Source organism: Thunnus thynnus, chromosome 17 (genome assembly GCF_963924715.1).
Source record: "Thunnus thynnus chromosome 17, fThuThy2.1, whole genome shotgun sequence".
Taxonomy (NCBI): domain Eukaryota; kingdom Metazoa; phylum Chordata; class Actinopteri; order Scombriformes; family Scombridae; genus Thunnus; species Thunnus thynnus.
This window is the reverse complement of record NC_089533.1, coordinates 13,858,814-14,002,992: the sequence shown is the minus strand read 5'-3', so window position 1 is coordinate 14,002,992 and position 144,179 is coordinate 13,858,814. Positions and strand designations below refer to the sequence as shown.

Here is a 144,179-nt window from a genome sequence, read left to right as displayed (position 1 = left end):
GCAAGTTGTTGCAGGTGTTGCTTATATTTCCACTGGTGACCATCAGATAGAAAAATACTGCCTTTTTGTTAGTTAAAGTCTCTATGATAGTACCTACTGTACCTCCTCTGTGAGCATGTAGCTCTGTGAGTACAATACAGTGGTGTGATTGCACAATGATACTGCTTTAAAGAACAATGAGTGTGTTAGACCTGAGTTATATTACTTCCTTTAATTTTCTCCCATACCCCCCTTTAGAGCTTTTTACATTTTGAAGTGGGTTGCACTGGAGGCTGGGGAGGTCAGAAGTGGGGTCAGACTCTCTGATCCAGGCCTTTGTTTAAGAACTGAATATAGAGACTATGAGTATTTTGGAAGTTATTAACATGAAAAAATCAAAATGATGAAATACTGACTGTATATAGCTTCAAATAAGTCACAGGAGCAACAATATTGAACATCTAGATCTATCAGATTTGAACTAGAGCAGAGTATATTTTGTTGCAATTGGTGTGTGGAACAAGATCAGATTTTACTTTTTGTCTCCTGTCAGGTGTAACATTCTTTTCCAGGGAACAAGTGAGTAAAACTTTGTTGACTTTAAAGTTCCAATATTATGACAGCCTTAGCTTTTTATGAATGCAGTTTAGCTGAAAAAAAGAGAGGTTCCTTCCTTCCTTTCCCCTCCAGCTGACAAAGCTTGTTCACAGAGACCACAGAGAAAACCTTTCCTCCCTGGATACCTGGAAGTATATTACTTCCTTAATTCTTCTTTGGAAACATCTCGACAAACCTGGCTCCAAAACTGCCAAGGCACATTTTGTACTACAACAAGTAATGCGTTGTGTCCTGTTTGACTTCAGAGCCGTGCAAACACAGAGTGGCTCAGTTCCCTTGACTCTGCAGGTGCTGGGAGCACATTTCATAAACACCTGCTGGGAGTTTAGAGTGTGTAGAAATCCTGGCTGATCGGCACCGGACTGTGTTTGGGTTATAGACAGTCTGGATTGTCATCTTCTGTTAGCCAGTTTCTTCAAGGTTAAGACTTTGATATTATATTCAAGAACATTTGGCATGACCAACGAACTAATTTAATGAAAATCAACCAATTCTTAAATGTTTTACAATATATTTGACATTTCTATGTCTGTATTAGTCAAGGAGTGCTTGAAGTACCTCCGTGTGCTCACTTTATCTGCTAGAGTTCCCAAATTAAAGACTGCAGCCACAGCTCCATTCCCGACTCCAGCCACAGTCTTTCCTAAGCCCCAACCCTAACCTCAGCATCAACCCTTCAACAGTTTAGAGAGCAAGAGGACTGAGCGAGCTGACCCAAACTTCCCAGGATGAGAAAACTTTAAATCTAAATGTTATTCTTCTGGGTCCTCAAAGGATACATTGTGTGGGGATCCAGAAGGACATACCAGGCTGTGAAAGAGGCTCTTTCTTGTTTTTTGCCCATTGGCCCCCTCCCAGTCTCTCCGGGGCGGCCTGTCTCTCTCTGACAACAGCTGCTTGCTGCCTGTGGAGGCCGGGGGTGAGCGGCGCAGCTCCAGACATCTGTAGGCCCTGAGCCTGGGCCGCCTAGCTCTCTCTTTCTTTTTCGCACACACACACATACATTGGAGCCCACAGTCTGCCCAGCACAAAGGACTACATTCATCCCCCCTCATACAGTCTCTACTGGTGAAGAGGTCGTCTGAAGCTCCCAAGCTCTCACTCTTTTTCACCTCCTTTCTCTCCTTCTGCATCTCCTGTCATTCTCTCAGATATTCCCTCCCTTCTCAAACTCTCTCTGTCTCCATTTCTCTCTCCACTGGAATTAATGTTCTTCCATTCAGGTCCATGAGAATCACATAATCATTAAACATTATGAACTGTGGTTAACCAGAATGACAATGAGGGCCACAGGTCTCAATTAGAGGAGACATATTCTCCATTTTGGAAGCACAGTGACCTGTCTTTGGCTTTTGGTTACATCTAACTATGAGTGTCTTTGAAAAATATGTGGGAAAGTGTATGTGTTTGTGTGTCCCTCTGTGTGCGTTTTACCTCCTAACCCTGAGAACAGGCATTCCAGTGCGGAGGACTTGCCGACTAAGTTCACAAAGGGATACTGAGAGAGGCCAGAGTGAACAGAGATCCTTTGTACAGAGTGAATGTGGCCATGAGAAGTTTGGGAACGGCATGGTTTGAGAAACATCACAAAGTTGCTTTTAAAAAGCCCCACTGGTAGGAAACCATCTACTTTCAACATAGGAGCTCGAGGTTGGCCATATGTCCGTCACCTTGCCTTTGACAGGCAGATCCAGTCACTCCACACCACAACCACATAGTGTGGGAACTCAACTACGAATGCTTGGAATGTCTTTAAGTCAGCTTTGCTATATGTCAAAGTATACCAGTGGTTGTATACATATACGTGTGTGTGTGTGTGTGTGTGTGTGTGTGTGTGTATCTATATATATAAATATATAAAACCCCTCCACTAACCATGTGTCATCAAGCACCTGCCCTGCTGAAGTAGCCATGAGCAACACAGTAGCTGAGTTGCAGCTGATTGACTTTTAGCTTGAAAGCTTGAGCTTGAACCAGGTTGCCTGCTTATCAATGTGTTTTGTTACAGCCACTCCAATGTGCACTTTAGTTAATGTATCCCGTTGGACTTATAAACAGACCAATTTTATCATTGGAGTTTTTCATCCTCAGTCGACTGAGATTTTTCAAGTCAAGCAGTTGTAATAAATAAGCCTAACCTATTGAAGACGAGAAGTTATTATTTCAAAGCGAACAATGCTGTGAATTTATTTGAAACTGTTTCATTTGTTTATTCATTTACACATTGTTTTTACACATTGATTTAAACAGAAATACATATGTGCTGCCTGTCTCATTGTTCAGATAAATCCAAAGCCCAACATTATATGTTGGCAATTCAAATAGGCCACAATTCAAATTTTGCATTATATGCGGCTGTCTTTTATTAACTTTTAAATGCTCAAAAATATGTTCCCATGACTCTGTTGCATTTGACTGTTAATGAGGTCGAAGTCATCACTGACACTCTGATTGCCAGATAGTCTGTATATATAAAAAACAAAAAGGAACAAATAGTCAAATCTTCATATTGAACAGCCAAATCCGATTCGACTGACAAAAAATTCTGAGTCGGGTACAGCCCTAGTATTTTTTACACCTACTTTAGAGTTCCTTTTGCACACAGAGGAGGAATAATGCCTCTTTGAATTGCTCCATCTAAAATTTCTTTATTTTCATTTTATTGCCTTATGTGCTAAGAGTTTTTTGTTTTCCGTGGAACCATTAACATTGTGTTCCTTGCTAATAATAAACAGAGATAACAGGTACAAGTGCTACAATCTTACTCTTATATTATTTATACAGTACACTGCTAGGCTAAATCACAGTGCAGAGTGTGCTGTGCTCTCAAGTCATCTCCCTTCTTGTCCCGTGAGAAAATATTTTGTGGTTGTTCCACATCTGACCTACGGGTGGCGGATGGCTGTATTTCTTCTAGCCTGTCAGTGCTATTCAACTGTAGCTCATCACTTGTTTCCAAGTGCACGAAGCTTGACCTGCCCAGAGCTCACTATCTGAATTTTTATGTTATTTTAAACGTCGTAAGGACATGCGTTTACTGTACATACATACTGCACATACTTCTTACTCACTCTGTCACTCAATCACAATTCACAGTATGTCAGAAGACAAATATAGATATCTTTTAGACTCTACATCTCACAACATTAAGTTCTAATTTTGACTGTTGTCATTCTGAATATGAACAATGAAGATATGCAGAAATCCCTTTGCTTTCCCTATGCTTTATTTTGTGAATAATTTGCTGACAGTGGTCATAAAATGTGATACAGACCAGAGTGCGTGTTTCACATCAGGGTGTTCTGATCTCTACATAAACCATGTTTTTAACCCCAGTCATGTTCCATAGCTCAGCAGTAAAACCCATCTAAGCTTTGCGCGCTCGCTCACATACACACAGGCAGCGCAAAGCACAACTTGTCTGCTCATCTGCTTCTGATTAGTGACGACATGAGCGATGCCAAATGGGAGATATGGATCTCATTCCTCTGCAGACAAAGCCTCATTCATTGGCAGAAAGCTCAGATGTGGGAAGACGATTCCTGTGACTTGGACCTGCGCCGGTCCACTCCTTCTGGGTCTTGTGTTGTCCTGTGAACAGGGGGTTGTACCACATGTTTGGATGGATAGAGGGATGGGTGTTGGATGGGACAGTGGGAAGGTGGACATTTACACTGTATTCTTGTCTGACGAGTGTAGACAGTGGGTTGTTTTCCATTAGATGTGACTGAGAATGAAGCCACAGGTTACATCAATTTAAGTCAGTTTACATCAATTGAAGTCAATTCAAACAAAGACAGAAGCAATCCTACTTTTTTGTCATTTTCCCACAGGTGGAAAAAGACCAATATACTGTATACTGTATTATCAGGAACAATTAGTTGCCTTTATTATCTGCTGTTGTACTTACACTGAATATTTTCTATTAGCATGTCAAACAGATGTGTATGTTTTGGATCACTTACAGGATACCAGTAACCTTTTTATTCATGTTCTTGTTTGCTATGTTGTGTTTGGCCAGCCAGCCAGTGGGTATGTTTTAGCCTTAAGCTAGAAGTCAGTGGCCTGCAGACATATCCCTGACAGCTGTAAAGGTGATGGCACACCTTGACAGGACAGGCAACCTTTTAATTACCTGCAAGCCCTCCTAACTGCTCTCTGTGTGACTCACTGTTCAGACAAAAAAGCAGGTGCCAATGTTTGGGTGAAACTTAACCTTTGAGCTCCACCAAATATGACTAATACTCCAAATATTACTAATCCAAACATTTAACAAAAAAAAAGGTAAATCAACCATAGTTCTCTGAAAGCACATATGTAGATAAAAGCTGTCACACCTGAAGTCCACAAGGAAATGCAAATCAATACTGTCTTCCAGTGTGGAGTCCAATAAAGGTCATATTCTGCAGTTTAAACAATGGTTATCACCTCAGCAGAACAATGGCTGTAAAGCTCTTAACCGCAGCTGCCTTCAGTTTATAGTGTCCCATTTGACTCTTGATACAGTTGCTAAATTAAATTAGGAGTTGGTCAAACACAGAGCAGTTCTCATTAAATTTAGAAAAACATTTCTTTTTATTCAACGTATTTCTCAATTCCCAATTACACAATGTGACTCTATTGTATGTTTGCTATTCAGTTTGCTGAGACAAGCAGTACATTCAGCAGGCTCAGAGGTTGTTGACCTATTGTTCAACTACACTCTGACGAAATACGTCATAGATAATAATGTGTGTGATTGTTCTGTGTCTTCACAGGTGTGCAGTGTCATCAACCTTGCTAAGCTCCAAAACAATCTCATTTCCATAGTTACACTGCATCTGGACTCTATCTCTCCATCGCCCTCCCTCTCTCTCTTGCCCTGAACTGGAGAGCAAGCGCCTGCAATGCACTCGCCAAAACGTTTGAGGGTAAAGTCATCATAAAGTCATTTCCCCCATCATATTAAGTGCACATTTCTGAGGGGATAAAAGGTCATTGGTGGATTTATTTCAGACCTGGGAGGCAGCTTGGGTGATTTTGGCTTGTGTTTTGAACCTCAACCACATTACACACTTGCCCAGAAACTTACTCATGGGACTTGGGTTTGTTGGTTTTTGTGCGTGTGCCTGTTTGTGTAAGACATGGCTATGTGTTTTTACTGCCTTGATAGGTCCTGATCAACAAAATCAACAAAAGTGGTCACACATGGCTGTTTTTATATGAAAATAAGAGGAAGGGTTTACTTAGTGTTTCATGCGGTTGTATTCTTTAACATCCAATGTTATAATGTGTCATGCCATTCTAAGGTGTTAACTCAACTTTGACATTGTTGGCATTTAGGGTTGGGTGATATGACGTTATACACTGTAAATTGATAGCAGTTTGTCAAATGTCAGATATGTTTCTATAGTTTAGTTTAGTTTAGTTTAGTTTAGTTTAGTTTAGTCAAGTAATGTCAAAGTATTAACCATTTATTGCATTTGTACATATTTTAGTTTAGCAGTGTGGCTTTGCTCAAGTGATGCTCCACAGCAAATCCGAGCAAGCTTGACACAGACTGTCCTAGAGAACCTCCAGTTTTTAAAATCAGGCAGCAGTGAAGTAGCAAGCACACAGTGAAGTATTGTTGTATGCAAACTTGTGAATCTCAAATGTTTATGTGAACTGCCCGTTGTGAAAGATTTGTCATGATTGGCGGGTGTATGGAACATGTGACTATAAAATGAGTAACAGGAGGCTCCATTGAGCCATATATACCTTTTTGATATTTATTGTTGTATTATGTAATTGTGGTCATTGTTTGGTGGGAAGGACTGCTTTATGGTAATTTAAAGGATTTTTTTAATGTAAAATAGTAATTTAAGGTATTGCTAAACTTCCCCTGTGGGGATCAGTAGTTTTAGTTTTAGTAGGATCTTAATTCACTGGATTCGCTGAAAACAGACATTCCCATCAGGTTATCTTATTCACAAATGGTTTCACAGTTGTTTTCCAGAAAATATACTGACAATTTATATCAGGATATAAAGAGTTACTATCATAATAAATTTTATCCATATCATCACCATGTTATGTAACCTCTTCAATTGCACTGCCCTGCCAATTTGACAGTACAAACTCTATTTAAAACTCTATTTCCAAACTTTATTTTAAATTGAACATCAGAGGAAATGTGTATTAATGTATTCATGAGACACCGAGAATATTTCCATATGACGGAATAAAAAAAATCAGTGTAACCACCGTATAGTCTCAATGATGAGCTGGAACAAAATGATAAAAAAATATGTACAATATGTGATACTATCAGATTGAAACAAGAGGAAATTCCAAACTTACACCTACCTGAAGGTGAAATTAAAGGAAACTGGATGTTAAATGAGTAGTTGTGAGTTGTTTATGAGTTTTGGCAATTTGTATTGTCTCAATGTTAAATTCTTAAGTGATGCAGTAACTAGTAGGGATCCAAATAGACAGTAAAGGTTTATGGTTGCAATAAATTTAAGATCAGGGTAACATTGAAGAGTTTTATGCATTGAAGAGTGTATTGGTAGTAAAACTATGGACTTAGTATAAGTCAATAGGAATTCCCCACAATAAAAAACAGATACCTGTAGGGTGTATGAGTGTCTGGGTGCATGCATGAGGACTTTTCAACCTTCCTTATTTCAGTAGCAACCTTCTGAGTCCAAGCAGGAACCTAACGGTGTAGCAAGTCAACTCAACAGGATCCGAGTACAGCACCACCGGGTTTTCTGTAATCTGCGAAAACAAGCAAATGTTTTGGGCTTTTCTCTCCTGGGCGCTCCCCTCCCTCTGCACCGCATGGAGCAGGGTTCATTTGAAAGGCGCTGTTTGTTAAGGCTTTAGCGGTTAGTAAGTGCTTCCTTTGTTTGGTGGGAGCGCGGAGACGGGGGGTTAATATCTCCCAGGGAGCGCATACAAAGAGGGCCTTCAGCTCCCCTGGCCGGAGAGGGGTGGCTAGATGAATGAGGCCGGGCCGTGGGGCAAAGGTGCCAGGGAGGGCACAGGAGGGTGGGGAAGTGCAGGGGGCAGGAGGCAGGGGAGAGTCCGGGAGGTCACGGGGGTATTAGAGCCCTGGAAGGGGTGGAAGAGTCTGCAGGAGTCAAGACGGAAAGTAGTTAACTTTTTGGCAGTGGCTGGGAATAGAGAAGTGACTTTGGGGCGTCGGGTCACCAGTGTAAAGTTGGGCTAAAACAACCACTGCATATTTTAGTAGAGGGCAAGCACAGGTCTAACTAGCCAGAAACTCTGTTCTTTTTGACATTCCTGATGTCGGTTTCCAGTGCAGAATGATTTGACGCCCAGTGATGGGGGCTTGGGGATGTTGAGTGTTAGTACTGTTTGGAATAACTCCCTCTGGACCCTGTGGTCTGTGTGGCTCCTTAGACCAGGTGCCACAGGTGGAGTACAGTGGGTAAAGTGGGAAGCAGTGATTGCTATCTCTCCACCCCAATACAGACAAGCACTTCATGGCATGTGATAACAATCAAAACAGTGTGTAAGGGCCATGCACACATCCCCCTTGAGAAACAGAGAATGACAGATGAGACAGATGGAGTTAAGGGGAACATTTTCAGTCATTCATGAGTAATAATGTGTGCACGTGTAAAGGCAACATTTCTTGCTTAAATATGATTAAAGTCATGAAGAAATAAATGTTACCATCTGAGAAAGTATTCAAAAAAGAGTCAGACTAATTATGCTTATTCAACAAAGACAATAAAACACTGTCACAGTCAATGTTGACAAGTCTGAGCATAACAAATAATTTCGCAAAAGCATTACTCTCTCCCGGTATCATCACTCTAATTAAACAACCAAATATTCAAGCCTCTTGATTATTCTCCTTCCACTTTATTTATTGAGCTCCAAGTATCACCCGCTCCATGGTCCACTGCCCTCCACCCCCCCTACAGCTGCTTGGGATATTCAAATGTGCGTGCATGTGTGCATTTCCTTATGGGAGTGTTTAACAGGAGTGCAGAGTTTCCCAATAGAGCTTGATTGTGGTGGGTCAGTGTTGTATGATGAAGAACAATGGGATTTCTGTAGTAGTGCTGGATCAGATTGATGCTTTTATTTCATGGGAATCGGTGTGTGCTTTGGATTGCAACATGTGTTGGCTTGGGTTGCGATGCAGATAAAATGAGGGGGAACTTGGCCAAAGGGAATATTTTTTGGATCAGGATTTGGCAGAAACAAACTTTTTCCAGGTATTGATGTACAGAGGATCAATAACACAAGTCTCATTATTTTTCCAGGGTGCCTAGTTCTTCTCTGTTATGTCCCTCCAACATTACAGATAATGAACAAAACCTCCATTAAAAGTGCATGTTAATAATTACGGATAATGTATTCCAGGGAGCTACAGTACTTTTTTTTTTTTTTTACATGGTATGTGTTCATTACTGAGTATTTCATTATTATTACTTCCCCAACGGCAACATTGTAATGGTGCGTATCTCATGTTGGATTGAAATAATGCCTCCATTCAATCATTGAGGGCTGCTTGTGAGGGCTTTGTTGATGTCTCCATCTCCTCTTCTCTGTCACATACTCATTGAGGGAGAGAGGAAGAGAGGTCTGTCTCGCTGAGCTCAACTCTTCCCACGGAACGACAACTGGATTCCCGCTGTGTCTCGGCCAAACCAATGGTCTCTTTGTGCCCGTCCATCAGAGTTCCTCTGTCCCAGACACTGCCCTCTCTGTGCCCTGCAGCAGGATCAACTCTCCACTCTCTTCCTTGCTATGGGACTCTGTGGACTACATCACCCACATGCTCACGTCAGTGAAATCTCAGCAGGTTCACTGCTCACCTGTCGGCAGGTCGGTTAATCTCAGGGGTAAAGTTGATTGTAGGGATGCAATAGTGTACCGTTACCATTACAGCCAACTACATTAAGCAACCGTCTGGGCCCAAACTTAAAAACCTAAATGTGTTGGAAGTCAACTCCACAAGACTGGAGTGCAGCACCTTTGGGTGATCTGACCCCACAGTGTCCCTGGAGATGAGATGGTGGTTGGGGGGCACTCCTTGTCCTGTCGTTGTTTCTGAAACACAAACAACACTGATAAGTGGGAGGAAAGAAGGAATGCACCAATACACTTGTGGACCAGTGTTGTGATATAGATACTGACCTCATTAAGAGGATCAGGTATCGGCCAGATTTGACCGATCCATAATTAAACACAATTTTGTCATAATAATGATCCAAATTAGTTCCATCCAAATTTAAAATACAGATTTTAAATTTGAGAAAAACAGAGCACTGATATCGTGTTCCTACAGGGAAGATCTAGGATGTATCAGTCATGTACTTAATGGTATTGTAATGTCAACAGTATAATGCAACAGTGTCCAGTGTCATAATGACCATGATTGGTGGTTGTTTTGCTATATTATCTAAGCTTATTATTTTTTATTCCTGATAGATGCTGTTTGTGGCAACACCATGAATGACCTTCCTCAACATAATCATCCTCATTGCCATAATCAGTTGCAGAGGTGTTGTAAGTTATGTAGAGCCTTCATTTACAGGTTGGTAAGTCTCTTCTGCTTTACTCAAGTGAGGTTAGTAAGGATGCTGAGATTTCAGTCCAGCTATCTTCAGCCCCCACATCTTCATCATTTTCTGTGATGTGCCATTATTCAGCTAATGTGTTTCATCCACATCTTAAAAAGATCTGTATGAGTTGTATGACAGTTCATGCAGAAATCTCTATCATCAAATCATCTATGAAAAATATCATATTCAGGATACATGATAAATAATATTGTATGGTACAGTGGACTTTTACACAAACTGATTGTATTGTTTTCCAAACATCCATACTGTAGGTCATGCATTCAAGGGTTAAGGAATTGGATTACACCTCACTGATTAGTTCAAGAAGAAAGCCAAACTGCCTTACTTGTACATGACTAATCTAATATGACTCTGTTGAGGCTCAAATGATTGTAAGTGAATGAATGTCAAAAGGAAAAATAAGCTGAGTACCAGTTTTCAAGCTAGCTTTGTAAACTGAGACCTTATAACCCAGCAGGTCATTGTACAATCAAGGATTTTTTTTTTTTTCACAAAGAGCTATAGTATAATAACAACCTGATCTTAAGAAGAAGCTTTGGGCTTAACAGAGGCTGACCAGTTAAGATGAAATGAAGTTAAACACTGGCCTGAAGAGAGGCCTATCACAGATATATCAGTATAGGCATATATGTTGTCTGATATGTGCCGATATTTATTTATTTTTTTAAATAGGCAGCATTTTATGTATATTTTTTGTACCTTTTTCTTAATTCAGGTTTAATATATATATGTACATGTGTTGTTTTTTTTTGTTCTGTTTTTTTTATTTATAGTTATTTATAATTATCAAATTCCATGTCATTTTATACAATAAAGTTTATTGTTAAAGTGTAAAATAAAATGCCTCCATTACACCTCTTTGTTGCAAGTGTTTGATAACCACATTTGAGGGATAATTGCAAAAATGTGTGATTATGTATATATTCTCTATATATAAGATTATCAGCAGATATATAGATATCAGAATTTTTTTACTCAATAATATTGGTATTGGCATTGGCCCCAAAAATCCAGTATCGGTCGGGCCCAAATATTAACATTAATTAAATTTACTATAACCTAATTTCTTATTATTCAAGATTATCCAAAGTGACTTTAAAAAATATTGATTTGCGAAAATTACCAAAACACTTGGAACTATTTGGGTCTTGTCATAAAACACAATATTGAGACTGCTCATATAACCCAGCCACACAGCCGGTGAGTGACTAACCTCAAGGTTGGGGGCTGTGAATATAATGAGGTTCCACTCACCAAACTGAAGTAATCCTCCTTACACACCTAAAATGAATGTCCTAACCAAACTTGTCTCAACAATTTTCCTGTCGGGGCTTAACCTTAAACCAACAGTGTTTCAGTTTGTCTTTTATTATAATCCCCAAATTATAATAAAAAAAGAGTCTTTCATTTCAACTTTCAGTGTGACTTTCACTGGTATGATTTCTAATATCATGTACAAAGGTTGAAGAAAAAGTACAAGAAACGTTTACCAACTGGCTACTGTTTCACAAAAATCTGTGGTCATGAAGGCCTTTCTAAACTAGTGTTGGGCACCGCTATCGACAGAACAAGCATAGCGGTCATGGTTAAAAGAAATGGGAAATTGGAAATTAAGTTAAATTGTTATATAATTGTTTTGTTTTTGTTGTTTTTGTGGCTCCAAAACATAACATAAAACATACAAGATGCAGCAAAAATACAGCATCTGTAAAAAATAAAAAAATGAAAGTCAAAACAAAAGTCAAAACAAACATTTCCCAGGTCTATACCGTAAGTTTAGTATGTATCCTAAGCCCTATGCATAAATAGTGCTTGTTTAATGTGAGCCAGTTCTCAAGGTTGCCCCAACAACTGAGCCAGAATTGCCATAGTGCTTCTTTGATTCTGTTGGTCATCAAGTATGATGTGGCTCATTGTTAAGCTCAAATGCCTGCAGGTTGATATGTAGAGTTCATCTCAGTATGATATGAACATGCCTAAAGATCCCCTTCAGACTTGTATTAAGACATATGAAAATACTTTAAGAAGCTTCTTTAAAAGCTCCTAGTATCCATAAAAAGAGCAAAGTAACTGTCTCAGTATCACGTTGCCCTTTCAGTTGTCAACCATCAGTCTACTTTTATTGAAGTCCAGTCATGCTCTAACCTTTATTCGCCTTCTTGTTGACTTTTCCTTGTGTTGCCACTGGACATTTTTTCTTTTCTTTTTTTTTTTTTTATGGGTCACCATAGCAGCCTTTTCCCTTGAATGATCTCATCCAATCCATACAGCTTTAAATATGCTGTTCAATGCTGATTCAAAGCAGTTCTGTGAAAGAATAATATTTATTCTCTTTAATCCCCCTCTCCACCTCTACACATTCCCCAGCCTACAGAACTGCAGGAGTGTGCCAACAATAGCACCCCTCCCTTCTTCCCTCTCTCCCTACCGCCCACTCTGCTCTCTCCCTGGTCGTGTCGGCAGAATGGGTGGCAGGTGTTTAGAAAAATGTAAAATGCCATGTCAGAGAGCTAAGAAGCATGTATAGGACTTGGCTCATGAAGCTAGTTTTGAGTACTGATATACCTGGCTGAGGGACATCTTTACAGACAGGCATACTGTAGATCATCTATAGTTAGAGATATCAAGCACTGATTTAGAGATATCACAGCTGTGGATATACAGTATGTATAATGTAGTCTGCTGGATAAAATGAGTGATGAAAGACTACCACTGGGTTTGGTTGTTTTGCTTTACTAAATTAATTTCCTCCAGGTGCACCAGTGGAAATACTGAAGAGATTTCTTCATTTTTTCCCTGTTCAGTTTTGTCATGCAGCGTTCCTGATGTGGTGATGGCAGTAATAGATTAAGTTCTCTCTCACTGCAGAGTGTTTCAACATATTGCAAATAGAGCAACCCACTCCACAAACTTTGGAAATGCTGCAAAACCCCAAAAGACAGACTGGTGACAAATTATTTGAACAGCTCACACGTGTTATTTATTATTTCAGTAATGTCCTACATTCTACAGGTTAATGTAAGGTGACTAAAACACCCGGTATCATGGTTATAAAAAGATCTGTGTCATGGTAAAATATTAAAGCAATCCAACATTGTTAGCTGGTCTGAGAAAGGAACACCAAAGATGATCATGTTACATAGTCCCCTATCCCCCTGACCTCCAAAACCGTGCTTTTCTTTTCACTACTCCTCGCATTACCACTGAACATTGGCATTAAAAGTAAACTGTGCCCTGTAGAATCGTCCAACATGAACGTAATTCCCAGAAAGCTTGGGCTGAATTCTGCCCTTAGTTTGATATTTCATCACACTGCCTTGTGGAGTCATTTTCTGTGCTCTGAAAGATGTTCTCCGGATGAAAAGGGTTTCACAGAGTAACTTTCCCCTTCATTCTTGTGGTCAGAATTGCCTGGCACCGTGAAATGGAGCATTTTACCATGCATTATGATGGAGGAATCCAGCATGTCTCCAGAATGAGGTAAACAGCTTTAAAACACAGACACACATGCTGTCTTCTTCTTCTCTCTCCATTTGAGGAATCTTTGGTCCTGGCAGGCAAACTTTGCTCGGGATCATTTTTCTTCTATGATACAAAGACCTAAGTTTGTTAGGGACTTTCAGAAGGAGTGAGGTCATCTGCTGTGTGGTCAGGGAATGAGAAAGGAGCTCGGGAGAGTGAGTTCACTGTGACCTGTGCCTGCCCTGGAGCCCGGGACTTTGGTTTGGGGTTTGGGCTGGAAGACAGGGAGAGAGGTCGGTCCTTGCGGCACCACACTCCCCTCAGCTCTTGGCGCATTCATTGTACACTAGTCATGGTCCAGGTTACTTAACTTCAGGGACGGTACTTAATTCTTTTATTTGTTCTCTTTGCCTCATCTATCGGTCTCCATTTCTCACTTGTAGAAACATTCTCTACAGTGTAAAACACACAGCTCCTCAATGGAAGTCTGAAATTCTTTCTATCTGACATTTCATGATATAGCTTCCAATTCTTAGTGTACACAAGGAACTCTGAGTACAATATAATCCACTATGTGAGGGAATATAATGTGCTAGATGAGGATTCACAGGACTGTCAAGTAGGGGTGTCATTATATGACAGGGAATAGATGTAATGTCTAGACCTTAACTAAACAAAACCTGTATAATTATCCATCCCTCACCCTCCCCAGGATTTAGCAGAGGTGCTGAGCATATATAGTTTGATCACCGGTGGGTGAGGTTTTGTGAGATAAGTGGCTGTCAGAGCTGTCATGTGGACATTAGCTGGATTAGTGTGATGAAATTCAAAGAAGAATGCATGGGCTTTTGTCCAGTCATTGTACTCTCTTATGTTATTACATTTATTATAAGTGTATATGATGATTGTACTAATCAGTTTTTGCACTGGGCCCTTTTTTTGATGCACAAACACCCACCTTTTACTCATACCTACTCCTATCACCGCAACTTCAACACAGCAGTTCCTCACCTTTGTTTCCCCCCCCCCCCCCCCTTCCTCCCTCCTTACCTCCTCTCCATCTCCCACTCTATTCCTCTCTTTTGCTCTCTGCTGCTGTAAAGCCTTTCCGTGACTAGCTGTCATTAATCTTCCCTCTCTAGGGGCAGGATCTTGACTGCGTGCCAGCAAGCGCTCATACAAAGCCAAGACAGCCATCCAAAAACAGAGCCGCTTTTCTTGTTTCCAGAGCACCGCGTAGCTCACACTCACGCTGCTGCAGCCCTCGGGGCAACACTGCTCCACACAACAAAGGAATGACTCTGGATGCGACCTAGCACATCACACCTAGGCTAATATCCATACATTTAGGTGCACACCCATGCAAGCAGGCATACAGGTTGGCACATATGAAATCTATCTCTCTTTGTCCTTGTCAGACTGACTCAGTCTCTCCTCTCATACAAACACATCAGGCATTGTTTGGATACATGCTGGATATAGTCAAGTTGATTTTTGTGTGTGTTTCTTTTTCCAAATCCTCTTTGAGTTTTTGGGGTCAGTGTTTTGAAAAACACTGTCAGTGATACAAGCATCAATGTATCATATAATTTCAGCACTAACAGCACCTGCAGCAGCTTCCAGGAGGAAACAAAACAAAAAAAAAATACAGTTATTACAAGTACATGAGTCAGGCAACCACTGTTGACATTGAGTGTGATATTATCAAACCATACACACCTATGTAGCATAACAATGCAGTTAAAGCAACACCTAAAGCAAAAAATACCTGGAATTCTTTCTCAGGACTCAGGGGAATAGCTATAGACCACTTCAAGTTTTAGTGACAGTTAATGCAAAAAAACCCCCAAACATCTCCTAACATCGTTTTAAGCAGTTTAGTTAACATGTGTTAGGTTATACACATTTGATTTGTTCATGCTTAATCATATCAAGATCATACTTATGCTGAAATGATCTGTATCACTGGGCCTTCCTGTTGTTATTCTGTCAGTTGTCTGAGTGACTCTTTGACCCAGAGCAACCAGGGGTCACCTGACTGCTGCTATGACTGACGTTCAGTAGGCGAACCAATCCTGTGCGTCATCCTCAGTGTGTTGGCAGCAGACTCTGGACTTTGTTTCACAGGTAGAAATCACACATCGAAACGCTGCGGAGAAGAATGACTAACAATTTCAAAAGTCGACCCTAATAAAAATGCAGATCCTTCGCCATCATAAAGAGCTACTGCGAGGTTAACAGTCCATTGTTAGTGCTATAAATGTCAGTCAAACAAAAGAGACGAGAAGGAGAGCACAAAAGTGCTGAACGGCAGCTGTGAAACAACTTGTTTCATTTCTGCTCTTTGTGTTGTCTTTATATGTGTCCGTGTGTGTCTCAGGGGTTTACTATCTCTTATGAATGAGCTTGATCTCTCTTTGTTATCTTATCACAGCCCCCTTTTTTCTAAACCTGGTCCCCCTGGTTTCTCTTTCCTGTGAGAAGAGATACTGTGATGTGCACAATGAGGAGAAAGAAGGGGCCACCAGCAGTGGCTGTATTGCAATATCTCCTCTCAACAACAAGTGCCCTATTCAGCCCCCATCAACCACTCCAAAACACACACATACTTTGCCCCTCGGAACATCCAACCTTTACAAACCACCACCACATAACACTATACTTAACTTATCCACTTCCCTTTGCCCTCACAGCCTTTATGGCTCATTCACCTCAATGTAGCTGGACCACCATGCTCCTCCGAAAGTGTCCCCCACCTCTTCAGTGATCCAACAACAGGAACCATGCATGGTTTACACTTCTGACTATATAAACAAAAGTGATTATAATGTTGATGGCCCTGTAAAGCTTTTCCACTCTTTGTTCGACTTTACAGGTTTGCTTTTGCTCAAACCCGCATCGTCTTACTATACGGGTGCACAGTAGAGTCAGTAGAGTGCTGTGGGTGTATTACAGATGGTGTGAAATATGTGTTACAAAGTCATTTTCAGGCTTACAAATGTGTTTTTGCTATATATTTGTGAAACATCCATAGAAAAATGAATTTCTGGCTATACATGCAGCATTTTTTGGCTTTATCAAGTACACTGCTGCAGCCTTGAGACAGTATGTCTCTTAAGGTATGTTACTTTCCCGAGCTTTGACAGCCATCTGAGAGACAGAATTGAACAGTCTAGAGCTAATGAGCACACTCACACACAATTTAGACAGATTCACAACAGCGCTAAGGCTGATTTAGACAGCTGCTGTTTGTCTAGAGAGTCAGACATGTCACACACTGTTCTGTTATTGTTTTTACAATCGATCATCAATTAACAATAGTATTACTTGTGCCCTTCAGCTTTATCCTTAGAGATCTGTATGTCATTTGCCCAAAGTCTGTTTCCAAGAATAACTCTGCAACACAAAATCAACATTATAGGCATGTTAAAAGTTGCCGTTACCTCAGTTGGAAGAACTGTTATTGTGTCAGTTGAGAGGTAGTGACATAAATGTTAGACACTCATAAGGAGTTTGAACAGAGCTCAGAGTGCACTCTATCTGCCCCTGGGCACGATAGATTTATAGTCAGTTGTAGATTCAAATGGGATTGTGATGATCCTTTCTTAATGTGTGCACTGATGTGCATGTTGTAAGTGTGTTTATATCAGGTAAACGCTTGAACTTTTTAGATAAAAAGATGAGATAAGCCCTATGTAATTACTTTTTTTTTTTTTTTTTTTTTTTTTTTAGAACTTGCTAATGAAAACCACCAAAATGTTCAAACAGAGAAGTTTCTTTCCTCTGCGCTTGATGTCCTCTGCCTCAAGGCAGCAGTCAGTCAGTCGTATTTCATTGTGTTTGTCTGGAGGGGGAACACATTAACCTGCCTCAGCTGTCACGCTAGCTCACAGTTGAGTGAGTCAGCGTCAGCAAGAGAAGTTGGACCTCAGCATACCATTCTCACACATCAAAGGCAGGCTAAAGTGACTCCATACGCTGAGCCTCCATGGCTTGGTATTCACATATCCATATCCGGTACTGTTTCCTGACCAGTTCATGGAGTTGGTACAAACAAACTGTTGTGAAATTAATTCCCACACCTTACTCCGTTGCCAGGTACCCAAAAAGGCAATAATGACAATATAAAGATTAATGGTAATCATACTGGATTTCCCAGTGAGAAAAAACTCTTTATTGTTCCTTTGAAGTTTTACCTGTGGGTGTTCCTTCATAGCAGACAAACAGAGAGGGCAACAGATAATCCTCCATCCATATGTTGTGCAGGCGTACAATAATTATAGACTTTTTGTATTTGACTCTACAGTAGGCATTCAAACAAACCGCAAACCAAATTTCAACACTGGTGGTCATAGTGGTAAATTAGAGGTGAGGCTATATAATGACTGAACTCTGTCACTCCTTGCTTTGCGGTGAATGTTTGGTTCTGAGTGTTTTCCCGTTGACAATGCTCATGTCGTACTTCTTCCTTTAGCTATGTCCTCAGATGGCTCAGTTGTCATAACTGCTATAAATATATGAAATGAGCCATGCATGTAAAAGAAGTGCAAATTCATGAAAAAAGAAAATTGTTTTTGCCTGTTCAAATAAAGTAAATCAGTACCATACTGGTCTACAAATTGCTCCACAGGCAGTATTCTGACCTCTTTGATGAACTGCATGTGTGTTGATCCATGTTTTTGCATCAATGTGCAAAAACACGGACATAATGATTATAATGATTATAAGATGGATTCCAGGAACAAAAGTCAAACAAAACAAACAAAAACAAAAGTGAAAAGAAATGCCACAATTTTTTTACACTTTTGTTGCTGATCAATCTCTATCTCTGTATCTCTATTTTCCATCTCAAAGCAACTTTGTCAGTGCTGTTCTTTTCCCTGCTAGAACGTGCCATCAAGCAGCCATTGTATTCCAGCTCAACCCTGTCATTAGCTGGCTAGGGTGTGGGGAGTACTGTTTACAAACAGCTGCCTGCCATGACCAGAGAGAAAGTGACACACATGCTATGTACTCCAGCATACCCCAAACTTGTCTATCTCTATCTGCATGACTGGCTGAGATTTTTCTGATAAAACATCACGGTTAAAGTATTGAACAAATACTTTTAATCTCCACAAATTTACCAAAAGAGTAAAAATAGAACATCGATAATAGTCATAGTTATGCAGGTCTATTATTAAGCATCGAGACATCAGGAAACATTACAACAACCTTCCAAAAGGCATCATCTGCATTACTGCTTTTTATGGACACATACTGAAATATTTGTTAACCACCTAATGTGGATAATGGGATGGAAGAACAACGGTTCCTTTAGCAGACATGTGGTACGAATTTAGAGAGAAAACGTGTTTCATCATTACATTGCCACGTTGTTGGTCTGTCTCCAAGCACACCTTGCGGTGTGAGGAAGGACAATACAGCTCTTTCACAGCTCTGACCCAACTGTCACACCTTTTATCCAGAACATCTATTGGCTTCATGGACAAAAGCAATTGTTCCCAATGAGAGCAGAGACAGATGAGATGAACTGAGCATGAAACAATAGACACAGACAGATTGACTTGAAAGTTTGGAGTAAATAGAAAAGGAGGAAAACGTTGGAATTACAGGAATATTGGAAGATTATAAAAAATGGTCAAAATTTACGATTCCGGTTGTCGTCATTTAGATCAGAGTGGTCTGTGCCACCCTGCATGCTGGGCTCTAATGACAAACATTAGAGATTATAAGAAGTATCCCTTTATTCTCAAACACCAATTGCTTCATATTCCCAATCAAACAGCCCCTTTGTCTCAGAGTTTCGTCCAAGCACGGGGGAAACAGTGCGCTGCATTGACGAGACGCAGACAGATTATCTTGTTTGAATGGCTTTTCCAGAGCAGCAGAAAGGCCAGCACAACAATAGGTAACTTGTTGTAGGCACAACAAATCTAATATTCATTTAACATAGCCCATGGGGGCTGCTCATGCTGGTACAGTAACTGTTTGTATTTGCATAATACACTCCACCTCAGCAGGGCTGCTAATTGGGCTGGTTGGAGGGAGCCAAAAGCCCTTGATGAAAGAGAGCAGCGGCCACAATTATCATAGGAGACACAACAATGTAGGGATTGAAATAATTTCTTTTATGCCTTCATGGGACTGTCTTCTCCTTTCGAACAGTCTGACTTTTCCAATTAAAAAAGTAGGCAGCAGTCAAACGTCAAGCTTAGAAAGTAATCTTAAACCTCAAGGATCACTGAATATCTTAGTCAACTTCATATAGAAACCAAAACAGCCTTTATTGTCAATTCAAAATGCTATATTTATGTGAGCATGTAATCTTCATGCACTAACCTAACCCTCATGTGTGGGTTTGTCAGTCAGCACGTGACTATGTGTGCAGACCATAAACTGTATGGTGCAGACATGCATGCGTGTGTGGGTGGGTGTATGTGTTTGATATTGCTAACAAACTCAAAAAAAAAAAAAAAAAAAAAGCTCTTCTCTGCCCCTACGTTCATTAGTGCTGATTGAAGTCATATGTGCTGCTGGTAACATTTGGCAGAGAGGTTTGTGTTTTTCTCTGCTTGGATATGATAGTCGCCCGTGATGTGTCAGAACCAGTCAGACCTTCCCTTAGTCTCGGAGTTTGCGCTGGAGTGCAGCTTGAGGGATGTGCGTGACTGAGATTGGCATGGGTAACAGAGCTGGAGTCCATAGACCAGATTTGGACTTGTTTTATTACCTTCACTCAGTGTTCAACATCTGTTAGATCACAATCATTCACACGCACCAATAAATATTTTGGGTCTTATTTACACATATTGTCTTGTATAAACTTTACTTGAAACCCTACTTGCAACATCATATAAAATAGCAAACTACAGTATAGGTTACAAAGGTGATAATATTGTTCTATAATATGAATTGACAAAAAAAGCTCAATGAATCCAGCATTTTTCCATGGCTTCCACTTTTTCTATTCAAAGATGATATATTTTTGGATCATATTCTACAAAAGTAAATCATTTCTACTAATATAAATAATTAATTATCATCAAATCATAAAAATAATACCACACCTATTTTGTTAAAGGTTTGCCTGTCTCATGGTGGTGAGATATTATTGTACTCGTTGAACTGCTTGTTAATTTGGGTTACACAAGGGAAATCCACACTGCAAGAATGTTGTGTTCTTCTCAATGTGTTTCATTTAAGTTTCTTAATGAAACACTTGCAAATGGCATTTATTTTCTAACAAATTAACATATTTCCAGGCCCTTGTGGGACAGACTATATCGCCAGTGGTTCTAACAAATTGGAAGATGCAACAGAGTCCCAGAATATGAATGAAAGTAATATGAAAGTAAAATAGATTAAGCTCAAAGTGCGGAAAATTCTGGTAAAGCCTGATAATATAGGAAAGTGTTTCCAGTCAATCAAAAATTCAGCCAATCACTCAGCAAGAGACAGAGAGAGAAAAACTTCATAACCTTCATAGGAAACAGGTGCTGAGTCAGTGAGGAGAGGAATGTCAGAAGAATGGGGAGGGAAGGGTAGCGTGTCTGTGTGTGCATGGGCGAGAGAGGTGTGTGGTGAGTGTGTGAGAGAAGAGTGTGAGTAACGCTGAGTGGAAGCCAGGGAGCCAAGGAGAGAACAAGGGGAGGAGACTCTCTGGGGATTGCGTGCGGACATCAAATGTTTACCTGTAACAAAAAGAAAGGGGAAGGTGTAGAAGGGAAAAAAAGGAGAGGAAAAAAAGGCCGTGGTTTACAGGGGTGGGCGGGGACCCAAAGCCTAAAGCATGAGCTTCGCACGCAACTTAACAATACTACCTTTATGAAGACTGTATTACGTTAGTCAGTGAGCACACACACTCACACACACACACACACACACACACACACACACACACACACACACACACACACATTCACGTAAGATACTGCTGGTGTTACACATTCTCTCTCTCACACACACATACACACACACACACACAGACATACACAGGTCAAGGAATTTAACAGGAATAGATAACTAAATGATGGCACTGACTATGCAGCTCTTCATATGACGCCACACAAAAGAAGTGAAGAAAGCCTTCGTGACCTCCAGATAATGGGATGAAAGAGGCTCAGACTTTTTTTTTTTTTTTTTTTTTTTTTTTTTAATATATCAAGAGTCAGAGCCTCCTCCGTACCTTTTCTTATTCACCAAAGGGGACCAAATAACTAACCCCATCTGTGGAACAGCTGGAGTTATGTTTGACAGAAGGGGTACTTGTGTCCATCCAAGCTCAACCCAGAACCGAAACTTCTGAAAGCATATGTTCAGCATTCCCTCTTGTCCGCGGCCCTCTCTGTGGTTGCCCTGTTCATTTTTCATCATAATTGGCCAACAAATCAAGACAAAATGAGAGTCAGCCTTTGTTGTGGAAACTGCAGCGAGCCCCAGTGATTTACTGACAAGCGGCCTCGTTCTTGCTTTCTCTCAGGGTCTCTGTCTGACTGTCTGTCTCCCGTTTTCTCTCCATCTACGGTATCTTGGCTCTCCATCTCAAGGTTGCCTTATCTGTACCGAGAACAAAAAGCCCAGAAAAACTTGTGCTGGTGGAAGACTGATAATAGATTACTTGACAAAAGTCACATCACGGGATTATATTGAGAGTCTTGTGCCTTCTATTGTGATAGACCTTTACAGTAACACCTCTGAATTATCTCTGTGTTGGTGTGCATGGCTGTAGAATCACATTATTCAACATGATAAGCTTTACAATGCAGACCCTGGACTTACAGAGAACAGTATTACTACTGTTTTGCATGAATTGTGCATGTGGTTTGAGGTTATATGTTTTCACCTACGAGTGACCTGCATGCAAAATGTTGTCAAGACAATTATGAATTTAACCAAACACAACCCTTTCCCTTTTACCAGTCTTCTCTTTGATTGGAAGTAAAATCTGTCAGTCACTGCTCTGATTGGCACCTTGCGTGTAAAAGGCAGAGTTATCGGGATTTAGCTCGGGGCGCCTGCGGTCAGCACAATATGTGTACTATAAATAATTTGACTATGTATGTCGTGTGATGTGTGAGCAGGGAGAGAGAGAGAGAGAGAGTTAGCTACACACACACACCGAGCTCAGGGCTTCCTCTCCTGTGAGCGTCTGCAGTCAGAGCGCAGGTACAATAGGGAGCATTGTTCAGCTGGCAGGCCCCTGCGTGCCGGCTCCCCCTCCGTACCTGAGCACAGAGACAGGTGTATTTCTCCTAGTCACGCATAGCCCTGCCACACTCCCAGCTGCCTACACACAGCCTGCCACTGAGATAACACACACACACCTAGAAAAGCATCCACAGACAAAAGCTGGCATATACCTGCGTGCTGACTACAGACACTCATTTTATTCATCACTCTAGATCCCTTATTTTAACCTATTTTAGCCTTACATTCACCTTATTCTATTTCTGATTTGAACCTTGAACCTTGAACCAATTTATCATGAATGAACACCAAAATTCATGCCCCCACCCAAAACAGAACTCATATTATGAATCTCCAAAAACTAACACACATCCATAGGCAAAAATCTACATGCCTAAATGTACAGCTGCACAATCACTGCATGGTATTTCCCTGCAGGAAATTCATGTGTAGTTTGCTGATAATTAGTGCTTTACAGTTTTATGTTTACAAGACACAGAGACCCAATAAATGGAGGCACCTGCAGGTTAAAATTCTCATGGTCACAAGATGGTAAGACTCCAGGAAGGGTGTGTTTGTCCAAAGAAATTCCCCCTTCGCCCAGTGTAAGAGTGTGTGTTAGGGAGGAAGGAGGAGTGAGTCATGCACATGTCAATGGTAGAGCTAGTACAGGCCAAAAGTTCATTTAATTTCCCTTTAAGTGGGAAAACATGTTTTGAGTAAACATTAGAAACCCTGTTACAGTTTGACACCTTAATGAGAGGGAGAGAGGGATAAAGGGAGATGAGGAGGTACTTAGAATAAAGGAAGTGATTTTACCTAAATTGTTACACTTCTCACCAATCAAATGTGAAGAATACCATAGTAGGAGGGAGGTCATCGATTACATGGTTTGCTTTAAAAAAGCGTCCCTTCCACAGATCTGACTCCCTGAGGTGTTGGAAGGAAGCCAACCCTATCAGTCTCATAGCACAAGAGGATTAACTCTTTATCCTGGGTGATTCTATAGAGAAGAGGTACACGCCACATTATGTCTTATTATATAGCGCAGGCATAAGTGCACATACAAACCATTTTTCATCAGTGTTCACATGAGTAATCTTCACTTTGAAACCTTGCCTTGACCCCTGTTTAGCTTCACTTTGCCCGTTCCCACGGAGAGGCCGAGAACCTTGGGGGAAGTCAGCATATTGGCTGTACATGAAATTACACGAGCTGCCAACATGGAATCCAACCTCAGGTTTCCTGGCTGATATTTACCAAATTAACTCCCAGGCGGATGTAGAAATAATAACACCCATGAAAAGTTGGAGAGTGGGAAAATAAGGAGGGGAAACCAAGTGTGGCAGGCTAGCACGCCTGTGGTGGGGGCCATGCCAGTGAATGGGCATGCTGTTATTGGGAAATACTTGTCATTTTCTCATCTACCCCTTGGTTTCCATGACGTCATTACCCCCCCTCCCTCCCCCCCCCCACACCTAATAATGCAGCTCACATCATACTATAAGATGGGCTGAGTAGCTAAATAGCTACGGTATGGCCTGCATTATTGTAACCTCTCTGTCTGTCGGTCTCATAGGCTTTTGCTCTCCTGTCGCTGGAGCTTGGGCACTCAGAGCCACATAAGGAAACATTTGTTCCCAGTCTGGTTGAATAGAGCCTTGTGCTGGAGGTAGTCAAAGAGATACAAGAGGATAGGACATCCAAACAGTCCAACACAAGAGCTCTGCTCTGAAGCCCCTCTCTGTCTGAGCCGGGCCAGTAATGAATGTCCTCTAGTCTTAATCACTCTCAGAGCACACACTGGAGATATGACTGACTCCATTGTCCTCCCCTCTATGTTTTGTATGTTGAAAGCAGAAGTCATAGAGGTCATCGCTTCCAGTAAATATTATATTTATTTCACCACCACCAGGTGATCATTGTTTCACTTATATGGGCTCTTTGGGCAGAGTAGCACATACACATTTTTTGTAATCCAGCATAACACATTTTACAGTCTTGATATGGATATACACAAAGCAATTTGTTTAAGATCTGCAGCCTCTCTTCGCTCAGTAAGCCTCATTTCCGCTAGATTCTCCGATGCATTCCTCCTTTTCCTCCAATCTGTGTGAGCAGCGTTCAGAATGGTTTTGTGTTCTCTGGATATGATTATCCTTGTCACACCAATCTGGAAAACATTTGTGTGCACATTAGCGCATACCTACGTACACACACTGGCATGAGTTGATGTAGAGGAGGACGCTCACAAGTGGGCACATATTTGCAAACACTTGCACATACATGTATTATACAGATAGTTAGTTGGAGAATGCTGAGCATAATAGCAGGAGTAGCTGCTGGCTCTCCTGTTTACATTCATTACATAGTTTTAGATAAGAGAGCATTACCTCTTAATTTCCTTTACAAGATAATTACCTCTACTAATACTTTGATTCAGTCTTGATTAATGATTAATGAGCTAAGGGAGCAGAATAACTTTTGTGCATGAAGCAAGGTCAACACAGTGAACCAGATAAAAATGTGTAACCTTCCTTTTCTTTCTTTCTTTTTTTTCTTAAAAGGAAAAAAAAAACCTTCACACAGCAGCGGTGGCTTAGGAATGCGAGACAGGAATGCTGTTGAGTTACTATAAAGGGGGTTTGATCACTGAAAACAATGTCTTTGTGTTTTCATCCCCAGCTCTAGTCACGCAATGCTGTGTGCGCAAACCTCCAACAACTTTTCAACCCGGCACACAAGAAAGCCATCAAGTACCTGCAATTGACAGAATCGCGTGCAATTCAGGTACTCCTGGATTGTATTGGAGTACGGCCAAATGGGGGGTAAAGGAAAAGGCGGAGTGGAGTTTCACCTGCTCAATGTCTAACACACAAACTGTGTTAGAAATCAGTCATAGTGCTGTGATGAGGAGGGACTTTAATAATTCAGTTTGTCCAAAATTTCAGGATGACATAAATTAAGATAAGATAAATTCCCACATATGTGTTAAGTATATGTAGATAAAATATAATTTAATGTATAGGAAAAACTAAGTTTATTGAATATACAGTAGATTTCTTATTGTTTGCCAAACAAGAATGGTTTGTCTATGTCAAAGATTACCCACTTTACCCACAGAGTATATTGTCCCTTTCAGACTATATCAAAGGGAATGCCATACTTAATACAGTCATTGATTAAAAATTATACTAATATCTTAAAACAGTCTTCTAACACACACAGGGAGTGCAGATAATATCTTAAAACAGTCTTCTAACACTTGTCAAAACCATAAATAATGGCAAGATTGTTGTTCTCAGGCGCATTTGTCAGTAAAAATCTAATTTAACTTGAGTGTCATTCAGCTGTCCACTGTAAGTTCATGTATGTTCTAATTTTAGTCTTTGAGTCTATACTCCATTCCCAGTAATCCAGTCCTTGTTTTGAGGTTTAAGGGAAGCTATGATCCCAGAAATACAAGCAAGCCTGGAGGTGGTTAGGACATGAAAGTGAGGTAAGAAAGACAAGAGATTCATTCATTGGAAGGTGATTCAAGGCACCGACATCCCTGTATCTGTGCACAGCGACAGATGATCATTATTACTCACTCACGCTGCTCACACAGGGCTCACACGCAACCTGGGATCAAACTGACAGATGATGAGTGATTGTAACAAATTTATAACAGCCAAGACTCATTACATAATAACATACTTGATTGTTACAGAGAATAATAAAAATAGGCACACTTTATGTCAACAGGTATTTTTTGTTGTTAATGTAAATTAATAAGTTGATTTCCTGCAACAGGAAAATATGTTTTTATCTGGCAATATAGGCAAAATTGAGTATACTGTACTTTTAGTTATACTTTAATGTGACTATCATTGCTTCCAGTTAGAGGTTACTTTACTTTTTTTTCGTGTTATTGCTTTTTAAGATTAGGGAAATCTGATATGATTGTCATGCTCTCAAATATTTAGCAGAACCATCAATAAACTCCACATACCATCATGCTTTGCGTGCTTACGTTGGCTGAGAGCAGCATGTGCTGCGTTGCTACACTCCAACTATGGCTCAGTGTGGCTCCGGCTCTTCACAGGAGCGCATCGTATCAGCTACAGAGACGTTAGTTGGAGCTCAAGCAGGAATCATCACTGTACTGGATCATAAGGAGGAACCGAGCTTCTTTTACTGCTTATTGGAAGTAATCACACTGATCGATCTGCTTGATTTGCCAAAGCACAAATCTGTTTACGCAGGGATTCTTTGGACGCATTAAGTGGATCATATGCAACCGTTGCAGCACTGACACACGTCAAGGAGTTATTATTATCATTATTATTATTATTGGAAAAACTGGATCATGATGGCAGCAGCTAATGGATTCAACGCTCCAGCTGTGGATCTTGTAGGATATAAGGGAATCTCTTGCACGGAATGCGTGCTGTCCAGCAACAGTTACTCGTGCTGCCCAAGTCCTGCTCCTGGACAAGTCTTTTGTCTCTTGGGATACTTTACGCGTGTTCAAGTGTGGCCAGTGACATAGACGGCCAGTACAATGATATGCTTTTGGAAAGTCGATGTCTGTTGTGGCGGGATTTGACATACAGCAATGGAATATCCTGGGATTTTTTTTTCTATTGGTGCTCAGCAGATGTCCAGCGATTTGGATAATGTCAGTACGCATCTCCTGATCCAGCAGGTTTGTAAAAACAAGATAATTATCTACAACTCGTTTGCCTTTTTGATAGTGAAAGATTGAGACTACACTCAGTTTCTGTTACAAATTCATGTTGTCATTTAGTTTTTTGACTCGCCAAAACGTGCAGCTTAGTCCGTGCGTTTCTGGGGACCAGCTGTTGTCATTCGTGGTGTTCCATAAGGGGTCCCAATGTGGAATAGCTTAATTCCACCAGCTATTATTTCACAAACAGAATAAAACGTTTGACAATGGCTTTTTTTTTGACCAAAGGTTCTGCCGTTATCTCCCTACACACCCATTTGGCCTATTATATATTATTATATATCTATTTGGACTCAACAACCAAACTCTTTTTCCATGAGATTCCGAAAGACATCTCTTCTCAAGTTGGGCTGTATTTCTACTGTTTGTCTGGGGAGATGGGTGTGTTTGATATGAAAAACCTTGTCAAACCCCTGGACTGCTCCACATGTTCAGGTTCACCTGTTCAACACTGCTCCGTTATTCTCCGGGCTCATAACGTGCGCATCTCTCACCCTCAAAACAGACTTAGACTGACTTGTATTTCAGACGGATGAATTGAGCACTGTCATTCCCTTACACCCTATTTTGAAATGTACAGCTTTATAGCCTGTCCTTAAGTCGCCATACACCTGCAGTGCCAGGTGTCCACAGCCCATTCACAGAGGCACTATCATATGTTGTGAAAGACCAGGTGCAAAATGAGTGAACTGTGTGGATACAGTGTCCATACTGTAGAAAGCAACATGTAGTCCACCCACCTTCCCCCACAGTGATTCCATTCAGGTGAGAGTAAATTTGTTTGAGCTCCATAACTTTGCCCACAGGGAAGCCTGTCAGCCAAGTGAAGCGGCTGTCATTACAGCAGACTGCTGCTACCAGAAACATGACTTGTGTAACAGTTAAAAATCCCAGCTGTGTCTAACAGAGGGAGGTTTATGTTTAAGATGTTTCATTCAAGAGAAACCTATATCACACACCGATGACACTCATCAGGTTTTGTACCTGTTCTGCAAGTTGGCATTGTGCTTGTTTAACAAGCACACTGTGACATTATGGCATTGCTTTCATAGTGGGTGTGTGTTCATGCAAGTTATATGATGAGGCTTCCACCTTCTTAAAGCATCCCCTCTTCCTCCACCCTTCACCTTTCACTTCTCAATCCCATCCACTTCCTTAGCAATAAAAAATTCCATCTATTGTCAGGGCAGGGGACAGAGCCCCACTATATGTCTGTATACAGCGAAGAGCATAGACCAAGCACCCCCCCCCCCCCCCCCTCCCCTGCAACTCAGCTCCCCCCACACACCCCCTCCATTAAAAATCGTCTCCAAACAAGACCCCCTTTCTCCACTGAAGAGGGACCCTCTGTCTAATGCCAAGTGACTCTCATGGCCAGCATTGACGGTGGGACACTTGCTTCACAAAAGGAGCTGAAGTGTCAAATAAACTCGGTCAGAGCCCCCGACACACAAGAATTCCTTTATCTGGTACCCTGGGAGGCAGACAAAGACAGACTTTGTGTCAGTGAGCAGGCCTTGACTAAACACTGGGGCTTTTTTTTTTTTTTTTTTTTTTTACTCCACTTCTCACAACTTCTGCCTCTTCTTCCTCCTCCTCCTTTTGTCGTTTGAACGGCGGAGCGGGAGCATGTCTGTTGACGTGACCCCGCTCGCCCAGCATCTGCACAGCACACGGCCAACATCACCTCTGCGCTGTGTAAGCTCCACACAAACACAGATGCGCCCATGCACGCCCACTCTCATACACTCGTTTCTCTCCCTCAGACTGTCTCCTAGACATCAAAGTAGCCAGAACATTTCAGTCGATGTGTTTTTTTTTTTTTTTTTTTTTTTTGGATAGTCTTGTTTATGTCTTAGTCTGTAGCTGAGAATCCTAAGGCAGGAATTTGCTTCCTCACCGAGCTGAGTGTGCTGGCTGTGCTGTCATATGATATACTTGTGGTGAACCGCAGTAGAGAGCCATATACACACCAGGGTCAGACACACTTAACAAACCTGTATTTACTCCACTCAGAATTTCCCAGGAACTTTCTCATCACTGGCAGTTTCTAAGAATTAAAAAAAAAAGGATCATCTGTTTTGTCATTGTTAGAATATTGTTCTGTTTTTTCATTCAATAACATCAGTTTCCATTACCGTAAAATACCTGAACAAATCAGGTCACACACACACTTCAGACAAAACAGGCACACACTTTTTCCACACTAAAGATGCTATGCAGTGATTCTATAGAGCTCTATAGATTGGTCCTTGAAGCAAGCCCAGAGTGTTGGAAAATGACCTCATGCAGTGTTGAGACATATTTTAGACAACATTGAAGCAGCACCACTGAGACAATTTCATGGCCCAGAGCTGGAGCTGGCCGGCCCCAGTGATAGACATGTGCATCAGGCCCCCCTGAGGCATGCTAATACAGGCCTGCCGGAGAGCGATAGTCCCCAGCACGGTGGTTAAGGTAAACAGATCAAGTTGCTGTGGTCGAGCGTGTTAATGGTGTGTTTATGAGCTTAAGTTGAGTGGTGATTTATCATGTCTAAACTCAATGCTCACCTGGTCCCTGGCCCTGATCAAGCTCTGAAACTGGTGTGTGTGTTTGTGGGTGTGTATGTGACATTACACTCAGGTGACAACGCTGGCTGAGCGGCGTGACCTCCCGGTGAACCGTGTCTCGATGTCATGACCGTTTTTCGACCACGGAAGGGAAAAGGAAAGCAATAGTAACATTTATTATGCATTAATGACACCTTGTTTTTGTAGCAAATGTGCCCTCAGCATTACCTCATCAGCTCCACAGGGCACAAAGCTCAAATCGCAGGAAAATATCCTTCCATCATTAGTGTCAGATAACCTTTTAATGAGCTCCATGAGAAATATCAGGCTGTTTAAAAAAAAAAAAAAAAAAAGCTGCTGTGTATCCTTTCATATGGAGCACCATTTACACCCAGTTTGTGTGTGGGTGTGTGTGTGTGTGTTTAGATTGGGCTCTAAAGTTTGTCTGAACAGGAGAACTGTCATTTATTAGTAGTGCAGGAACAATGGGGAGCTTGTCTCCGGGGTGGTGGGGGCCAGAGGGGGGCCAGAGGGGGCCGGTGGAGCCAGGGGAGGGTGGCCTGAGATTGGGCAGCAGCCTCTGACCAAGAACAAGCCCCTGTCTCATGGAGAGAACTGCTGACCCTTCCTGAGTAAAATGGCACCTTTGTTTCGAGGTGTATGTGTTTGTGCCTATGTGTTTATGTGTGTGTTAGAGGGAGAAGGAGAGAGTTTTTGAAAAGCTGGGAGCACTGTGTAAAGTGTTTTTTTTTTTTTTTTTTCTCAGAGCTTTGGTGATTTTCCCTGCATTTGTGATTTTCTCTTAGCTGCAGGTTTTGTGATAAGTTCTCACAGTATTCAGCTGTTAAGAAAATTTGTAAGAGATGCGGTTGAATTAAGGAATTATCTGGCACAAAGCTTTTATAACGTATCATTCGGTGAGTAGTCGACTTCTCTGGCAGTTGTCCACAATTTGAGATTTTATAGATGAAATATGAGACATTTTTTTCAGCTATAAAGCAGAATCACACTTTAAAAATGTTTTTAAACAGAGGTATTTGACTCGCCTAACACAGAAGGAGCAAGTGCCCTCTGCCATAGACAACTGGAGATCTGGCCTATCATCCTACACAAAGCTATAGGCCTCTGAGATGCCATGACACCAGACCACTGCTTCAGACTAATTGGCTATTTTGTGTTTTCCTCTGGCCTGTTGCCACAGTCTGTGTGGGGCTTTCTTCCTACTGGCCGACAACAATTGTCTTCTCTCCCTAATGATGCTCATGAGGGAGAGATGCTTTGTTTAAACACGGGGGTAAAAGAAATAGAGAAGAGGAGGGAGGAGAGAGAGGAAGAGTAAATGCTGGTGGTTAATGGCAGCAGATTGCTGATTTCCTACAGGCAAACCACAACTTAGAGGGTGGCGTTTGAGTGTTTGTGTGTGTGTGTGTGTTTGAGGGGGGTTGTTCTGCTTTTGGGAGTTATCAGGAAGTGGGTGGCTGAGAGAGACAGACAGCCTGTGCTTGAGTGAGAGTGTGGCAGGGTACTTTAGAGGAAGTGGTGAACATGAGTGCGGATTCTTCAGGGTGATGCCTCTGGGTCTGACACTTAAAGCTTGTTCTCTTTGATAAACCTCTCTCTGCACCTGGTGTTTAGACCTTTTCAACTCACCTTACTGCCATATGGTGTGCTATTCCCTAATGAGTGATTAAAAAAAAAAACAAAAAAAAAAACGGCTGCACTCCTTCTAACTGTCATTTAAATCCTGCTATCCCTTCTGTCCTTGACCTCCTGTGTAAACACAACCGTGCTTGCGTCGTGAAGAAAGCGCATGTAGGAGAGATGGAGAGCACAGAAAGGTGAAAGAAGGATGGGTGGAGGACATACACACACACAGAGCAAATAGCAAAGACACACAGTGGAGCACAGGGGCATCTCTGTTGGCCCGACACAGACAGACAGCACTCCATTCAGGCTCTGCCACAGGAAGGCTGCGTGCACCACCCACCTCAGTACAAGGACACTATGGATCTGCAGAACAGTTGTGAATAAGAGATGCTAAGAACAGACTCTGCTAGTCAGACTGGAATACATGCAGGTGAAGAGGCCACTGTGATGTTTTGCAGTGTAGAAGTGTAGGCTTGACCTCACCTGCTCAATACAAAGGAAGTGCATGGCATTTGTTTACATTGTTGCAATTTTTTCTACATTTTGAGAGTATAATTTTACCTGCTGATAAATTTCAATTGTTTTTTTTCTGTGTGTGTGCATATAAAGTAGACAGGTGTCTAGGGTGGACCTTCAGGTGACATCTTGACTTACCTCGCACACAAAAAAAATTATGATCTTAGTTTTGCAACACCTAAAATAGCAGACATTCCTTCTCCTGTTTTCTCTCACACTGACCTCACTTGCTCTTTTCATACTCTCATTTTGGAGGGAAAATTCCTCCCTTTGTGTTCCCGTCTCACAAATGTCACATTCCACCGAACCTGTGACCATGTTCTGCCTCACTTTCTGGGTGTGGGTCTCCATGGTAACGCCACTGCGTTTCAGCATGTCACACCTACACAAGTAAGCCATCCTCATTCAGGAGCTGGCTCTTTCTTATTCGATCCACTCTTTCACTCCTCTTCCCTTTTCTTTCCGTCTCAGTGGGGAGGATAAAGGAGACATTTTCAGTGTGAAGAGGAGCGTGAAATTTCCTGTGTGACCTCCCCGGGACACAGCAGACCACCAGGCTCCTCAGACCACTGTGTATGTGTTCGTTAAGTCCTGCGCTTGTGTAGGGGTTCCGTGTGTGACGTCGACAGCTTTGAGCGCATGTCTAGTTTTATTTGCTTTTTTTAAAGGAGATTGAATTAAGTCGAGTTACACTCCTGTCCACATAAAAAGTGCAATCCAAAGTGGATTGTTAAGTGTACTGACATTTAGAAAGGGCACACACATGATCGTGTCTCATTAAACTTATAGGCTGGGTGAGCAGGAGGCAGATACTTCTTTGTTTAAGGCTCTGCTACTAGGTCTGTATGCTACCACAGTGAGCTCTGAGTTACTGACAGACATGCTGTGGAAGTGAAAGAAGTGGCTGTCAGTGTCTCTGACCATAGGCATAGATAAGCCAACAGTAATAGTGCTCATTATTCTCTCTGTGCCAAAGTGCTGTAATGACAGCTTAAGCGACTGGAGGTTGTCCAGATGTCACGCTGTCATCACAGGGCATCATTCATTCAGCAGGCTGTGGAAAAGACACAGACATCCATGTTCCTCAGTAGGCTGTTCCTGACTGAATACTGTGTCACCTTTTGAGAGGAGTAAAATCTTATGATTAGCGACAAAAGATAGAGTTTTATGACAAATAATTGACAATGAATTCTATGTTTTGTCTCCATATAGCCTTATTTTGCAAAAAAATAGCAATGAGCACCCAATAGCAATGTTTCAGTGCAATCAGTGTTTGACTTTGGAGTAGCCTTTATGTATTTCTTAGACACTGCTACACCCTTGTGGACAATGTAGAGAATTACAGCTTTACTGTGTTGTATTTCCTCTCTCGGCCACTAAAGCTCTGTGGTGCTAAAACTGCTTGGAGATGAAGTAGAGTGTGTGTGGTTATAAAAGTTACTGTTAAAGATAAATGTAGCTTAATTTACTTTATTTTGCCTGGATAATCCACTTAGTATCACTGCTGCGTTACATGGAGTCCTTGTTACAAACAATATATTAAAAATATGTCAGGTATGCTCATATATTTCATTAATATTATAGAAAACAAGTTCTGCAAAGATGTACTAAAATAATTTGATCTTTTTTATAAAGTATATTATTAAAGTTCCACATAATTTACATTATGCTATTTACAATATTGGATGTTAAATATTGTATCTATAAATACAGACAACTGTTTCCCTAAGCGCCCCTCTTGTATTTACTGTTTTTTGCATATGTTTATGTTATATATAGTTATTATGATGACTTTATGGATAAAAACCTGTTCCCTAAATGAAAAACAAATAGTTTTGTCAAAAATGGATGAAAGCACAAACAAGACATTTTAAAAACTGACATAATCAATAATGTAAATTGTGTTGATGTTATCCTTCCCTGCCCAAACAACTCCCTAAACCCTTTAATGATGCAGTTAGATCAGCTTACAGTAAGTGTATCAACATTGACCAATTCAAATAGTGTGAATCCAGCTCTGAGATATGTGCAACAAATTTTATTTAGAATAATAACCGATCAATTTCTGTTTTACAATGTTTTACAAAAAGTACCTTACAAACACATCAGGAAAAGAACGTTAAAAGACTGAATTATTTATAAAAATAACCCGTAACTCTTGAGTGATCACGTTTTAGGTCTTTTTCTGCATATTGTTAATGAAATATAATCATGTTGGACTCTGTATGAGATTTGATACGTAGTGTTATATTGAAAAAAGTGAGCAGCTTGACAGAAACATGAGCAGGAGTTTAAAACCGTATTCAGAAATACAAATTAATATTTGTTCCACTGTAATAGCTGTTTTTTGTTTATGTGTTGTTTTGTAAGGTGTATAAAGTATTTTGCATTTGTAACTTCAAAAAGTTTGTATAATACCCTGAACATTAGTTTTAATATTTAGATAGACCACCATACATGGTTCAATTGTCAAGGACTATGCAGCTAAGTTGTTTCTACCCCTCTTACTGCAACAAAGAAAACCATGCACCCTCAGTCAGGAGTGTTTCTAACATGCACAGATGTCTGTAATGAAAAGTGTGACATGAAATAGTCTCCAGTGTATGGCCTTTTTGCATCCCCTTACTTCATTTCACCACTAGAGGTCACAGTTTGATTGACTTGTCCTGAAACACATTGAAAGACACCAGTACCCACTGTCTTACTTACTTAATTATTGTAACACGAATATAGGTCTGGTTGTCAAATATTCTTATATTATTTCATCAGTGGCATGAAATAGAATTTTTTTTGTTTGTTTTTGTTTTTTGTTGTTCAATTTCACACACATCATAGTGGTCACAAAGTTTTTTTGGAAAGTGTCAAACCATTAAGCACAGTGCAGATCTTATCTATTTGCTTTTTTCCTGCTTTTAAAATGACTTCATATAAGCATAGAGCCTTGTTCTCTTCTTGCTGTGTGCAATATTACCACACTACAGTTTGGTACATTACCCACAAGGTGTCTCTCTTGTATAAAACATATTATGTGAATAGGTAGATGACCATCTTCATGATACATTGAGCAGTTTTTTGCCTTTGTTTGTTTAAATAAATACAGTGATTACATTTATTAATGCTTTGATTAGAATTTGTTCATGTCTTTAACTTTTTACAGTTTAAAATCCATAAGTGAAATAAATTTGTGGAATACAGTACAAGACAAAAAATCTGTTGCTTTGTTAAAATTTGGTTCACTGGTTAGTTTATTGATTTATTTGTCAATGTGTTTTTAAATTAGCTGGCAAAGTTTGGCTGCTGTTACAGGTATAGTGCATAGAGCACACTTCTGTTTATTTCTAGTGTAGGGCAAGGCAGTCTCAAGCTTGTCCACTAGATGGCAATGTGGTAACATGAAACATGGGTCTCCCTCTTGAGGTAAAACCTGCTTTGAACGTCAAAGTAACCCTGTGATCTATGGAGTAATGGATGCAGATTGGCATTATTATCTTCTTATTGCCCCTCATTCTAGCTCATCTCCCTTTGAAGATCAAAGTGGCCGTGTGCCTCTGTGTGTACCGACACTGATAAACCCAGCGTGAACTTCAATAAAGCCAACTGTTCACTTTGTACATCTGTTGCTTCTAACCATTTCCCGCCTTACAAGTTGTAATTCTGTTGAGGGAGAGTCAACTGTCGTGTGGCATGTCATGTTGATTTCATCAAATAAGTCAACACAAGAGATTTTAGAGTAGTTTAAGCAAAGCTGGGAATATAATTTTGAATGTATGGATAGTATAGAGCACTATAGTGAATAGAAAACCTGAATAGCATGTTGAAAACTGCAAACAACCAGTTGTGGTTGTTTGCTCAGCTGGTTGTTTGCAGCTTTAATCATGTAACAGACATTTGGCATTTTGTTGGCTTTACTCCTCCTCTCTGCACTTCAGACATTACAGAACACAGAGAATGAATGAGAGAGATACAGGTGACATGGTGAAAGAACAGGTGGGGCAGCTTATGATTGGGTGACAGTAATAGCACAAGTGTAGTGTTGCTTACAGTTCAGTTCCCACAGGTGTGCTGTATGTCCGTGTTTCAGTACTATTTCAAGTAAATCTTGGAAAATTATGCCCAGGCTAAAGTTGTAGTTCATAACTGTTTTGTTTACTGTTTCATGCATGTGACTGAATGTCTAGAACTTACAAAAATAAACATTTTCTATGGGCTGTTTTGGACTACTGCATGTGCATAGCTCCTGTCGAAACATGTTTCATCAGCTCTCTTCTTTTGAACATTAAATATCATAGTTTCTTATAAGAGGTGTATCATTTGTTTAGGAAGACTTCCGTTTCCTCTCAGTGTGTCACTACATTGTTGAACATTGACCAGTTTGCTCTCAACAAATCTGATTTCAGAGTATGTAGTTATTCAGGTTCTTGTCAGTTGGAAATTATGAGATACATTGTCATGGGAAAAGGTTGCAATCATAAGTGAATTGTTCTCTGTGTATTGTGTAACTTTTTTGCACTTGTAATGTTATCATTGTTTGATTTTAACTGTTTGACTGCACTGTGGCTGGTGCATGTGTGCACATGTGCAGTAAGGTGTAGTATTGGTATACAGTATATAGGTATGGTGTATATTGGCATAGGCTAAATGCATTTGTGTATTAGTGCAGTGTGTGTACTTTACACACACAGCCACACCTCTCATGCTGGTACAAGAATGTGTTAAATTGTCCATAATCTGTAGCTAATCTGATTTATACTTTTAGGTTTTTCTATCATCTACCTTGAATGCTACAAAGTGTGTGCATGCACACACACAGAAAGGCATGCACATACACAAAACCTTTTATATAACCTTTGTAATATTTCATGCATTGTGAGCAGTTCCTCCGGATCCCTCTTATCTACTTCTTACTTTCTTACCAAAACCACAATCAAATTCCAAACTGTGAGCTTATCAGAGCTGTTGGCCACTATTTGCTTCTGCTCCTGTTCTTTTTTCCCTTTAATTTCTTTCCTGTTTATTCTCAGTGAAAGTGCAAGCTTGTACTGCCCACTGTGTACTTTTAGGTCTGTGTGGAGAGAGCCTGTTGACATTAGCACCTGCGTCAAATCTCATTTATTTTGTGGCAGTCGCTAACAGCCCACAACAGAAGTGAATGGTTGCAACACTGCTCCCATCTGCTTATCTCTTGCCATCTCTTCTAAGCACTCCAAAATTACTCATCTCTTCATGATAATCGATCATCTAAATCCTTCAGCAGTTTTTGATAAGAGCTACCGCGGGCTAGCCGAGCCGAGGACCTGACCAGACGTGTCCAAGGCAGGCAGGCAGGCAGGCAGGTACTGTAGGAGCTACCTCGCCTTGAGGGAAGAGATCTATGTTTTTCTTCCCAAGCTGTTGTTTATTGCAGACAATATGTTGAGGCATGGCAGAGCTGGTAGAGTGAGTGAGTCATGGAGGTGTTCTGTAAAGATACAGAGGAGGAAGTCTGAGTGTACAGTATATCTGTCTAGTCAATAGCTCAGGGTAACCTCCGTCTACTATTCAAGTTAATCATTGACCCTGTAGTTTCCTGTCTTTATGTACTTTGTAGGCAGGCAAGAATTTAGGAAAAAAACATGTATTCATTAGCTGCATTTTTCACATTTTAAACCTCATTATGCATATGCTGGCTATTGCATTAACCACATTTTGCAGGTGTGCAATAAAGCATAACATGGTGAGCCTCTCTCTATAACTATTTCTTATGGCTGTGTGTCTGTGGTTCATGTTAACGGGGTGTTGTTAGTGGCAGCAGCTACTTTACAGGCTTTCTTAACGGAGCACCCCCTCACTCTACACTTTTCCACCCTTGCACTGGGTAACACTGGGCCTCCATTGGTAACATTGGCAATACCTTCAATTAGAAACCAGGGGAAACCCTAGAGCAATGAAAATGAGTAACTACGTCTTCCCCTCATGCTGCTACCTCCAATCGGTGCTCCAGCTCTCAATCAGCAGCGGTCTAAATGGGGTGCACGTGTGTTGGGGCGTGGACAGCTGCTGTAGAGAAGGGGGGGGGGGGGGACTCTGGAGCGCGATGTAATGTCGTAGACACATGTGCACGCACACTCAGGTACCGACTTATACACACAAGGAGGGCATTAGCAGCGGTGCGCGGCTGTTGTAAGCTTTGGTTTCAGTGTGGTGTAAGTGGGGGAGTTTGTGTGAGGTGGGTACGTATGTTTGTGTGTGTTCCTCCTTTCGTTTACAAAGCCTGCACTCCTCTACTGTAAACTCTGCCAACCTAGCCTCTTCCAGACATCTGTCTCTCCCTCACTCTCTCTCTCTCTCACACACACACACACACACACACACACACATATGCCTCTGCCACTTTCTCAGTTAAGTCTGTACAAGTTGCAACTGGAAATCCAAACCTGAAATGTGGCTCAAAATCTGTGCATATGAAAATAGGTAATCCACCTCCAAATATAATTACAACAGTGACATTTCTAAAAATCGGGATACACTACATTAATTGTGTGTTATGTGCTCAGTGTGGCTTGTAAAGACAGGGCGGTATGTGGAAGTATTGATGTCAAAGTAGCTGGTCGTACATGTTTACTGTTACTCAGAGGATTGACAGTGTCTGGTGGTGGCCTCGAGGACAGGGCAAAGGTCACTCAGGTGTGAGGTTGGACTTTTTCCACCCCTCCCAGAACTGCGGTGCCATGCGTCAGACTAACTGGCCCATGTTCTGGAGGGCTGAGTCTGATCCGACTCTGAACCAGGCAGAGAGCAGATTGAGAAAAGGTTTTGGAAAATGTGAGTGAGGTGGTCGGGGACCTGGTGGTTACTGATGGCAAGCTTCCCTCCTGCCAGCTGCCAGCTTATCGACTTTAACGACGTGAGTGAGCGATGGCCAGTCCCCCCCCCCCGCCCCCTGGGTCTCTGTGTCCTTCATGCCCGCCAAGGCAGCGAGAATGGCAGTGGCACACCAATAAAGCCCCACATGGTACTGATTGAGAGGTATTAAAGTTCCCTTTGCCCTGCTCTCGTTCACTCATTCACTGAATCATGAAGATCAAAGAAATTGGAACAGCCCGGCGCTTTTGATAATCTTTATGCCTCGAATGTCTTGCTTATTCAAATTGCCTTGGTGTAGATTTCTTCAATCACCTAAAGAATTGGTTTGCTTAAATAATATAAACACTACCCCAGGGCTAAACTGCTTTTCCAATCAAGTGTTTTTTAATTCAACTGTGAACTTTTCTTCGTTCTGTTGACTTGTTTTTCCTCGTGAAACCTTCATAAAAATCATTTGCCAGTCCCCTTCCTACTGTAATTTTCATCCCACCTTCCCTATAGCCTCCTCTCCTTCCCTCCGCTCCGCTCCTTGACTGAGCTGTTTTGGAAGGAGCTCCGGGGGCAGCATTCATTTAAGAGTCAGATATAAACAGGCATTAAAAGACAGCGTGGTTTTAATTAGCTGAAGCTGCTCACATGTTTGGTGCGATTGTGTAATGTTTATACTTCAGTGTGTGTGTGTGCATGCTGTGTCAGGCCACCGTGCTAATCACCTAGCTAGAGTTTTATTGCCCTATGCGATGTTGTAACGATGCCGAAGTCAGACGAGCAGAGAACCTTCGCACTGAGGCAGAAGAACGAGCAGACGTTTGTCAGTGGAATTAATGTCTGACTGACTGGATTAATGACTTTGCCGTCAAAGTTGCCAAGAAAAAAGTGAAAGCAGCTTTTGCAGCACTTATGTACCTTATCTTAATTTGTTCAACATTATGCTTACTTGAACATTAGAAGAGTTCGAAGTGAGAAATAAGTGATGCTGATTTGTCTTTCCTCACAACGATCTCGCGGGTTGATCGGATGTGTGACTTGTTTTCATATTGGATAGTCGTTCTGGTTTTTGTGAAAGGCGACAGAAAACATGAGCTGGCAGGGTTTGTGAGGCAACGTGCTGTAGTGTGAGTGCAGACTGTGACCAGTGATCGACTCACCAAGGCTTCCTCGTTATAGCTGCAGTTTCTCAGGTCTATTTCAAGGATCCTGCAGTAATTATGAAAGTAAAATAGTTGTTTTTCTGCAGAACTACCTTCCTCTGTGTTGTACAGTAATGCAATGATATTTGGACCCGTCATAAAGACAAGAGCCATAAAAACACCTTACGATGTCTGGGTTTCTGTACCGGGCTATTAAGCTGTAAACTCCATTGTAAAAATCTAGATTGAACTGATATAGTTGATGAGAGTGCGGTAAAGATGAAAAGCACCTTGCTCAGCCATACTTTCATAAACCTACAGTGGGCTTGGTTTTTACCGGTAAGCACACGGGAAAATTCTTTGAATTCCCCAGCCTCACACCCTCACTCTACTTTTGCCGCCCTACAGCCAGTACCGCTTGCTACATTGGCTTGTTTGTGGCGTGTTTGACGTCACGGAGAGTTCAATTAGTTCCTCAAATGAGCCAGTTGTTGCTTTTTCCCTCCTTCAGTTTAAAAAGGTATTTTGCTTTATAGTTTGTACATTGGACTGGAATGTAGATAAGAAGGAGCAGTATGTGGGCATAGGGACATTTAACCTTGTACACATTCACGCTGTTATAAACGCACACTCACACATTTTCAGCTATTGCTGTGTAGGTGGGCCAGATCACACAACTGTCTGACCGTACTGGAAGTCATCCACATGTGTAAGTTTGGACGCACCGCTCTCTGAGCCCTTTTCCTTTGTCCCTCACCTCCTCTATCTATCTTTCTATAATTGTGTCCCAGACCCAGACATGTCCATAAATAAACGGGGTCTCCCTCTACTCAACCAGACCCAAGCCATGTTTATGTTCAGGCCAGTGTTGGGGGGCCATCTGGATCACTGGGCCTGCCTCACTGCCTCTCTCTCGGCTCAGGTGGAATCAAGATGTGCCACCAAACACCAGAGAAGCCCAACAGCAGCATCTGCCTAATGGACGCATACGGGCTTAAAACAGAGACACAAGGTCATTTATGATACTTTTTTTTTTTGTTTGTTTTTTTAAGATTTAAAAATGTTTGACATGAGTCCCACCCTTTTTTGTTTGAGCACTTTGAAGTCTGAGCATAGCAGATCTGGTTGTTCTTCATTTTCATATTTTAATCCCTACATCAGTTATGTTTATTTTACTCTGTATCTAGACACATAGTGCATTAATTAATTCTGTCAAATGTTCTATTTTTATTGGATGATCTTTCCTCATTTCTCTCTTGAGTGAACACATGCACACAGCGTCTAATTGTCTTTCCAATAGTAATTACTCCAGAATACAAACTGTACTTTTCAGTCGGGACAGCAGAATCTTCCACTTCCTGCTTTACTCTTACCTAAGTTGTTAAGAAAGTGAGATAGATTTTTCAAGATAGACAGTGGAGGAGATTTTCGGTTTATTTACATTAGCTGGATGTGGTCTCCTAGTTTTCTTTTCATTTGGTGCAGGAGCCAGGCTATTAAAACTAATGAACACTTATTACCCCGAGTTGGATCCTGAGCTCCTTGCTAAACATCCCTTCTGTAGCTGTTTGTTTTACTTGTACCTGATTATTCAAACAGAGCAGTAAAACATGTGGCTGAGCCTTTGCCGCTGGTCTTTACAGGTTGACTCATAAACAGTCTGATCTATGATATGTGATTGGACACGAGAGCCACGGTTTTTATGTGAGCAAACACGGGTGGTCTTCACTTTTCTTAAATGATCATCTTGGACTGAATCTAGTATTTTTTATTACTTTTATTGTACAGTCTGATGATATATCAGAATCATATATCATTATTAGATTACAAAACTGTTTTCATGCCCAACACGTTGCTGTTTTTATAACCCCTTACTGTCATGAATTTTGTGTCTCATCTTGTTGGGGGGAATGACAGATTTTCTTGGTATGCTCTAATCAAGACATCTGCTTTGCAAATGTGAGGGCACATGGAGACTAGGATTCCTCAGAGCTCAGCTGAAACAGAGTTTGATGTATTGTGACGTTTCATACGGCTTATAATTATTATAGCATGTTTTTGTTTATGAGAGTTTCATTGCAGATGTGAGAAATGCATTTAAAAAGTGTGCAAAGTTTACATTGTCCAATAGTTAGAGTGCACATGCACTTTTTGAAAAAAGCTTATGAATAGGTAGAGCTTATATAATAAAATGATTTAAAAAAAAAAACATCTGTTTTGTATTATTCACCAAGGATTTTAATTTTAACGGAATTAAGAATACTGCAACTTTTAAGTAACTCATTTAACAAGATACTGTTTTAGAAGATGTGTATCTTCCTTTTAGTTTGCATTGTAAAATCTGCCAACGGTAACACCTCCTGGCCTTTTTTTTTATCGTGGTTTCAACACCACCAGGATTTGCTTGCTTGATGGCTTTATAATTGTTTGCTGATCGCCAGGTGTCAGATTGAAGATTATAGTTACAGCTGACAGATGCACCACCGTGTCTATGTGAGGTGTGCGTGTGCCTGTGTGTGTGTGTGTGCATGTGTCTACGTTCTTAGCATTTATGTTTGTGTGTGTGACAGCATCATTACAGATTATCTGTGGCAGTATTGACTGTTAGTGAGTGTGTATTTCTCTCCCCTCACTGAGACCTTTGTGCTGCATAAATCAGCGTGAACAGCTCGGGTATTGTTGAGGGAAGGAAAGCGCCCTTTCTTCTGACTCCTCTCCCGACACTTGTGGTTTTTAATATGATACGAGCATACGGAAAGCATGGTCAAATAAACAGCGTGTAAAGTTTCCCCATGTCTCTACCAATCTGTCAAAGAGAGATGGAGCTCGACTTTCATCCCCCTTCTCCTCCAACCCTCCCACCGCCCCTGTCATCCCCAGCTGGAATTTCCCTTGAGTCAGAGTAGAGGCCATTTCTACTTGTTTTAACCTAATTAAATATTGTCAGAAGGCATGCCACCTAATGGCACCTTTGTTTGCTGAATACAAGATAAAGAAATGTGCACCTTTTGAGAGAATGGGCAGAGAGAGAGAGAGAGGGGGGGGGGAGGATTGAGTTTAGACAGAATGTAGTGATAAGCCTTAAAATGAGAGGCAGATTGAGAGGAGGACTGAAAAAAAAAAAATCTTTCCTGTCTGCTTTTCTGCCACTGACATTAACTCTGCACCCCTGAGCAGGAAGTATATCAGCCTTTTTTTGCTGAAACCCTATATGGTGAAATTAAAAGGTAGAGCTTCATGGGCTGCTACGTCTAGGTCAAAGCAATGGTTCTTACGCTCTTGTATTACATTTCACTTAACATGCTATCATTGTAAAAATCTGTAATTAGATATAGAACACAAGGCACCACACCTATAAATCTAGGACAATTATAAAGGCCTGTGTTGGCTTGATACTCGGACTCCACCTACGTCAGTGGCACAGCTGGCACTCCGACTGTGTGTGTGTGTGTGTGTGTACTTACAGGTTATAGAATATATCAGTCCCTGTTGTACTTAGTCATTCTACAGCTTTGCTCTAAAGAGTTTGGAGATCTCGCAACAGCACGAAAGCTCCTTTTACAACCTCCTTTCCTTGTTTGTAATGAAAATCATAGAATATACTGGCAACTCAGCAAACAATGGAAAGAACAGATTAGAACATTACAGCATGACGTGACGACAAAAAATTTAGTGTACGAATGGGCCCTGGGCAGCTCTGTAAAGTAACATAAAGAAAGTAGAGAGCGGGAGAGATGTGGGCCAAGCATTGTGAGAGAACATCGATGACAGACCCATTGAAAGGGTTTCGGTACCTCAGAGTGCTCTAACTTTAACTACTGGTGGAGGAAATGCTGAATCCTCCCTGCAGGGGCCTTCCTGTGTTCTCTCCTGGAGAGAGGGTGCCTCCACAGTGCCTGATAGCACAGATTTTTCTTGGATGCCTCACAAAGTCTTTCTCCCCCCCCCCCACACACACACTTCTGAAGATGTATTTTTATCTCAGGGCAGATGACAGGGGTAATCCTTTGGTGTCTTGCCACCCCCCAACTGACCGTTTACTTCCTCTTTTTGTTTTGCTCTCCCTCTTTTTCTTCCCCCCTCTTATCAGCTAATCCCTCCCTGTATAGAACGGTCAATTAAGAAGCTTAGTTGATAGAAAACGAGACCGTTTTAGATGCATGGAATGTGTGAAAATGCAGTGAAAAGGGGGGTTGTGACTGGCCCTCCAACCAAAGAAAAGAGGGAAATGGAGCCTTTTGGTGGGATTCATTTACCAAAGGAGAATGTGTGTCGCCTCTGAGAGGTTAGACACAGAGGATTGAAAAGTGGAACAAAAATTGAGCCGAGAAATCTCTCATTCCCGGCCGGTTTTGTTACACAAGTAGTTTAGATCAGGGATTTTGGACGTCACGATCAGATACTTGTGTTTTGTAACTGTATCACTGCTGACCTTAGCATTCCTGACCTTTGTCTTGGATGCAGAAAAAAAAAAAGCAGCATCTCGTATGGCAAACACACACACACACACACACACACACACACACACAGAGTTTCTGATCTGCTTACTAAGATTATACACAAATGACCAGGCTTATGACGTGGCAAAACGGTGAGATTAAGATCCATAGAATTATGGTGTTAAAGCATTTAGCCATTTACTTTTGTCTCATTCAGGAAAACACATTTCACAAGACTGTTTTAACTAGTGGAAGCCCTGCATTTCCAAGCAGCAGGACAGTAAACTACTTCAAATTTAAGGAATAAATATATACATTTAACTAAAAGTAAAGTTGAGAGAATCAGTTTGCAACAAAATTAGGATTACGTTTTATATGCTTTTCCTGAGTCTTAAAAAAAGGTCAAGTCATTATTGTCAGTCAGTAGTTCTGTGTGTTTGCTTCCACTATCATACAAGGATGCACATCTGTGTGTAACATTCAGTAACAGATAATGATGAATGATGTTGGATCTTTTTATACAATCCTCACACTAAGAAATTCATACTCCGCAAAACCTTTTCAGCAGCACACGTACAGCTAATCCACCTAAAGTCGAATGAGTGGCTGGCCGTTTCTGCCGTGAAGCTCAAGATTCGGCTGGGGGTGAAAGAAATGTATTCTGTGTACAAAACATAAACGAGATGTGCTCTAGAACAGACTCCGTGCTGTGCTGCTGTGAGAGGAGAGAAGAGGTGAGGGAGAGGGAAGGAGGAGGGGAGGGGAGGGGAGGGAGGGGGGTAATTGCCACATTAAGGGGAAGGAATTCAAAATAAATTTAATCTCCCAATCCCTTTCACCCCCCAAGAGGTTTACTGTGAGCATGCTCCGTCTTGTTATGAGACACAAGGAGCGCACAGAGAGAGTGAAATGGAGACGAGAAGAAGGAGGGCGAGGTTCTGATCGAGGTAACCGACTGGCTCCTAACCAGAGTGAACTCGTGTGGGAAGGTTCACACAGAAGGGGTTGCTTTGTATGCAAAAGCTGTGTAACCATCTTCAAATTGGTCTTGTCGTGTTTGTGTAAGTGTGAAGTAGCATTGATGACCTTTGCTGCCAAACCCACATTAGCATGTGCTCTTCTCTGCCGTTACATTTCCCACAGTGCCTCTCTCTGTAGCTCCCAAGAAGACCCAAGAAAGAGCATGTTTTCACCTTAACCAAACACACTACACCAGCTAATCGCACTGACTGGCAGGAAAGGAAGGAGAAGTGGAGGAACGGTGGGGGGTCATTAAAATCAGCTGCTGATGGTTGGTTGGTTGGAATTAATACCTGCAAATTCTGGGGTGACAACAGAGCATGATTGAAAACTAGCAGAGGGCTTTCTTCAACACCCTTGTGATGCGTGCCCGTTTCATTTTTCCATCACGTCAGGACTTGCTGATTAAGCATTTGCTGTCTTGGAAATCACTATTCTTTTGTCCGAAAATAACTCCAGGTGAGCGGATCATCCAAAGCTGTGGCGAGGCTGTGTCAGCTGGGTTGGTGAAGTGCAGAGGCAGGGTTAAAGGCCTGCTGGATTCTACTGTATGTCATAATGCGGTTTGGGCGCTCACTAGGACATATGGTGTGGTGTATTTTTATAATGTAATCATTCCTCCTCCTGCAACAACACCGTTAAAACTTTCTGCATGCTGGGGCAAGAATTCAGTCAAGAGCCCCGCTGACCCAGACACAGCAGAGCATAAACAATGAAGCTCGGGCTTTGGCAACACACACGGCACACATGGACACACAACAGCACACACATTGCCCCACGCAACTGTTGTCGCTACCAAAACACTGCTTCGGTTCTTGCAAAACAGCGCAGCATTTTCGCCGGTATCGTTTGGCCAAATAGATTTTTCGTCCCTCGTTTTTTTAAATAATTATTTTAAACGTAAGTCATTGGTGCATGTATATGGGCCCAGTGGTTTTACTAGTGTGGTGTGTTTACTTGACCAAATGTAACCTGTGGTATGAGGTGAGTCATCTTCTGCTGTCAAGGAGGGACTGCGAGGTCAGCTGGAGTTCTTTCTTCCAGGAGCAGTTAAAGTGACATTGATTTGGCTTTCAGGTAGTAAAGATAATTAAGACAGTTGCACAACCCTATAATTATGGCCTCTCCCCATGTGTCACCTATATATATATATATATTTCCTCTCTTCCCAGACTCATTATCAGCAGTAGATGTCTATCTACTGTACGCAGGTGAAAGACAGGTCAGGATAATGTTCATTTTCAAGTATTGTCCCTATTTTACTTATATTGTTAATAATCAGCTCCCGTGTTTTAAAAATGCTTCCTGTAGAAATGAAGAAATGTCACCTAACCTGCCGCTGTGGCACACTAGGATTGACAGCATGATTGAATGGGATTGTCTTTGCTGTACCCCCCCCCCCCCAGCTCATTAGGGAAACACCAGCCTGGGTTTCAGGGTGCTGACAGGCTGATTCGGTGTGATGGGGTGCCCTGCGTATGAGCATGCTATCCCCTTGGCTGCTGGGTGAACACTGTGCTCAGTGTTGATGGGGACGACGGGCACACAGATCACGTTTCCAGCAGGAGCAGGAAGTGAGAATTGGAGGGTTCCTGCTACCAGGCCCCTCTTTCCTCCCGGTCCTACACAGAGCCAAACTCAAACCATGTGTGTTCTCACCCTGTGGACCTCCGCATACAGCCGGCCTGGCTGCCTGGCTGGCTGGTTGGCAAGTGCTGTGGTCTTCCTAACAACATGTGATCTCAGGAAACATTCAGTCCCTGCCTCTTGCCATTGTTATTTGAATCCCCCCTCTGTGTAAGGCTATTTGAGTCTCTGGGGGAAAGTGGTAAGTGATTCCTCTCTATGTCCGGTCTCTAAAGACACACCCCTCCCTTTTCGAGCTTTCATTCAAGGTTAGGCACACGATGGATGTGATTGGGGAAGTACAGTAGTCTGTCCCCAGGGCCAAAGGTCATTTCCTGATACTCAAACTGCCATGGGTTAACTAGGAGCAGATTAAGAAAAATGACTTTTTTTATTACTCTTATTTCTATGCCTTTTATACTGGTTCCCTTATTCTATTTTCACGAACTTATTTATTTTTGTATTTATTTTTTATTTTTTATACATCGTACCCTCCTGCTCGCATCTGCTTTTATTTTAACCTGTTCTCATTGTTTCATATTGTTGCTCTCACTTACCATTGCGTTTTGTTTTTAATGCCACACTATAAAGCATTGGGAGCTGCATTTTATATATGAAAAGTGCTATATAAATAAAAGTTATTATTAAACAGGAGGAAATAAGCTGCTGATAGTTAGAGAGTTCAACAGTAATCACATAAACTGATCAGCATTTGTGACTATTAAGCAGGTGGAAAAAATATTATAAAACTGATTTATTTCATGATTCTTTTTTAATGAGTGATTGTTTTTTAATGAGAGAGAGGCTTGCTTTGTTGTTCCTTGTCTGGGGCCTTGAGCCCTCGAAACATCTCCTGCCTCACTCAAGCGCATCACTCCTTTAATAAGCACTTGTGTGATTAACACGTGTAAAGCATAAAACATAAAAACAGCCTACAGACTCATGATGTGTTTCAACACAATATACTGTATCTTTTGTTGATAATTTCTTCTTGAGCATTGACACAGAAAGTTTATATATATCTGATTGTGTAGTCATCAGAGTCCCAATATTTGTGGTACTGGTGACATGTTCTAGCATGGGAATATCCCTAAGATGAGGTATTTTAGCCTTTGAACATGTGTTGATGGAAAGTAAGGGTGTATGAGGCTGATTAGGTGAAATACCTGTCTCTGCTCTCAATCCTTCCACTTCAAAATGGCTGTTTACAGAAAACACCGGCTGATGAAGGGATAATCTGTCAAAAATATACGTGCCACTTCTCTTTCTCTCTCTGTCTCTCGCTGCCTTATTAACATTTTCAAGAAAGAGAATGCTTATTTTAATTCAGAATATGACAGCATATGGGTGCAAAATCAAAAAAAAAGAAATGTTTATGCTTTCAGGGCTCCTGTGTTACCGCTGTCAGGCCTTTTGTGAAGGATTGTTCAGGCCCCTCTCCTGACCATTCCTCTCCCCTGTCTCATGTGAAAGTCACCCCTGATCCACCTCCCGCCACCCATTTTTTTCTAATGAGACACATTGTATGGACACCTGTGGGCTGCCATTTTCTACTGGGGGAGTTGAGGGATGGAGGCGTGGCTGCATTTCCAGCTTTTAATCGAGACGCGTTGACTAATCGCCCAAGGATTAGGCTCTTAGACAAGGCCTCTTTCATTCTGACACTCCATATACCGCAAAAACTGCATGGAGATGCAGAGGGCGGGAGAGAGTACATTTTTGGGGGGCTGGGGGGAGTACAGATGGCATACTGTACCTGGATGTGCTTTGTTTGATCATGCCTGAGCCCTTTGCATGTACACACATACACAACACACACACACACATATCCTGAGGCTGGATCTTTCCCCAGTTCTCTTACTGGAGAACGCTCTGCATATTTCTCAAAGCAATCACACAGTGTGCCTCTTACAGCAGAGGAGAGAAGGGATATGTTGACCACACCAGCTTGCCCTTGTGCTGTGTGCTCAGGTCATGAAAAACAAAAGTATAAAACTCAAGCAACAAAACCATCTTGCTTTATGCCTCTGAAACGCTGCTCACCACACTGAATGAAGATGACATGTTCTTTAGGCGCCTTGCCCTTTCCTCCACTCACTTACAAACAAACACGCACACACACTCATGCACAGACGCGCTCTGACTGAGATTGAGTTTAGCATGCCGTGAATGGTTTGTGTATGTGTGTTTGGGAGTGGGCTGTGGACCTGTATATTGTTGTATGTAAATGAAGCGGGGAGACACCATCGGGGCTGTGTGGCGTAGCTTGGACCTGATGTTGCCCAGACCCCTCCACTGTGTATTCTAGTGTTTGATGAGGTCATTTATAACACATAGTGCATACCCACACACAGGCAACACACACGCACACACAGTTGTAGGCACAGAAATAAGGTAGGAACAAAGAAGTAAGCCGTGCATAGCACAAGGCCACATTTTAGGGCATTGCTGTATATATATTCTGACTCTACATGTATTAGACAAAGTATTTGATTGATCAGTAGTTATCTATCCCGTCTTGAGGTAATCACTGTACAGGATCGGGACGGTTTGGTACCAAAAAGAAAGAGATCAAGCCTTAGCTTCCACATGAAAAGCAAAATAAAGTTGTCAAGTAAAAAGGATGTGTTCAGTTTGTCCAGTTGCTACCATGGTTCTCAACATGCTTATCAGATTATTGCTTCAAAACACTTTATATTTTAAATCATCAAACAGCATGAAGGAATTTTAAATTTTCAAGAAAAGTATTTCATGTTCAAGGTCTTTGTAAGAGAATGCATAGATAATCAAGATAATCTGCTTTTGGTTTCTGGGAACTGAATCCAGTAAGGTGTGACATGCTGTTTTTCTGGATTCTCTATTTCCACAGTTTGCCTCTAAAGCCTGTGAGTTTCAGGTTTCACACACCTATCGGAGCAACCTGCTACACACTAAGCCCTCTCTGAATAGAACATGGTGCAGAGCAAGCACAGGCCCAAGACAGCCTTGTAACATGACAAAGGAGGGCAAACACCACCGTGATTCTTGTCTTTTTCAAAGGCTTCTGTTGGTGTAACACGTTCCAGAGGTCCTCCATTGTTTCCTCGATTAACTCTGCCTCAAGTGTCTGTTTGCACTGAGTGGCCTTAAACCAGCAGGCTGGGATCTTCAGAAGTTTTTCTGTGTCTGATTTGTCACGATGACAGCTTTTGCAAAGGTCACGGATGTGTGGAAGGTAGGCTGGGCTCAGGTGTGCAACGTCAGCCACATGTTTGCTCAGTGGTCTTATGTGTTCTTTCAACCGTGTGCACTCTCAAGTAGCTCCAGCTCAAGCAAACATGGATGAGGACACAGGGTTGAGGAAGCCATCACAGTTGAATATCTTCTCATTGAATCATAATGTACTCTACCTGAAATTGGATTGGAAAGTACCTTGTCTTCGGTAGATCATTCAACCTCTCAAAACCCATTTCTCCGCTCTCAAACACATACAGTTTTTTCTAGTCACAGGAGCAGCCAGGAAGCTGCTGCCAACCTGGCACTGCAGTTCGTGTGCTGTTTCACTCAGCTGGTGTGAAAAATGATAACAAAGGAAATAAATTAAATAGCACTAAAGCATTTGCGGTTAGGGAGATAGAGAAGTGAGACATACTTTAGAAAATGGGAGGGCCAAGGTAGAAGCTGAGGCTGCAGGATATGAATAGGTGTGTGTGTTTATATATATGTGTGGGTGAGTGTGTGTATGTGTGTGTGTGTGTGTGTGTGTGTATGTTAAGAGGTTGTGTTTACGAAGCACAGGGCTGGGAACTAAGTGTTTGGCCCTCCAGGTGTGTGTGCCGGTGGTTGTCGGGACTTGTGAGGCCCACTGCGGAGGTGGCTACGTGACAGAAGTAATGATAGGTTGTGGCGGGTGAAGACATGAGTGTGTGTGTCTGTGTGTGTTGCTGCAGGCAAGTGTTAGCTTGGCTCCTGATGACATACACACACACACACACACACACACACAAGACTGTGCACACAGCCAACAATGTACATCAGACTTCACATCCCACGCAGCGCAAGCAATTAGACCCATGACATCAGGACGAGTGAGCACTTGCCAAGTGAGGAGGGCCAAGTTCTACAAGTCTGGGGTCAGATAATCCTCAACCAACCAGCTCTGTTGAAAATGCAGCCGCTTAAATCAGGTGACTGAGGGGTCAAGTTCAGGTTTATGGCGTTATATTTGTGCCTTGTTCCTGAGCGTGTGCTGGGACATTTTGAGCACAGAAAAATATTTTTCTGCTAGAAAATAAAACATATTTTGAGCAAAAATAATTATCACTCAAATAATGATTTAATTTGAGAAAACAAAAATTTATTTGGTCACTCACAATGTCTGTCTTTCTATCTCAGCATAGCTGCTCTATGCGCTCTCAGGTTTGCCTGCACGCTCACTCAACTTCACACAGTGTCAGTGTGCCACAATTCCAGCTAATCTGAAAATTGGAGTAGGTGATTTCTGATTGGCTGCTTGTCTTTAACCTGATTACTAGTAGTATGATGGGTTACTAGGGAAGCACTGGGAGAAGGAAGCAGGCACAATACAACAACACATATTTATTTTATACAAATTCAGCTATCTTGATAGCTGGCTAGCTAAGTTCTGCCAGACAATACAACATTATTTAAGAATAGTTAGCTAAACTAGTTGGCTAACTTGATGATGATGAGACAAGGCATTATAATAATTAATGTACAGTAGTTCCCTTAAAAACTATCTTTAACTGTGCCTGTAAATTTAAATCTGAGATACAATTTTGTTGGACAGAGTGTGCTACATCTTCTTTTAAATGCTATAAAGTAGTAAATCAGCCAGCCTACAGTCAAATCAGGACTCATTTACATTTTACAGACACTTGTGCTACTGAGTTGAAAAAATATTAAAGGCACAGTAATCAAATAATTACTGTATAATGCCTTGACTGTGTAGCTGGCAATCCTCAAGGTAGTCAACCAGCTTAGTTAGGTATTGCACATATGGCAGAAGTTTGCTAGCATCCTACCAAGATTACTAGACTGCAAGCTAATAAAGTCCAGGCTATCTTACTAACAGAATGGAATAAAGGTTCATAAAACTAGGTATGTAAAAAAACTGTATAAACTACTAATGTGGGGCTGTGGAGCTATACTACCATTCTTCCAGTGCTTACCTAGTCTACTAGTAACTCGTAATCCTACTAGCAATCAGATTGGAGACAAAACAGCCAATCAGAAATTCTCTACTCCAATTTTCAGAATGGCTTGAGTTGTGGCAGAATGCAACACTGTGCAGAGTTGAACAAGTGTGCAGGCAATCCTGAGAGCGCACAGAGCAGAGATGTAGAGAGAGAAAGACAGATGCTGAGTGAGTGTCAAAAGACTTTGCAAGCACACAGAGCAGAGAAATTGAGAAGGGAAGTGAGTACAACTGAGTGGAAAAGGTGGATAATAGCAAACATGTAAATAAATATATTGAGCACTGAATAGATTATTCTTTGCTTGCAATTTTCTCACAAAGAATCATTTTCTGTGCTCAAAATGTTCTATTGCACGCTCAAGAATGAGGCACAACTATAACTCCATACAGATTTAGCTGTAATATAGCAGAGAGGGTCAAGTGCCTCTGCCTGTCTAATTGTCTCTGACCTGTTAACAATGTGATCTGTGTTTTTAGCTCTTCAGGATGCATTTATACCAACTATGGATGATTCAGTCGATCTCCAGAGCTTTTACCTGTTTGCTTTATATGTGCAGAAGAAAATGATTCAATCAAGTTCATATGCACCAAGACTTCCTGAAAAAGTGCACCTCTGTCTCAATGTGTGATGTGAACAGCAGGACTGACACTGACAAAACACCCGCTGCAGAAAACAAACCCACAAACATTATCGTTTTTTGTTGTTTAACCTGGTTTCAAGACCACAATTAGTATTCTTCTATCCAATAAACAAGTAATTGAGAGTCCATGTAACCTTTGTTTTTGAGCCATTTCACTTGTAATTGGTAGTGTGAACTAGATTGCAACGTAAACTAAATAAAAATTAGCTGCAAAATTAGCATTTTTAACTATGATCTCTGCCAAAGAAAAGCCCTAAGATAAATTGTTTTACATTTACATTTGTCTGCAAATAATTTTGTGCCATATCTTCAGGGTGATTTGATATATAATCATATTTAGAACTGAGTACTACCAGCTCCTCAGATCAGCATTTACATGCTCTTAGACATTGAAAGCACATGAAGCTTAGATCTGCAGATGTTTAAATTAGTTTCTCGTTTTATGACAAGCACATACCTGGAGCTCATTAAATTGGATCTTTGACGCACTAAACTCTCCTGTCATTTACAGTAATATGTAAAGATAATAGTGCTGCTTGACAAAGGTGCTCATTGTTGTGGCGTGCAGCAAGGCCTTACATCTTGAGGAAATAGAACTGGCTGTGGCTAGCCACCCCACACAATAAACTCTAAGGAGGATTTTTTCAGTGCCGGGGCGTTCCACATTGGTCTCAGCGCTCCAGCTGCATCCGTTTGCCCAGTTCTGCGCTTCTTTGTTCTGAGATACCGCAGCGCACACACACACACACACACACATCGAAAGACGAGAAAGATAGAAGAAGAGACAACAGGCAAGCTATTGTTTTGTCTTCCATAGGATGGACTCATAACTAGTCATGTCTGCAGGCCTGATCTTAAAGTATAAGATGTAGTTTTGTGTAAGACGGTTGAGGGGCTGCTGCTTTACGTGGAGATGACTCTTTAACATGTCAGCTACCATTAAACCTCTTAAATGACAGGTGACAGGAGACAAATGGCTTTTATGAGCAACCTAAAAATGGCAACTTGCCACATAACATGCTCAGAAGAACAGAACATAGTAACAAAAATGTACTCCATGGCAGATGAGCAGTGGGCAACCAATAGTTTGGTTTGGTAGCTTTTGTCCGCAAAGATCAGACGCTATTGTCAGATGCATCTGTATGAGTCCCTGTGGGATTATTTTTCTATTAGATTGTATATTCTGAATTGGACTCAAATGGGGCTGAGTTCAAAGTAGTGAAGAGGATATTTCCTGCTGTCTCGGGGCTTAGTGCTAGTTCAAAGCCATCCAACTGCTGACAGCAGCTGGTCTTCTCAGGAGTGTACTGTCTCTGACTTTGTCCTACTGTATAAAGAAGCTACTACTCAACTGCTTTTGTCAATCTCCAACAGTACAACACTATATACGCTCCCACCCCCCCATCCCGCACTGTAGTGGAGAGCCTTATGATTTAGACAATATTAAGCTGTCTGGAGAGATATCAAAGCATCTCTCTTCCATCTCTCACTCTTGTTGTTTCTCTTTAGTTCATTTATTTTCCAGTCCCAGAGACGGCAGTGCCCAGAGGCACTGTCAGTGCTTATATTTGTGATTTTGTTGGCAGAGGAACAATGGTTTAGTTTAGGCAGTGCATTCCTGATTATTGACACACTGTGGTATGGAGGAGGATTAGTGAGCGTCTTGGCTTTCTAATTCTTCAGCGTTGGCTCGTGAGCAACACCTGGGTGTATCCATGACAACAGGCATCACAATGAACAGTGATTTCGCCACCAACCGGTTTGACAGAGAGTCTGTGGTGGCGCTTGTACAAGGAGGGTCACTTAAGAGAGGAGAAGAATGAAATGTTTGCTTGACATTGCTGAATGTGGCACAAAGTGAGTCATTGCTTCCAGCTTCCATAAGAATTCAACGTACACTACTTACATAAAAGTTTTTATCCTGTGCATTCAGTAGAAATAGTTTCACAGGGCTGAGATGGTTTCTGCAAGAGGAGCTGGTCCCATTCTGACAGCCCTGATTACCTGTGTCCGGCTAGCCCACATGTGGTCTGTGGTGAGATGGTCTGATAGCTGAGACTGAGGCAGCATTGTAAGCCAACAAGCAGTTTGCTGAGGGTCTCCTAATGGCCTGCTCCTCAATCTTATCAGCAGAAGCCCACAGGACCCATATCAAGCATCCTGGAAAAGACTTCCACTGACATCATGGCCTCTAGGGTCTACGCCGGTTATATTTTGATCCTTGAGAAACTGCTACTTGGTTTCACAATGAAGCATGAAAAATATCAAACCACTTATTGTCTTGCATCAGTTAGAATTTGACACGTAAATGTGTCTTCTTAAGGGACGTGTTGCATAACATTCAACTGCACTCAACGGCACTCAACTGTAACACTGAAATCAAACTCACCATGTAAGACTTACTTGGTATTGAGGTGATTAGTATCATAAATAAACAAAGTGCAGTACATGTTTGATTATTATTTTTTAATTAGAATTAGCACAGGCTCATCTCATTGTCAGAATGATAGAAACATAAATTATGTTTTTGTTTTTTTAAGAACATTCCAGTACAAGTTTAGTCCTGGCACCTTTCCAGGAATATTTTGTCAGGAATGCCCCAAGTTTGATTGACTGCTCCAATCTGTGGAGTGTGGTTGCATTACAGAAGAATAGAATATCATCATACCATTCTCATAAACATAGATCTTGATAAGTAGTTAATTGTATTTTTCATATTGCTTTTACACACCATGTTTGTGGGAACATAATGCTTTCAAGCTCTCGAGAAGAAGCTTCAGCGGCCTCGTTTTCTTTTTTTCTACTCACAGCATCTCTGTTCTGTGTTGAAGCTTCCTTAATGCAGGGCTCAGCATTGGTTGGTTACATGTGCTAGCACTGAAAAGTTAGTTCATCCATGTAGCTTCTGTATCTTTTACTGAGTGGAGCACAAACCTTGAGGGCAAAAGGGTAGTTATCACTGCCTGCTGAGCAGAGAACAGTGTGTCCACATAAAGCAACTGTCCATAGATCCCAGAGGTAACTGTAGTCTACAGCAGAAACTTTATCTCAAACTTATAAAACTGTGTTACTAATGAGCACTGATAAGTATGGTATTTAGGGCATTTGACTACCCTGTCGTGTGTAATTAGAGGTGATATTGCTTGGCAGGCCAGACAGCTAACAAATATGCCAAGTGGGGGAAAACTCATCATTTTAGAGCCTGTCTGAGTCATTAGACGTTTCAACCACTCATTGTTAGGTCACCTGGTGTGTATGGTTAATGATTTCCAATGATGTTTTTACGAATCAGAATATTCATATACTTTTGTTGCAACTTCATTTTTCAATTGAAAGTTATGTGTAAGGTTATGTGCTCATGTACCATCACTGCCTTTCCTTCCATGTTTTGGCTTTACAAGACTGCAAAGCCACAGGAGGCTCTTACCCAGAAATGTTTCCCATGAGCCTCCCATGTATCTGAATGTGTAGTTGTGAACAGCTATTGACATGATTTCTTTTTCACACCTTTTGGAATTAAGAAAACTTGCATAGGTAATAACCTCGAGTCTATAATAATATAATAATAATAATCAATAATCATCTCCACCAATGACAATCCTTCGTTCATACTTTTTATCTACCTGCTTATTATTCCTAAATTTTATGAGTGGAAAGCAGGGAGATGCAATGGGCTTGTCATTCTGTCACAACCATAGAAGATTCTACACTATACAAAATAGACAAAATGATCATCCATAGCATTCAAATATCAAAAATGTCAGTTGAGAGTAAGTGTGGGTGGCCGCCAAAAATAGCACATAATTTATGAAAGAAAAACAAACATGACATGTTCTCCCCGATAGCTGAGATGTCAAGGAGACATAATGTAACTAGAAAAGAAGGCTGAGCGGAGTGTAGTGGAACCGGACTTAGCCTGTTCAGGAGCCCTCTCACTCACAACAAGTGGTTTTGTTTGGCACCGTCCCTTTGTTGACACTGTCAGGTTCCCATGCCTATTAGATTGCTGTCGATGGGCACTGTGATGACATACCCCGCACAATGCCATTGGTTGGCACTGTGTCATTGTCAAATTATCACCTGCTTGTTTGGTTGGAATGCCTGTTCTGGACCGCTGGAGTAGGGAGGTGCACAGGTTTTGTCTTTTTTGCTTTGTAATCTAGCGGTTAAGGTTGAATGGATACCTGTACCGTTTTAGCCTTAATGTTATTGTATCACTTTGTCATCACCGACATACCTGACAAGTCTTCCTTAGAGTCATGGGAAAGTTATTCTTGTCCCCTGTGTGTTTGATTGGTCATGCTGATGAGGAAGTTCTGTAAGTTTTTTTCTGATGGCTCATCCCCGTGTGGGCACTTGTGTAGTGGCCCTTTTGGAGACAACATTCTCTTGCCAATAATGAAGAGTTACAGGCTTTAACCATAGTCTTATGGTGTAAGGCAGCGTGGGAAGTTTGGTGAACTTCCTGACCCCACGCACCACCGCAGCACATTGACCCTCATCACGTGACAAAGGAATGTTCCGCATCTTTTGTCTTAACATCCACAGCACTCATGGAGTTGAGAGCAATTTTGCATACTATAGAATGATCACTAGCTTGGCATTTTGCCTCCCCATTCTCCTCCAGTGTTATTCCCAAATAGGATTTGCAGGCAGCTCTCTCCTGCATCTTTTAAATCACTTCAAGCGCTACTGAAGCCTTTTTCACCCAAAGCGGGCACCAATCTAATGGCATCATTTGGGCCTGCACACATCGAGTGAATCAACCCCTTTTTTTTCTATGCTTAAGGTTTTGTGAACAGGGGAAAACAAAAGGCCAGCCCAGTGAAGCGCATCTCGGCTTGCAGGCTGAATAGAGGGGCCCCTTTCATGGCTGTTTATGAGCACCCCTCTTCAAAAACACACATACAAATCACATCCAGTTCTCCCAATGGCTCCTCTGATACGAGGATGATGGCCGGGAGGGGAGGCGAGGGCAGGGGGCTGGAATCTTGTAGTGCCTCTCTCCCTTTTCATCTGTTCCAGTTGATGGATTTCCACCCAGTGTCACCCCGACTTTACTATCGGATCCATTGGTTTGTTGTCATGGGCTGAATCGCATGTTACATAAGAACAAGCTGGACATCTCTGCTGAAAACATCATTAAAATGTTTCATATAACAGATGTTAGACAGAAGGCAGAAATAAAGGCACCATTACTGAACTGTCAGTCTCCTTTGGTGCATCAAAATGCAAGGTACAATTTATGAATGATGATTATTTTCATGATGTTGATTTCTTTCTATTAACTGATCAGTTATTTGGTCTTTAAAATGTCAGAAAATTGTGAAAAATGCACAATTTCCCAGAGCTCTAGCAGACACCTTCAAATCACTGTGTGATGAAAATCAAAAGTGATGTGACATTTTACAATTATGCACCAAATCCCTCACATTTTAGAATGTTTCAATTTATGATTTAACAATCTTTTCTGCATTGTTGTTACTTACACTATAAATGCATTATCAAAATAGTATTCCTTAGAAAAAATGAATACTATAGACAAAATGATCATACATAGCATTCAAATAATGAAAAGGTCAGTTGAGAGTAAGTGTGGGTGGCCGCCAAAAATAGCACATAAGTTCAAGGAGACGTTATATATAGATTTGGCTCTCTATATATAATAATAATAAATAGAGGTGCATAAAGTTTCATTGGATTTGGATTTGATAAAGAAGGTCCAGATGAGATACTGTTTTCCTGCTCACCACCCACAGTATGTGTACCTGCATTTGCATGAGCACATTCATTCTTACTGGAAAGAGAATAAGAGAATCTATGCTTGTTGCAAACTTGTGGATGCATGCCTCTTCCCGTGGGTCAGACATGAAGGTCAGAGTGTTGACAACCTTTTAACAAATTGCAAGTCATCCCACCATGAATTAGGTAGAGCTACCTTTTCCGCTCTGTGTCATATCTTGTTCAACAGGTAGAGTTTGATGGACAGGAGGAATGCAGGCTGAGGGATTTGTTTTGTAATGGCAGTCCATTCTTTGGGTGTTCTTAAGCAAACAGAGTGGTGCTATGTCCTGTTTTTACGGGTTTCACACGTCACTGTTCAAACTCTCAAACAGGCTGGTCCCCAAGAGCACATGGAAGAGAGCAAACAGTGCTCTAATACTTCACCACTCTGACCTTCTACTAACTTGATATACACATAGACAAACAAACACACACCTTTTACTAATGCAGTCAAGTCATGCAGTGCAAAAGGATGTGTGAAACGTTCATTTTAATCTCGGATTTGTGTGGTTTATTTATTGTGCAATGTAGTAAGATGATGCAACAAAGATATAGATAATGTTGACATAAACCAAATCCAACTTTTGTTTCGTATCAAAGGGCTTAAGCCTTTGAGCCTTACAGTGGAAGGTAAATGATATGAAAATGTGGTTCCACCTGATGTTACAGACACAGCTCAGTTCAGTTTTAGTCTTAGTTTACAACTTTAATAGTTTGTCAAAATATCTCTTTTGATTCTAGTTAATGAATGATTTTCCATTGTCTGCATGTCAGGAAATGACAAGTTTTTTTTTTTAATGCAACACGGGTCTCATAAACATGGGGTGGTGGGTGCTATTTGTCATGTTTAAGGAGCATACGAGTGCCCCGTTTCAGGCTTCGCGTGTCGGCCTAATTGAGTGCTACTTTAATGTGTGTGTGCACAAAATAACACTGGGAATTCTGTGGGAAAGTTTGAAAGCTCATAAAATGATGGATTTTCAAGTGCTCCCTTAATTCTAACAAAAAGTATTGAAACAGCGCGATGTCTATTTTTATTAATGGCATGGAAAAATATAGAGGAAACGTGTAGTGCTCCCTGGTTGGTGCACAGAACCGTAGGTCCCAGGCTGATTTAGTTTATGTAAGCATGTGTGAAGTAGTTAGGTGCGTATGTGTCTGGACTTGTGTGTCACTGCAACGTGCCTTTACAGTATTGCCAAGCTCCCTGCCATGTTGTTCTTTTATATAAATATAAAGGAACCAAACAACACCTACTGCTCCTATACTTCCCTCTGCGATCCTCTCTTTACTGTTCTTTTCTTTTCCGCTTGTTTTAAATCTGTCTCCGATATACGAGGCATTCCTTTGTGGTTGTGTAACAAGGTTTGAGGCGAACAGAGAGAGGGCGAATGAGACAGAGAGACAGAGAAAGAAAGAGAGAGAGAGAGAAAGGGAGAGAGGTTTGTCTTGCTGGGTTTCATGTCCTACTGTGCGCTCATATTTCTCAGCCCGCTTCACAGTTGTGGGTAGCTGGCTTATCATTGGCCTCCTCAGCTCTTTCCGTCATGCGTGGCCTACCTTAATCTCTCTTGTGTACTGTAAACCGCCCCTAATAACCCTGCACACGATTAAAGCAAACTTCTTAATAATGGCCTGCCTCATTATCAACTCAAACTGGGAAAATGAGTAAGGTTCAACCTCAATTCTGTAGTTGTAAGTATGTGGCTCACAAATAAGCCAGAGAACAAGGCAGCTTGCTTATTTGGTATCTTTCAAAGAAAAAAGAAGTAAACCCTTGAGCTTGTCTGAGTTTCTCACTTTGAAAATCAGAGGAATTTCAGGATTTTTGGCACTTTACATGAAGTAATTGTTACTGATGCATATGCCATATGAGTATAGCGTTCTGCAGTTTATGCAGAGACAGGCAGCAGCAATGAGAGTGAGGTGCAAGATTGAATGTAGGGTGTTGCTCTAGAGGGTGCTGTTTACTGAGGGAATGCTTGCCTCATCCCTGCCGCTCTCACTAAATCTTACTCTCTGTGCTTTACTTGCAAATGTAAAGCTTTAAAATATCGTATCAGTCACAAAACATATTCCAAATTTTCTGTGCAGCTCTTTACATCATTGCTTTTAATACTTTTCAAATCTGATTTAATCTCGAGAAGGATATGTCAGACATAAGGGACTAAACCCTTGAGGGACATTCAGAAAAAAAGATATAATACATAAGCCGGCGATTTCTCGAAGGAAATATTTTACAGTCTCTGAGAGAATGTGTGGTATTGTGCTGCAAGGCTTCTTTGACATGACATTAGGCCATTGTAATCCCTCTGTGTGTATGTGTGTAGCCTCCTCACCTGTGGCTCCCACTCCACACACTCACACACACAAGCATACAAACGCCCACAGATGTTTACACAAGTTTCACACAGCCAACAAAGGTAGATGATGAGCTGTCAGTCAGACTTCCACTGGCAAAAACGGAGATGGGGAAGAATGTGTCCTTGGCGATGGTTACACCTGTGCTGTCTGTGGTTTCCTGCGGCGGTATTGCAGGGTGTAATCCCTAACATCGCCTGTGTTTACGCTTGTGTTTTAGTTACAGGCCTGATACTCGCATGCTTTAGAGCTTAGATGGGACTTCTGCTTCGCTTACTCCTCAGCCTGGCCCAGGGGCATCCTCCCCAGCCTGCCACACACACAGGCTCAACCCCAGCATATGGATACAGTACTACTGTGTCATACAACCAAGATTCACATTTTACAGTATTTTACACACAGTCAAGTATACATTCATGGAAACTTAAGTAAGAAGCTTTTATTTCTTGTCTATTAATTCAACTTATAAAGTGGTTAATGTCTTAATAATAAACTGGAGACTGTGTTCTGTTTAAGGTTGTTATGTAAAAGGTAATTCACGCTTAAACTCGGTTCTAAATATAGAATGCACAAAACCATATTTTTCTGTTGATTTGGACTTGGATTGCCATAATGGGATCATTTACAGGGAACATTAAATTGCGGTTGTTTCCTTATGTACTCAGCGTATTTGAGGAGGTCTTTTTTTGTTGTTTTATATGGTTTGTATTTCGTCATGAGTGACGCTGGCTGCACCACTGAGGTCATGAATGGGGAGGAGAAAGTTCCAATGCTATGAACTCACTTTTTTATTTTAGTAAATATGCTAAATTTAGACCTCAGCTTCGGCCAAAGTTTCGTCCCAAGCTCCCTGCATAATACACCTTTTGAGAAATGACTCTCAACATCTGCTATTTTTATCATAATCATACTTTTTCCCCTTGTTTTTGTTACTTTCTTCTCTTTTTTTCTGACAGACACACTATAAATGATGCTGTTCTGTTTTTCATTTATAAGATTTGTTGGGTGGATTATTATAGAGAGGATCCTAATTCCCACTAAAGGAATGACATGCTTCAGTAGTGTTTATGAAAACACTGTGCTCTGACGTGAGTAGCAGTGGAGAACCAGTAACAGGTCCTCTCTGCTAACACACCCTCCCTACAATGCTGGCCAGTGAAAGGTCTGTTGTAATGGTGGCATTTCAGCCCTTCAAAGTCCGATGGCCAATTGGATAATGGGATTTGGTTTTCCACTCTGGGGAGAAAACCAAGCCGTGACAGTGCATAAAGTCACATATGACAAATTATGCTGACTGAGACAAAACCTTACACTACGTAAGGTCTAGCTTAATATAAGTACAGTATTGAAGCCTTGTGGTTCTTCTTCTTCTGTGTGATGTGCCATTGATGAGATCCGCCCGTTGCTTGTCTGTTATGTCGGTCTCTTAACCCATTATTGTCACGTGGCGCTGTGATGTACTGTAAAGTGGTCAGTGTTTTGGAACCCGGTGGGAACCTGTGGGTTGAGGCTTTGAACTATTTTCCATTTGTACCTCATATTACATGCTCCAACACTGTTTTACCTAAATGAACCCAGCTGAACAAATGGGAAGTGAAGAGTTAAGCAGATAAAGCAATGGAATAGTATATAGTCAGTGTGTGAAGTGACGTTTTGCCTCTTTTGATTTCTTTTTTTCACAGTGAAGGAATCCAAATTCCTGGAATGAGGTGTCAACCCTTAATTGCTTCCCAGGGATCTTATGGTGAGTATATATGTTTCTAAAGACACTGTTAAATAGTCTCAGTGTGCTTGTGTTTCTGTGTTCAAGTTCTTTCCTACTTTATAAAACTCAGCTAACTTGTGCTTAACCCTGTCCCTATTAGGTTAGCTGTCATAAGGTGATATTATGACATTAACTCCTTTTTTGTCTTTTGGTGTTTTGCCTTGCACCCAGACGTGCTAAATGTTCTAACTATCTGCAGCAAAGTGGATATGTGCCAGGGACTTATAGTGTTACTGTGGTTTAGGCTTATAAAACTGACGCAACTCTTACTTTCACTGGCACAACTTGTAGCCAAATGTTGTTAACTGTTTAACTTAACATGAAGAATTTCAACAGAATCTGCTGGGTGATGTTTGTTGCGGTGTACTAAAAATATTGGTCTCATCCTCAGAATGGCATTTGAACACAAATCATTTAATTACACTACTTTAAAAAAGCCACAGCCATCATTTCTGTTTTGTGACTGTGCTGTAGCCTGCAGTACTCAATGTACTCTTCCACATCCCATCAGGCCCCCTCCCTCTCCACTGGTGCCCCCTATCCCTTACTCCCTCTTTCAGCTGGTCCACCCTCCACCAACCAGTGTGTGCCTGTCAGCGTGTCACCCCAGGGTGATGCCCCTCTCTCAGCCCCTTGGGGCCCTTTTGACTCCACAGCACTCCGTGTTTGCCCAATCATTTGGGAGCCGGATACAGGGATGAATTGTTAACTACAGCAGGTCAGCCTGTGCCCCACAACCCCCGGCCCTCTCTGCTCTCCCCCGACCTGCTGTTGACTCATCTCCATGGTAATGGGGCAGGAATTTGTTTTCTCTCATGTGTCCGCTGCCAGCATTGCCACCCCTCCCCACCCCCTTCTCTTCATCCTCTCTGTCCTCCAGCGTCCAATCAAAAGGCAGCTTGAGGGAATCACATAGTCAGGAAGTGTTGAGGGTGCATCCCACTGAGTGAAGTTGTGCTGTCACTGGAGCTTTGCTCTGCTGGGAAAGAAGGCCTTAAGGGAAAATGTGTGTGATTTGTTTGGTAGGAGAGCGAGTACAGTCATTACAACTGACTCATAAGCACATGTACGCAAACATTGTTGCACACATTCATACATTTGCAAGCACATACAGATTTTGTAGGAGGCTATGTTGTGTTTGTTGGGCCAGACCTGTATGTGGTTTATAATGTGCAACTTATTATAAAATATATTCTACATAAGCTGTTTAAATCCTCCTCCTGCAGCCATTGCACTGGCCTTGGTTAAGATCATTCAATTTCTGTTTATTTTTGCAGTGCAATGATTAAGAGAAACCCTAAACAGATCGAGGGTGCACCGTATATGTTATAATTGTGTGTCAGTCTTTCCGTGTTTCACATAGCACAGTTATACAGCACAAAGGGACACCAGTTTCCCATATTCCTCTTTGGTGCTTATAAAAAAATACTACGTGTCTCTCTCTGTAATCTGAGATTTATTGTTTTTTTTGTTTTGTTTTTATGAGCAAATCAGCTCCTCTTTTCATGCTAACGGAGTTTTGTGCAGTTTAATTCCCATCATTGTCTCAATGTATCGACATTCAAGTGTGTGCATGTGTGAGTGTGTGTGTGTTTGTGTGTTTGCCTCCACACGCGTTATTAGCTTAGGGCAGGTGAGTGTTTGCCTACCTGTCTCCCTTTATAAGGTGAGTGTTTGCCCAAGGAATGCACCATGTCCGATTTGTCATTGACTCTTATTGTTCAGCTCATCCAACTGGTGCCTTGAGGTTGAGTTATGCTGTGCCCTGGCAAGTGAGAAATATGTGCTTTTCTTCCCTTTTTCCTCTTTTGCTCAGTGTATTTGCACATGTTCTTGGATGAAAATGTGACTTGGTGGGAAAGTATTAAGGATGGTAAATGCATTTGGAATGAGAACGAGAGGAGTCCAGACCTGCATTAAGAAAAGTGGAAAGTGAATTATTAAACATCGTGATCAAGTTGAATGTCACCCATTTCAGAGAATTAACAGCAGTTTTGATAAAAGCCAGAGATTTTGCCTGGCTTCTGCTTCCCATCTGTAACTACATGGAAGGCTCTTGTTTTGGACTTGTGTCAGTTGAGATAGAAAATTACACAAGTCGTCAGTCTTCAATTATGCATTATGCAAACATAAGTGAGGAAAAAAAAAGAAATAATATGACGTGATTGAGCAGAATTACTTTTCAAACCAAGCATATCCTGCGGATTCATAAGAACTCTGATGAGCAAAGCTGGCTCTCTTGCATTGTGGTAATGAGGAAGCCTCAGCGAACTAATCCCTCCTGCTGCACTCAAGTGGTTAACAGAGCCATTACCAATGGCATGTGCAGCTTTTCATGCTTGGTAATTTTCAGAAAATTTTGATCTTTAATATCAACTGCATCTTAAATAGCAAGATTCTTGTTTGCATTTAAGTTGTTATTTGGGTAACTATGTGGATTTCTGTGGATACCTGTGTAAAAAAGGTACATATAAGTGCATGTGTGAATGTGTAAGTATTTGAATTTGCGTGCATGTGTGCCTGTGTGTGTTTGTGCGGCTGTCATCCTGTGCCACCATCTGGGTGGTCCTCACGGCTGGTTTGATGGTAATCCCCCTGTCCCATAAATCAGTGTCCGGGCTCGGGCCGGGAGCTGATGCTGTGTGACCACTGGAGCGAGGGGCTCGAGGCACTAAGCTGCGACCCCAGCCGCTGCCCAGCCCTGGCCTGGCCACACGTCAGCTCTCCACACCATCTTTAAAATAACTCGTCATGCACGGCTGACTTCGGGAAATGGCCTCAGCTCCAAGTACATGCAAGCCACCAACAATATAAGCCAGGGTAGAAATTGAGGGCACCCTCATAAACTGTGCTGGTTGGTGTTCTTTAGCACCAGGAGATATAGTTTCATGACTTACAACCTGAGTAGTTTGTGCATGACTCCACAATCTTTCCCCCAATTTCCAGGTTTTGTTTTCAAAACTTTTCCATTATGGATGGATGGATTTTTCTATTTGCAATTTTAAATATAGAAATGTATTCACTAATAATACAATTTGTTTGTTCTGACTAAACCTGAAGTGACTTCTGATAGCCGTGTAGAGAGCTGCTCTCAGTTCAAATGTTTCTGTCTGACTCAAAGTGCCAAGATTAAAGCCATATCTTAGTCTTTGTAGGGTCTATACCTCTCTCTGAGAATGAGGAGGGAGGATGAAGGCCTGTCCGAGCTGTCTGGCTTGCATACAGCTCTCCACTGAGCTTTTATCTAGGGAGATTGGTTGCAGCTCTGTCCAGACCCGGCTCCCAGGGAGTGCACAGTCCCGAGACCTGTGGCATTAATAAAGATAATGCTGTTTGGAATAATAACAGTCAATTCTGCCCGATAGAGGAGAAAGACAACAGACCAAGTGTAGCAGGATACAAAAGAAGCCAAGATGAAAGGCTGAAAGGTAGGCCTGTGTACCTCTCTGGCTCTCTTGTGGGAACTGATGGAACCTATATCAACATGCTCACACACAAACAGTACTGAGTGGGAGCCTATGCCGATTTTGACCCTCGGGTGCCATGACGCAGAAATGCAATTTGTTCTTTTGTCTGCCAAGATCACAGAGGGAGAGCACTGACTTGTCTTTCTTTTTATTCTTATGCTTTTTTTCCTCTTGCTCCCCTCCTTTTCATTCTCTCTATTCCCCATTGCCTTCAGTGAGTGCAATTTAGTTTGATGAGCAGGTGGTCTTTTTTGAATCTCACAGTGCTTTTGGCTCCCACCTCTGGCGTGTGGGGCTTTCAGTCGGAGTCAGTCATGTAGGCCAGGATTAGAAGGGTGGAGGAGAGGGAGGAGGAGGGTCCAGTAAGAGTCTTGGTATTGGCGACCTCAGCGCCCTGCAGTCAGAACCATGCAGAGTGCAGATTGAAAGAGTTATTTTGTTGCTAAAGCTCTCAGCCGCACCCCAGATGGCTTTTGTGCCGGCCAGGGACATGCTTGGGGACAGGGTTAAAGCAACAGAGTCCTTCAGGCTTGGTGAGTCTCTGTGCTCAGCAGGTAAAGCACTGTGGGCCAGACAGACTAAGGCAAAACGCTGTTGTCTCGGCTTTTTTCCACCTTGAATCTGAACAGTGGACCGGAACAAAATAGGTGGATTACAGCAAAGGGGAAGACTATTTCTCAGCACACATACACACACACATTTACAGGGTGAGATTAAGGCCTCTGAACATCGACCCAAGTTAAGACTTAGTGGAGTGTTTCATCTGATGTCATATAACACAAAAGAGCTGGTAGAGGGAGAGATTGAAATGTTGCTGTGTCTGCATTTCCAGTGGAAGGCCTTTCTCCTCTTGTGCACAATTTCCTTGTTGTAGAAAACTGCACCGACCAAATTACAACCTGCTTTCACTGCGTTACCTTTGATCTCAGTTTCATCACACAACTGCTAATTAACCAAGCCTGTTACTACTTAAAAAAATTCATGGCCCTTAATCTATGGCCCATGTTCAGAATTCCTCTGCAATAATCTCCATGGTGACACCAAGACAAGCGATCAATATTTTGTCAATAATGCTAAACAAGTCTGCCGTTTTGCCGTATTTCTGGTGTTGACTTCTCGTGTTATAAAATCCTTCTTGCTCTTGAGCGTGAATACTTTGTAGCCTGTTCCAAACCCCTCGATTCCGGCCACAAATTTTAGTGAGTGACAGCATAGCCAATCAAAGTCTTTGTTGGCAGGGCTTAAGCTGGTGACATTACCAAATTGTGTCAGATTGGAACAACAAGGGCTGCGACTTTCATATTTTATTAACTTGACAATTATTTTTTACCGGTAATCATTTAGTCTGTAAATGTCAGATAATTGTGAAAAATGGCCATTACAGTTCTTGTTGGTTGATTTCCTGTTGATCAACCAATCAATTAATTTACTCATATTTTCAGCATTAGTTTAATCTCTTATAATCACTGCTCATTATATATTAAACTGCATGTAATCTTGGAATAAATACAAATTAATACGATGAATACAAAGCATGGATGTGGGTGCCCAAATAAAATTATAGGTAAATATAGTTTATATAAAGAGAGAGCAAACATAAATTCAGGTGGATTTGTGGCAGGCATTGGTTCATCTGTCTCTCTGTCTCCATCTGTCCTTCTCACTGATTCTGTCTCATCTTCATCACTTGGGCCCTCATCCCTCACATTCAATCTTTCTCCATCTCCCTCTTCTCTTTCACCTATTTCCTGATCTCTTTATTTTTCACTTTTATTGATTCAGATGAGAACTCAGCTCTCTTTTGCACCTTGACCATACTCACAAAGTTTTACACACCAGGAAGCTGTCCAGTACAACCACAGTCTGACCTGTTAGTCACTGAGCAGCACAGTTTGGGTTAAGGGCTTTGCTCAAAAGTACCTTAATGGTTTCTCACTTTGCCAACCCTGGTCCAAGGATGTAGCTGCGACCCTCGGGTCACAGGCCCACTTCTGTAACCACTACCCTCTTCCCTTTTGCTCCTGTGTCTCTCCTTTCCATCGCTTCGGTCTCTCTGTTCTTCTTTTCCATCTCTCTCCAGCTGTTCCTCCTGCCCAGTCTTCAGTATTTTTGACAATGCTGGAAATATGAGCACTCTAGCCCTTCCTTTTTATTTTATCTCAGAAGGCCAGTCCAGCTACTCTGACCTACATAAGTCAAGATGTAAAAAGTTCTTGGTTAAAATCAGTTTCAAATTGTAGTAGCATGTGGTTTATAAAGTAAGCTAAAACCACATCCAAGTGATATTTAGATCATGGCTAAAATATTCCCAGTCTCACCGTCAAGGATGCAGCTTGTGTGAGTGCAGACTTGTCCTCAGATTAACAGACAGATGTTCATGGGATGCCACTTTTAAATATATTTGCTCATCAGATTAAAATAATTGATCTTCTGGCACTGAAACTGCAGTTTTAATAATATAGTCCTCACCAGATCTTAACCAAAACCCTCTCCCTAAGAATAAGTTGTCAAACTTATAATCCCTGAACATTACTGATTCAAATGTAATGTAACCCCATTTGTAGTTTTGATATTAATTATGATTGAGACTCAGTAAACTGCACAGGCTTTTTCAAAGCTGGTGGAACAAGCCCCATAGCATGGGTGGCAGGATATATGGCTGTCACTGGAGACTGGTTAGGACAAAGTAAAATTGTCACCCCTCAGAAAATGCCAAACAAGTAAGCAGTGTCGTAATGAATATTGGAGTGGCAACAAAATGTCCATTTCAGTCTGAATATCAAGCTGAGGGCTTTGAGGTCTGGGCTGTAAATCAAAGCGGGACGAGTGATTGGTCTCTAGGTTTGTCCCCCAAGTGTTTGTCATGGAGATCTCACCAGTGGCCGCTTCTACTCGTACTGATAAACAGCAGGGATTGGATCCAGACCCTGTTGGGTTCTAGCTGGAGCCCAGGGGCTCGTAACCACACAGACCAGGAATGTTAGTCATTTGTTTATTATTGGTGATATTTGCCCGCTCCTAATCCCTGGCTGGATTAGCCTTGATGTGTTCCTCATCCCACCTTTTTCCACTAGCACAGTCCCTGACATTTACATTAGGAGTCTTGCGTGGCTTCTTTGTGGTGTTTGCGTTTGTTAATGTGTGCTTTGACTATTTGTACACACATACATCTGCATGCAGTGGCATGCTTGTAGGCTTGTGTGTAAATGAATGACAATGAATGAATGTGTGTTTAAGTGTGTCTCACATCTGTCGATGAAAGATGTTTTAAATCAAACGAGTTTGACAGATATCCCCTCTAACTGCCATGTAACACTGTGATAAGTGTCAATAGGAAAATTCTGTGACTGTGGCTGATATCTTATTCACTGCCATGGTATCTTTTTCTGTGGCCGTACTTACAGCTTGAGGCATGTTTGGATCTAACAATGCAGGGCTCCAGAACGTTTCTTTTTTTCAATGGAACAGCCCAAAAGCCCTGTAGGAACCAATTAATCAAAGACACTGAATGTCAGTGTGGCGTCATTGGAATAGGAAATTAATGATGTCAATAAGGAGGAGAAAGTGATCAGAGTGGTATTTACGTTCTGTCCCGTGTGTCGTGAAACTATTGGCCTAGAGTCACCTGGATCAGAGAGGGAACAGGGTTTATTGAGCAAAGCTAACTTGTTCAGTGTGACCTTTAAAGAGCTGATCCCAAACACTACATAAATCTGTTTCCAGTTTCAAAACACAACCGCGCACATGCTCATTAACATGCCGTACTCTCTCACCCACACAGTTTTTGTGGGTGAAAAAGTCCTGTAAATCTGCACAAACACTTAGGCTCTAGACAGAATCCCTGCTCCCTAGTTCCTCCCTTTTAATGCACAAACATACACAGGAGCAGATACACCAACACTGCAAGACTGACAGGCCTATAGCATGTAATTATCTATGTTTATGTGTGTGGGCTTTGAGGCCAAAAGGTTAAGAATGTCTCAGTGACAATCCCATCTCACTGAATTGAGCAATGTGTAGCAAGGATGGACAGATATGTTTACAAGGCTTAAAGCATCCAACCCAAGTCTCAAGTCATTTGTGACACGTCCAAGTAAAGTCACATATTTTCATAAGAGCACTGCAACCCAAGATACAAGTCTTTAAGGTTTACTGTAAAACATGCCATTTGAACTTTTCTTAATAGTTTCACACAGCAGAGATTCTTTAATTAAGCTCAATAATTGAATATTCAAAGTGTGTGGACCAGTCATGATTTTTCAGAATCAGATTTACTCAAACTTTTTTGCTCAAACACAATAGGACTTCACACAAACCACCCCGTAGAGACACCAATATTGGGTATGACAGGGCACATGTTCAACCCTCCCTCTGCATCCCTTTTTACCCTGCACGGAAAGAGTTTTTACTCACTGCACATGGAAGCTCTCCATGTGCAGCTTCATGGGGTGTTGGATAATTGGCAGTTTTTGGTAAGTGCAGATATGCTCCACTATGCATATCTTCTTCAATGTCCCTTGCACTATTTGCCTTTTTAAAGTGTCCTTTAATTGGCTGCACAGTCACAGTCTCCTGCGTGAAGTGTCCCCTGTGGTACCTGAATGTGGCCTATTTGACCCTGAGGCCCTGGGGTGAAAACCTCATATTTGGCAGCCTGAACTGATGGCCATTAAACAGATTTCTGTCCTTCTTTCAGTCTAACCTAACCTTCATCTCTTTCTTTCTCTACCTCTGTTTCTGTCTTTAATATGAGTTTTGAAGGTGATCTCTTTTTCATAGGGACAGTATTGGGCCTCTGAAAAGCAAAATCCGCTCCATTTCAACACCTTCTCATAATCCTTAGCTACCCTGTGTTTGTGTGAGTGGGGCAGTTCTGTCAACATGGTAACATGCCTGCCTCCTCAGCCCCAAGGAAAGGCCTCAAATTCAGGCTCTAGAGGACCCTGACTAGCCTGATAGATCTGGCCATGGCTTCTCCCTAATACCAGCCACTTCCAACTGGGCTGCATCAGCAGTACTGAAAGACCTGAGAGTACTGTGATCCCACCATGGGGTGTATGGCTATGGCTCCGGCTGCACTACACTTTAATCCCCTTCCCTTTTAACCACAATGGGAAACATGTGCCTACTCTGTGTAGGATACAGGCCCACCATGGGAGAGGCTGTTTACCTTCATGCTAAAACTAACATTTCACAGCTCCTGTGACCACTCCTGGTTACGACTTCTACTGGGTTAAAAAGGTGATAGAAGATCATTTGGTAACAATTTTTTATTTCAGACAAGATGATAGGTCTTTGCTGTTGCTGCTGAATAGAATTGTCTCCTCACTTCTCACCCTGTAAAATTTGACACACTTTTTTTTTTTCTAAAGAGGAAGAGGGTTGAGTTGTCTAATTTGTCTGATTAAAGAGCTGCTCATGCTGTAACTTTATTATCCTCTTAAATTTCCATTCCAGACTGAATTTTGGGTCAGTGTATGACACTGATGATTGCACCTTTCTGTTTCTTGGGAAGAGACTTAAGTAAAACTGGGAACTGTGCTTGTCAAAACTATATCCTAAACCAACATAATCCATCATGAGGGATTTTTCCAGATGTGCAGAGTACATCACATTGCTCTAGATTTTCGAACACCCAGAATAAAAGTCTAAGATCTTGACTATGGTCCTTGTCCTTAAAGTTCTGTCCTGTTTTCAGTTGTAAAACAGTTGTTTCTGTGCAGGCAGGGAAATATAACACAGAGAGATGCAGTAGTGTAAAACAGGACCCAGCAGCCATATGCCAACCCGGAGGACAGGAAATGCACTCCAGATGAAGATACTACATTGTGGTTTACTTTACCGATGTATGTGTGTGTGTGTGTGAGACTGTGTGTCTGCTGTAAGACTGACCATATGCCTCTTTAGTTACATCACAGCATTTCCATTCTCAGTGACTTAGTATGACTTTTGATTATTAATATATTGATTTAATTTTTATATAATATATATGTAAACCATAATGGCAAAAACATCATACAGTAACTTATCAGAGCCCACATTGCTGCTTTTGTCTGGCAACTGTCCATAATTTGATTTATAATGAAATTCTGAAACAGAACAGCAAAAATTTTAGAGCCTGCACCCAGATAATCTGACTGGTTTTCACTCATTTCAGTAAGGTTTTAAAATCAACTGGTACTACAGCTGTACACAGAAACAGGCTTTTACATAGCAGCTGCAAGAGTCGCATTCATTTGCTAAGTTGGTGCAAAGTTTAACCCAGAAGACAAACAATGTAAAACATAGACATCCCAAAAAGGACCATGTACATTTTGTCATTTCTTGCACTGATATTCCTTTTCTTTTTCTTTTTTCTTTTTTTTCACCAAAAAGGAGGGCTATAACCACACAACAATCAAGTAACCTTGACTAATTAGTATGTAAAGCATGTTTCAAGTCTCTGCAAGCTGTGTTCCTATGGTATGATTAATGGGAAACCAATGGTTGCCTAGAATGTTCAAAATCTGAAAAAAACTTTATATGCTTTGGAAAATGCTAAGCTTTAATGTAGAGTAGATACATATTTATATTAGTTTGGCCAAAACATGCAAAACCACTACTACACTCATTTATTATGCATGGTAGCTGTAGCAGTTACCTACATCGGTTCACGTTGAGTCCAATCTGAGGCTCTGGTGACCAATTCTTAACTCCACGCCCGGTGGGATTGTGTGACTGAATCAGATCCTGGCCTCCACAGGTGTGGCAGGTGATCTGAGGGATGAGTGAGCTCTTCCTGGGGTAACAGTAGCTCCAGCCAGCTTCCCCTGTTGCCCTGCCCCAAACTGCCTTTTCCTGTCCTCTTATCTGAGCATCCAGTGCAATCTAACCCAGGGTGCGGTTCCTCTGCTCCTCTATTCCCCTCGATGCCGGTCATCATCACTGGTCTTCTCAGATGTCACTGTGAAGAGAGAATGACCCGCTTGAGTTGAACTTGAGTTGAGCTGGCACTCCTGATACTCCATTATAGGCACGGCTGTTTCAGCTTCCTGCCACCCACAACTTTCCCCTCTCTGACCTCCATGGCATCAAGGACAACAGGAAAACAGACAGATAATCTATTGAGGATTTTGTTTATTATGATGAGTTCTGAGGCAGCAGCAATTGTTTTTTCCAAATTTGATAGGGACGTAATTCAAGTGTCTTCATAAAACTGTAAAGACAAATGAGGTTAGGTTGTTGGTTGGGCCAGGGGAACATGCTGATGTAGTTGAAGGACTTTCTGATTAGCAGTGTGGAGCCTAATGTAGATCCTGTAAGAACAGAGACTTGTATTTCCTCCAACTGTCTGGGTTTGATTAAGCCGACCAGTCCACCAGCAGTGAGCCAACCAGCTTCTTTTACATTGTGACTTAGACTGAAAGACTCGGAACAAAAACTCTGAGAAGTTGCAAGCCTGATCACTGAAGCTAAAATGCGCAGAGACATCAAAAGTATTAAGCACCTTAGAAGCAAACAGTGTGGAAGTATTTGCATACTCACTATGTTTTATCACACGTACAGTGCTTATTCCACCATTTTAGACTTAATTATTTGCAAGTATTTCATTGACTCAGGAAAATTTGACACTGATTTAAGCAGAAGAAACTTGTGTGATTTCCCTACTTTAGCACATCAGTGCTTGGTAACCTGAACAGGGGTTGAATAATTTGCGAATCATCTATCATTTGCATTCCTGCCAAACACGGTATAAACATGTTTCCACATGTGCTCATTCCACTGCAGAGCTGCCAAACAGCAGCCAAGCTCTGCTGAAAGGAGGCTTATCAAAGCCCTCTATGATTTTCTTTGACAAAGAAATTGTTTAGTTTTGCACTTATTTAAGGGAATCTGTAGCCTCTGCTTAATTCAGTATACAGTGCATAGTACAAACATACTGTGTATTACTGTAACCTGTAAGTTTATATGCATATTTTTAGCCAGCATTTCCGGGCCTGGCTGATACCGGCAGCACACATTCACAAAGACAAGAAGGTTTGTGGGACAAAATCTGATTAAGTTATGTGTGTGTATGTGTGTGTGCATGCGTGTGTGTTGCATGGACCCGAGCTTTAAATGTGTGTGTGTGGACTTGCAGGCCTCAGCTCGGAGATGTAATCTGATTTGCAGAAAGGAACGGGTCGTTTCACATGACTGGTTTAAAGGACCACTTGCGCAAGGTTGTGCCAGTGTCCCTGACTGGTGTGTGCATGCTTGTGTGTATACACCTTCAAGTATTTATTTGTTTTCACAAAGTGCACTGCAGAAATACGAGCTTTTGTTAGTGTAGGCTTCTAAACAGTAGAAAAGGAAAGGTGTTGAAGTTTGCTGTGTGGTTGAACAAACCAGATTCCTGCATTTATACTGCAGTTCTTGGTTTTAAATGGGATTTATTTGGGAAAGGTTACATGACAGTAAGGCCACTGCTAATTAACAGTCGATTACACATCTGGAAAAAAGTACAGCTCTGTTGCAGGTTTTGTTTGCGACTTTCTGTTTACACATCTCATATAATCAGAGCTCTATTTTGAACTAATGGACCATCAGAAATTATATCAAATAATTGAAATCATCCTATAGCCTCAGCTCTTTTTAGAAGACTGCTAGGATCAAATCCCCTGAAAGCTTTGCCTCTGAATCCTCTCTGTTTTTTTTTAACATTGTTTGTTGATATTTTTTCGGGGTGGAGATTCTCAGTTGTTTTTTCAGAGCTGGATGTGGTCCATCATGTGATTTCCATTGAACAGTGGCCGGAGGAGACAACCACAGTAAAAGCAAGTGAGCGAGCATGAGTGTGTGTTTGTGTGTCATCTGGCCTCGTTAATAAATGCAGGTTGTTTTCCATCTGGGGGTCATCAGTTGTGGTCATCACACACACACAAGTGGATGAGGGAAGGCCCTAGGAGGTGCCGTTTGTGCACGCTCTAGCTTGTGTGGCCGTGTACGTTTGTTTTTAAGCATGTACAGAACTTGTGAGTTGTGTATATGATCTCTCACTGCTCATGCCTGTCTTTTCTGAGATGTTCACTCGTGTGTGCTTGGTGTTTGGCTGTGTGTTTTCTCTCTTGTGTGCGGAGAGCTCATAAGCAGGACGATGCAGCAGGCAGGAAGCTCTGATCCCATCAGGCGTGTCAGCAGGGGCAGTTTTTCATAAGGTAGTAATCTCACCACACAAAGGGGTGTCCAATATTAGAGAGAGCCCCTACCCCTGAGCTAATCAAGACCTGACCAACCCTTCTCCTGGCTCGCCAACCCTCTAAACATTACCTCATCTGGAGGCTTAGCCCAGCCACATGCAGCTCCAGTCTACTGGTGTACATGATAACTCACTTAGCTCAGTACGATAGCTAGAAAAAACAGAAATTTAAGAAGGGATATAAAAGAAATGGGACTAGCACACACAACTACATATGGTGCCTGATGCCAGGGAAAGGTATTTTAAAAGGGAGAGGAAAGAAAGAATCATTTTACCATGTCCTCCAGAAACTCTGGGAAGCAATTTGCAAGTATTCAGTTTCTCTCCCCGCCGTCCTGTTATTGCTGTTTTCCCCTCAACTCTTGGAGCCTTCAACCTGAAAGGAGGTTCTTAAGTTCAGGCTTTGTGTCACTCGGAAACAGTGTACTTGTTGCCAAGGTAACAGGTCTGGGACAGTGAAACTCAGAAGCAGAGAGCACCTTTGTCCGTGAATGGATGAAGAGGGACCCAGACTGTCATCGGTCCAGAGCTCATAGCTTCAGTCTAAAACTTGTCTGTGTAAAGAAACCTGCAACTTTCTCATTTCACTATCTACCTGAACCTGTTAACCTTATAAAATAAAACCAGCACACCACTTCATTTTAAGCAGTAGAATGGAAAAGCCACTTTGATTGCTTCCATTCTCCTGCACTGCCAGGTACTGCAAAACTTCACTGAAACCTTAGATTTACATAAAACAGACCGGGGTGATCTATGTCACTACTCTAGGTTTGACTTTTTAAATGCTCTGTGAAGATACCAGAAGAAGTCTGAGCCATGTGGTCAATATAAAACCAGATTTGGTCGAGAAAGAGCTTTAAAAATAATGCATGAAGTAGGAAGGCAAAGCTGTTGAGTGACAACTTGTAGTAACACTTGAAACTAATAAACTTTACTGCTCCAGTGCATATTCCTAGATTTTGATTGAACAGTGATGATGGCAGAGTGACAGAAAGGTTTTTTTTTTTTTCTTATCCTAAGGTAATCATCCCACAATTCCTCAGATTTATTTTGAGATCCCATTGGTTCCTGGCTCCCATTGTAAGAAGAAACTATTTGCTCTTTAGTTGTACTGTAGAAAAATAAATGTTTGCTGAAGTGTTAATGCAAGTTTGGGCATAGCAGGACTGAATTAAATTTGATTCCTCTCTCTTATTTTTTACCATTGAATGAGCCACTCACTGAATCATTTTCTTTCCCCATCCTTTATATTTTTCAGATGATCTCAGGTGAGCAACGGGAAGAAGCTGACTAATGGAAACATGATCTCAAGAGATTCAACAGGTAGGGATGACTGTTTTGTTGTTTCATCTACATTCAGAGGAATGTTTGCTCTCACACACTGCAGTCTTATTATGTACAGTGACAGTTGCTATAAACAACCAGTGTATGGTATATTCACTGATCAAACAGATGTAGCAATGGTAGTTCACATGTACTTGAGACATGATCAGGGTGATGGTACTGGCGTAACGCCCATGTTCTTACTTTTTTTTTATTGTGTAACTCAAGCCATGACAGCATGGTAAAGAATGCAGTGGCACAGAGATATCACTTCAAACACAGCTTCTCTTAGGAGCCTTAGATCCTTTCATTGGAAATGAATGAAGATATGCTTTGATGGCCCACCACAGAGTCGGTGGCCTTCAAAGCAACCTGTTGATGGGATTGTGCACGGCAGCCAGCAGGCTGAATGAGTGGCACTGTATACGTGCACCTCTCAGGGTGGCCGCGGGTGTTCTCAATGGAGGTCAAACATGCTTGACCCCAACATGAGTAGTCTTTTTCTATAGATTTTAGGCGTACATTATCTTCTTTTTTTTTTCCTCGTACCTGGTGCTCTCAGTAAATGAAGGGGAACTGTGTGTGTGGATGGCAGGGTGCCAGCAGACAGGTACAGTAGATGTGCTGATGAGGGAGGGTGATAGGGGCCGGCCTCAGTCGCAGCCCCAGGCACAGACAGGCGTACACAGGCAGGCTGAGACTGAGAGGCAGGTTGGGACCTGGTTCTGTGTGCTGATGCTGTTCCACTGGCTCTGCTCCAAGGTGAGGCATAGGAGAGAAACGTGGGAAGGGATAGAGAAGTAAAAGGAAGATTATTGAGAAGTGAGGCTGGAAAAAGCATAGATTCTGAAATGAAAGTATAGAGTCAGAGCGTGTGAGAAGAGCAACAGAGTGGTAGTAGCTTAGGTTAGGTGAAGCAAGCTGGAAAGCAGTGATGATGTCTGAGGCCCAGGGGAAGGAGAGGGCGGTGAAGGAGGAGGGAGATGAAGAAAGAGGACGAGAGTGAGGCCACATCCTGTGCGCTGGTGGAACGTGACTCCTCACAGGTAAACCAGCTCAGAGGTGCAGACAGGCATAAAGAAGATGAGAAACATTGATGGATGACTACTTATCCTCTGACACGTCGTTCCTACCCCGGGCAAAGAACAAGCGGGAGAGGCCGGTCCTGCCACTTCGCTGCCATGGCAACCACAGGGTTTAGTGCACTGGTGTGTGGAGGCAGACAACGTAATGTCATTTTGTGGGAGGTTATATGCAAGCACAGGTAAAGCAGAGCCGGGGTTGTCAAGGGGCCACCTACCTGCATTACCTCACTTCGGGATGTTCAGACTTTGTTGTTACAAAAGCAGATGTTGTACACTGATTAGCACTGCTGTCATAAGAAAGCAAAACATTCATCCAGCTGTTGTTCTCATATAGAACAGTTTTCTCATGTATTTTTTCCCACAACTGTTCACAAGTAATTAATTTCTTTAATCATTGAAATAAGACATATCTTTCTAATCAGGACTTTTTTGGCCTGAAACGGTACAAGCAGTTACATCTTAATTTTGTTTCTGGCCTGAAAAGTTGCTAGTTGCAGCTGCACTGTAAGCGGGCCTGGTGATTTGTATCCACATGGCTTGAAGCAACACACACAGCCTGGTTTTTGCCACAACTCATGATATGATAATTTCAGCTGTGGATGAGGGTCTGCGTTGTTCATCTGTAACTTCTTTATGCCAGTTTGAATCCTCAAGCCCTTTTTGTGTGGAGTTTGTGAAAGCAGCCAAAAATGTTCTGCTGGTTATTCAAAGTTACTTGGTTCAACCGTCGCTCTTAACTTAAAAAAAAAAAAAAAAAAATGGTCAGAGATAATAAACCTCTAATTTTCTTTAGTATGGGTATGAGAAACATGTGTCGGTGTTCAAGCTTCAAGTGTTTTTTGGACTCAGTCAATCATTAGTTTCTGTATTATGTTTCTAGGATCATACTAAATCGTGGTTTGGACTGTGGACCAGCATCCCCCTGCAGCAGATGTTTGCTCCTGGCATGGCTGCTGACAGCCTGAGCTCCATCACTGACAATCTCACTCTCAGGATCCAGCGCCAGCAACTTGGACTTTGAGAAGCTGAACTCAGAAGGACAGTTGAGTGTGTTCTGCTGCTCAGACATTAAGGAACAGATCAGTCAATCCTGTCTGGAGAAGTGCTCTAAAGGAAACTCAATGCATATTTTGTATATTTACCACAATGGATCTACAAATTGTTTGACTTTTTTCTAAATTGAACCTGGATTAATATTTTCCCATATATACATCTGCTTTTGATATTCAGTGTTTATTCACATTGTTGCTCTTACGCTGTAGTTGTGACATTTACTATGTTATTCTGGATACAGTATCAACAAGTGCTGGAACTGTAAACGGAAAATAATTAGAGGTTATTTTCATTTTTAGTACTAGTTTTACAGACTGAGGTCAGCACTAACACCAATTTGATTGCAAAGTACAGCATATACACAGTTTATCTAACAAAGAGCGCGATAAATGTTTTCTATTGTTAAAATGAATTGAAACACATGTGATCAAGCTTCCTCAGAAGGATTACTCAGACACAGGAAATGTAACTTCATCATTTGACATTTGATATTCTAATTGTGATCACAAAGAAGCCATTGTCACCAAGTTGCTGATGAATGCAAACCAAAAAAACTTCTCTATTGACACTACATTTCATTGTAACACATTGGCAACCTGTGTTTATGTTAGTTAACAAACCTGTCAAGACACTTAATCTCCTTATGATTTATAGCTCCATAACTATGAAACCATGTTTGCAAAAATAAAAAAAAGCATAACCAAACTCCTGTCTGTTAAGATTAATAACTGATAAGATGCTTTCACAATGTTCGTTATGCGTGTGTGCATATGTGTGTCCATTGTTATTGTTAGGCATGTTGGCCTCATTACCAGTCTGTTTATGTGCCAATCTGCTACTTTCTGAGGACTATCTGGAGTTGCATCATTCTTTTTCTACTCAACAAGAGGCAGAGTAAAAGTGAAGTTTAAAGTGAAAATGGAAAAATGTGAAATTTAAATGATAATAAACTAAGCAGTTATTGGAAATCCCAGGGTTTTACTTCACTAATACCTGTGTGGATAATAGGCCAAATTTGAAGTGATATAAAAATGTATTGTGAAAAAACACATTTATTTAGAATTTACTTTTATAGATACTTTTCTAGAAATGAGAGTTTTCCTGATAAAGATGACATAATGGAAAAATGTGTTGGCCTGCTGAGTTTCTGTAAACCTTGTATGCATGACTGAGAAGTGCTTAATGTCAGAGTCGAGGTTAATGTGGGTCACATTCAATGGAGTTTTCATAAAAATCCCTGAAGCTCCGCCTCATCTGAAGAATGACATTTCAGGGAACACTATAAATGCATTTATTGTTTTCAATTATTTTAAGTGAGTTTAACAATTCAGCAGTGACTTCCTATTCAACTGTCTTTCACTGTCAATTTCAGCTGTGATTCAATAAGGTTTGGCTCAAGGGGGGAAAGCTACATCCCTGCAAGGGATGGGACATGGGTGCAGGATTGTGGGCTAGCAGAGTTGCCAAGGGGGTAATTATTCCTCAAGGGGTTGCTTATTGTTGTCTTTCTCTCAGCGATAAAACAAAGCCTACCAGGCTGGGCTTCGTTGCAGTGCGTTCATGCGCTTATTCTGGCGCTTGACAATGTTCTGACAAGTTGTTCAAAGCATCATAGGGATCATATTAAGAATCAAATTTGCAGGGGACAGGGTCAACGCTGAAAAAGAAAAGCGGTGTGAAGGCCCCGGCGCTGATGTTTTGGAAGTTGAGCTTCATGACATCTTTATGGCCTTGCTTACGGTCAACAACATTAGCATGTTCACAATGCACTTCCCTGCTTGCCTGCCTCCCCTTTTTTTTCTCCCCCGCTTTTTCTCACACACATACACAGCGCAGGGGAAAAATGACCTCTCTGCAGCTCTCAATTCACTGCACTTCTATAGCCCTGAATGGACCAGCTCAACAAAAGGTGACATAATTTTCTCAGGGTTTGATTGGCCCCCTCCATGCCACAGGATGACATCATGCGACCCCCCCTCAACACATCACCACCAGCACCAGCAACCCCCCCCCCACCCCCCACCCCCTCCATGTTCTTGGATGCTGGGTTACCAAGACAACAGAGCTAGGCCCAGGCAGTGGGGCAGGACTTGGCAGTATATTGCGACTTGGCTGTCCATAATGAGCTCAGGCAGCATTGCTCTTGTGCTTGTGGTAAACAATCTTGGGAAATGATAGAGGGAGACGGAAAGAAGGGGAGGGATGAGGGACACTGTCTTGGTGGCTTCCCTCCTCATTCCACCTCTCCTCTATAGGGAGTGTTGATGTAACTTTCCGGAATAAGGAAAGTATTCCAGCAGGAATTGTCAAGCCACAAACCTTTAATGTCAAACATGAACTTTGTGTCGACTGCTGAGCTCTCACTTGAGCCTCTGCCAAGTTTTGGTGCAAGTTTCTTTTTGTCTCACTTTCTCTCTCATTAGATTCAAGGAGGGAGCGTGTGTGTGTGTGTGTTTCATGCACAGCACACAAGTCTTGATTCATTTTCTTTAATTGATGAAGACACTGTGTCAGTGCAAAGGATTCACTCTTGTTCAGTTCACCCTTAGTTGCGTTTTATTTTCACCCTTATCCATACAATTTCTTTTTAGCATACTTGTATATCTCCTCTGCTTTTTAAAAAATACTGAACAAAACAAATAGAGGCATGACATGTCGCTTCTTTCTAATTCCTACTTTCCTCTTACTTTCTTCACAATTTGAAAATAGGCCGCAATTGGGATGTTCTTCCCCTCATTGGTACATGACGTCAAGAAACAAATCCAGGGTTCTCCCACAGTATCAGAGCCAGAGGAGTTGCTATTGGCTGCCTATCAGTGCGGTACAACCTGTGACCCTGACTAATAAATGCCACTTTTCATGCTGGTATGCATCCAGGACTATTACAGGCCCTCTACACCAGAGTATCACACACATACAAATGGCCATATCCCCTTGGAATTGTCGTTAATGAGGATAATTTGTGAGGTTGACATGCAGCCCTGAGCCAAACCTTGTTGGTTCCAAACACTCCTGCAGCATAGACGCCTTTAAGCAGACTCCAAACCATTTCCTCAAATTGGAGCTGCATCCGAAGAAAAAATGACACAATTACCACATGATCTTGGAAAACGTCCACCTTTCATGTTGAATGTTACATATTGCATTAAAGAGTCATGTATGATGTATGCTAGTGCTCGTACATACTTTTAATAGACAAAATAAGATAACTTTCTCCTTTTGCTCTTCCCATACAGCATTCTGTCTTTATCTTATCCATCACGCCAAGTCTCTTACCCACTTTAAAGTGGCCCTCTCTGCAGTTTTCATGCTTTCTCTTTCTTGCTGTTCCCTGTGGTGTGATGTGATTAACTGTGGTGTGCCGGCTGCCGGGTTGGCCCCTCCTTGGACTTCCTTGGAAGAAAACATAGCTTTAGTGGGTTTTCTAGCTTGGATGAGCACTGACTGGGTATCGGTTACCTCTGGCATGCTGAGGGTGCGTGGGCTCCCAGTGACCATGACGTCGATCCCACTCAGCTCTGCTTGCACAGGAGAAATGGTGGGAATCCACTACTTTCCCTTTTCTCTCTATTTTCCACAATTGTTCTTTATAGAGGTAACCTATTTTCCAACAGGATTTCACTTTCTAATGTGTCATGGGATTTACCTTGAGTTTATTATGATCATATTTTCCCAAGTAAGAACTTTATCAATACACTAACAGCAAATTGATAGTGACATTAAGTTTATGAACTTCCCAAAAATCATAAAACACATAGCAACATTTGTGGTTTATGCATGGTGACAGCCTTGATTGGCAAGATGACATAGATGAGGCAGTTGCATGGCAAAGCATCCCTCAGTCTGGGCAAGCACCCTCTCTCACCCTCTCCATCCCTCTCCTCTCTCCCTTGCTCTTAATCCCCATTGAGAAGTGGAAGGGGAGACTCGGGAAGCAGGAGAGGATGAGGAGGAGGAGGAGGAGGAGGAGGAGGAGGAGGAGGGAAGCGACAGAACAGGCCAAAGGCTCCACTGACATCCATGGGAATCTGCAGATCCATTCAGTGGTAATTATCAGCATCAATGCAGAGAGGCAGTGGCAAGGCGTGGGGCGGGGGCAAGGGGGTGTGGGAGAGTTTTGGGGGGTGGGGTTGGGCGGGATAGAGGGGGTTAGTCCAAGATTGAAATCATGGCAGAGCAGAGGAGCCAAGAGGTTGTAATGAAAGTGAGAGTGAGAGAGGTGGTGAGGTGGGGGGCAATGTGGGTTTACTTTCAATTATGGCAAAGCTGAATGATATGAGATTTACCTTATGAGCGAGGGCATTTCCCTTTCTCTTCATGTCTGGTCTCTGGAGAACTGATTACAAGAAAAGAAATATTTATAGACAGAGGAACTGTAGAGTACATCATCAAATGTGAGGCCAGTGGTCATGAACATTTTATCTCTGATTAATTCATTTGCCATTTGGTTTTTATGTTTATAAGGTCACACAATGAATGGAAGAGTGCTTTTTAATGACATACTGTCAGGGCTGATTAGCAGTACACTTCCTTACACTTTGGAAGTTCAGCATCAGTTTAAAGCATCGTTGTTACACTATTGCCTCCTATTGCATCCTTTATGCAAGTATCATAATTAAAAGGAGAATTTACTTGCATGTGTGCTTCCTGCCTGTCTGCATGAAATGAAGTAATAATAATAATAATAATAATAATGCATTTTATTTGTATGGCACCTTTCATACAGGAGCAGCTCAAGGTGCTTTACAACAAAGAAATTACATGCACCAAGTGCTTCACATGAAAAAAAGACATAAAACAATCTTGGTAGAAGTTCTCAAGTCTAGGATGCCAGCCCTCTGTCCCCTTTACATCATACATCACTCTGACAGGCCATTTCACTCCTGGATTCAGAATTCCAGCTGAGAGACCACCTCAAACACTCTGAGTTGTCCCCGCTCGGTGAGAACGTCACTCCCAGCCCGCTGAACACCACGTTTGAACTTTTGCCGACTAGCCCCGCAGCCAAATCTGTCCGATGGGAAAAATTATGACAAATTATTTTTATTTTCTTTCTTTTTTCACTATGAAATCAGAAAAAAAAAAAAAAAAATTCCAACAGAGAGTGATTCAGCGCAGCAGCTTTAATGGTGTGACCTTTACTGATTGGAAAAGAGGAAGGACTAGATTTAAATGGAAGACACTAAAGTTTTTAGTGGTACGTTTTCCCCAAAAGTGTTATTCATTTCTTCTCTCTGTGAAAGAAAGGTCAAGTCAAAGGTCAGACTGACACTTGTCTTCCTCATTGAAGGTCTGGGCATACTCCAGAGTTTACCTAGGGATAGAGATGTCTCATTATGCCTCTGGTGAATTTAGACAGAGGGTGACAACCTGTCAACTGCAGGGATAAATAATGTCTTCATGTGAAACTGTCAGAAAGAAATGTCACAATTAGTTGGCCACATTATTTGTAGTAGTATGCATGCATGCAATGATATGAAAGGTTCTGAAAAAGTATTACATACTATTGACTACATACTTAAAAGTTTGTATTAAATGCTTTTAAAATATAAAAACTGATTTTTTTTAGGTTCTCTTAAGAACAACCCCTATAAAAAGCGTGTAGTGAAATGTCAATAAAAAAAACAAATATGTACATCTGTGACAACTAAAATGCTGACTGTTTCACATGTGATACATTCACATAAAAACAATTTCATAAACCCTCTATGCTCATAGATTTTAATCACTTTACTTTTTCATAACTTTAACGTCTTTGTCTTTGGGTAGTCTTATCTGCCTCTCTGGACAATGTGCAGAAAAATCCTCCCTTTAAAATTACTATAATCAAAAATGTTGTTTTCAAAATCAAAAACTGATGTTACCTCCTGAAAAAGCAGGTGGAACCATAGCGGCACTCTGCTTGCACACAAGGGAAATACCATAAATTGTATGATGGCGGGAAACAACCCAGGATTTCAGTGCTGCCTCTTGCACCACTATGACTCATTGCAAAGTATATCTCAGTTTCACTAATGTCCAACATATCAGGCTGTTGATGTTGACTGATGATATTGTGCCAAGGGTCAACTCATTTTATTTGCCTTTTTGTATGAAAGTTATAAGGTACTTCAGCTGTGTAATTACACTGTATATCAGGGTCTCATTATTTTCCCCTGACAGATCTGACAGTTCTGCTGCCTCACACACTACAAGAATCCTCTTGGTCAGGGAAAGGGGTGACCTCTTGACCCATGCTCACAAAGTTCCTTTTTACATGCAGCACTTGAATTTCGTCTCCCAATGTGTAGAGCTTGCAGACGGGTGAGGAACATCGTGAACTCGCACAGCTATCTATCACAATGATAGCACAAACAAGATGGTGCTGGTGTGTCACCTCTGCAGCCGCATTGTATGCAACTTGGATGTTTCTCCAACATCTTCCTGCACAAAGTCTTAAACCGTTTCTCTTTAGATTTGAACAGAGAATACCTAAAACATACTGTAGGTATTATACAAATGCACATATAGACATGGATCTTGCAGCCAATCCCAGTTCCAGATAAGACCTGTCATTCCTGGGTCTGTGCTGGTCGATAGCCATCAGCTCTGAGGGTAGTCAGGCCATGTTTACACAGCCAGTGAGGCCCTCAGCACCGCACGTCTGGTTTAGCTGCTTTGCCCCTGTTCCACATGTATCTACACCTGGATAACTGTTCGACAGCCATATTTGCGCACAGCCAAGGACAAAACAGAGATATGGAATAAAGATATGGAAAAAATCGACACCATCTACTCCTTTCCCACCTTCTGTCTGGGACCATGGCATGCTTTCAATCAACCAGTGTTCATATGATACATGGAAAATACAAGCTAAATTAAATATTCTGCCACAGAAACTGCTGCTATGACTCCAGTGAGATTTTAATGAGTTTCTATTTAGGATGAAAATGGCTGATAATGATACCAAAAAGGGTAAAGGTTAGATCCAGCGTGCATCCTGTGAGCAGAAATCTGAGGAATTCAAGACAAAATTAGGCCTGCTTTTTATGTTGAAATAGAGGATGATCAAAATACTGCAGACTCAGTGTTTTTCTTCACTTGTGTTTGTATTTCAAAGGCAGCTTTGTCTTCATGTTTATCCCGCTTGAAATGTAGCCCACGTTGTGTGATCTTATCAGTGAGCCCTGTGTTCGTGTCCTCGCCAGAAATTCAAAACGCTTCCTACTTCTTCGAAAGCTCTGGGGTCAATAGCATTCATGATTATTTAGAGTATATTATGTTTAAACATAATCCATTTCAGGTGCGCACATTGAGTAAGATGAGCAGCACATTACGTAATTATCATATTTACATATGATAGGCCCATAGGCTCTTAACATAAAGTTCTTTTTACATACACATCAAAGACAGTATTTTAATGTTTTAACATTTGACTTTTCTCATTTTCTACTTCTAAATTAAAAATAATTTGTAATGATAATGTGAAAATTCTAATATCTGTTTTCATCTGGTTATATTTCAGTATCCCAAAAATGGTACAGGTAGGTTTAGTTGCATTCATGCCCAGGTCCCAATAGTTGTTCAAGGTACATGAATGGGATAAACAGCACAAATGTTCTGTGATGTGATGTGATGTTTTTTTTATATTTTGTGGAGAAAAACAGGAAAATGTTTCAAGGTATTTATTGTTTTTAAATCAGGTTATAGTTGAAATGCAGGTATATTATTTCTGAGGTTTTTATATCATTCAGTAGCTTCACATTAGTATTCTGTATGTATTCAAATCAGAAAATTCAAATTTTGGTCAGTACGTATGTTTTAGCTTCAAAATGCTATTTTCCCAAGCCCTTCTAAAAACTTTCTCCCACGTGACTTGACGTAGGTTTCTGCATGCTAACGCTGCTTCATATAAACCGATATAAACCCCCTAGCCAGTAGCCACGGAGACAGACTGAGCACTCACTGTTGCTGCTGCTCTGCTAAACGTGTTAACAGACACATAGACACACACAGACAGCACATTCACTGAAACTTTAAAAAATAAACTCTGAGCTCTCCTCCCGCCAGTAAATGGCTCTGGATCAGAACAGAATCTGGTGTGACTCGTGGCTGTTATTCATCCTGAAGCTCCGGCTCTGCTCCTGGCTCTGTCCTCCACAGCTCCCGGCACTCAGCAGCTGTCTGTCCCTCCACTCTGTCAGGTGCATTTATAACCATCTCAGACTCAGCGCTACAACATCACTTGTACAATTTTTCACTTACAGCGAACAAGTATTTTAGGAAGACACTGTCAGCAAACTGCTTCTGTGTGTGCGTGTGGTGCAGGGGTAGGAGGGGGCGTCAGCACTCTAACCCATGTCAATGCTTTTTGCTAACGGCTGAGTGGATGTTTCCATTTGAAAAACCCAGAGACGAACGCAGGTGGAGTTGCCTTTCAAATGAAAAACTTATATGAAACTTAAAAACTTATATTTCATGTACAGAATCCAGAATGTTCCCGTAGCAGGAGTGAGGAGTACAAAGTTTAGAGTATTGTTTCTTCAATGGCGACACTTTAATGTCCTCCAAACGATGATGCTAATTTCGAAACCTATCAAATCATGAATCATTTTATGGCCATTTTCAAAACATCTGTGCAGTATTTCTAGAATTTAAGCTCTGTGCATTTTAGCAGCGCAAAAGTGTCTGGACACGACTCAGAAAGTCCATTTGCTAAAACAACACAGTAATTGAGCTCAGCTACTCCCTGGAGTTTACTTTCAGTGTGTTCAGAAACAAACATGAATTCACTCATTTAAGGGAATTTTATTTGGATGAAGGAAAGCATTGCACTGGCCTTTGTCCAGTTAGTGAGGGTTTGGGAGTAAAGTGCAGCAGTAGCGTCTGTCAGTGGCAAGGTATGACACATAATACAACATGATCAGGTAAAGTGGAGTGCTAAAAACCCCCTTTTCAGTCCAAAAGGCCAGACTCTATGAATATGGATATTTTGTGTAACACACTCATATGCTGAGGCACGTTTTGATTTTCTGGGGCCTGTATGAACACACATCAATTGTTGAGTGGTGTTTAAGGGTGGGTGCCTGATGTGACTAAGTCAAGACTGTGCAACTTTTTCCAGCAGTTGGTTACATGTATCCTCTCTCTGGGGATGTGATTGTGTGGGAGAGCATGACCAGGGACTGTGTGCCTCCCAGCCTCTTCTGAAAATCTGGTGAGGCTGCTGTTGACTCTGTTTTTTGTTTTCAGCTTGAGATGCAGGAGCAAACAATGTGTTTTTGTAGTTCCGATTGTGTGCTTGTATTAGGTTTGATTTAATTGAACTTTTTAGGAAATGCTTGTGTGGTATGGTTCACCTCTTTCTGTGAATGTGGATGTGAAAAGTTTCATTGTGCTCACTGGCGGATAAAAAGCATTCCCACCACCAATCCTCCTGAGAATGGCCATTAGGGAATAGTCCCATCTACATCTGAAGAAATGTGAATGGCATTGTCATTTTCGCAGGTGAATGTAATTTGGCACCCATTGGCATCAGGCACTTTTTCTCATGGGACACAATGCAAATGTTCTCTGGTCTAATTAGAAATCACAATTAGTGTACGTAGTTTCTAACTGAACTTTTCATTTTCAGGTTTTCTGTGCTGTGAGAAATCAGCATACTTATTGCCTCTTAAAGACTACACCTAAGAGACCTTACTCAAATCGAATCTGATCCCAACCCTGGGCTCATTGTGCATACTGAGAATCAGATTAAATGCCCCTCAGTCATGTCAAGCTGTCTCTTCCTGTTTTGATACAGTCTTCTCACATTTCAGCCCCCTGCATCATCTAAAACACCTGGGAACTCCCCTGAGAGAAGGAAAGCATGGGAGGAAGTTGTTCAGTGTACTAGAAACAGGGAAGTGAAAACTGTCAGCCTAGCTATCCAAAGAATTCACCCTGACCAGCTATGCTGAGACTGTTGTTTATGTGTTTACAACGAGGGCATGTTGGAGTCCCTCAGCGAGCCGATGGACATGGGTGTGAAGCTGTGGCTTTGCAGCTGGAGCCAAGCTTCACTTTTCACATGATTAGAGCTCTTGTGATGGCCATAATGACAGTGGTGGTGGTGGGGTTACCGAGAGGCTGCAACTGGCTGAGGAAAAGACACAGTTTATTGCCACTGGGGGGACCGATTAACTGTGACACCACAATGTTTTTTTGGTTTCACATCCAGAACTTATTCAGAAATTGTTGTAATTTAAAGCCATTTAAAGGCATAATTTATAGCTGCCATATAAGACTACATAAAAATGTTAAAATGTTGCTGTTTGGGGGGAAATAGCTCTAAATGAACATAGAAAGTGCGTAGTATGATTGATAACAAACGCAGAGAGTGGGATGGATGGATGGGAGTGAAAGAGTGTCATGGGATTGGAGCACATCCTGTCAGCTGAGCTCCATCTACCTCTCCCTCCCTCCTTCCCTCCGTTGCTCCCCTTCACAGCTGGTGCTCCTGGTGCATGCAGGGTGATGTGTGGGTTGAAGGGGTCTCTCCTCAGGGTCTCCAGCTGAATTGGGGTTCGGCCTGCAATAGTGCTCTGGGGTAACCTGACCTTTTGACTCCTGGGTTAACCTCTCAACTTCATCTCTCCTCAGGGCCAAACACATAGCCATACTGAACGCATTAACCCACTGACCTCCTCTGTCCCTGCTTATTGATACACAGGACACTTCATCCTCACTCAGTAACAACAATAGCTATCACACACCTTAAATCACTCATTTGCAAATAGTATGAAACTTAAAATGTGGGGTATGATGAAGCGTTTGAGGTGATCAGGAAACGGAGGCTCTGCATGCGAGAGAAAATTTAGAGAATGCTAATGCTGAGTGGTCAAGGGGCAGTTTAGGACACAGTCACGCCAACAGCAGGCTCAAAGTCTGTTCAGCCAGACTTAGCCGTAACTGTTCAGCAGCTACTGATCAAAGTTGAAGGCTGAGTCTCCAGGCCTGCAGGCTGCAGGCCTGCCAGGCTGGTCAGGTGGAAGGCTCGGGGCTGGGTGACTGCCACGGGGTAGCACCACTCCTCCCTCAGTCCCTGATCTGCCCAGCGTGCACAGGACTTAGGGCAAAAGCCGGGGATTATCTCTACTGCACTTCCACCCCTACCACCCACTGCCTTCTCGCAAAACGAACGCTGTGCAGAACTTCACCTCCTCCCTCATTTGCTTTCTACCCTGCACCTGCATGACATCAGACAGGATACACACACAGAAACGTACACACATGTTTATCCACAGGAATGATAATATCTACCTTGCAACACATCCTCATACTCTTTGTGGTTTTACATTTAACCATTTTACATAAAAATTTAATGCAAAATTTCTGTCTTCGTCTCTCTCTCTCTCTCTCTCACACACACACACTCACTGATCACTTGAACACCATGCAGCCTCCGTAACCAAACACTCTCTGTGAGATGTATGGATGTTTGCCAAGGGTGTATAAACGGAAGTGCTTTATTGTTCTTTCTTTTTTTAAATGTAAAAGTCCCAGACAAGTGACAGACAAGTAACAATACTTGTTTTTCATGTTCTTTCCAATTCTTCCTTGGTTACTCACACAAACACTCACTCATCGCTCACTAATCAACACAGACAGCATGTGACACATATAATGTAAGACTGTAGATAACTTATTAAAGCCATACGGGCTGTCTGGATAAAGACAACTGATGTCATTTATTTAGATACTATATTACCACAATATAAACGTATATTTAACACTAAACCTACAGTAAAATTCACAGTTGAATTAAAATCTTTATTTATCCTTATGTGAAACAAGGTCTGTATATGCCTGCATGTACAAACATTTCTTTAATGTTGGTGTTACACTCTAATAAGTTATTTTGAGATTAGCGCCACATCCTTTTAATGTGGTTGGCATGATTACACATATCCATGTGTTTGTTAAGGGTTAAGGATGGATCTGTGTTGAGAAAGAGATGACAGAGGGCACCAAAGGGCTCTACCTCACTCTCTATAGGGCTCCTCTCCACAGGACGTAGCTTTAAAAGGGAGCTTAGGTTTCATTTCCCCACAACTCATGGCCTACTGCGTGCTCTACCTCACTCCTGATTCTTTTTCTCTGTGCTTCTCTTTCTTTCCTACACACAAATAACATAGGCCTACTCTCTCAAATACTCACACCATAATGAGCTGCCTCTCACTCATGATGTCATGTGTGAGTGCTGACAAGGATCTCGTCTCTGTGTGGGTTGAAAAGCAAACAGTAGCTGAATAAGATGACTACTGATAGAGACACTACAAAAAAATCAACCTTCACAATCAGATGACATCAGTTAGCCTGTGGCTGACCCTGCAATGCAGCAACAAAAGGCTGGAGAGATAAAAACCCAGTGGATTCATCAAACATTTAAGATGAAGTGATAAAGCTTGGGCTAGGAGAGAAAGGCATTAAAAAACGAAGGGAATGACTTCATTATGTTGGAATAGACATCTGTCTCTTGCAATGATTCAATTATATTCTTTTTGGGGGAGAGAGGGGTATATTTCTGTGTCTGTCTTCAAGGGTTTTTACCATTGATGTGCGTCTATGCCTCCAATACAGGCCAAGAGCTGTAGTGTTGCAGCTGGGGGGTGGGATCTACTTTGCACTGTGACATAATTTTTGGCTGGACTGCAACGGCGGGACCAGCCCTATAAACGCAAAAGTCTGTCACTGAGTGACTGACTGAGTGACAGTCGCCTCGGCTGAGTGTTGCCACTTCCTGTATCTGTTGCTTCAAATTAAAAGCCCTCTAGGGTTTCATACACTGTCCAGCATAGGTTTTGACCTAGTCTTGTTGTGTTAAAGCTGAAGTCAGGGAAATGTGTACCATTCTCTGTGCATTTCTTTGCATGGTGTTACTGATGTAAAATGATATTGAAAGATAAATGCAGCACAGCTTTGTTCTGTCTTCTCTGTTCAGGCTTAGACAAGCTAAACAAGTTAAAATGGCCTCCAAGAAAGTGGATGTGTGGGGACATGTTCTCACAGCGCTGCCTGCTGCAGGCTTTGGCTCAGACTCCAGGGTAGAGGTGGCAATGTGTGTGTTTGCATGTGTGTGTACGTACATGCTGGTGTATTTTAATGGGGGATGGAGGGAGTGGCAGGGAGCACAGGCAACAAATCAGAGGTCTTATGCCAGGTGAGATAATGACACCGCCGAACAGGATTTTGGGTAATGGGGGCGATAAACAATGATGTCATCAAGGCGTTTTAGCTGCTATCTAGAAACACTGGTTTCATGGAAGGTGGCAGCTTTAACTCGAGAAGACGAATGTGGGAGGAAGGAGAGATAAGGGCTGGAAGGTGCTCAAGAAGGTTGTAGGTGAGGTGGAGGGGAGTTTATACGAGTGTGTGCAGACAGGAAGCGCTGTGATGGATGTGATATGGAAGGGATTACGTGTCATTTAGCTTGTTCTTGGTATGCACTTGTGCATAATGTGTATGGCATATCTATATGCAGAGCATGGTGGCAGTGTCTTGTGTTTTGTATAGGAGCTTTATCGTAGTACATCCCTCCCTCCTCCTCCTCCTCCTCTCCTCGTAGTCCCCTCAGCCTGGCCCCTCTAAAACCATTTTGCAGGCACGTAGCCACTGCACCCCTCCCCTCACCTGCCCGTGTCTGCAACCACACTGCCCTCACACACTGCTGGCAAATAGCCATGCAGGCAATGTGCACACCACATTTGCCTGCATGGCTGAATTCCCACACCTGACAGACTGTTAAGACACAATGGCATCAGCAGTGGAGAATAAGAGCATGGAAAATAGCAGCTGTATGGATTTTTCAACTCTTTTCAGCAGCAAATAACATAAAAAATGTGGACAGAATTCATTTCAACAACTCAAAAGATAAGTCAGGTTAGTTCTGCATCTTAAGTTTTATCAACCAGACACATACACTACACCTCAAACAGAAACAGGAAGTATTGTGGGTAATACAGGAAGTACAGGCAAAATCTTAACTCTGTACTGGTTCAGCTAGAACAGGATTTACAAAAGACAACAAATATATCTAGGTTTGAAAGAGCCTGCCTGGTTTCAGGTTTGGCTTCGTCATGTTAATCTTGTATTTACTGCCCCATTGATTGGCAGGAAGCATTGAGCAATCTCTTTTGTTCAAAGCTTACAGAGGACTTAACAAGAACAAACAACTTCAGTCCATATAACTTATAAATGTGATTGAGATTCATAGTGCATGATAGAAACGCAGATAGATTTATAATGCATGACAGAACGTGCTTGCACAAGGCCTAACCCGATTTAGCCACAGCACTTTTATGGTATAGTTTGGATCTTTGAGTTAGAGCTGCCTGCGGTTTGAGGTGAAATCCAAGGCCTCGCAGTCTAGGTGGGCCTACTGTGTTAGCCTAGCTCTGACAGCACCTGGGACTGGTTAGCATCCTGGCTAGAGCTAGATAGAGCTGCTGGACAGAGTTCAGCTCTGTGGGAGAGGAATAAAAGTTACAAAAAGAGCAAGGGCTTTCTAATGTTAGCATGACGTGAATACTGCCACACGTCCCATGAACATTTTCAAACCTACAAATCAACACATTCACACATGCACAGCCTGGCTTTCTCTTTCTATACGTCATGTACAATAGGAAGCTTGTATAATACATTTAGTCACAAACTCCATAACAATTTTAAATGAATGGGCAAAATACAGATACAACATTTGCTAAGAGAGGAGAGATACAACATAGTTGTTATGTTAATAAAGCAAATAATGTTTACATGTATTGACTATAGCCATTAGTACTGTATAGGTTTGTGCAAATCAGACCAGACTGCATTTGCTTATTGCTGACAAACTCCCATTTGCACACAATCTTCATAATTCTTGAAATCAGCAGTTACCACTCTAAACCGCTAATAAGACAAAAAAACTATGTCTACTAAATAACAGTCTCTACTGTATTTTGTCAAGATGGTCAAAATAGTGTAACACTTAAAAGTGCACTTGGTTCTTCACTGTTGCTAAAAAGTTGAGCATTTCCAGCATGGCCATCAATGGATGGGTTGGAATGCACACACCCAAGAGAGGACTAACACACCTCTCTCCTACCTGGCACACATCCTGTATGTCTTCTCATTTTTCAGATACATTTATCCCAAGACTTTCCGTTTTCCATTTGTATCTCAGCAGGATATATTCAATCACCACTTCAGTTCATCCAGTAAGGGTACTATCCCCTAATCCCAAAATGGTGCTTCCTCTTGCTCTCACATACAGCCTTACTTTTCGCATTAGTGCAGGGTTAGAGCAGTAGTTCCACCTCCTCAGTTGTTGGCTGTGATCCTTGTTCTGGCTCCAGCTTCTGCACCAGTGCAGCAGCATGGTAGCTCTGTCCAGGGTAGCACAACTATGGGCCTGGGTCAGGAAGAGGGGTTTCTCTCTTGTGACGCAGTCATTACAGAGGCCAGTGTAAGCCTGCTTTGCTGGATGGATGGATGGGGCGATGTTATGCCCTGACCAGGGTTGACCTGACTAGACGACCACAAGCACTTGGCCGGCTCCAGCTCATTTTTGGGCTTCCAGCCCACCTCCATGTTCTGTGCTCCATTTGGGCTTTCTTGATCCGTCCCAAACAAAACCACAAAAGTGGAGGGGCTGATGCAGTGAGGTTGCCGAGCGGCTCTACCCAGCCGCAGAGCAGTGAGGTCATAGACTGTATGCCCCAGCCTATTACTTGGCATGATGCATGGGAACTGTCTTTGAATCTCTCTCAGCACCCGTACTTTCTATCCCCTCTTCTTTTTCTTCTCCATCTCTTTCCTCTCCTCTCCTCTATCACCCAGCTTTCTGAGTGTCAAGGATCTGACAGGTACTAGCACCTCATCATCCTTCAACCTCCTGGTCTCTCAGAGAGGCAGGGGAACATATGGTATCTATATCATGGTCATATATTACTCATCTTTGAATCTCTCAAGATCCCATCCATGCATGCTGCACCAGCTTTCCCACACCACACAGCACAAATCGTTTGTGTCTCCGCATCTTGGCATTACAAAGTGGTGCTATGACGTGAGACATGAGCATAATAGCAGCACTGCCAAACAGGGCTATATGGTAAGACAAACAGTCTTTTATATACAGATACTGTTACACGTCACAAGAGGAAAGCTGATAAGTTGCAATGGGGTAAAATAAAATTGCAGAATCCTGCAAATTAAATATTATGCATGCTAGATCCTGCTTTCTAGTATTTGGTTTGACAATGCTGCCCAGTGAAACAACATATGCCAAGCAATTGTAAATAGGAAAGAGGAGAACTTAAGATTTCCTTCCATGTGTGCTCTGCTGTGACTTGCACACAGAAGACTGGTACACTTCCACAGCTCGGTTACTGCCTGGGCAAGCTCCAAGGGCAATTTTGTTGTACCATACAGTGTTGAATGGTAATATCCCTCTGTTGTACAAACTGTGCTGCACTTTTATACATGAGGAGACATGCACGGCTTGGGAACATATTGCTTGTCAGTCATACATTACCTTGTTCTAACACCTTCACAGACACAAAGGTGCCAGTATTGTTTCTATAATGCTACCTCTTCCCAGGATTTAATTCTTTATTTTACAGCGGGAGAAAAAAAAAACTGCACTTCCTGCATCAGAACGTGTCATGTTTCTGTCTCACACAAACAGCCCCTTGTCTCTTTGTGCAATTTACCTGTCCCATAGCCATGAGGGCTGTTGTTCCCCTTCGCTTCGTCAGAGCACAGAGCACAGTTCACTGGGAGGACAGGCTTATATAGATGTTGTCTTGGTGATACACAGCCACTTGGAAATGAGACAGAATTCAAATTATGGGATGTCATGTACGGCTGTATGTCAGGAAGATGGAATGATGCAGTTCTTTATGATAAAATGTTTCTCCAGTGAGCTGACAAAGTGCATGCTGTCTTGAGTTGCAAACAGCTTTTCAAGGGCTTGAGATTTAGGTATTTTTGTTGTGGAGCATGAAGCAATTGAACCATCACCTTCTCACGTACACAAAATCATAAAGAGCTGTGAACTTAAGGCGTTCATTTGTGTTAAGGACTCTACTATTTGCCACACAGCAGTGTGAGTATTGTGTTGCCTTGCCAGGTCTGGTGCCACAGTAATACGCACATCAGCCCCACCCTATAATGTGACTGCCTACTGTGTCTAAGGCCTCAGGCCAAGGGTACGGAAATGTGTATGACTATACGCTGCTCAGACTTGTTTGGCCTGTCATTGTAGCTGGAGAGTATCAGTCCAAAGGAACTGCCAGCAGCTGTGTATCTGATGGCTCTGTGCATGGTGTGTGTGGGAGTGTGCGCGTGCGAGAGAGTAAAGGTGAGCGATTAAGAGAAATAGAGTGTGTGTGTGTGTGTGTGTTGCCCTACGTTTATATGTTGGCACAGCACAACACACACTGCTCCATATCCATGAGTATTTTGACAGTCGTGGCTCGTTAACAGATTGGATCCAGCGAGGTTTCCAAACTCCATTCATGCTTTGAAATGTAACAATTTCATTGTGCATCACTTAAAAAGCCTCTTCCTAAATTCACCATGAATCTGTCATCAGATTGCAGCTGTTCCAATTCTTACCAGCTACTTTATTACCACGCGCCTTAAAAATTAAGAGGGAAATTAAGGGGGAAGAGAGAATGAGATGAAAGAACTTTGGTGGAGATGCCAAACTTTTATGATATTATCCTGCTTGTAAAACCACTCTGGTGATGATTTCACATTGGTGGAAAATTATTCATAAATCACGTAGCTGTACAATGACAAATGTCTCAGAGGCTCCCTCTGCATGACCATGACTTGCAGATAGACCAGAAATGTCCGAATATACCAAGAGAGCTAAGCAAAATTTGACAGGTAGAGGAGATGAAGATTCGTGGATGTTTTAAGTGAAGTTTGCATCTGGACTGTGAGACAACTGCCTTTATTACTGAAAAATGAAAATAGATATGGATCATAAAAAAAATGTTATTCTGTCTATGTGATGCTGACATAGATTTGATTACCATGACAGATAATCTGCAGAAAATTATGACACTGCAACTGCCTCTGGTTAGGTGGTCACAACAAATCAAAGATAAGCAGCTTATGGATATGCATTGTTTGTACAGGCCTTGTTTACAGTGAGGTACAGCCCTGCTCTTAATCCCCACATATGCATCAGTCCCCTATAAATATAGTGTGGTCTGATTGAAAGGAATTATGTCTGTATGGATGTCGGAAGAATCAAATATTTTGAGTTTTTCTCCCACTCTCTCTTAGAGACTGAGGAGTTTGACTAGCTTGCCCACTGAAAAGGGGTGGAGACATGTCAGCTTTCAGTGAGGTGACATGTCAACACATCTACTGGTGCAATACATCAACTATTTGTTTTTCTTGCTGCATTGTCATAACTACAACTTTGGATGAATTGAAACAACAAAATTAAACTGGTGTTCTGAACCTGGTGCTTTTCCTTTTTTTTTTTTCATTTTTAACCCCCTGAATATATTGTTCACCACACATTGAAAAGATTATTTTTATTATAGTGATTACAATGAAACACACACATGATTTGTCTCTGTGCTGTATCAAAAATACTATGCAAGAGTGAACACTATAGGCAAACAATTTCATGGTAGATTAAACATATACCACAACATATACAGGTACATGCTTCATTTATCCATTATATTTTTATTGCATATTCCTTTACAAAGATCTGGTAATTGCATCCTACCCAAGCATGCAGGGAAAACACTGCATAGTTTGCCAGCTTATTACAGGGCTTATATGTATACTGCATGTATTAGCCCAATCCTGCTTTGAGGAGACAGTATTAACCTCTGAGCTGCAATTTACAGGCAATGGGCATTCATTACCAGCACTTTGAGCTACATTTTGTGTATGAAATAAATACATTTTAGTATTATTATTATTAGCATGAAAAACCCAGCCCCAAAGCTGTTTAATCTGATCATGTTTGTATGAGATAAAGTGATGACTGACTGTTCTTGACATGTGAAAAAACTTGTGTATTAAAGATTAAAAAGTGTAAAAATGTTTTAGATGTTGATTTATTAATGGAGGAATGCAAATTAGGCTACTTTATGCTTGTATGTGAATGTATTTTCAGAATTATTTACGTCAGATGTGACATTTTTCTGTCCCTCTTACATACATGCAGATATACAGCAAAAACATGTGACACACACACACACATATATTAAAGGTACTTGTCACTGAGCATGCTTTCAACCTTCAATTTCATTAAATCATTCCTTTCATTTGGGAATGCCATTAGTTATTCTGCAGCCCCATTTGTTTCTTGTTGCGCTGTATCTATGAAAACAGGCCACTAATCAGAAAATCTGAGTCATGCAGAACACATAAGCTGACAGCTTGTGCCCAGGAAACTGTGCTGTGTGGGTGAGACACATGAACCGGTATGTGCTACTTTATGCCATACTCACACAAAGTATCTTTAGCCACTGTTATTTTCCTACTTACTAAACATTAAAGTGAGTGACAGTGTGAATACTGGGATATCTATACCTCCCATCTTAACACTATACTGTGGGAATGCAATGTATGCACACTTTACTGTCCCATTGTTTGTTGAACTCTGTATAATTTTTAGTAAAACCTTGAATATCTCAGATCTTCACACATTTTATGCAAGAATATATAAAGAAATTAAAGACTAGCATTGGAAATATGCTTGATTTTTTCCCTTTATATTATCAGCTGTATTCTTGTGTGTGCAGGTGTACGTCTGTGATACTTTCAGGCACAAACTTGTTCCACTGCATGTCTATGGAGATCGCTGGAGATAACAGCTTGTTTGGTGTGAATACGTAGTGAATAATATGACTGTATAGCGGTAAATATGAAGGCTTACCTTGAGAGGACAAGGTAGCTGCCTGGGGTAGATTGTGAAAATTAAAGCAGTTCTACCTGCTGCTGCCTGTCTCTCATTCTGAGAACTAATAGAGGTGCGTGTGTGTGTCGGTGTGTCTAAGTGTTTGAGACTGGAAGGGCTCCCAAGGAGAGCCTTTCTGGACATAGAGAGTACAGTGAAAAGAATGAAAATGACGGGAAGGAAGCGGGATATGAGCAGTGACAAAAAAAGAAAAAAAAAAGAAAAATAGTATTAGAGTATTAGCTTCAGTGGTTTGAAAGAAATGAGAAGAGGGGTGGAGAGATGGAGTGATCCTAAATGGCGGGGCGGAAATTCTGCTCTGACACAAGCCTGTCAGCACTCCCAGCAGCCATCTCAGAGCGCTGCCATCGCTATGGTGACGGCAGAATGTTTTCTTTAATAATAGGCAACTGTGAGCCCGTGAGCGTCCCCGTGCACAGATACACTTACTCATACTTTAACGACACCTGTCATTGAAGCCGACTCCTCCAAACCTGATGAGCTCAACAGCTACTGCAAAGAAACACTCAGGCAAATGTTTGGTCATGCACACACACACACACACACACACACACACACACACATACTTACAGATGAGTGGAGTCATCAGTGCAGTCAACAGATTGGAAGTCAAACTCTTCATGCAAGAGGCCTGAAGGAAAAGAGTTTTGACAAGGAATCTGTCTCGCTGTCTTTGCTTGACAAAACAACAGCTTACGTACCCTCAGTGGATTCTGGGGAAGTGAGAGAGAGGAACAAATTAGTGATATTGTTCGCGGAGGGATGTTTGGGGGCCTGCATATGATGCTATCACTACTGTCTGATTGTATCTCACCTTGAAGGGATCCTGGGAGATGTACACCACGGAGGGAGGCTTGGTCACGTCTCATTGCCGTAAGCTCAATAACATGCAGATGTTTACAGCACAAGGCAGCCTAAATCCCAGGGTTGGGTCCTGTGTCGCATCTGCACGCTTTTTTTTTATTGTGATGAGGCCCCTCCACTTCCGATGTATGTGACTTTACAATCATGTTTTGTACTGTGTTGAGATAAATACAATAGCTAAAAGACATGATTTACTTACTTCCATATAAACTATGCTGTCATTATCAAAGTATAAATCTGCCACCGGCTGACTTTATGTTTGTCTTAGAATAACAGCCACAATCATAAAATGCGTTTCTTCACGTTTCTGTAAGGCACACACATGGATGATAACTGGTGACTCTACTTATTAAGCTTGAGTACAGAAAGTGCTCATTAAAACTGAAATTGATATGGCTCTCTATCTCCAGTTGCTCAACGCTTTTGTTCAGTATGGGAATGGCACTATAACCCAGAGTGCTTGGCAGTGGAGCAGCGGGTCGTTTTGGCTCTGTGGCCTGTTGTGTCTTTGTCAATCACCTGGGCCTGGGAGGAAATGGCTGTCTGTTGCATGGGCCAGAAACATCCTGGCAGGCACCTAGGACAGCTGAAACCATGGGAATGTCTATCCAATAGAAACCCAGGGCACTTCTATTATTGCATTGAACAGTATTATTGTGTATACATTGTATAGGAGAGTTTCTTATGAGAAAGAGAAACCTGTTGGAGCTCTGCTTGTTGAATGAATTGGTCAAGATTGGCTGTAGGATTTGTGCAATTGTACTTGCTGTAATCTTCACTTTCATCATTCTTTCTATCCAGTTCTTCCTCAGGTCCTGCACTGACTGAATGATTTGATATTTACATGCTAGGAGATTTGTTGTTGGACAGTGCGGCTGATGATCCAAAGTGTAAGCCTCATTGTTCCTCAAATGATATGCATTTGATAAAGCCAGAAACGTCATGCTGCATTTACTGCTATGCCTCAATTACCATCGAGTTTTTATGACAAAATTTTGAGGGCAAAAAAAGGGAAAGAAAGAAAGAAAGAAAGAAAGAAAGTACTCGCAAAGCTGAGAGAAATTAAATCCATAAGGGTAGAGAGATTAAGGGTGCTGTTATTGTATTTCCTTGGTTGTGTCATGTTTGTACATGTATCATGTTTGGCTACATGACAGAAGACGATATTTTTTTTAATAATAAAGTAATGTGATATAGAATAGAGCTTCTTTATTAAAATGTTTGCCCCCTGAAGTCCTCTGATGAAATTAAATGCTAGAGAGCTTCTCTGAGATGATACGCTGGCCCTGAAAAGTGGATCTGTCATGGTTGTAAGCCAGTGTCTCCTTGCAGGCTATTATCACTTTGTAATAAAGATACTCACCTTCAAACAGAGTGCATGTGCATGTCTGCATGAGTCAGCACCTGAATGTGTTTAACATGCACTCCTGTGAAAATATCAGGTAGATAGTATTAGATGTTAACTGTGCGAGTTCAGATGGAGTGTCATATGCATTTGGCAAAGAATTCACATAAAGACTTCTTATGGAATATGTAGTAACCTGGCTAGTAACTAGCACCAAGTGGGCAATTAATGATTTAGCAGCTTGGCTGAAAATTACTTTCCAAATAATTTTGTGATGAAAAATGTTTGTTCTCAATTCAAGTACAGCTCTTTGGAGCTATTATTCTCTCAGACATTTGTCATAACTGGGCTGAAACTTTTAATCATTAAGTTTTTGTACAATAATACGAACTTCCTCATATTTCCTTTATGAGCAGCAGTAGTCAGCAGGGCTCTTCATACAGCAACAAGCCAGCTATATAGAAACATAAAGCTGGCCAAGGGAGAACACATTACTTGGAGAATCCATGTAGTTTGTCATCATTTGAGGCAAAGCTCAGTCATGATCCCGTAATCACTCCGAACCCATATAACAAAGAACAGACCATGCAAGTAAATCTGATTCAAAGCAATTTGTTCAATTATAGGGAGCTGGAAAGTGGAAACTGATACCCGGTATGAGACTTTAGTTCCACTGCATTCAGGAAAGGGTGCTGGAAAATTCCTTGTACTATGCTACGACAGCTGCATTTCTCTTGTAGTGTTGTTGCTTGAGGACTTTGTGACACATTTGCTGTACTGAGCTGTGAAACACACCGACTTCACCAATGCAGTTATATGGAGTGAGTCTGGGACAGCAGTAGGTATAAGCAGTGCCAGGGTTAATATGATTGTAAGTAGCTAAGACAGGCTCAGGGATATGTATAATGTTCACACATACAGTAATAATAATAATAATAATAATAATAATAATAATAACAACAACAATAATTTTATTTATATAGCACTTTTCAAAACAGTGACAAAGTGCTTTACAATAAAAACATAACACATTTAAAATGCCATAACTATGCCAAACTAAAAGCCAGAAAAACTAAGCACAGTATAAAAACACAAATAAAGTAAAATTAACTAAAATTCCGTAAAATATAATAAGATCACCGAAAAGCAACAAGTGAGTTTTTAACAGTGATTTAAAAGACGAGGCAGAGTTGGCAGCCCTGATCTCCTCAGGCAGCTCATTCCAAAGTCTAGGAGCCCTGACTGCAAAGACTCTATCCCCTTTATTTATCAATCCGGACCTTGGTGCAACAAGAAGCGATGCATCCCATGATCTCAGGGAGTGGGAAAGGACATATAGCAATAAGAGATCTGATAGATAACTTGAGGCAAGGCCTCTCAGGGCTTTGTAAGTAATCAAAAAATCTTAAAATCTATTCTAAAAGCAACAGGTAGCCAGTGTAGGGAAGCCAGGATCAGTGAAATGTGATCATGCTTCCTAGACCGAGTTGAAATCCTGGCAACAGAGCTTTGGATGAGCTGGAGGTGGGAGAGGGACTTTTTGCTGATGCCAGAGAGCAAGGAATTACAGTAGTCCAATCGACTGGTTATGAAAGCGTGAATGACAGTTTCCAGATTTTTGGAAAAAGAAGTGGTCTAATCCTTGAAATGTTTCTGAGATGATAAAAACAGGATTGAACCATAGAATTAACATGTTTATCTAGGGTTTTGAACAACAATGACACCAAGATTTCTGCAATGCTGAGTTAATGAATGGGATAGTGAACCAAGACTGTTCAAAATTTGGTTGTTTGCACTATCTTTACCTATGATTAATAATCTCTCTTATCAGCATTTAGCTGCAGGGAATTTTGTTACATTCATGTGTGGATGTCATCCAGACAATTTAGCAGGTTGGCATCGTTCTGATTTCAGGGTCACAGTTTAGATAGATCTGAGTACTGTCTGTGTAAAAATGGAAACTGATTTATGTCTGCTTATGAGGAAGCCTAGAGGGAACATGTAAATGGAAAAGAGGATAGGACCTAGCACCGAGCCTTGGGGCACCTCGCAGTAAAAACCCATTGTAGCTGACCTAGAATCAGTGATAACAATGCAGAAGTGTCTGTCTTTTAGGTAGGACCTGAACCATTTTGGAGCAATGACACTGATACCAACCCAATGTTCAAGACAATCCAACTACAGTAACTAAAACCAGCATCCAAGGATACCAATTATGCTTTATTTTGAAAGTCTAGCTGAGGAAAGCCCTTTTTCACCTGCTCAGTGTTTGTCCTTTCAATGAAAGCAACTACTAAAAAAAATTTTTTTAAATGTTATCATTAAAATTATATCATTAGCTATATAACTAATTAACATCCCTTAAGTCAATAAAAGTTTAAATTTAATTTATCATTTTCATATTTCCCTTAATTTAATTAATTTATAAAAAATACAATGATCACTAGAGAAAAAGGATTTTTATGATACAACTGTATCTCTGTTGTTTTATACTTTATAGTAACCACCACATCACATTATATTTCTCATTGCATTACATTTTAATGAGGATGATAATGATGATAATTGATGATAATTCTTTATTTTTAATCAGAGTTATATTGTTTCCCCATTGGGGGAAACATTGGGGAAACAATATAACTCTCAATACAACACACTAAGGAAATCTGATCTCATTCCTTATATAATTTTCAAGGTTGGATTTTGTTCATTTCATTTTCAAGTCATGTTTCTCATGATACAAACATTTTCAGCATGCTCTTTATGAGACGCTTTGACATCATCACTGTGGGCTGAACACAGACATTATGCAATTTCACTTCTCTGTAATTTTTCACTTCTGTCTGACATGAGTGATATCATACGGACATATTTTCATTTTTCACCGACCTCTAAAGGGGAAGTTCTGAGTATTTTCGCTGCGTCTAAATACACAAGCCTGTCAGTCAGTCCCACTGTGTAGTGACGTGATGTTTGTCACGATTTCCTTTTATACACAGTAGTATTCTGTTATAACTTCTGTGGTTTGTGCTTCTCTTTTCACCGGAGCTGGCTGGGAGTGTCCTGTGGCGTCTAGGGGTGCATTCCCTTTGCCATGGGGAGTACTAACTTCACTTGTTCCCAGCTGTAACCCTATGGGAGTGGGGATTCACTGCTTCTGTCTCAGCACACTTGCTCCCATGTTTCCATGTTCGACCTGCCTCTGTGGTTGTGTTTTTTCACACCAGAGCATCGGTTGAAAATTCCCAGTTGCCTCTCAAAGTCGCAGTAAATGTTTGTGTGCGTCTACATGAAAAAGGTCAGAAATCTGACAGGAACAGAACTGAAAGACAGTTCCAAAAGCTTTCCTGTAAACTACAACAACAATTAATCATCAAAAGGTCACAAGTTACGGAAAGTCCAGATCTTTCAAGTTGTTGTTGGCAACGTGTATCGATAAGTTACTTAAATGCAAATAAACCTCACATATGTGTATCAAACATAAGTGCACAGGCACACATGCACACAAGCATGTACAAAGTCAGAAAACAAGAAGTATTTAAATCTTTGTAAGTCACTGTTCCGGGAGCCAAATTTATGGTGAGAACACAGCAGAAAGCAAACAAGCAGGGAAGTGTAGCATGCTTCATGAATACTAATTTTGGTGCCATTAGCCAAAAGGCTACCACATGAGACAGCTGGAAAATGCCTGATAGCAGTCTCTGTTGAACAGGGGCTGGGTGGGGGTTTGGAGGCGTGGGGGGGGGGGGGTTGAGCAAAATCACAAACCTTTGGTCGACTGTTGTTTAAAATCACTTGCATGTACCATCAATATTAGCATATTATAGACAACACAGCATTGTGAGACTGTCGTGTGAGATGGTGACCCCACTGGCAAAGCACTGCTGCTGTGAGTGGAAAGTAGGAAGGATGGAAGGAATAAGAGGGGGCAATAAGCGGCTGAATCAGTGGAGCCAGGAGCCTGACATCTCAGGTACCAACAATAGCTCTCTGTGCCAAACACTGACTTCACTCCTGCTCCTGACTCTGAGTGTGTGTGTGTGTGTGTGTGTGTGTGTGTGTGTGTGTGTGTGCGCGCGTCACAAGAGTGGCAAGAGGTCATATGTGAAAAAAAAAACAAAAAAAACAAAAAAAACATTCCCTGGTCTCCCCATAAATAATCTGGTCCTTATTTTTCTGGATTTTTTGGTAATCCCATGTCCCTGGGGATGTAACGACTTGGGATTAATATGTTGGATATGCCCACAGCTTCCATGTTGCAAAGCAAGCCTATAAGAACTGGGTCAACTGCCAAGAGGAGGTGATTAAGGTTTGTCTCTTTGACAGGCACCCAAAGCTTGACAAAGAGAGGTAAATTTAGCTGAGGCGCCTTATTTCTTATGGAGGTGAAAGATGAAGGCACGCCTCCAGAACCCATTGACCCATCCTCTGATCATTTACACACCCACTACCTCCAACTCTGCAGTGATCCAAAGCTATTACTTTCATTTTGGACCTATCCATCTTACATTAATATTAACTGACTATACAGTGTTGCATTGCAAACATCACTGAAAAACAGGACTTGTAGATTCAAGTGCAGCTCTGGAGCCAGGGGTCTAAGGTGAGATGGGCCTTCTGGTGAGGCAGTGTTCTCCATGGGTTGACATACAGGGGTACATACACTCAATGTGCAATGATGTGATTAACATACGTCACTGGTGCTCCCTTCCACTGGTTGTGTTAGATCACTGGTGGCTTAGATGATTGCTGGGTCTCACAATGTCTCCCAGACGCAAAGGCATGACTTAATGTGTCCAGTAAAAGCCAGCAGGCCAACTGCTGCAGCCGGCCTGGCTAGGCTTGGCTAGGACTGTGCTGGGCTGCGGTGCACTGGGTTGGCTACAGCTGGCTGCAGCTGCCAGATAGCTACGTCAGAAGCAAGCAAGAGACTGGATGATGAGGATAAACAAAATCAGCTCGTTTGGAAGCAGAATATAAAATATGTTGATATTATAACAATTTAATATGCATGTGTTGATGAAAGTAAACAAGACATTGTTATTTGTGTAGTTATTTCAGAAATATACTCACAGCTAGCAAGACTATCCAGACAGATGGCTTACAGTGACCTGTCATGGTGTTGGCAGGAGTTTTTGATTAGATCGCAATGTAGTGTAGGTTTTGAGTAACCTCCCTTGTGGTTTATATGCAGCTGAAATCTTCTTTGTTCCTGATCGGCAATAGTAACACACAGTACATGACTTCAGAGCAAATATACCATAGACGGCAATTATATTGCAATGCTTAATGGTTAAACTTCATGGTTCATGGTTTACTGTTGCTTTTGCTTTGCCTGTAATGCAAAGCAGGTGAGGGAGGCAGTGCCACTGAGGCACGGCCTGAGTGGCTCGCCAGTTTGGATTGGGCAGCTTTTGCCCATATATCCTCCGTTAATGTATCAGCCCTCCCCCTGCCTGCCATGTCCCTACCCTCACCCCTTTTCAACCAGACCTGGTCCATTAATGACATCCATTTTGGGAGGCGGTAAGAGAGGTTCTTTTATGTGGCAGCGATAAAATAGCTTTTTGCCTATGCTTAGCAATGGTGCTGCTCTGGGCAGTAGACCATTACATGAAAATAAACCTAATTATTTTCTGTGCCGCTGCAACTGTAGCCCCCAGTCCCCAGCTGCAAACTTAGACTCATGCCCTGGCCTCAGCTCCTGGGCCTCATGAAGCTCAGCCTTCCCCAACTCTGCAAAGCTAACCGAAAGAGTAAGATTGATTCACTTAACCAATAACTGGAACAATGGTCTTAACTCTAAAAAACATAACCACCATCAGATTCTGGCTCCTAAAATAATCTGTGAAGTGTCCCCCTTTTAAAGCATTAACTCCAACCTGATGTAAGTGGGGGTTTAAGAACGTAACCAGGGAATATATCTGGTAAATCTTAATCTAATAATTCCCATTTGAGCATGAATACATATGTAAATGAGGCTGGAGGGGTTGCGTAAAAGGGGCAAATGGTGTAAGTCTGACATGCTACAAACATGAACCATATGCGTTTCCCTCTTTGTCTGTAAATGCAGTCAGATGGCTTTGTTCTTGCAGTACCCCCTAGGAGAGGGTTCTGTTCAACCCAGATCTCCTCCACTATTTCCCCCCTGTCCCCTTCTCAGTTCATCCTAGGTCCCTTCAGGCAGCCACAGACCTTTCCAGCCTGCTGAAACTTTGTTTCCTGGAAGATCCTCCTCTGAGTGTCCCCAGCCAGATAAGGATAGTGTGTGTGCGGGTAGTGGCGGAGTGGCTAGAATAACTCGAAATATCTGTGACCAAGCCCAGAATAACTGCATTATGAAGGGGAGGTGGACCGGAGGAGCCAGAAGGCACAAGAAAACCACAGTTACAGATGAAAATGAATAGGAAATGGATGTAAATCCACTCTACCTCTAGTCTCAGAAGCTACAGCTCTGCTGGGTATAGTGCTGCACAGTCCCGACCAACAAGGAAGTGTCGTTCAGATTGGGAAATAGGACTCATTGCTTGGCAGCTCATGTGTACCGCTGGGAATGTGACAATGACAAAAAGAGCATTTCTTATAAGTCTTAATAATGCCAATAATAATCGCTTTGCACTCTGTCTAGACAAGGAACGGTTAAATTGGGTGTGTGAGCGTGTTTGGGCACTGGGGGCGGCCACTGCTGGAATGGGTGAGTAAAGTGAGCATTCTATTGAGGTCTTAGTTTGGCTAATCTCCCCCATGTGACAGCACAGCCAGATTTGCTGCCATGGAATGCCACAGGCTGTTGTGCTGGGGACAAAAAGAGACAGAGGCTTAAGCTGCAGGGGGGCAACACTCCGTGGTCCTGGAGAGCAGCGCAGCTATGCCAAGAGAAAAAAAAAAGTTCTCAGGGTTTCCACACACTCCCCTTCCCCTCCTGCCCTCCTCTCCCTCTACATCCCTCCACCTCCAACAGTTATCACCAGCAGCGTGCACTCACCACCAACCATGACACACGTGCATGCACACACACATAGTTCTCACCCACTTCTGGAGGGTGATCAGAGGTGATTTGGGAGGTGTCTTGCACACATCTGAGTCCCCCCCCCCTCTCTGTGTGTGTGTGTGTGTGTGTGTGTGTGTGTTTGTGTGTCTCCGGTGCCTACAGTCGTCCCTGTCCTGGCTGCTAACAGTCAGCTTAGGACCACATCTGGTCTACAGCCGTACAGGGTACACAGTCTTCCCATGAATACCACAACCATGGCGTGGACAAACAATACAGATCCTGAGGGTGGATCGCTCATCTACCCAACATTCAATGTTTTTCTGCCTTCCTCTTTTGTGGCGCACATCATCTTAAAGGAACGGGACAGAAACCATCAGCATATGCCTTAATTTTCACCCCGCAGTAACAGACGCTCATTACAGCTATCAATCGTCCTGCTGGTTTGTTGTGAAAAGTTCCAGTTCAGCTCACAGTTATCCCACTGAATCCATCTTCTCTCGGTTTTGGGGTTTTTCAGGAATTAATTCTGCAACTATAAACATGATAAGATATGAACAGTGGTGAGGAACATTTTGTCCTTGTGAGGTAATGTGGCTCCATCCTTAAAAATGTGATGGAAAGAGCACAAATGTGAGATCCTCAGATGGCACTGATTAATTTTTTTAATATGTTAATATTATATATATAAAATATAATTCAATATATTAATTTAATATGTATGTGCACTTCAGACAGAGATGACAATGGCATCAAAAATCTTGTTACTTGTTGGGGGCTTAGAAAAAATTACGTGCTCTCAGTGAGTATAAATGACCTGTGTCACAGATTCAAAGGCTCAGCCCCAATCCCCCTAACCCAACCAGCCCTTCACAAACCAGCCAAATCCCCCAGAGCCCCAGATCTCCAGTCTGGGACGGACGTGAGAATCCTTGTCTAGTAGGGGTAAGAACATGCAGTTCTGTCAGTGTCAACTCCACCCCTTCTCCCCTCTTGCCCCCCTCCAATGCTTTAATTAAAGAAATAATCAGGATTTGCATCACAATGGCACCCAGGGCTCTTACCAATAGTGGCCCGTTTGCCATCAGAAGTCTAATGAAAATGTAACATTACCTAAGCCCTCCTTCACAGATTCTCAGATTAGCCATAGTGGACTAGAAGAGAAAGCTCGGACCTTGAGTTGGTTTAATTCTTTTGTATGATAAGCATCGGCCCCCTAAATCCGGCCTGGCCAAATCCTCTTGAGAGGGGCTAAGTGGCAGAGCTGAGTGAAGAGAGAAGAGGAAAGAAGAGAAGAGAAGAGGAGAGAGGAGCAGAGAGAAGAGAGGACAGGAGAGGAGAGGAAAGGACAGAAAAGGAGGGGAGGTAGCCAAGGCAGCCATACCAGGCTTAGGCTGGGCCAGACCCCTCCTCCCTTCGCCTGCCTCCGCCCCATTGCCCTCCCCCCTCAGCTGTCCCGAGCCACAATAGGCTGAGCATCTTTTGTGGCATTAACGGTTTGTAGGAGCAGGAGAACAATGTATGAGAAGTGAGGAGCGCGGGGTTCCCACACACAGGGCCGACATGTCCTCACACCCCCACCCAGCCACCCCTCAAAGAAGGCAACCTGAACACAGCTGATCATGGCCCCCCTCTGTGCCCCCCTTTCACACAAAACACACTTTCCTCCACATGCATGTACACACACACACACACACACACACACATACACACACACATACTCTTACAATGCAAACACTCACATGCACGTTTATATACATTGCTGGTCCGACACAGATATTTGCTCATGTTTAATGCATAAAATAAAAATGTATGGCATGGGATGCCGTTGTTGAAATAGATGCATATAAGCATGCGCACATGCACATACACTTGCACATGTAGTTTAATTGCCTGCTGAGGCCATAGATGGCCAGGGAAAATCCTTTTGTTGCATAAAGGGTGAGGGTTTGTCTGGGATCTTGATTAATTTGTACTGTCATATGTGGGAGGGGTTTTTTACTAGGGGGTGCAGGGTGGGAATTGTCACTTACCCAACTCTGGGGTCCTCCCTGTCAGATACACTGACAGTGTACTGTGGTCTCTAAAAATGGGTTCCAACCCTCTGATGAAGAAACCTTTGGCTTAAGCTGTAGATAATCAGCATTGATTCAAATGTACATGAATGATTTATCCACAGCCAGAAAGTTAAGTATGTAGATTTGTGTAAAACAGTATATTCAGTCATGGTGAGCTCATTCATCAGAACATTTGAGCACAGGCCAAAAATCAACTTATTCTTTCTTATAAAAGTTTGATTAATCTCCCTTCTTTGTGTCCCTTGTCACTTTTATTCTCTGTATGCTTTTTGTGTTGTGATATCACTCACTTTACTATGATAGGTAAATCTGTCTCCTGCAGGAAATTAGAATTACTCCACACACAAGTGTCTTGATGAATTATGATCAAGTAAGTAAACAATGGAAAATGGATTGTTTTTTCCCTTGGACATGAAGTGCATGAAATTTAACAATATGCTTTATGGCGTTGAAACAATTTTGTCAGTACATTGTATGTACTTGCCAATGTGATTCTTCCAAGATATAACAGAGGTAATGACAACCATATAAAAGCTTTGATCTTGATATTTATGTATTTATTTATTTTTGTTCACACACTCGTTTGTTTTGTTTCCTTTTTTCATTTATCTGCACCTTTCCGGGCCTGTAGGAATGGCAGGTCACATGTTAAGGCCAAGCAGGGGGAAAAGTGGCCAGGGTGCCACACTCTTGCGTGCATCCAGCCTTGGGTGAAATTAGTGTGACTGCAAGCTCAGCAAGTGTGTGTTTGTGCATGAGTGAAAACCAGTCTGCATGTGCGTGTGTATGTGCATGCATGAGTCTTTGTTATTTGCACTGAACCAGAGCATTTAGTGGCCTAATAGCTCAACATGCCACTGTCAGCAGCTGCATTGTTAACCCTGAACAGTGTAATTCCCTCAGGACTGTCATATAATGACATGAGCTACAGAAACATACAAAATATGAATTGAGCGCAAGTGTTCAGATGCCATCTGTTTAAGTGTCTGTCTCATTTATCCTGTATTATGTGTGCATGCGTTTGGAGTGTGTCCTTGTCACCCTGCGTAAAATGTCATTGTAATAATGTGGAATAACGTGTCTTCACCCCTCCCTCTCCCCTCTGCTCTTCCTCTGCTCTCTTACCCTCCATCATCCAATTTAGCTGTGTGTGGCACTCAGCGGATTCCCACACTCCACTGCTCTTGTGCTGTCAGACCCAATCAGAGGCCGGATCTGTATTGATTTTCAGCCACCTGTGCCAGGCGCCTTGCTGCTGCAAAGACTCCCTGCTCCCTTCCTCCTCTGCTCTCCTTCCCTACCCCGAGTCTGCCACCGTCTCCCGGGGCAACTGACGCACAGTGTGCAGTGCAGTCCATTTGTCACCAATTGTCAGCGTTTAGCAGGGCAATGATGTGTGGCAAGATGGGGGAGAAAGGGAGGGGAGGAAGGGAAATGGAAGCTTGGGATGTGGGGGCAGGTGGAGGGGGTGGAAGAGCTCCCTCCAATTGGATGAGAACCACATCCCACCACGAAACCCCTTGCAATGAGGACACATCACTCTCGACTGCAAATGTGTGTGTGTTTGTGTGTGTGTGTGTGTGTGTGTGTGTGTGTGTGTGTGTGTGTGTGTGCATGCATTTGCCCCTTTGCTCCTCAAAGTATAGTAGCTGGAAAAGTTGAGTCTCTAAGTCAGGTAGGCACACACCCTTCCTGAACACACTGCGTGTTATCAAATCTACGGTTGTCTCATTCATTCACTTCACAGGATAAATGCTGAGCTACACTTGCCATACATTCCAAATCACCATAACCTGATTTGATTTTCAACAGGGGACTATTGAGTTGCACCAGCAATCCACCAGATTGCCTGGGGATGGTATTTGTTAGCACAGAGAGTGAGTGTGTCTGATGTCCTTGTTTGTTTTCCTTAATAACCAGAGACTTTTTAAGAATGTCAAGGGCTGGATGTCATTAGCGGGTGCGGCCAGTCCCTGGTGAGACAAGGCCTGAGTTCAGCTTACTCACTTCCAGCACTGAGTCAACAGAGAAGGGGCAGTCTTCCGCCATCACAGCGCCCATCGCTAAGCCCAGACCCTGAACTCAGTCAGTGGAGACTGAGAGAGGTGCCCCAGTAAGAGAGGAGATACCAGTGTCCTATAATGGATCTGTTTTCATTCCAGGGGAAGTGGTTATTTAAGTAGACTATAGGGAGAGCCCCCTTCTCCAAACATCCACAGAGGGGTTTATACTCTGAGGGTCAATTGATGTTTTGAATTGAGGAGAGGCTATCAGTGAGACAGTGGAGAGTAGCTTGGTGGCTACAGGTCTGTCATTTCTTTCTGTGTAAAAGCTCTGTGTTATGGGGTCTGAACCCTTAGGAGGTACACCAGAGAAATGATCACAGTATCATTTTTATTCAGTTTGCAGACATCTTCTCATATAACTATGATTTATCTCCTGGACTGTGTAATACACCTTTCTAGGTAGCAAAGGACCGAACAGTCTAACTTTTCAACATTTCACATTTTCGTTCACAGCAGGAGGTTGTAAGTTCTGTTGCACTGACCGGTACCAGTCTTAAGTCCAACTGCCAGGATATAGTTTGGCAGTGAAACTTAAGAGACTTTAGTCTTCCACCTCGTTAAAATTATTTTACACCTTCTTCAGTCCAAGGTTGACAAAGAAGCTCAGATTCTGTAAGGATGCCATCTGAATGTGACACCCTGATATTTTCTTCAATTTGCAGAAGCAAACACAGATGAAATGCTTTTGATATACATTCCACACAAATGGCCCTTTTCATAGGCTGCCAGGCAAAATGTGTTGGCTTGGCCTTGACTTCAGGTGCCTCCAACAATTATGAAAATATGATGGGTGTAATCTTTAACAGTGCTTGGTGTGTGTTTAAGTGTATGCGTATGAGTGAACGTGAAACTGGGGGTGTTTTTGGCAGGTTGCTGCTCTGCTTGGTGCCACTGTGCAACTTGTGTTAATGGATCTTCAGTAGGGGGTGTCCTGATTGCCCAAGCGCCTTTCGTCTGCTCTCCTCCTGGGCTGCAGTGCCAGAGAACGAGTCTCAGGACGCATTTTGAGGATCAGCTTATGTAAACACAGACTGACCATTCCTGGGTCCATATGGAAGAGATCATCGCGTAGAGAGCGGCGTGACGCCTGTCATAGTGGGGCCATGGGATCACATATATCCCCACCCATTCCCCTAAATATTTCCCCTGTCTCCTTCCCCCAAATAGCCCCTCCTAGAAAATACATTCAAATCTGTCAACAGGGCTTGCAACCTGGCAAGCACTGCTGGTCTTCAAAATCACTGACTGCCTCCCTGGATTGGCTGGTGGACGCTATGAAGACTGTTGCTTAACTGCTAAGACCACCACTAACAAACACTAAACCTGTTATCAAACCTACTGCATGTACTGGAATTGAAAAGATAGAAATGATAAGCAAAATTTAACACATCCAGCTCCTTCGTGTCCTGAAGTTTAGAGGTTAATGAGCAGCAGTGTAATTACTGTGCTGAGGACTTGCTTCTTCTCATAATGGATGACTGGCTCGGGATTAACTCATTACCCCCTGTCCTGACCATGCAATTAGGCCTTGCACCACAATTAAGTCTCCATCTTACGCCTCACTAGTCACTAGACACAGTGATCGCTGCCAGCGCACCATCGCTGCTACCTCTTATCTCCACTCTGTGGATGATCAGTGAGCTATGGTTGGTGATTGTAATGACAGCTATTGTTTCTGCAAGTCCTAGCTGGTGTATGGTATTGATTAGATTGGGTATGTGCTACGACTCTCAAAGCGTGTTGACATACAGGCACAGATGCAGAGGTTATGGGTTGTCTGTGGCTGCTGTCAGTAACATTTTAGGTCTTCCAGGGTCCTCCAGACGTCTGCCAGGGTGGCCCAAGAACAGTGTTGCCCATCTGGAAGCAGCTCCTCCTGAGTCTGGACTATGTGATGGATGGGGGTATCTCTGTAGGATGTCGAGTTAAGCCCGCCGACAGGGACCCAATCAATCACCCCCCTCCTGTCCCCACTGACGGGCACCCACCCCATAAGACTCACAGGTCAAGGGTTCTGTCAAGGCATCTCCAACTCCTTACACTCCTCCCTTGACCACAGGAAAACTAATTTGATCACATTAAGTGTGTCTTTTTTGGTAGGAGTGTTCATTGTGTATCTATTTGTTGCTGTCACATTCAGATAATCATAATATCTTTGCCATGGTTGTTTTGTTTGTTTCACAAGCTCATTTGTTTTTTCTCATGGACTGCTGCCCAAGCCTTGAGTTTCTGTATTACAGAAGGAAATGAATAAAAGTTGTCTAAGCCGGGGGTGTCAGAGGAGACTAAGCTATCTGGTTGGATCCTTAGTTTCAGCCTGCAAAATTATCTTCTTCCTCAGCTTTAATGGAAACCACAAACAGAGATCTTCTTCTAATAGCAACAGAACTGATACCAATATATCACTAACAGTAGCTGCACGCACTGGAATGTCTTTGATTTATGATCAATACATCTCCTCAATCAAGCCATTCTGACAGCTTCACAATCTATTATCTTGTCAGGATCTCAGACCAAATTGTTAGTGAAAAGCAGGTCTTTGAACCAATCTCCTGTGCCGTGATTGATGGGGGTACAGACAGATTTTCCATTGCTCTGGAGACTCCACTTGTCAAGAGACATCTCAGGTTTCTGGCAATAGTTCTCAGTTGCAGTTTTTGAGACACAGGTAGATCCACTTTCAATATGGAAATGTAGAGATTGATTGATGATCACAATATTTTTTATGTCTTTATGTTTGACAAAATAGTGATAATAGTGCCATCTTAAATTTTTTTAAGTATGTGTTTGTTTATGAACTGAGGCAAGAGAAAGGTGTAGCAATTGATAAAACTGGTTACAGGGTCAATGGGAGGCCTTTTTTTCCTGTCAGTCAGTTGGCCCACCTCGGCACTTGTCAGTCATAATGACAAATGACATTGCTTGATGAAACGGAGGGGTTACATCATCACTTCCCTAATGAGGCAGCTCACAGCAGGAGGGGGAAAGAGGGAGCAAGACAGGCAGCATGGACAGAAAGAAGGATAAAAAGGAAGAGAGGGAAGACCACTTTTCTGTTGCCAAATGCCCATGGCTGTCCAGATACTGTCTGTTTGTCAATGAACTGATTTTAGGATTGCTGTGGAATACTGAAATTGTGATCATTTATATAACAGAACTTTATCTCAAATGATAACTTTTGTTCTTGATTCCAACCCAGTGTCACATTAAAGTGTCCCATTGTACTGATCATATAAGGGCAGATATTTGAGCTAAGCCATCTGTACTGTTAGTTGGAATCCACTTATGGAAAGCCATGTGGTAAAAAGCAACAGTGAGGCAACATATATTTAAACAGTAGCATATCACAACTTTTAGTCATGAAACCAGGGACCAGTGATAAAAAAGTTCTACTGAAATATTATCTTTTCATTCACAATACATATAATTTGTCATGGCGTTTGTTGTGAATGTAGCGTGGTAGCATCAGCAGCAGACAGGCCAGAGGACATTCCTTGTGGGCCTGTGTCTCTCTGTGTCTTTATGGCTGGCTCTGGACTTGGCGCTGGAGTCCGAGGGGGAGATTATCTGGCCTGTCTGCCTTCAGGAGCTCTCAGGGTTTGTGTCTTTGTGCAGCATTAGAGCTGGCTGGGAGTGCGCCCACCGAGAAAGGGGAAATGTGTTTGACATACGCTCAGCGCACACGGTCGTGGGGAGGCTGGAACAGCAGGATACGATTAATGACCACAGAATAAGATTGTTACAATATGGCTTCTCTCACCCCCACCTTCTTCACCGTGGGGCTGTCATATTTTACGGACTTGCCTGCCTGTGTGTGTTTGCAATGTGTTTGTGTGTGTGAGTTTGCCTGTGTTGGGAAGGGGCCCTTTTATCCTCTCTTTTTGTTGTTTCTCTGTCTCTCTCTCTCTCTCCCTCTGTCTTTCTCTGTTGATGTGGGTCATTGATATGCAACAGCGCATTCCTGGATCTTACAGGAGAGTCTGTTCTCATGGTTATTGTGGAGTACTTTGGCAGATTAGACACAGGGACACAGGTCCTTGGACTCTAGTTATGGTGTAGGTAGGACATAAAACCTGTGAATGTGAAGGTTATTGGACACCTGAATTATCAGATGTATAACTGACTCTACAATCTAACAGCAACAGCAAATATATGTGTAATATAAGTGTTTCATTTATGTAATCATTGTTAATTAAATACATTTTACAAAAGTTTTTCTTCTCAGTTCCTGGACTGTTTTAATTCTTCTGTTTGTAATTCTGTGGTGTTGAGGTTGTTTAATATCAATCACAGTTGGAGTAAATAATGCAGCAGTACAATGGTGACATATAAATTTGCAGTGCAACAATAAAGATAATCTTTAAATGAAGGTTAATGGAGAAACCTCAGGAAAAAAAAATCTGGAGGCCAAATGTTGCCATATTGTTGTAGTGGAAGGCTCCCTTGAGTGATCCTCACAGCTTTGGGGTCAGTGACCAAAGCCCAAAGGGCCACAGGGGCATGGATGTGCAGGGGTAGAGAGGGCAGGAGGAAGAAGAAAAAAACCTTAACAAGGTGTCAAACAGGCCTGTTGGATCTTTGCACATGAGCGCACACATAGCTGAACCTGCGCTGTGATGTTTGTTGACACATCTGGGAGAGAATTTTGAAGTTTTCACAGCTATCATAAATCGGGAGAGGGCATGATTTTTCCCAGGGTTAGGAGGCTCATCTCACTCTCTATTGGCAAATGCTAACGGGCTATCATGGCCCATGAACACCAGCAGGCTTTACTACGGCAACCAGCGATAATAGATTTGGGGGACATGCCCTTCTGCAGTTTGACTCTAAGGCCTTTCCCACTCATCTGCTGGGGGTTAAACTTGGCAAAGATGATTTTCCAGGTAGAGAGAAAACTGTAGTGTGAAATGATGACAGACACAACAAGGAGTAAAATTCCTCCTGCAAGAAAAATAATCATTAACAAAATGCAGTCTTGCAGTCAAGAAGTTGGCTTTACTGCCCATAAAAACCAAATGTCTGCCTCCTGATTCTTCTCTTCCTGACGTCTCCTTGGAATTTCACAGCAAGTTACAGAAAGTGACTTGAGAAAAAGGCTGAGAGAGTGAGGGCTGGACGTACCATCTGGCAGCTTTGCCTCTGTGCTTGGGCACCACACTCACTCATTTACTGAAATGTGTGATCCTGCTCTAAAGCCAGAGATCAAAACTTCTCTTTCATCTAGCCCGTGTAAAAAAGACACTTAACTGGCACCTTTTCTGCGTTTTTTCCACTGTCTCTCTCTCTCCAGATGAATTGGCCAGTTTCCTCTGCTCTATGATCTGACAGACAGAAAAACATAGGTCCAACAGAGGTTAGCATCTTTTTCAGTCTCCCTCTGCACTAGTTAAGCAGCAATATTGTGTTTTATGCATTTAACATACGGCAGACCTCATCACCCTCACCATGGGCTTACCACACACACCTGTTCCCCCAGCTGCTGTTGCAAGGCACTCTGGGACATGATGCTAATTCTATGTTTTTTAATGTTGGAAAAAGGGGCACTGGAGAGGATTCTCATGAGGTTTGTTTTTTTTTGTTATAAATACAGCTGCAAAATTAGGAAAAGTTTTAAATCTGAATTTATGTGAGCTGGAACTGTGTGAAACGATAGCCTGCCACAAAAGGAATATGGCCATCAAAGAGATAAAACTGTCTGAGAGGAATGGGCATCTGTAAAAGTAACTGTTCTCTAAAATTAGAGGTGCATAAAAGCTTCCAGCAGAGTCTCTCTTCACCTTGTTTCAAAGTATTCCCTTCTGCACATGATAAGGCCAAAACTGCTGATGCTTCAGAGGTAGCTGGAAAGCACTAGACTGCCTGTGGAGAAAATAATGGGGCCGCACAGCAGAACAAACCCGAGCCATGCCCCTCCCCCATCCCAGAACTGCTACCAATTAATAAAGAGGCTGCACACATAACTTTGTAAAAGTCGCAGGATGGGACTGTGACCACATGATGCCTTTTTGACAGACCCGTTAAATTAGGTTACAATGTATTATTATTATTGCTTGAGATATTAGCTTTAGTTTCAAAGCTAGCAGGCTTAGCATTCAGTGTATTTACACCCATTTATGAGAGCAGTCAGCTGTCTCGCCCCAGTAATCTTCCTGCAAACCTTGAGGACAGAATCACAAGACACTTGTGTCTTATTAGCCTCTTTACTCAAATTGAGTTACTGCTTCTATTTACTACAGTGAAGTGATATTTGCTTTAATTTTAAGGGAACTTAATACTGTCTGCTTCCTCCTGTGCTGTCAGCATCAGGCCTGGGGGCTCTGCTTAGCGCCCTCTGACAGAGCTCCACATGGAGGAAATGAGGCCGGTGAAGACCCCATTGACCGTAAGACATTCTGCCCATATTTCACTAAGCTCCTCTCCCAAAGGAAATGGCTGCAGAGACGGACGATATCAGAACACATGCTGGGGCTGGGGATCAGCAAAGGAAAGAGAGTGAGAAGCAGCAAAAGAGGAAGTGAAACCTATACATAACACATGTAAACAGACACATATGACAAGAGAGCATGGAAAGTGGAGGATTGTAGATTTTGGAAAATGTGAGATAGAGGCATTTTAATTTGAAAGCAAAACAAAATAAAACAAAACAGAAAAAAAATGTTTTTCATTTTCTGTTTTAGTTTATGTGACTCTAAGAGAGAGGGACTGCCCGGTTATGTGTGTGTGTGTGTGTGTGTGTCACTTTATGTCTCCATGACAAAATGAGTCACTGTAATTAATTGGTTTACTGCCAGGTTAGACCATGTCTATCTCTCAGGAATCTGCATTTGGCCCTGAACTTTACTTTTACATGTTAGTTGAGGTATTAACTTATTTGAACAGAGGATTAAGTCTTACTGGTCGCCCCATAAATGGAATGGCCAAACAGAAGGGAGGTATGTTTGAGATACTGGGCCCTGTAAGTAAAGAAATGGCTGCCAATAAGTTTGTCCTACTCTAGTGGCTGCGAGAACTAGGAACTTATACCTCTGCTCCCCCGAAAGACACACACTCCCACACCATGTGCCACTCATTTCATTCTTGTTCTGATCTGAGAGCTTAGTTGACTCAATGGTCTTCAGTTTACATTGTTTTTCACGCTGTTATCCAGTACGGGCCAAACATGAAAGATAATTATGAACTGAGAAAGCAAGCAGGCAGAAACATCACAGCACTCCTCCTGTATGCAATTCAGTAGCTGAACAAGTCTCTATAAATAGTACACTGCATGGCAGGAAAAAAAATATTATTACAAGCCATTTTTGGTTATTTTATACAAAATTGTGGTCACCATTTAAAACAATGAAACAACACAGAAACGAGGCTGCATTCCTACGTTACACGTCAGATCTCTATATATATATGTTACAGCCACAGCCTTATGCCTTAAAGGGGACCTATTATGCTCATTTCCAGCTCTATATCTTTATTCTGGGACTCCACTAGAGTAGCTTTGCATGATTCACAGTTAAAAAACCTCCTTATTTATCTTATACTGGTGCTTTATGCAGCCCCTTCAGTTCAGCCTCTGTCTCTAACTGACAGTTTTAGTTAGCTCCTGTCTCTTTAAGGCTCCCCTCCTGATGAACCCACTCTATTCTGATTGGTCAGCTTTCCGTCAGCTTTACCATGGCTCGGCGTGACTACCCCCTAAACAATGGAAAAATGCCATAAAGTTAGCGGAGCGGAGCAGATGACCGTAGAAACGGAGTGTTCAGAGCAGTCTGAAGCTGGTGCTTTTTGCTCACAGGGATTACTTCTACATATGTTTACCTCATTATTTGACACTTTGGCCACATTTAATATGAACATCTAACATTCTAACATTATATATATGACTGAAAATAAGGAAAAGCATAATACGTCCCCTTTAAGGATCAACAGCCAGAGCTTGGCTTATATTCAGCTCTCATGCCCCTTGAGAACGGTATCAGTTTTGCTGACATGTCGATTTGCTCCCTCTCTAACAACCTGTGCCTAATGGGTATGTGCACTGTAAAACTATATGCTCTTTGGAGATTTAGGTACAGAGAGAGAATTAGCAAAGACAAACTGCTGTATCCGTGGTTGGTTGGACAGCACAAACTTCTCTCTCAGTGTCTTAATTGGAAACAAATGTACAGATGGATGGAAAATCTTGTTATTATTGGAGAGAATCCTTTTCTGAGCAACGACGGATAATAAAGATAAAGATGAGAAATCTTGATTATATAAAGCTTATAGACAAACCCACTTGATCCATCATCTCATTTAGGGTCCTGGATTCAATTATGGCGAGTTGTCTTGGTCATAGGAACATTTGCATGTTTTTTTGGCTTTTTTTTTTTTGACATATATTGCTGTCATACACAATAGTTTACAGCAGACTGTGATGAAACACATGCTTTGAGAATGTTTCAACAGAGCTCTACACTAATGTACAGAGCCCCCCTGGGGTAAGCTGAGAAAAAAAAAAAGATCCATGTGTAAATCTGCACTCTCAGTTTAGAAATCTGTGTGCACAGTTTATAAACCGTGGCCTCAAATTACGAATCCATGCCAATGGATTTAAAAACCGTAACTACGATTGTCATGGTGTTTACTGTTGCCATGACAATGAAGGTTGCTAACTTTAAGGAGGTAGTAACTTTAACCCACACCATATTGCAAGTTATCATTTTAACCCAAACCATGATCTTTCCCTAACCCTAGTTTATGTGCCTAAACCTAATCAGACCTTAACCACAGTGTTGTCACACCATAAAACATAATTGTTTTTTAACAGTGATTTGTAACGGTTTTGGAAAGCACAGACAATTTATACTGTCCTGCCGATTACTGTCGATTGAGGCGCCATATTGGAAAATGCTCCTGGGGTCAAGGGATCATTTTAACCCAGTTTACAAATCCGTGGGCATGGATTCATAATTCAAGGGCACGGATTATGAATCCTGGAGCACAGGTTATAAACTGTGTGCACAGATTTCTAAACCAAGAGTACAGATTTACACATGGATCTTTTTTTTTTTTTTTTTCTCAGCTGACCCAGGGGATCTCCATACTAATGCCTGACTTAATGATACAACTTGCATTTGGTACTGAGGCCAAGAATATAAAGATAAAGATAAGCTAAAATATACATATTTAAAGTGCAGGTAAGCTATTATCTCATATTATCCACTGACTGTGTTTGTCTCTACAGACCAACCCACTGCCAGCCCTCACCTACCTTCCTCCCAGACTGAGCTGGAGCTCATGAGGCCTCAGACACACTTAATGGGATTATGGTAATATAATTTTGTGACGCTGACCTCGGGCCGGTGCCAGGTTTCTTCCACATCCTCAGACAAAGACAGGGAGCTCACCAAGGGTTCCAGCAGGCTGGCCCAGCTCGGCCTCTTGGCACAGGCCAATGTCCTCATGGGGCCAGCTCAAGATGGATGGCTGCGGGGCAAAGTCTCACTTCCTAAGTCTACTCCAACAGTGAGTGAAATCAAACGGTGACAAGAGGGGATTGTAAACTTAAATAAATATCATTTCCCAAGAGTGAGTTTTCACTCTGATGACTGTCTTGGGGTTTTGTTTTCATGTAACTCTTCTGATTTAATGTATACAATAATCAATACCGTTCAGGATGTAGGAAATATGCCCTCCCTTTGCTCCCAACTTGAATCAGCACATAGTAGTTCTTCAGCTGAGGGTGTAGCTTCCATGGAAACGGCCTTGTGGTCAGCTTGTCTTTCTCTGTGATTTAGCAGGGGTTTCCTCCGCTGGATGTGTCTTATTGGTTTAAGAAAGAATTTTATGGACTGGACAATTTAAAAGCAACTCAGTGTGAGGGTCAATTCAAACTGTCTGTGTAGGTAATCTAAACAGAGAACTTCTTACCAGCGGTACAAATAAACTAAGAACACACAATAAATGAGTAATAAAATCAATACAATTATTATGTTTGAAATACAGACATAAATCTGGATACAATTTTATGTTCATTTTATGTTTTCGCCTTGATTAGACCTCTGCTATATTAGACTGTTTTTCTTGAACTATTGAAAGAGGCAAAAGATATTCACACTCACACACACAAATACACCCACACATAGTCCATCAGTCAAAATAGAGTACCGCATGCTTAGGAGCGCTATTTGACTCTTCATCTTGTTTTGTCTCATTTTACTCTGCTATGTATTTTATTGTTGTCCAGTCTCCGTGGGTGTATCACCAGATTTTTTCCTCTTTTCCTTTTCTTTTCCTCTTTTGCCTTCAGAAAGACCACCCATAGGGTTCGGAGGGGGCAGACATCTCTACGGAATAATAATGGGGTCGTCCTGGGAAAATTGCCCATGGAAAGGCCTGTCTGAAAAAAAAAAAGAAAGAAAAATTTGGTCTTGTTTCCGATCCTTCTCGGAAACATTCATCAGGGCACTCCTGCTGTTTGGAGGGGAGCAGTCCCATTGCAGCCCCAATCCACTCACTGGCTGGGTCACTCTGCCACTGCCAAGACTTTCTAAGCCGAGGTCAGAAGGCTGGGACACATGGTTTAGATAGTTGCTTTTTGCCCTGATTTTTTTTTCCAATATAGATTTATTTCAGTAATGATAGGCTGTCCGTGTGATTTCTTAGAGCTTTAATTTCTGATGTCGTACAATTGCTTTGAAACTTACAGCAAAAAGAGTGATCATTATCAGACACAATCTGCTTTGTGACATTGCTGTATGGAACATATTAAATGTATCATTATGTTTGGGCTGCTACTGGGCAAGGCTTTCTGTGTCCTCAGAAAAGCCCAACGAATGAGTCACTGTGGTCTAGCAAAAGGAAAGCCTCAATACTGACGCCATATCCTGATGGGCTGCTACTCTGTGACAACAGCACATGACACTATTCTGATGAAACACGATGAAAGCGTCATCGTGTCACGTTTTTATTTAGGGCAGAGTAGGGAATTCAGTCCAATGATTTCAACTGCATTTCACAGAAATTCAAATAGCCTTCTCAGACTTTTTGAATCTTTGTCCTACACATCCTTTCATTCTTGTTAAAAATGTACATCTCATGTAGTGATAATCTGATCACTTGATTTCCGTTCATTTGAAGCCACGATCGGTTTTTGATGAGCTGGTCTTGCAAATGTAAACTTTTCACATTTTCCCATGCACACAAGCTGCCAAGAACCTGGGAATGAAACAATTCAACAAAAATGTTCTGGTCATTCTCTGAAACTGGAGGAACATGGACCTGTGTTTACCAAAGTCGACTTTTTCCTTGTTTTGCTGAACAGAGATGTTGGCTCCAGCAAAACTTTCAGGCAACATCTTCCATCAGGAGCTAATCATTCCCTGTGTACTGCAGGTTACTTTATGCCAACTCCTGTTGGAGCCAGCTTGGCCATCAGAAAGCATCTGGACATTGTGGTTACTGTTGCCGAATCCAGCAAAACTGTTCAAAATACAGGTGTTTTTTTTTTCTTTTCTTTTCTGTGGTGTTTCTGTTTTGGAGGATGATGACTATTTTGAACCATTTTTATAATATGTACAATATGTATTGGTTCAGTCACCAACACAGTTCTTCAATTTGTAAGATGAAAATTTGGGTTAGTGAGGATCTTCTGTCCCCATGCTCCACCTCTTGCTTACCCCCGAGGCATTGCTAACTGGCCTCCCTTTGCCCTGTTGGGTCCTGAGGCCCTGCTGCCTCACTTCAGGTCTGAGCCACTGGAGAGCCAGTGATAGATGTCCCTCAGGGGATTTCTGTGGGAGGTGGACTCAGGGTTTCACAGACACTGCCCGCTCCTCACTGTTGGAGGGGGAGATGTCAGCCGCCATATTTATCACTGTCTCATCATAACGCAACAAGCCTAAAGTCATTGTATATTGTTTTATTTTCCTATTTTTTAAAATAGGAGGCAAAGTTGCAGAAGAAAAACTCAGAGTAGAAACAACTATTATGTCTGAAAAGACAAAGAAGAATCGTAGCCTATATACACACTCTATCTAAAATAATGCAGGGAGAAACACACTGAAAGACTTTCATTGTTTTTTAAATCACTACATGAGCAATATTTCTAGAAGTGTAAAATTAGAAAAAACATATTTAAACCACAATTCTGACAATGGATACTCTCATAAATGATTCATCTGAGTCATTAATCTGTGAATGTCGGTAAATTCCATGAGGTATTTCATGTTGAAAAAATGTAGTTCCCCTTTCTGTACCCACATTCCCTTATTTTATACTTCTATTCCAGTTACTGCTTTCAACTTTCAACAAATCCCAGAACCTGTTTGTGAAGTAAAAATTAGCATATTTAGGTATCATCATCACATCAATATGATATGTTACACTGCATTTTAGTCTTTGGTATATAGAATTAATTTATTTGAAGTGCACATTTGCATTTACATTTACATTTTATGGTTATTTTCTATATTGCACTAGTGTATATATATTTATATCCTTCTGATAAACAACTTTTGTCTTTACATTGGGTGCAACATATTCAGTGGAAAAATGAAACTGTGCTTCCTTTTTTCCAGAGAATCTATCAAGAAATTTTTAAGGGAAGTAATACGTACTTACAGCAATGAATACAAAGGTATTACAATGAGATGATGAAATGGTTTGTTATTCTATTTAGCTCATTAAAACAGTAGTCCTAGTAAATAACATAGTAAATTGGAAGTTATCTTTTTTTTATGAATGCTCAAAATTGACAGTTTTGCTTATAGATATATCTTGATGTCCCATGGTCATAACATCATCTTCATCTTTATTTTTATTTTTTTTTTCACGATGGATATGTTGATTAACAGGTTTACTTTATGATGTGTAATGGGAAGTTATGGAGTCAAGCTAAAAAAAAAAAAAAAGTCCAGTCATTGCAGTGAGATGAGGTGCAGCGGTGGGTGGCAGAGAAAGGTTCAGTCCAGTTGATGTGAGGAAAGAGACGTCATCTGTGAATGTGCCTCAAATTTCAACACAAAGCTATGGTACCTGATTGTGTTTACACTGTCACTGATTTATTAAGGTCAGCTCTATTCCTATATTACTTGGCCAGAAATGAATAAACAATATTCAATGTCTAGTTTGTTTCTTTAAGCCATCGTGTATACAGGCAGGGGAGGGGTGTGGACATACGTCTTCTCAATAGGCCGTGGTAATAATGGACCTGTGACCTCATGGTCTGAGAAGCCACAAGCAAAACCACTGTTCCCAGTACCACATCTTGAATATAACAGTTTGTTTTTTTGTTTTGTTTTTTCTAACTTGACAATGGTCTAGCAATAAATTTAGCAAACCAACAACCTGGATCTGATTGATGCACATTAAATTAATTTTCTTGATATTTTGAGCATGAGTTTGTGGGTACCTTGTCATAACTGGTATGAATAAACATCACTGATCTTTGACTGACAAACACTATCAGACACAGGGGACCACAGTTGTAAACATACTAGATAATACAGCATGAAACATGCTGATGATAAATGGCACAAGGCAATCACACAGTTCTCAGTGTTTTGTTTTTATTGCAAACAATATAATACAAAAGATAAGCTTTTAAGACAATGCCATGTTTACCTAGGGAAACTGCATTAAGGAGATGACAAAATGAGAACTAATGATACAGAATATAAAATGAGGAACGCAACTTTTTTCAAAAACAAAACGTATCCTGTTGATTCCAGCAAATTCTTTACAAAACAGCCGCAGCTTCCATATCCATTAATTCATTTGTTAGAAAGAAAAAAGAGAAAACTTCCAGTTTTTCTTTTTTTAGAGAAAGACTCATCGTGTTTATCGTAATTATAAGTAATCTGTACATAACTAGATCATGAATAAAGGAAACTTTTATACGGAAACATTTACAAATGATAAATAAAACAAAATTTGTACCACATATGACAGCAAACTATTCCACTGAAAACATTTCATCTCAGTTAGCTGCTGCTGAATTAAAAAGATAATTGCAAATAGTTATTTTCAAATAAAATTAATGCTAAAGAATAAATTAAGAAAAAGGTTAGGAAAAAGGATGGGGCTATAGGAATGATAGAAGCATGCCAGACTCAGACCTGCTGGCTGCTGAGGAGAATCAGGTCAAAGGTCACTTCCTGTATCTCCTCAAGCAGGAAGTCAGAACTACGCTGTGATTCCAACACTGCAATGCAAGCGGACAGAGCCTCCCTAGTGTGGCTCCACAGGCACCAATGGTATCAAGGCAGTACCCAGATAAAAGCAAGCATCGCTCAGTTACATCTAGTAACACAGTAAGGCCCCTAGTAGAGTTACATGGCACCTGCTATAGCGTTTCCAACACAATAATTTGAGCTAAAGCAAAGAACAAGAAGTAGAATATTTGACTAATTCACTGATGACACGGTCATATCATGGCCAAAAATTCAAATCTTTTTCCAAACTGCATTGCTCAATCCTTGCATCTCATGGGAATTACAATAAAATATGTACAGTACAAAAATTCAAAGCAGAATGTAAGCTATTATAAGACGGCAGTGTCAGTAAACACATGCTTCTTACTTCCTGTACAAAAATACATTAGTGAGAAGTAAGGCCACTGAGGGTGTTTTTTACCCGGCATTCCTGCTCCTTTAGATGTTTCAGACCTTCACATCATGAAGATGAGGATGTTGATGACACTGATTATGATGATAATGATGATGACAAGAGCAGAACACATACACAGTACATACTAAAATATTTATAACCAGAATATCCTCACAGAGGATTTAACTTTTTTAAAACATTATATCTAAAAAAATATAATCACAATTCCAACCAATACAAAAGGCACTGTTGTGAGCCAATCCAAAGATATATTTTCAGTACTATAAAAAAGTCCTTGTCATGTTTTTCTGTTGGCAATGAAGGGTGTGTGGCGTGGTGGCACACAGGCCACCGGGCAGAGAGAAGTTTATGCATGGGGTGGGTGTTATAAAGTCAGTGCTGAGGCTTGCCTCCTCAGGGCCTGGAGAGCTGTGTGTAAATGGGCTGCTGCTCCCAGTGCTGCGGACTGTGGGTCTGGGGCACAGAGGGCACCCCGGTGGTGTCGGCGATCGGGGTGTACATCGGCCTCTGGCTGGGGCTCATGTAGCTGAAGGTGGAGTACAGGCCGGAGCCTTGGCTAGCTGCATGGCTGTAGTAGGAGTTGGCACCACCTTGGTGGTCTGAATAGTCATATTGTGCTCTTGTGATTGAGGGGTAAGAGGAGTTGCTGTAGTGCTGCAGGTTGAAGGACCCATAGGTGATGTGCTGTGGGGAACCCTGCTGCTCGCTGTAGTGGCTGGGGCTCAGCTGCTCTGTCTTGATCTGGGTGGTTCTTTGTTGACCCTGCTGCCCTTGCTCTCCTCCTCCACCCAAGGTGGTCAGAGAGTGCTGCTGCTGCTGCTGCTGCTGTTTGGTCATCCAGGCGTGGGCCCCGACATTAGCTGCCTGGCCGACTGAGGAGCTGGTGACGCCGTAGCTGCTGGTGTAGCCAGTCTGGGCTGCACCGGTCACTCCAGCATGGCTGTGGGGCGGCAGGTACTGATCAAACTCATCAACATCGAAGCTCCCCATGTTGGAGATGACATCGGTGCTCAGCTCGCCAATGTCCACAGCCCCAAAGTCAATGTTGAGCTGGCGACTGGTGCCCTCCTGCATGGGGCGCCCCTCACGCTTCAAATCTGCTTTGCTGGAGGGGAGGTCTGTCTTGGGGGTGGTTGGGGGTGTTGGTGGGCCCTGGGACTGACCTGATTAGAGGAAAGGCAGAGTTAGCCTCAGTCAAATTTACACAATGATGCATCCAAGAAGATATTTATTGCATAAAGGAACTGTGATAGGGTGAAATACCAGTGTAAATACTTTCCGGAATTGGAGTTTATTGGTACTATACTGACAGGTGTATTTGCATGATGGCTTGTAAAACTCGTCATTAATCATTAACAGGTGTCTGTTTAAGGCCCTGAAGCCTTTTAAGATTTGATTTCAACAAATGGTACCAAAATGTATCACCCTTGAAAAATAAAAATAAAAATAAAAGTAAACATAACGACTTTTATTTTTCCTTCTCACTTTCTTTGACTTCTTTATTTCTTAATTTGTTTTTTGGTCTCTTACCTGAATGCTCTCCAGGAGAGTGCACCTCGCCCATACTCGACGCTGGTGAATCGGCCTGCTGCAGCGCCTTGAAGATCGCGTTTGGAGAGATGTGGGTTTGTTCGCTGTCATCGGGTTCGTTTTGTCCGTTCTTGACAGACTTTCTCCGCCTTGGCTGGTATTTGTAGTCGGGGTGGTCTTTCTTGTGCTGCACCCTCAAACGCTCAGCCTCTTCCACAAACGGGCGCTTCTCTACTTCGTTGAGCAGTCTGAAAATATCCCAGAAAATGGTAGATTCGTATTAAAATGTGTTCAGTTAATTTCAAGCACAAGAGAGGATTTATTGATTATTGCACATTAACTGAATCTTTGCAATAATCGTTTAAATGTGACCCACCAAGAAGTACCTAAAAAGTTTGCGTCCCTACGTCTATATAACTTCTTTTGTGCATGCACTGAAACATAGAATTGCGAAGTGTATCCAAACTTACAATAATAAAAAAAAACTTAACAGGGATAAACACAATTTTAAATGCACAAGTCAAATTTACATACTGTAAAACTCTACTTGAGACAGTAGGCAGGCTGTGCAATTAATTAAATAAATAGTGCTCTGCGCGCAGCGGCGCGTAAAAACACACTGCAAAATTGATTGAAAATGGAAAGCAAACATACCTCCAAAGTTTGCCCAGGGTTTTGCTGAGTTCTGCGTTGTGCAGATGCGGGTATTGATCAGCCAGCTTCCTACGTGCAGCCTGAGCCCAGACCATGAATGCGTTCATGGGTCTTTTGACGTGAGGTTTGCTTTTACTGGAGCCGTTGACGCGCACCGGCATGGGCACCAGCGTCCAGTCGTAACCCTTCAACACCTGGGACACCGCATCTCTGATACACACGGGAAACTTTTCTTCTTCGCCCTCCTTCTTGTAATCTGGACCCATAAGGAGGTGGTTATCGGACGGTCGGGTATTCTCAGTGTCCGAACCAGACCCGGACGGGCACGGAGAACCTGCGGAGTCCTCAGACATGCTGGGGCTGGGAGCGTCAGAGTGACACTTCTCCTGTTCTTCTGTCATCTTCAGGTAAGGGTCGAGGAGATTCATGCGAAAAAATTGAAGAACAGCTTCTTGCAATAAAAAAAGGAGAGAATCCTTCTTTCTAAATCCAAGTGCTGTGCCCAAAGACTGCAGTGACAGTCCGTGAGGGCGCACAGCTTGACTGGCAAAATTGACTCCTTTAAAGTGGAAAAAAAAAATGCCAAAAAGAAAAGGTTTGGACGGTCCTTCGACTTTTAACAGTTTCGTTGGCAAGAAGAAAATTGCAAGTGATCGCTTTCTAATGCTTCACTTTGAAACTGTGACTTTAAATAGAAATTTGACTGAGAGATGTACTCTTGGAGGTTTGCTGAAAAATCTAGACGAAACAGGAGGCGATGCCTGGATTTATGTTTGACGGCAAGGAAATGATTGGGGGAAACTTTTAGTAGGCGGGGACGTAATATGAACTCTTGCAGTCAAAACTCAAACTCAAGTAAGAAAAGCGTTTTTTTCCCTCCTAGTAATCTTGGGATTGGTTCAAATTTAAGATATAAATTAGTTTGAATTGTTAATAGTTAAAAGTTAAAATTACACCATTTGAGAAAAACAGAGGTAGGGCTAAAATACCAATCACAAGTACCAAAGATGTTAACCATGTAAACATTACAGTGATTATTTAGGCAGATAAAAATAAACTATTGAATTAAATTTATTTGATCACACAAGTCCGTATCGCCCACAATGCAATAGGCAAAGACTTCATCGGGAATGTTAGAATAAATAAACTTGCTATTTTTATTGTTTTGTCATAGTTGGTCATGTATTGATTTCAGAAATCACAGGTAGGCTATATTTGCTTAATTTCTAATTTATTCCTATATTTTATAACAGATTGAGAAATTGAAAGTTTTATGTTCTACATTCACACTCCAAAGTTTTGTTTCTCTGGCTTCTCCAACTAAATTCATTCACAGTTCGTGTTTGTGTGCATGTTCTTAGGCCAAAAGTCACCTGCTCGTCAATATTTCTCTAGTTTATGAGATACACTGTTTGAATGTTTTTGAAATAACAGCAAACTCGTCTTTAAACGTATATTTTGATAACTCTGATTTGATTAAATAACCGGAATGGTGTGCATTTGTGTGTAAATAGATGCGGACAGAAGCCGTTCAAAATGTTTGGAGAAAAACTGCACTGAGACAGTCAGTGTTTTCTCCAGCTCTGGCACAGCGCTAAAACGAAGTATGTAGATAGGTCTGGCCATGCGAGAGTGTCTGTGTGAAGCTGTCACCGGTAGCAGACCTCACTCTCCCAGCTCTACATGGACCAATAGGGGGAGACAACAGTCCAGAAACTTGAGAGGAGGCCTCGCCATGTGTGCAGTAGCTGCAATGATTAAACCAAAGTTGATATTAGAAAACACATTTCGAAATGTGGATTTCTGCTTTGCATTCATCTTTCAGGCCTTCTTCCTCTTACAGAAAAAAAATAGTAGTCCCAACAAAGTGGAAGGCCAGATTATAAAACAGAACATTTATCATTATTTTTCTTTTTTCTTATTGAAAATAATAAACAAGAATCATCCCATTTTACCCATCAGTTCTCCAAAACAAAGTGTCTTTTGAGCGTGAGAATTTATATTTGATTGACGATTTCATAATTTTTGTTTCTTTTATCTAATATGGTATGAAGAACGCAATTTTAAGAACAGTTTGCCACTAAAAGGTACGTGTTACACTTAAGATACTATTTTAATTTAGCGTTGCAAGAGTACAGACTCATACGGCTAATAATATAAGTAATAATAATAATAATTATTATTATTATAATAATAACAACATGTTATTTCTCTAACAATAATGCGAATGTATCAGCATACCGACACGTTAATGAAATATATTTTTTATAAAGACTGAAGCCAAACCAGTTCAGATATAGAGCGAATGAAAAAGTGGAACAAAACAAACGTGTCGCAACAGTAAAATCTACTTTGTTGGATTTGCTCCAGCACTTGTTTTCGGTGGACAAAGGACACTTTGTTGAGAGAGTTCAGTCACTAATCCATGTGTTCAATTTTAGAAACCAAATCCGACTTTGAGTTCACCTATAGATATGTAAAGATTGAGAGTTTTGCTATTTCCATTACATCTTTATAATTTAGTAATTCATTTTTGTCAGCATCTGCGATTTTATTTGGCAACGTAAGTATAAAAAATAGGCTAAAAATATATCAAATCCCACACACACTAAATTTAGTTTACATAATAGAACATATTTGTCATATTTTGTCTTATCATGAAGGACAGGGTGAGTCCTGTCCATTTCCCTTAGCATAGATATTTTAAATGACATAATTAATATTCATATTTTAAGTTTTTATTTTATTTTATTTCTTATGTCTTTTAAGATTGTATAAAAATTGTGTGTTTACAAGTCATAGATGATATCAAATGAGCTCTTTGCTCACTGTATCATGCAATGCTTTTCATTGCTGAATATAAACAGAATATCATCTTTCTTTAAAGAGGGTAGTGCTTCAAAGTTTCCTGTTACACGAAAGTCTTCCAGTCCTTCTGTCCTGACCCTGACATTTTCATTAAAAACAGCCTAATATGCCTGTCAGATGTACCTGCTATTTTTGCTCCTTGTCTCACTGGTTGACTGGAGGCCGTAAACTTGCTTTGTCAGTTCCACTGCACACTTAACTAGATCACACGCAGTTTAAAAATGCCATTCCTTCAGAGTTCATGTGTAGGAAAATCAAAAAGGATTGGGAAAACTAAGAAGGTGTGAGTTGTTTTTGTTTCACTGCAAGTTGATCTGCGTAATTATGCAGATTTTTACATTATTTCAAAGTAACCTGCTTCTCTTTACTTGGACTAAAAACCTTGAGCCATTTCCCTCAGTAAAGTGTAGCTCCTCTGAGAGCTGCAGCTCACCTCATGCAGCATTACTAACAGTTGAAATTTGATACTCTTTAAGTATAAAATACAAAGTACAAAACAAGATGCTACAGTCTCATTAGACCTGAATATTTGATGTGATTTACATGACATGATGTGTTGTGGGAGGTGTGATGAGATCTGCTGCCATTTGAGATTTCTGAGCTTGTTGACTTGTCTCTGCATGCAGAAGAGGAAACTCAGTGATGGCTAACACAGAGGCATCAGAGGTGTGGTTGGGCATGTTCCTGCCCCCGCAGTGCTGACTGCAGAGGCTTTGAGGTGCTCTGCAGACTGACTTACGGTCCATCAGGGGGGACACAGATCCTTCAGGGGCCAGGCTCACAGCTTACATGGAGCACCCGCCTGCAAGCTGAGCGGGTCTTGGGAAACTTCTCAGCTTGACTTCGAGCCATGGCGTCAAAATTTTGAGGCAAACACTGGGGGTAAACTGCCAAATCATGTCTTCCACCTCTCCTAGGTCTCTCAGATTCCAGTGCAAATGTTTAAGCAGACCGCCCCTCTTTTTGAAAACGTTGTGTGTTGTATGTGTAGATGTGTTAGCACAGTAGGTGTCTTTGCGTTGTTGCCTTTGAAGACTGTATTGTTTGTCAAAACTAATTAATCAAAAACAGTAATACAGCATTTGCTTTCAATTCTGCGAATGGTTTTTATATTATTTTTGATTTAATGCTCTGTGCAAAGAATTTCTACAATTTCAACCAAATAGTCAATTATAACATTCATGTCACAGATATGGAATCCACGATGAAGCATTCATCAGGCTGTGTGGACACCCAAAATGCTGAGATGCATTATATATCTTGCAATGGCAACATTTAAACCCGTCACTGTGTTTAAATGATCTGCCATAAGATAAATGGCTAATTCATATGAAAGAATTAGAAGACATCACTGAGGGATAAATAGTGCGGCAATGGTAGTGGAGGCAGAGGTGGCTTCAACCACTCACAACCGACATAACACCTGTCTGAGATTTTCCGCAACTAGTGCCAACTGCCCTAGACATGGCAGGAGACTGCAGGAGGGAGAGCTGAGAAAATCCTGTCGGCGAGCCATCTGAACTTTCCTTCCGGCTGCTTCCAGTATTTCTTCATTGGAAAAATAGCACTTTGTCTGTTAATAGTTAAGTCTGGTTGCCAATCTGTACCTTCGCCCACTGTCAGCCAACGTCTTATGGGGATGGATGGGATGTCCCAGGTGTTTACCTAACCAGATCAGAGTGCTTTGGCCACGGGCAACTGTTGACATATAGCATTTTGCGAAGGGTAAAGTTTAAACAGGACTTATCAAGGCACTGACACCCTCAGAGGGATGGGCTTATATTCACTGCTCTGACTCTCTCACACCTCCCTGATATACCACGCGGAACCACAACAGCTCTCAGTGGCTTTACCAGTAAGACTGAGGGGGAAAAACACAACTGGACATGGAAATTGCAAAAGAAATTTCTTGTAATAGACAAGATACATTTTCAGATAGCATGTTCGGTCAATGTTTCTGGAACACACACTGATATGTATTGTGCATACTGTGCATAAAAAAATAAAAACAGAAATTAAGCATTGATTTCAAATCATACTCTGCATATACAAGCTGCCTTTGAAATGCAACAATTTTTTGACCCGACAGTTGTCACCTCTATCATCAGGTCAAATCAGATAACACAGACGATAGATCATCTATGCCACCAAGGAAATATAGTCCAACTGAGAGACGGATTTATTGTGGCCTTCACCCCTGTGACTAGCAGTGGGTGTTAATTACTGCCGCACGCTTTCTTGTATATCCTCTCCTTTCTCCGGCCTCCCCTGAAGATAGTGCCACTGTAATCGCAGCCTTATCTACCCCTGGCTTCTAGTAAACCGAAACACCTTGGGCACTCATTGATAGCATATCTGCAGGGAAGGAAATGGACGCTGATCTGGGAAAGCAGTGGAACCAATAACTCTGGGTAAATGTCAGCAGCACTGGATGGGTGCCACCAATTAGCCATAGTTTTATGTTATTATTAAGCAAAAAACACATTAAAAGAAAGTGAAATTTTTGTTTTTGTCTTGTTTAAACCTTGAGAAGCTGCTTGCATGAAATTCAAATATTCACCTTTCAACCTTTCTGACAGCACACCCGACAAGCACTTCTAATATTGAACTCTGTTGAGTGACTACAAAGTACCTTCAATGCCTTCAGGTGAAGTGACCTCTGAGTTGGTTTAAATGACAATGAAATGCTATAAAAGCAGAGTGTGATCTCTGCAGATCACTCTCCTGCTTTTTCAATAATAGGGCCTGACCCGTAATTATGTCTGAATGACAATGGCTCATTCTCAAAGTGCTGACAAAATGTTACAACATTACCTGAGTCTTTGGAGAGGCTAATGATGTAATTGCATCCTCAACAGGGGTCCTCTCAACAGAGAACAGGTGATACATTAAAAAGATGGATAAAAATAACATTAATCTTGTACTGTCACTATTATCTGCAATTCTACAAGATTAAATGCTTTTAAAGCCAGGCTATGTCACTTTTAAAAGTGAAAATAACAGTGACAGTGTCTTCCTGTTTAAATTAAAATTTGAATTCAAAGACAATAAAACACACTTTTGCTTCAGTACACTCAGGGATTTTGCCACTATTGCCATTATAGCCTCACTTCCTCTTACCAGTAGCTTATGGCGTCTAATGTTAGCAAACTTTAGATATTGCTGTGTATCTGGCATTACTAAGACATTTTGCTCACTTTCTCTACTTCTGCTACTGTTAATTGCAACATGCACCATATTCGGTCACATAGTAGAGAGTTATACAATACCAATACACACGCACATTGCTTAATACACACTGTGACGTTTTGTGACAAATATAGAGAAATGTTTGGGGCTAGGGAGGGTGGATTATCTGGAAATGTGTCATGCTGTAATTTCCACTTTCGACCACAGTGGTCACTGCAAATGTCACATAGTCTTGCTTTAAAATGTTATCCATTTATTAATGTGAACAGTCTTCTATAATCACATGGATATTTATGGAATCACTAAAACTCAGACTTGTTTTCCTCTAGGTTTCCACCACTTTTTCCATTTCATAACATGTCCTATAAACCTTATCAATCTTTATTTTCTTCTTTCTTAGCTTATGTCACCAGTTTTACCCTTTTTAATGATGTATGAGTCATAATGTATAATGTAGGAACCTGACATTTTTCCTTAACTGTATAATGTATCAATCTCTTAATCACCAGTCCTGACATTTAGGTTTTTTTAAGCAATATGATTTTGATACGTGGTGTAAGTTGTGCAACTCTCATCCGTCATGGATTCTTGAATGCTTTTGTCTGGAGCATAGTGCTGACTCAGGCTGCAAGTTCCTGGCACCACTACACATCAAAAGTCCCATCCACCGTTCTGGATGATGTCAGTGTAGCACCTCTGTCTGCACACAGAGACACCTTTCACAAAGAACCTGTATGCACTCAGGTCTGGTCTACGTAATGGAATATTCAGCCCTTTCCTCCCACCTGTTTCTGTGATCAGATGAAAATGAGACTGCTGTTGTTACTTGCAGTGCCAAAACCTAAAAATAAACGCTAATGTGTTTCCCCTTCTCGTTTCTGTCAGCTGCCCTTGTTTAGATCCTTGTTTTGTTTATTTCTCACTCCAAAGTTTATATCTCAGTGGGCCCATATTCAATCATCCTCAATAATACTGAAGCGGTAACAAGTTTAATACATACATTTAGGTTATTTTACAATAAGACCCACAAACATCCACATTGCACAATTTCACAAATCCCTGGTGCCATGTGTTTTTTGTTAGATCTCTCCTCTCTTGTCTCTTGTTTCATTATCCTCCCACCTTAACCTGGTCCTTTCAGCAGGGCTCATTTGTTTGGATGACCAATGAAAAGGGCCATTCTTTCCACATAGTCACCGTGATACTAGAAATACTGAGTTAATTAAAGAGTGATGATATCTAATCACCTTCCAGAGGATAGCACCTGCATTAGAGCTTATTGCTGAATACTCACAAATGGATCACCTACAGATGTACTTCCTCTTAGCTTTTTAGCAGCAACCACAGTTATACCTTTGATATCACTTGTTGCAGGGGAAATGGGTGTATCTTGTGTGGTCAAGCAGATCCAGTCCTCTTAGGTGTTTCCACTGGGGATTTCAGCATTAGACCGTGGCAATGAGATTAATACGTTCAGAAAGGGCATGGGTGAAATGAACAATGGCATACTTTAAGGGCTTTAAAACAGTGTCTTATTACAATGGGGAGAGCCAAGTCTATTCCTCATAAATCTTATTTCAGGGCAAAGGAAAAGAAGAAGGACAACAAACTGCATTTGGCAACCATACACTGTCTATACAGATTTAAAACATGTTCATTTTCATCAGAATTTTGACACTCATTGTTGAGATTTTATTGTGTCTCTTTTATCATTTGTGTCCAGAAACAAAATTGACTTGTATTTTGTTTCACAGACTTCAAATTTCTGTCTGACTTAATGCTCGACTGAAACAGAATCACAGCATAAAGTTAGTGGACTAATTTTGCCACCTGTATGGGGTTTAAGTTGTCACAAAAAATGTATGTTTTTTTTGTTTTGTTTTGTTTATTTTTTGTGGTTGGTTTAGACAGTAGACAAAAGAGAGATGAAAACAAGGGAAGAAAGACATGGGGAATGGCATGCAACAAAGAACCCCAGCCAGACACGAATTGGGGACAATGCGGTTTATGGTCAACGTTCCAACCCCTAGGTCACCCTTAAAATTATAATTATTAGAAATTTGCAATGCACCACTTGATAGAAAATAAAGACAAGGACACACATTGTCATTTTGTTGCATGTGATACTCTTCTTTCTACCCCTGTTTAATGTCTCTCTGCAGAGTCAACTATAGAATAAAAGGCAAAAATGTTGCTATTTATTAACTCACCGGAGTTCACATATTAAAGCTTGACTCAACAAAATTTGTAATCCGTCTTTTTAACAATTTTCCAGTTGAATTAATTCACCACTGTATCCTGTCACTTTTGAAATTATTAGTATTTTTTTTAGATTATGAAAATCAGCAATGTAAAAAAAAAAAAGCGAAGTCAACTGTGATTTAGAGATTCCTTTATACATAAACATCATACTTTAAATCTGATATTGCAGTCAACCACAGCAGTAGTGGCTTTCTCCTCACGCTCCTCATCCTTCCATGTTTTCATCTCTCTCATATGTATATTTTTTTCTTCCTTTTTTGCTGTCTAACGATCACTTTGCAGCACAATCAGGGGCCAGAAATGTAGACAGGGAGAGACGCTGGGGTGAAATTTGTGCCAAGCAAAACAGTGCTCGGAGTTGTGTGTGTCTCCCCTCTCTGCTTCCTTCACTTCTTCCTCCAGCTTCTTTCGGGTGCTCCTGTGATCAGGCTGGCTTGGACACAGTAGGGAAGCTCCATCTAATTGGAGTGGCCCAGCGGTGGTGGCCCCGAACCTCCGGGAGCCAGGCTTGTGCATTCTAATGTTACGCTCGAAGGAAATTGTCCTACACTATTTCCTGAGATCCAATATGTGAGTGGCTTGCTTACCATTCTTGGTGGGAGTAAGAAAACTGTAACTGGTTTATTAGATTTGCTGCAGAGCCCAGCGTTGTCCTGTCTTCTATAGCTTGCTGTCTCCTGGCACTGGACAGACGAGTTCACGACAGGTTAGCTAGCTGATGTAGTATAAATGGAGGGATGCTTGGAGGGGTGTCAATACACATAAATAACTTACATCTATAAATAGTCAGCTTAGAATTTTTCAAAGATACTCACTACTTTACGAGCAAATTGGAAGAATGCTCAGACCAACAGTAGCCCTGAGTTTAAAATTTTTTCTCATGAATGAATGAGCTGAATGCAGAGGTTCTGCCAAAAAAGTGTGGCAAAAATGTTGAATCGGAGATTTGCCGATTTTTTGCCACAATGTATTATCATTCGACAATGTACTGCACTGACCAAACAAATACATGAAAGTTCATTCATGGTACATTGTAAGCTGAACAGTGAAATTTTGCTTTTTACTTCACAATCATTGAGATAAAGGACAAAAATTATAGTTTTTAAATCCTATCCGATAGAATTATGAACAAGCGTTTTGATGATTGACTTTTGGTCTGAATCCCCACAAATGAGGTGTTTAAATGACCTCAGCACCATACTGAAAACAGGAGAGCTGCTCTAACCATTTAACTTTCAGCTTTGATAATAAAGATCTTTCGCAAACCAACCATCTTACCATCTCATTGTTTTCTCTTTCACTATGTCACTGTATTCTGTTGTGGTAGACTTTTGTCAGTGACTCAGACGTGTGGTTTCAACTGACGGAAGCCAAAGCCGAAGGCGGCTACTTCTTTGAGTCTGTAGGAAATTCAGACGTATTTACACAAAGATGTGGTTTTGTCCCGTTCTCACATCACACGCTGTGTCTGGGTGACAAACAGCCTCTGACTCACCAAACAGGTTATCAAGAAGTCATGACCCCTTATCGCACTGCCATGCAAGCTCTGTAATTAAAAATCTAGAGTTACCTATAGCACCTACACCTCAGCGCACTCCTGTGACCTGGAACTGTGGTTTCAGCGCACCTTAGAGTGGTTGAAGTTGCTCACTGAGGCCTGTCTCTTTAATAATGGGTGTCTATACAGAAGGATGTGCAGATGGCAGACCCCGAGAAGTGGCAGATGAAGTCCGAAGGATAAACCCGGAGTGGTGGGCGTGTGGGAAAGTGGAAAGTTTTGTCAATGAGCCCAATCCTCTAGCCCTAGTCTCTAGGGTCTCCACTTAAATTTGTGCATGGAGCAGGAAGGAAAAGGAACACCTCTGCATGTTTCTCACCACCCTAAAGATCACAAGCCAAGTGAGGGAGAGGGTGCAACACAAGGCGCGTGCAGTCCCACTGGGGACTAGAATTTACAGTTGAAGGTGTAAGCTAATGGCCTACACCTTCAACTGTATATATGAGCTGAATGGGGTAGGAAGGCAGAATTTCTGTGTTATATTACTTAAGCTAGCAGTTGACAAGTTAAGTATCATATATTTTTTTGTCGTTGAGGTGGCATTTGGTTTTAAGTGACAATCTTAGACAAAAGGGCTTGTGTTTTTTGAGGAAGCTGGCTGTTTCTTTGCATCAAAAAAGGACTTTCGGTAAATATTCTAAAGAACAACTTCGAATACTTTCACACTCGTATAGATAGGAGCCAAAATTGAAGTGAGCATTAAAGTGGAAATCTCTGTTTTAGGCGTGACTAGAGAGAGTCTGTGTCCTTGGTGGTGACAGGACATACACAGGCACCTCCTCAACAGGCGCCAGCTGATTTTTATCGCTTTTGAAAACTGACACCACTTCCCAAAACCTCTCCGCTCTCTGGGGTTCTGCATAAATTTCTTATCGACACGAATGATAACAGGTAATTCTATATTGGCTCAGTCCAAATCTACCATCAATGGGCTCAGTCTTGAAGAAGTTAATCCCTCTATTTTAATACTACTGCTTTGTTTTGGGGGGGTTTTTTGTTGTGAAAATGAATATTTGCAAGCCTCAAAATTCAGTTTGTCTGATTTTATGAGCTGGATTTCAGTGGCACTTCACTGTGATGATAGAACGTCTTTGAAAACTCATAAATAAATAAATAAAGCAGGGAGTATAGTGACTTTAATTTTAGATTTGCCCAGTACTATCTTAGCTGTAAACACATATTTAAACATAATAAAGTTTGTATCATTTGACTAATGAGATCCAATGTTAAGATAATGTTACTAACCTGAGGATTGTTAAATGTTATGCCTCAAGGTTTCCCCAAGGCAACATAAATAACATTAATCCACATCTACGATACACTAATTGAATAAAGACTGTGTATTTGTTATGGCAACCATGTTATTTTCGTAATATGGACTGCTTATGAATATTTATCATCAGAAGGTTAATGTAATCCCTTTACTGCACTTGCCTGGCATCTTGGAGCGTGCTGAGTGAAATCTGGATTCCATCAAGTCCTACAGAAAATCCACTCTTCACCACCAACATGTTTTTTATTTCATTTTTTCAATGAGTGAGTTTTATGAAATCATTTAACATTAACAGGCTTGGTTACTTTAATTCTTCTTATTTAATGACTCCACAATATTAATCAGCAAATTAGGGGTTGTTTGATTGGAGGTTGGTGGTCACAGGCCAGTTATTGCCCTGAGGGCTCAGTGTGGATGTAACAGATATTGTGGATCTCGGTGCCTTTCTCCAAACACTGAGGTTTAGTCTGTCTACAGGGTGCCAGCACAGGCGATGCCTGCTTTCACACACTGGGAAAGACTGCAATAGCAGAGCCAATTACATAATAATGATCTCATCCATCTGTAGCCATCCCACATGACAGCCAGTCTATTTTTCTGTTATTATCACCTCGGGAGAAATGGAAAGGGTTGGTATTATTATACTGTAAAATGTGGACACACATTTCTGTAAAGATTTGTGAAGTATCTCATATGAAGTTACACAGGGCCTCTTCCAGGACACCAGTTAGTGATTTCACTTTTATTCCAAACAGTTAAAAAAAAAAGTGTTTTTTTCTGTGGAACTTCTCTTGCTGTGGAGTTGGTAGTCTTCATAAAAATGTCATTGTAGAGAGACAAATGTGACACAATTGTCATGTTGAGTTTCCACATTCCTCATTTTGCTTGGGTATATGTTGTTAAACCCTTATGTTAAACCCTTTTCATATGAATACAACAGAATTTTTGTTCCTATATAGTTTGATTTTAAAACAAAGTGTCAGAGTCATGCTATCTATGGCTTACAGACAGTATGTGCAATTATGAAACTCTATATTCGTCTGTACTGTTGACTTTCACAGAGGGGACTGAATCCACAGAAGTCTGCAATTAAGAGAAATAAAGACACAGACTAAAATGTCAGTCCCTGTCTGTGCCAGCTCTCTGAGCCAAGAACAGAGGAAACAAAGCAGGGTACAGAACAACGATGAGGTGCACAAAGAGAAAGCAGGCAGCGGCCAGATGAAGTTTACTTAACTGATCCGACCATAAAGTCCAAACTTTGATTAGCGAGGCAGCCTGAAGCAGTCACATTAGCCAAAGGAAGCCTAATCATCCTCATCATTGCTGGACTCTTCATTTCACCTCCCTGTTGCACTGGACTCAGTGCACCAGCCCAATTCCATTTCTGTTTTTTCATTCAGTCAGCATCACTATACAAGTGATGTAGTGTCCATCCCAAATCAAAGTTATAAAAAAAGGCTTTGCCTCTGATGCTCTGAACCACATCTTCTCTTTTCTGCCTCCACCCCCACCGCCCTAAAGCTGACAGCCTCAGCCGCTGTTCCCTCCAGGGAAAACCCAGCCTATGGAGCCTAACAGCCAGTCACTCAGCCAGACAACTGCAGGCTGGACAGCCCTCACACTCTATCATACTGTCATAAGGTTTCTATAACACTCAGCAACTGATCACCATTTTGCAGTTGTCTCAACAATTATTGCTTATCCTTTGCAAAATGTGAGGGATTGCATATGAGAGAGCACAATACTCTAAAACCAGCAACAGATGTGTGTGCACAGGCTGCCTGGATAAGACAGGTCAGTGAAGTTACCACTATACTTGTAGTGTGAGTGCCTCAACAGAACTTTTGAGACTTTGATCTAAGCAGTTATGCTACCATGAAAACATTAATATTTAGTTTGAAACAAATACATCCATAAGATGATGAAGGTACAAAGAAAGAAGAGGTGAGGTGCAGAATTGTCCAATTTAAATGTAGTACGTAGGCATATTGGGCTTACATTGGATGATGTTGGCCTAAAGGCTAATTCATGCTTTCTGCCTCTGCAAGGCTGCGAGGGTCCACACAGAACCTTTTGCGGACGTCCGCATACAGCCCAAAATTTGTGATCGCATGGACTGTGCTAGAAAAGCAAACAGGAATACCTCTCTCATCTACTTTATGTGTATTTACTATATTCCTATTCTTATTATGCTGTCGCTTTTCTTTTTTTGACTTTTTCTTGTTGTTCAACAACATACAGGAACCGCTCAGTTGCATTCAGACTGAAAACAGCCCAGTGTAAAACAATACAAGGGGCTGTGTTGGTGGGTGTGCCAGTGAGACAATGAAATATGATCAAATAGCAGATCTGATTGGAGTAACAGATTACTGCATTTAAAGGTTTATCAGAAAAACACTGCACAGCAGTTTTTAATATTCACAGACTTGATTTTACAATTCTGGAAAGTTATCACGCTGCATCCCTGCAGCGTGATAACTTTCCAGAGAGACCTACTTTACTAGTATGTACATGTGGAACGCATCTGTGTCCGTGGATCCCCGAAAGTATATATGGAACCACGTGAGTGTCCGCGTTCAGCTTGCAAGTCCACAGCTGTCTGCAGACGAAAAGTGGAAAGCATGATTTGTCCATAACAGCTACATTATAATCATTGTATAGCTCTGGTTCCCCCAGAGACACAATGTCATACTTTAAAACTTAAGATGTATTTTCAGTATTTGTTGACACTGCCAACAATTTCTTTTACAGAACTCGTTGAAAGGAAATGCTCATCATTGTTGCAGATATAATTTCGCTCAATTGCACCCTTCTACAGCTAATCAGATTCACTTAAAGCAAACAGAGAACAGGCCTCAGTAGCTGATTTCTTTGTCTAACCCACCCACACCGCCTCCACCAACCTCCCGTCCTTTGCCTCAGTAAGCACTTAGATTCAATTTGTCAGCCGCTCTCATTAAACATGCAGGATAGAGAGGCCCTCCACTCTACATTTCAGTGGCATGGCTAACCAGGTCAGAGTTCATCTGAGGACGACTTTCAGTGTTCGGTGCTTGTTTGCAGACATTATGGTGCAGAATAGAAAACATAAGGAATAGTCTGCTCTGCCAGGTGTGTGTCAAAACTGAAAGCTACCAGTGTGAGTTTTGACCTAAGAAATAATAGATGCTGCACACATTTTCCAAGATCTGAAACCTGATCCATTTTTTTTTTTACTTCTCCCCTCACTAAAGAGCTCAGTCTCTAATTAGGTTTAGCATCATCAGCCTTGGATTTAGGTTCATGCCTAGACCATCTCTGTAGGTACTGTTGTTAGATTTGACATTTAAACACAAGTATCCTTGAAATCATTTCACTGGGAGTAGATTTGACATTTCATAGTCATGAGAATGCTCATTTTGATTTATTTCATCTCTTTTTTTGCAGTGATGTCTTATTTCTTAACCTTCCAGTGATAGGCCCATATTATTATTATTACCACAAATTCCAAGTGTTGACCTTAGCTTGCATGCTTGAATCCATAGAAGCGCATAGAGAGGCCACTGGATAAGGAGTTGTGTATGGATTTGGTCATAACAGCCACTTGTGAAGTTAATATGTCCTGTAAAAAGACTGAAAAGGATATTTATTACATCTTTATGCATTTGAGGACTTTATTTTATGAGGATTTTATGCTTCCTTAGGGTAACTATAACCTTTAG

At 41.5% G+C, this 144,179-nt stretch overlaps 1 protein-coding gene and 1 long non-coding RNA gene across 2 annotated transcripts; one reads left to right on the top strand and one right to left on the bottom strand.

The window, feature by feature from the left end:
- Nucleotides 1-26,889: 26,889 nt before the first annotated feature.
- On the top strand, nt 26,890-80,368 carry LOC137168123 (uncharacterized). The gene is made up of 4 exons (XR_010924239.1): nt 26,890-27,531; nt 63,012-63,073; nt 77,037-77,101; nt 79,067-80,368. It is a non-coding gene; the product is annotated as an uncharacterized lncRNA (long non-coding RNA).
- A 45,696-nt stretch (nt 80,369-126,064) lies between these two features.
- LOC137167936 (transcription factor Sox-9-B-like) lies at nt 126,065-130,068 on the bottom strand. Its single transcript, XM_067570295.1, has 3 exons — nt 129,326-130,068; nt 128,672-128,919; nt 126,065-128,304 (listed from the first exon to the last, which is right to left on the bottom strand). The coding sequence occupies exons 1-3, from the start codon at nt 129,751-129,753 to the stop codon at nt 127,535-127,537; spliced, it is 1,446 nt and encodes a 481-aa protein (XP_067426396.1). The 5' UTR covers nt 129,754-130,068; the 3' UTR covers nt 126,065-127,534.
- Nucleotides 130,069-144,179: the final 14,111 nt, after the last annotated feature.

Excerpts from the sequence above, each read along its gene's own strand:
- LOC137167936 (XM_067570295.1), bottom strand. The coding sequence starts at position 129,753 with ATGAATCTCCTCGACCCTTACCTGAAGATGACAGAAGAACAGGAGAAG. Across the intron at positions 128,920-129,325 it reads ACCCTGGGCAAACTTTGGAG|ACTGCTCAACGAAGTAGAGA; the intron begins GTATGTTTGCTT and ends GGATATTTTCAG. Across the intron at positions 128,305-128,671 it reads CTCTCCTGGAGAGCATTCAG|GTCAGTCCCAGGGCCCACCA; the intron begins GTAAGAGACCAA and ends TCCTCTAATCAG.